Below are 144,179 nucleotides of genomic sequence, written 5' to 3' on the forward strand. Positions count from 1 at the left end.
CGCTATTGCAATGACCAGTTTACTCGTCACCGCTCAGCAACGTTTGGATATGAAAAGACGAGTTAAATGACGAGTGCGTGGGCGCACGCACGCATGTGCGTGCAGCGTGCGTGTACTTGTGTGTGTGTGTGAGTGATATAGCCCTGACACTAGTCAGTTTTTCGGAGCCCTTTGGTCGACGCTATCACTTCACGTAAATTCTACCAAATTTATAAAAGTCAACGTTTAACACTCAAATCGTGGACCGGTCATTGTGACCGGTCTTTTAAATTCATAACTTAATATCACCGAAATTTGTTGTTATAAAGTGCTGAGTTTTTGTGACTTTTCATTTACCACCTTTTACCGCATGATGCGAAAATATTACAATAAATAAAATATTATAATTATCACTTTGTGGTTATACAAACCACATGTAGGTATACAACCTAGAACTGCGGAAACAAATTTCGGTACGATAACTGTATGGTCATTTCTGACAGAGTAACGATATAAGATGGGGGATTAGAATCTTCTAATCTATCTAAAGATTGTATCTACAATTCAACTAGTTTGTATGAAAATATTAAAAGTCAGAGAGGTTTATCAGGATAATGAGGCAATATGTGGTATCCTAAAATATTGTGTTTTGTGACTAGAGAGGAAGATATAATAATAATTAATAATATCAGATAGGACTTTTGTGTATGGTGTTAGATTAATAATTGTCATACTATTATTATTATTGAAAGAACTAATTCTTATAAGTGATAGGAGTTTTAAGATTTTTTTGTAGCGATGTTTTTTATCTCTTCAGGATACAGAGTGTGTTTTCCAAAAGAGATATATCGTTTATGTATGAGTGGGCTATAGTCAGATATTAAGTGTTGCGGGGTTTCTTCCTCATTGTGACAAAATCTGCAAACACATTGGGCATAAACCTAGTTGGGCCATGTGCTTGTTTAGTTTGCAGTGTCCAGTGATTATTTTTATTTTTATTCGAAAGAATTAATTTCTTAGAGTTACTCCTTAACCAAGACTATCGAATTATTTACTTCTGGCAACAAGAGCCAGCTATTATTTGCTATTTCTAAGCTTGTAAGAAAGACGTATTGTCGTTCTATACCTTCTAGTTTACTATAACCATTAGTATACTATTTATGTAATTTTAGCTTCGGATATTAGTTCTTGGAGTTCTTCGTCCAAGATGCTTCCTTCTAGGTATAGTTTCTCTATATCTGTGTTGTGTGTGGCCTGTAGCCCACTTCATACGATATATCTCATTTGAAAAACTCACTATATTCTGAGGAGATAAAAAAATAGCTACAAAAAACATCCTAAAATTCCTATCATTAATAGGAATTAACAACGAACTTTAAAAAAAGGCGAGCAGAAAAAAACATGGAAAGGTCGCAGTGTCACAGGTTTTTTTTTTACCTGAAAAAGCCCGTATTTCAATAATAATAATAATATGTATCCCAACCAGTCAGGAACAACATCTCAGACGGTTGGGATTCCGAGGCGGCTCACTCCCGGGAAAGATGCAGAAAGCGGTGCTCCTAGATACTGCCCGCATTGTACGCCGGTTTCTCTCACTGGGGCCCTGAACCCCGTCCGACTGTACTTCTGCCGGGGGTTAGTTGCCATCTCCTCTCCTTCAGAGGAGAGATGACAATTTTTGTAAAGTTTAAAAAATAATATGTAAAACTTCTTGTACTCAATGTTTTAGGGGATATAAATAAAACCAATTGTGACAATACACATACAAACTTTATTTAGATAACACGATGTTCCTTATCGACATATCGAATATATAAACAAAATAAACAAACAAAACTGAAAATTTTGATCCTCAACAATTTGAATCATATAATCATTTTATTTAGACTGGCCTCCCTTGCCACTTGCTAGTAACAAATCACGGCTATGGGTACTGAGAACGTTACATGTTTTTTTTTTAATTTTATTCAGTTGCAAATACAAAGTTATTCGGAATGAATTAACCCAGGCTTTACCAGTAATAATATTCATAAAACTGAATAAATTATTCTGATAATAATCAAAAAATACTTTTGAATCTTTCATACAAAATCAGTCACGAGACAGCATAGTTTATGTGGAGAATCTAAATACAATTTTGATATTCCCACTATGGCTGTTTGTGTGGGAAATGTTGTTTACTATTATGACCGTTAATAACAGAGTTTGGTTGGACTTGATATACCCATTACAAGTAACACTTTATATGGCAGTATTATGAGTTAGTTATTTGATTAATGAAACAAATATATAGTAAATTTGAAATTATATTTGGTGAGAAAGTTCATAAGAACAAGATCTAACGAGCGTAATTGATTTGCGTCGCGTAATTTACGCGGCATACACTGTACAGCATAACACGTCTCTCAGCCATATGAGGATAACATCAAGAATACTGTGTTACGTTTCAAACATATTTCTATTTATGCGATTGAAAAATACAACTATATATTTTACATATTAGAATATTTATTTGTATTTTTCAATATACCTATAATCTATGTATATCTTTTAAGCATCACATTTTCTTTACGTAAAAGTTTTTACAGTAACTTGACGTATAAAAACATAAACATCCATCAATGCACAATTCAGGAACAAAATCAACCCATGACTTAGGTAATTATATCTTATTATAAATTATTTATTATTACCAACCCATGAATAGGTGAAGGTCGCATTTATTATTGGATCACGCTGTGTGCACATGTTGTGGCAAGTTTACCTGATCAATACATTAATGTACTTGCATGTTATAATTTAAGTTTGTATTTGTAAACTTCTGTTATGTGCGCCTAATAAATAAAATAAAATAAAATAGAATTCACCAATCGACCCTGTAATCCCTGCATTGCTTGACGATTTATATAGTGTGATTGTTCTCAGCAAGGTGGGTAGGCAGTAAAATTTAAATACAACAAAAACAAAATGGAGGATATCGTCAATTCGCAGAGAAAAATAAACTATATTAATTTTTAAACTAAAAAAAAAACCGACAACTTTATCTAAGACAGCACTAAAAATAATAGGAATATTAAGTACTTAATCTAAGTTTAAAAATTAGTCAGCGTAAAGCCCGACCTTACACTAAGTTACGGGGAGAAGCTACGCAAATTCGAACTAAGTATTTATTATCGATTAAATACACGCAAGAAACTTATAACCAAACTAAGATTGTGTGGTGAACACAAAGTTGAAGCCGATAAAGATCTTACATGACCTTTCGCGTATCTTCCATCTCACTTGCATGTAGGGTTACCAATGCTAAAAAGGATTTTTCCGAGATTTCCTGGTGTCGGTTCGACATCCGGGATTTTGTTTTTCATAGAACGGCAAAAGGACAAGTGCATTCAGCTTACCTGATAAAATTCGACTCTTTGAATAATGTCAAACATTTTATTAAAAACTTAAGGTTTAATAATCAATGACCGTCATTGCCAAGGTTCCGAAATAAAATTATATTTTCCAGGATAAATGGCCTTGCTCAAACATTGTGCGGGACAATCCACGACTTATTTTGAAGCGGGACATCACAGAAAATCCGGATATAATCAGATCGGATTCAGATAGAAATAAACAATAGCGACTTATCCACCATCTATCCCACTTACACGCAACAGTGACGGTAGAGACAGAAGATATGACGTCTTTCAAGCTTCAATTCTGTGTTCACCCTGCAATCTGTCTCATATACACCTAGATAGAGCGTCTAGAAATACTATTACAGTGAACGCTCTATATAAGCAACTCATTTGAACCAATTTCAATAAAAAAAAAAAATCAATTAGAAAAAGTTCCTTATAGGGAAAAAAGGAGTATAAAAATACTTTACCGTCTGGAGAATATTTTTTCTTATTTCTTTTACTAATTAAGCTGAGTGGAATAAATAAAATATAAAGAATGTTGCTTGTAGAGAGGTTGCTTATATAGAGCGTTCACTGTACTACATTTTCAGACTTACGCATAATTTGAAAAAATACTATTCAACAGTTGGTTGACCGTTTTTGGAACGTTTTTAACAGTTATCGCACCATCTAGGTATATATGTATCCATTTTGCTTTAAGTTCCTTAAAAACACGTCCAGCCACCGACATATTGTTCAAAGCTAACAGAGCTGCACTTGTTAAGTATATAGGTACATGTTACATAGGTACATGTACATATAAGGTACATGTTAGAACTCGACCAATATGTAGCCACTGTCGACAAAATACGCAAACATTTGACAATACGCATACAAAATAAGGTCAAACATTTGGAATATTTGCCCATCATTCGAATACAACGCAGTCAATAGAAATCGACAAAATCAACAGAAGCCATCAAGCTCATTAGTTTTATAACAATTTATTATAAGTATCACAACACATTAGCGCAAATTAAGCCGTATACAATGAAAATAAGCTGTTACAGGGTCTGAGCACACTATTTTTTTTTTATATACAAATTGTCACAATCATATAATAAATTAGAATTAATACTTCACAATCATCAATCAATCAATTTAACAGGATCACCACACATTTGTCAACAGAAAATACTGTTGATACATATACAGTTGAAGGCGATTACGCGTCGACAAATGTGGGAAAAACCTTACTTAGTCAATGAGAACGTAAAAAATAAATAATTAATATAAATAAATCAATGATATCATTTTGAACATTTAATACGTTTGGTAGGACCTATATACCTTATTATCGTCATTTATAGATCAATGATGACTGCCTTGCGGTGTCAGTCTTCAGTTCCTAGTGTGCGCAGACCCTTACAGGGCACCCAAGCTCAGCTCGCTGGCACATACAAACTCGTCTTAATACTGTCTTATAAAGGTTTCCAAAATTCACTAGTCTTGTCCCTCAGTCTTTCGTACATTACCGACTGATATTTACCTACTTCATAAATACTAAACACTGATTCAATGTTCCACGTTATTTGGTGATTATAACACTGTACGCACACGTTGGACTATGCTTTGGAACCAATGTTGGGCGACAAGTTTTCAATTATTATATCTAATATTTATCGGTAAATCGACAATTACCTCTTAGCTAACATTTAAGAATAAGAAATTCTAAAATACAAGTTGTTTTAGTTTTTTTTTATTCCAATTTGTCTACACCCTTCTTTATGTCACATAAAAACATTTTTACATGAATGTATAGAGAATTAATTAAAAGCAATTAATTTACATTATGGTTTCTTTATATTTGGAATATATTCAAAATTAGAATTTTTTTTTTTTTATTTAAATTTACTGTGTGTTCTGTAAAATTTTATCCGTGTTAGGAGATATCCGAGATTAAACGTTATGACGTAATTGGAATAGTGACGTTCTATGTCGGATCGACTAAGACCAAGATTAATATCGAGTTTTTATAAATAACCGATATTTATCGACAAATTGGTACGTTGGCTCCAAAACTACAAAGTTGATTCAAATAGGTCCAACATGTGGACAACATGTCATAGTTTACATTAAATCAGTGCATTTAAATCTAAGGCTCCACGTTTTTGGCAGTGTCACATTTCTTTACATCACAATTTTATAAGTAACCTATGATAACACTTCCCGCCGTTATATCTACACTATGATATTCTATGCCCGGTTTACAATGGTCAAGTGTTTAGTTGAGTGAGTAAGTAATAGGTAAGGGCAGCAACGTAAACCAATTAGTAACGGAACAAATTTGCAGAACAAAATAATGACTTCCAATTTTATACGAAAAAAAAAGTCCCACAAAGCAGTTATTTTTTCTCTTTAAACGAATTTGTCAACATAGGTTATGTTAACTAAAACATTTGTCACTGAAAAACGCCACTTGTCTAAGGAACTGGCGCTAGGCACTATACTAAACACTTAACTAATATAAATCTGGCATCTGAGTTGTCTGGTGCCCTTACATATTCGTGAGAACGAAAAGTGTATGGGCATTGGCCATTACGATTGCAAAATTTGAAACTTTAATAGCGTAGAGACGAAAATGGCGGAAAATATGTAAATATATTATAAAACAAATATTCATTTTTTTTTTTAATTTTTGATACAAGTAATTTCAGTGCGTACAGATATGCATTACACATCCAACTTGCATTATATAACCTTATAAAGATACAAAAAATACTGAATAATATTTTCTTAAGATTTAAAAACTCGTAGAAACTAGGCCATGCTTTCATATTTGGCTACATGACTATTATTAACGTTTTACGATTTTAGAAACAAATCAATAATTAACTAGAGCTTATTAATTAGAAATAATTTAACAATAATTTAGAATTTAGAAAATAAACACGTGTTATATATGTATGTATAGTTGCATAGTCAGATCAGCTTCTAGACAAAGTACATTTCTATAAGCGAATTAATTGCGTCATTAGATAATGAATATATGAATCTATCGATAGACACGCTATCGCTATCGCGTGCGTAAGATTAAACGTGACAGCGAACTCAGGCAACTTATTCTTTCTCATGCAGTCTTACGAACAAAATATTGTAGATTCATTTATCACTTATCTAAAGTCTAAATAAAAAAAAAATGCTAGCATTCTTTTCCCGCCTAATTTAAAGTTTTTAGTTTTTTTTTTTACTAATGATGCCACTAACAAAAAGTATTTCGTCTAGTGGGGCTGATCTATATAAATTAATAACTGTGACAAATAAATTGTTTTTCTTACTTGATTGAAGAAGTCGGCAGTAACAGAACAAGAGTCGACGAGTAGAGTGTTTAATAAAATCAATCAAAGATTATTTAAAAATGGAATGAATCTCGGTTTTAAACCGATAATTGCGAAACAATTTTAAGTTCTTATATTTGTGTTGACTAATACATGAATATTGCGTGTTTCAAGAATTATTTGAGATCCTAAATAATTATATTTGGTAATTTTTAATCAATTTGGTAGTACATGATCGTGTGAAAATTATTTTTATTCAATTACTATTAATTTATCTCGTATTGCAACCTAGTAATTTTGGTTCAGCAAGCACTTTGACACGCGCAGCGTTAAATACATTTGAAATGAATGGTGCCATATCAAAATTTATTTCCATTTAAATAATACTAGTATAATTATACGAATTTAACTCATTATCATTCAAAAGGTTAAATGTATTATCAAAAATATACACCTATTTTTTTAGTCTGTATTTTTAGGATTGGAGTCGGCGTCCAGCTTTTTTTTTTACTACGAAATAGTGTTAAAGAATCATAATAATCAGAACTTCACAATAAGACTACCATGAAACCAATATGAGATATGTGAAGAGATAAAAGTTAACTTATACATAACCCTATCTTATATTATATGAACTGGCTGTTTTTCTGTTGGATAATTTTTATTCTTTTACATTTTTTCATCTCGGGAACCTATTCTTGGTCTGCGCAGTTAAGCATAGATAAAGAATTAAAGACATTTGAATTCGATTTTTGAATTTTATATCGCAATATTTTTTTTTCTTGAATTACAACCAGTCATTAATTATACAATGCCTGCAATTGATAATGTATCCTTAAAGTTTTCTGTTTTGACAAATGATTATTATAGTTCGTATTTAAGCTAAAATTGAAAAAAAAAATTACGAAAATGAGTAATATAATTCGTATAGCTTTTGACTTAAAGTAAGACGACGTATATTTTTAGAAGAGAACTGTAAATAGTTTAAATGTTTCGAATAAATTCTGGATTAAATTAATAAACATAAATAAATTCACTACACGTGTCAATCAAAGCATATTAACGGCGTTTTTAAAAACTTGTCTAAATAAAAAAAATACTTAAGGTTTATTAATTTCTTTCCATGTAATACTTTCTGATGTGATACCATGTTTCTCATCTGTATACCGTATTAATTTACATTATCGACTTTTTCACGACTAAACATGACACGTCGGACTTTAAAAGGTAATAAATCAACTTCGGCTTTATACATAAAAGACAAAAGATCACATAGTTATGCGATGAAAAATAGAATAGAGTAATAGAGGCGACATTCTATAAAGCGATAGTTAACCTATCTCTTTTTCAAGTCCCACGAAAATATTTACTACGTCATTCACTTAAACCAAACTTCCTCCACCATTCCCTATAATGTTAAATAGACTAGAAAAAATAAAATATACTAATTCCAATTTCCGCCAACTGTTCCTATTGAAATCTTAAATTGGTACCAGAATATACAAGTAAAACTATCACATAGCTTGAATACTCCAGCTGGTAACACCGAACCATAGACTAAACCTTCTGCTATCGTAGCTGACAGGCTTACTGAAGGATATGTCGATGAGGAAATATTGATATACGAAAAAAAAAATGCAAATATGCAAATCTATAAATCTCACTAGTAAAAAAAGTACATTTTAAATTAATTTGTAATTTCGTTTAATCATATTTTTTTTATCTGTTTTCAATCATAATTTGCATAGATGGAGATAATTATTAAACCATCAAAATTCACCGAAAAATGTACCTTTTATACAATTAAAACCAATATCTCCTCATTATCATCAATGAGCCTGTTGTCATTATGAATAAACAAAAAAACCGCGAAAACTATCTGTCAAAAGATGACCAAAGACAATCATAAACTTAAATTGGCACTTCTAAATTTAATTTGCAATGACTTAAGTTTTATCCACACGGACTGTAATCACATTCTACATTCGAATTTATTGTATTTTAGTTTTAATTAACTCAATCATAATCTTAAGTCGTTACAATATTATTGCTTTTAATTGGATAGTTATTAACGTATCGCTAGTGTCCGCGGTTCCCAGTCTATTCAAGCCTATAAACTAGATAATCTAAGGACTAGACTTATGCGAGATTCGTCCTAGGCGACATTACCATGTACTGATGTTCTATGGGCGGGGGCGGCACTATGGGCGACATCGGCAAATAATCTCCCTCCACCGGCGTCTCTTTTAATCTTATCTTTGCGAACTGTTCGCGCCCTCGTAGAATGAGATCAACAATTTCCTGGGGTAACGCTAGAGCTGCCACGGCGTCATCGTTGAATTCTATGGAGAGGTCAGTATCAAACTCGTTCAAGAACTCGTCAGGGTCTTCGAGGCATTCCACGGACTTCGAACATCGGTTCGTGGTAACGTGTTCAGTTTCGTCCAGGAACTCACAGCTCTTCGTCTCCCCCTTGGCCAGAGCACCAGAGGTGATCTTTAAATTCTTCATCTTACGTCTAACCTTGAAGCTTTTAAATATATCACGCGTGGGCGTGAAGTCAAACCTTTTCTTTTTGGTCTCGACATCTTTGTTCTCTTTGGACGTTTCTGATTTGGGCGAGTTGCCGAGGCGCGAATCGCTTTTGAGCCTTTTTCTGTTGGTTATAAAAAATATTTTGAATTTTTTTTTTAACTCTTACTAAAGAAGATTTTGAAAAAGACACGAGGAAGAGAGGCTGGGTACGCATTTAAATATACCATAATAAACAAATATGTCATATTTATCTACATGAAAATTATAAAGAAAAAAGATTTAATTGTTTGTTTGTAATGGATATACTGAAAAAACTACTGAATCAATTTTAAAAATTCTTTCACCTATAGAGTGCTACATTATTAGAGGCTATAAACAGGCTATAATATTATTTTCGAAAATTTGCTACTTAATTTTTCATATTGAGATACTTGCAGTATCTAATAATCTATTTAAACTTAGCCTACGTTAACATTTTGTCGAATTAGGTGTTATTTTTTCAGAAGCCCATATCACTGGTTTGTCAATTACAAGTTTTTTTGTTATTGTTAGTTAATAACAGTAATGACAAATTAATTAGATTACAATAGAGTCTCGATTTTCGGAATATCCAATTATGTGGACTTATTCTTCGTGGCTCTAATTAATGATTTAGTAATGGTATATTTGTATTAATTGGATAAACCTATTTATTCAATTAATACATAATTATGTAATAAATTTTTATAACATTAGTAAAACCTATTCCACAATAAAAAAAAAATATTAAAATGTCATTATTGTTTGATGTGACTTTAAAATCGATTATCCGGATTTTCGAAAACTCCTAGTTTTATTTTATTCGGATAATCAAGATTCTACTGTAATAATAATACTATTATAATAAACATAATTACCAGAGGGAGACTTTCTACAAAAGTCGATTGCTTGGGTACCTCTGTCCCATTCATGTTTCAACCGTGAAACAGTTGTTTTGCATGGCTGTGTTACGGTTTGAAGGGTGGGATATGGCGTGAATTTACTGGGTACAGAGGAATAACACCTGAGTCCTCAGGAATGGCAACGAATTGGTGGTATCATGGGCGAAACAGTATACTCTGTTATATCCATGATAGTGCTCATGTGTATAGGCGACGGTTACACCACTTTCTATCAGGTGGGCCGTCAGCTTGTTTGCCATTCTAAGTTGTATAAAAAAAAAAATAGAAAAACTAATCCACTAAGTAGTTTACGTTATGGGGTCTCTTAACTATTGTCACTGGATTAATTAGATTTAGCTCAGTGCTTCATGAAACACGAATATATCAAGCTAAAGATTCCAACAGATAGAAACTCACCGGAATACACTGAACGGCTGTTTGGTCTTGTCCAATTTTGGCAGGGTCTTGGAGGTTTGGGGCAGCAGCCGGCCCGAGCAGGCGGAGCCAGCTGAAGAGCCCGAGGAGGCTGAGGAGAGGCTGCAGCAGCGCGGAAGCGAGCCTAGCGAGCTGTGCCGCGTCACTGCGTTGCGAGGTGATGAGTGCAATTGGCAGTTCCACGACTCGCCTGGTTTCAAAAGCCTGATGGATAGATATTGTTGTTAGCAACAAAATATATTTTACATTTCATAGGAATGTGTTTTAAATTAACAAGTCACGCCATCTAGTGTTAATGTATAAAAAAAGTATTATTGTATTTTTGTAACATGGTCTGTTACTGGTATATACTTATATATACTAGCTATTATGTATGATAGGCATGTGGTCCCGGCATAGAATGAACCACTTTTTCCTTTCTCTTCTCTCGTAAGAGGTGACTAAGGGAACTTTAGGGTCGAGGAATGGGCAGCTGTGTTTCAAAACATCACTAAAGCTGAACTGCAGTTGTCAACCGGCCTGCCAAACGTGGCAACTACTGGCAAAACCCTCTAATTTAGGGAAAGGAATTGTTAGTAATGAGAACTAATAGCTCTATTGCTAGTAATATACCCTTACAGGTCACCTTCCAAGGGGAACCCCCCTAGAAACCATCAATTCTTGTCGAATTCATCATGATGTGCCCAACTGACCTGTATTCATTTTCACCTATCATCTTCTACTGGTGCCTTGGCGATTTATAATAATAGCGCGGTCGGGGCTACCATTCCATTTTCACCCATTAAAAAAAACCTTCTAATTTATGGGGAAGATCTATGTTTAACAGTAGATAGATACCGGCTGACACGATTATGATGACGTTGACTAGGTATAGTAACGCCTTTTTTGAGGGCGAAGCAATAAATTGAGTTGTGGCCATTTTGTATTGTATTTAGCTTTATGTATTATTTTTTTATCATTAATGTCACGATGACGTTGACTAGGTATAGTAACGCCTCTTTTGAGGGCGAAGCAATAAATTGAGTTGTGGCCATTTTGTATTGTATTTAGCTTTATGTATTATTTTATTTTTATCATTAATGTCATCTCGTTTTTTTGTATATGTATGTTGTAATTTATGTGTTGTAAGTGAGTAATGCAAATAAATTATCTATCTATGTAATGGTAAGTGGATGTTACCCGGCGGGCAGACGCGGCGGCAGCGGCGGCGGCGGCGGGCGGCGCGCGCGGCGCGTGGTGGCGTACACGCACTCCGACACCGACTCGTACGCGGGCTCCTCCTGCCACGCCGCCCGCACGACCTCCACGCCGGACGACACACCCGCCGGCACGTCCGGGATCTCCTCGTAGATGCCCGACGACACCGACACCACGGAGCGCCGGTCCGACATGCTGTGGAATATATTATCTCTTATATACCTTAAATACCGGAAAAGACTGGTTTATGATAGGCAGAAACAGAGAGTTGTGGAGAAAGATGGAGGAGGCCTTCACCCAAAGAGGGGTCCATATCCAAGAATCGAAGAAAGAATTACACTAACAATTAGTTATTAAGAAAAATTATAAATAAATTAGATACTAACAATACTGTAAATATATTAGGAATATGGAAATAAATAAAAGGCTTTATTATTATTATATACCTTAAATTATATACATAGAGTGTCTCCATACAAAAGGCTTCGAGAAAAGCGGCTCAACTTTTTCATACAATTTTGCGTGATAATTAGTTATGTTTTATTTCATAATTTTTGCATTTTTTTTAATACGTAAAGTCTTTTTATTTATTAAATAATTATATATAGATACGTCAAATACATTATATGCGTAAGTACATAGAACACTGTTAAAAAAAGGTATCAGCTAATTTGAAAAAAATTAGTCGTTTTTGAGGCTCAATACTATATATAATCTTAAAATACCTATGTATTACTGATAAACAACATAAGATTTAAGCTAGCGCCACATTCGACATGTACCTTTCACGAGTCGAAATCAGTTGCCGATATTCCGTCGACCGAAAAGTCGAGTGCCGCCAACCGAACAGGCACCGGGCGAGCAACAGCTAAAGGTTAACGTTACGATGGCAATAGATAGATAGATGCTCTTTATTGTTTCCTCCAAAAGATTACAATAGTAAACTTATTAATCGTGTAAACAAATTGTATAAAATTTTTAAAAACATTGTATCGTGGATTTTTTTTTATATAACTTAGAATGGCCAACAAGCTGACGGCCCACCTGATGGAAAGTGGTAACCGTCGCCTATAGACATGAGCAGTACCATAACAGTGTGTAGTCATAACAGAGTGTACTGTTTCGCCCATGATACTGCACTGGTGGATGGCAACCCCCATGCGTTGCCATTCCTGAGAACTCAGGTGTAATTCCTCTGTACCCAGTAAATTCACGCTATATACCACCTTTCAAACCGAAACACAGCCATGCAAATATGCTTCACGGTTGAAACACGAATGGGACAGAGGTACCTAAGCAATCGACTTTTGTACAAAGTCTCTCTCTGGTATGTATGGATGATTAGCAACCAAATATCGACGTAATGTGGCATTAGCCTAATACTGTTTGACAATCTAGTAGTAATTTAAAAATTAAATTAAACAATTAAATTTAAATATAAAATTTTATAAATGTTTAAAAAAGCATTACTTCAATTACTTATGTAGCTTTAATATATTTTTAACTGTACGAACAAAGTCGTAAAGCACAATAGACTTCAGCTGGGGGGGAAAGGATTGTTAGCAATCCAGTTTGACAGCCCCATTGCTAGCAATATACCTTATTAGGTCGACCTCTACGTGGTTCCCCCAGGAAACCATCGTGAACAATTCTTGTTGAATTCGTCACGATGGGCTAACTGACCTACTTCATCCTCACCTATCATCCTTCACTGGAGCCCCGCCGGTGTATACCGATAGCGCGGGTGGGATTACCATTCCATTATCATTCATTTAAATAAAAAATAGACTTCAGCTTTATATTAAAAAAAAAATTACTCACTTGTCATCGAAGGATGTGACAGATTTCACGTTACTATTATACAGCAGTAAAGCGGAGCGGACTATCGACGACGGGCCGAGGTCGCCGGCGCCGCTGCAGCGCGACAGCTGCCCGCTGGGTATGCGATTCGATTCCTGGTAACAGATAACATAATAAATATCACTCAGCATATTGCTCACCACCGCCACCATCCGCAAAGTAAGCAGAACTTGGAATATAACTTATAGTAATAACTTTTGTCAATATATAACATTATTACAAATTATAATAACTGTAAACCATTCGTATGTACACCGTGTGGTCCCGGCATAGAATGGACCACCCCTTCTGTATAATCCGTATTGAGTAATTATGGAAACAACAGAAATACTCTTCAGGTTGATCACTAGATGGAGTTGTTATTTTAGTATGTGTGTGTGCTACAACGCGATATTAAGATTTCTAATCTGTGTATATGTGTGCTCAGGAATATTTTTTTTTTATACAACTTAGAATGACAAATAAGCTGATAGCTCACCTGATGGAAAGTGGTAACCGTCGCCTATAGACATGAGCAGTACCATCGACATAACAGAGTATACTGTTTCGCCCATGATACCCCCATGCGTTGCCATTTCTAAGAACTTACGTGTTATTCCTCATTCCCCATGCGTTGACATTCCTGAAGACTCAGGTGTTATAGGAATAACACCTGAGTCTTCAGGAATGTCAAATGTACAGAGGGCTGTACCCAGTAAATTCACGCCATATCCCACCCTTCAAACCGAAACACAGCCATGCAAACACAACTGCTTCACGGTTGAAACACGAATGGGACAGAGGTACCATAGAGAGAGGTTTCATGTTTTCATTGCTTAGTTCAATTACAAGTATATTTTGACACTGTGGTACCTTGGACATAACGAGATCAAGGTCGTCGAGAGACACCTCGGAGGGTCCGCTGTACCAGCTGCTGCGGCGCACCTCACCTGGAAATATTGTTTATGTATTACTAGCCGTTTCCCGTAGCTTTGCCTGCCTAAATCCTTACTAATATTATAAACTAGCGGCCCGTCCCGGCTTCGCACGGGTGGACATTTTTAAAACATTTTACAAAGTAATTATTGTGACATAACGATAATAGTTGGACATATAGTATTGCCAAGTTTTTTGTAGTTATTGATATTTTCTTCAATATTGTGAAACATACTTTTGTTCTATCACCAATAGTTTCCGCAGCGCACGCGACGAAAGACATTTTATAACATTTTTTACACCTTGAGTTACGTTACTAAAGTTTTAGTAAGGACATCTAATGTTTTCTAGCAATAAATAAAGCCTACGTTACACGGGGTGAATGTAGCTTTCTAATGGTGAAAGAATTTTTGAAATCAACAAAGTAGTTTTTGAGTTTATTCATTACAAACATACACACAAAAATACAAATCTTTCCTCTTTATAATATTAGTGTAGATTTGAAAGTGAACTTGTTACTTCTCGGCACTTTAATGGCTTAAATATTTACTATAAAATTTGGTTTACAAATATATATGGGATGGGCAAGTACATAGGTTATTTCAGTCAGTCAACATATGTATATCAGTAACACGATCGAAATCGCGGGTAAAAGATGGCATGTGTATAAAGTAACCTATGTGGTAAGTCAGAATATTTTTATACTACTATGGTAACAAACAAGCATACGGCCCGTCTGATGGTAAACAGGGCTACCGTAGCCTATGGACGCCTGTAACACTAAGGATGTCACGCGCGCGTTGCCGACCTTTTAGAAACCTTAATACGTTCTTTTTGAAGAACCCCTTGCTATAGTCTCTAGGGTAAGTCTCGGCAGGAAGACCATTCAACAACCTGAGTGTTCGCGGGAGAAAGCTTCTCTGAAAGCGCACTGTGCGTGATTATTCTGGTTCTAAGGTGGTATATAGAGGATTCGAATATGATCCGAAATTTCGATCAGGATCCCGGGATCGATCCTGGGATCCCGGTATTATCTTTCAGTAATCCCGAAATCCCGGGATTAAAAACATCAGTCGGGATCGTATTCTCTAGGTATATACGCCATTAATATAGCAAATTTCATTCAAACTCATTCATTTTTACAAAATTTCACATATATAAGCAGTAAGTAGGATTTTGTTCTCCAGCTTTCTGACATCACAAAATAAATTCATATAAAAAATGATACACAATTCGAGAATCAGTTTCTGATACTTACAAATGAGACAAATGATGTTCTGTTATTTCTGAACGCACATACATTTCTTCACCACTTTAATCTCCTAATAATTTTTGTAAAAGTAAAATATATCCTAACCATACCTATTAAATTGATGTTGTCAAAATTATAAACCTCAGCTTGTGCAGTTTTTTTTTTCAATGGATGATAATGGAATGGTTACCATTACCTGCGCTAACGGTATACACTGGCGGGGTACCAGTGAGGGATGATAGGTGAGGATGAAAGGACAGGTCAGTTAGACCATCGTGATGAATACACCTGTAATTCAGCACGATGGTTTCCAAGGGGACCACGGGAAGGTCGACCTGAGAAGGTGTATTGCTAGCAATGGGGCCGACAGTCCACATTACTAACAATCCCTAACTCCCCCCCCCCCCCCCCCATAGCTTGTGCAGTAGACGCTTCTGGTGCAAGACACAAGGCTGGTACTAAAATCAGGCTCGAGTTATTTACCTATATCGGGATCGCTGCATTTCGGTGAGCGCAGGTCTCCCTCGCTCTTGCTGCGTTTTTTACCGCCTCGCGCGGGTCGACTGGCCATGAGACCTTGCTTCAGGGCGGCTGACAGATCGCCAGCCAACGGACTCGAGAACTTCAGCTCCCCGCCACCATTTGTAAAGTCACTATAAATTGAACATTGTAAATTTTTTTAGTTCCATTGTTTTTAGGATATTTTAGTTTCATCTATACTACTCTTAGTAATAGATAGTATATATATATATATATATATATATATATATATATATATATATATATATATATATATATATATATATATATATATATATATATATATATATATATATATATATATATATATATATATATAACCTTACAGACATCTCTTGTTTCCTGCAGTATCGTACTACTCTCATGCGCGCACGCCGGTTCCGGAGACTTGATACTTCACTCTGAGTGTTACAATACGACTAGAACATGGTCTATCTTATCGTAATAGGTTAGTCTAGGCCTCCACCGGTACCGTTATCGGTATCCCACTTTCGTGTAAATAAATATTTTTTTATAAACTAATAGGTAATTATAGATAAAATAATTATTTGTTACAGTAATTGCTCTAATTAAGACCAACTGAGCTTTAAATAAAAGTTATTAAACATATATGTTATTTAATTTAATTATAATATTTAAATATAATTCAATTATAGTGTATTTATTATCAAAACTACGTTTTTTTTATAAAATTAGAGATATTTCCCCCTTCACCTCACTAAGAAATAAATTTTTATTTATTTATTTAAATAATTAACAGCTTATAACAGTATAATTATGAAATTATTGAAGTTTTACATGAATAGTAAAGCCAATAATAGACTATACCCCGTAAGTACATTTATATCTCCATTGACAAACTTAGACTTTATGCGTATTTCTGTATTCTTGTTGTATCAGCCGTTAACTGTCCATTGCTGGACATAGCCTCCACCATAAGGATGATATTGCCAGTAGTTGCCACGCTTGGCAGGCGAATTGGCAACTGCAGTTTTGCTTTTGGTGATGTTTTAAGTGGGACGCTGCTGCCCATCCCTCCACCAAAACACCCTTAATCGCCTATTACGCCTAAATAAAGCTAGCAGCTTTATATTCTTAAAAGGGATGAATTAAGGAATTGCGCATTAGACTCAAACACGAACGTATGTCGACAATAAATGTGACATGCAGAAAAAAGATCTAGTATAAGTCTCTTAATAATTGTGAAGAAGGCGAAGGTGAATGGAGGATGAGATAAAAAAAAGAAAATTGGTCGTAATTAGAACAAAGTTTTATAACACAATCGAGATGAATAATGCGATGAGTGAAGCATGCGATTAGAAATACGCTGATTTCTTTAAACAAATTAAGAGTATTATAAATATAATACCTTTTATATTATTTTGAATTGCTCCGCTAATCTACAATTGCTGTTTATGATCGAGTTAATCGCAAAGCTACAGCGACCAGCCAATGACAATGTATTGTGACAAATGAATCGAATAACAGGAGAATCCAAATTGACTATTGAAATAAGATAAGGGTTTTCCGTTGACCACAAAACTATTACAGATAATAAAATAACAAACACCAATAAAATTTTTCCTTCGCCAGAATATTGGAATGTGGTAAAAATAAAGAATACTTTAATCTTAATGTATTTACGTATGTCTGATTCACCGGTACATCGGCAAATAAGTATTTCTTAGAAAAATGTTTTGTCACGCATTACGTATGACACTTTATACATATTCGATTAAAGTATAAACAACTTACAAGCATTTGTTTAAATTATGAGGAAAAGAATTTTTTTTTTAAACATTCGACACAAAAACGAGGCATGTTTTAGTTTAAAGCCTTTTTGTTTGTGGTATCACAACTCGCAAAAAATAGACTGCTTCCAATGTGGCTTTTTGAAAGCCAGTTTAATCAGACTGGTTATTAGTTGTATCAAATTACAAACCAATTGATTGACAGATCGTTTTAAAATATAAAACTTGCATATTACGAAATCCAGCCCGTGTTAGAACTAACTACGGTTCAGTCATTTGAAAAAGTATCACAAACCTAGGAATGATAAGTGCACAGGTTGGGTTCTTGTCAGCGTTGTCGCTGATCAGTCGGATATCACCGATGTGTTTCCACTCGACGACTGTGCCGAGCTTGTGGGCGCGGGACACTAGCAGCCCCGTGGACGTCACTGTGAGCACGCTGTCACAATTGAGTCCACACTTGCGGGACAGTTCGGTGGGTACCACTGTCACCGAGTACGAGTCTTTGAGCAAGCTCTCGGTGTCTGAAAATATGGCTTTATGAAGAAGCATGAAGCAATTAGGGTTATCATTTGTGTGCGTTAGTCTTGAACTTTCAGCCATTTACTTGGCCTTTTAAATATAATATCAAAATAAACGAGGCCTGCAAAGAACATGCCTTGTTTAAGATAATAACAAAGTTATTTTATAAGCAAAATATTTGAACTTTTCAAATTTTAAAATGGTAACCCTAGATTTATAGGCACTTTTCCATTAATACATTAATGTTAGTAAATATTAAATCCAAAGCATGTATAGAACAAATTAATTGCAAATTATGGATACAAAAATGCCCTGAAACATGAAAATTGGATAGCAATGGACAGTATCAAAGAAATTCATAGAATAAAGAACACTTGTATACACTGTGATTAATACTGTAACTGTGTCATAAATAATATGATATGTGAAATAAAAAAAAAAATGAATTTAGGCATACAAAAATCAAATAAAAAAAGTACTATTTTCCAAAAACGTCCTCTATTCCTCGCATTATGACAAATTGAAGTAAAAAATAATATAGTAGATAACAACTGCAAAACATAATTAATACTTAGTATTTGTTAATTTACTTACTTATTGCAAATTGTTTTTATAATGATTATCATTTCTTAAATATTTCATTAATATTGTCATTTCAAATATTGAAATAACAACATTTGATTACTATTTCATTATTTTAACATGTCATTTCATTATTTCAACATTTCGTTCATGTTATCATTTCAAATATTATGAAACAGCAATTGTCTATCTGTCAGCAATCCACAAGTTGTTTCGAAAATTAATTTACCATAAACAAGTAATCCATATTCTATTATTTTAGAGTGGATCAAAGTTTCAAAGAACAGGCAGTTAAATTGAAATAATAGAATATAGATGATAGGTTTATCTTATATACTTAATATTATAAAGAGGAGAGATTTGTTTTTTTGTATGTTTGTAACAGATGAACTCAAAAACAACTGAACTAATTAAAAAAAATCCTTCAAATAGAAAATTATTTCTTATAGGAAGCACTTACATTACTCGTGTCAGCAAACATAAGTTATATATTATCTTCAATAAATTTAAATCATCTTTGTCAAATAGTCTTGTTTTAATTTTTTTTTTTTTTTATTTTTGATCTACTTACGGGTACGTACGATCGCTATCTGATAAGAGCCCGCAAGAAACTTAACAGTTACTCTTTTAATAAATTAGAGGTCCCTATGACAACTACAATAATGTAACACAAGGTATCAAAAACTTTTAAAGCTAATTTAAAATTTTTAATTTACCTTTCTATCGACTCGTGTGAAATCGCAACGGATCGTTAGTTAATAATAAAAAATTAATAGTCATACATATTTAATATAAATACAATTAAAGGTAAAAAAATATTTAATGTAGTCATATATAAACCTTCCATATATTAATATATAATTTAATTTATATTTGTAAATCACCGTGTCTTGGTAATCTCATATGGACTCCCACGGTACAGATTCGCCTAGTGCGGGCTCCAATGTACTCGCTGTTGTAAATTTCTTGTATTTAATAAATAAATAAAATAAAATAAATAAATATATTCTATGCATTTCATAGCGTACATTATTACTAATGTTATAAATGTAAGTTTGTCTGTTTATTACATTTTGGTGCTTTAACAAATCAGCCAATTATCACGACATTCAAAATACACATAAACCTTTATTCATAAACACTAAAATCTCCTCCAAACCTTATTTTACCTATAGAAATGTTGTTCCAGTCTTCCAAATTGAGAAATTAGCGCAAAAGAAAAAGACAAAACAATTCAATAGCTAAATTACATTTATAAGAGGTTTGACGTTACATTGTTCATAAAATAAGACTTTTCCTGTCTTATTAATAGATATTATTTAGATGGGAAAAAATATAAGTTCCATTATATACTAGTCAATAAATGTATTTACATGTTTTTTTTTAATTTACCATATACTCATCAATTACGTGAACGGGGGGGGGGGGGGAGGGATTGTTAGTGATGGAGACTGAGAACCCCATTGCTAGCAATATACCCAACCAGGTCGACCTCCTCGCGGTTCCCCCTGGAAACTATCATGGTTAATTCCTGATAAATTCATCATGATGGGCTAACTGGCCTGTTTTCATTCTCATCTATCACCCTTCACTGGTGCTCCGCCAGCGTATACCGTTAGCGCAGGCGGGGTTACCATACCATTTCCACCCATAAAAAAAAAAAAAAAATTACGTGAACGAAGCTGCGAACAAAAACTCGTATGCCATAAGTTATTTTCCTGGTTATACTAAATATGGCGAGTACATAAATATAAGTAAATATGCATAACTACACACAATGGTTCGTTATAAAAGTCAGTTGTCATTCATTTTAAATGCACATATCATATTTGCATTGAATGTAGTGACATCAAGAGGCGCATTTGGTCTACTGGCAAATAAATGGAGCATTGTATTGGGCACGGTTTCACTATAGCTTGTGATTGAAATAACCTTCTTAACTATCTATAGAGGGGGGGGGGGGGGGAAGGTATTGTTAGTAATGGAGACTGAGAATTACATTGCTAGCAATATACTCAACCAGGTCGCCCTCCTCGCGGTTCCTCCTGGAAACTATCATGATTAATTCCAGATGAATTCATCATGATGGGCTAACTGGCCTGTTTTCATCCTCATCGATCACCCTTCACTGGTGCTCCGCTAGCATATCCTGTTAGCGCAGGCGGGGTTACCATTCCATTTTCATCCAATAAAAAAAAACTATCTATAGAGAAGGGAAAGGGATTGTTAGTAATTGGATTTAATAGCCAAATTGTTAGCCTACACACCTATCAGATCAATGCCTTGGAAATTATAGTAATTAATTCAATTTTTTTTTTATACAACTCAGAATAGGAAACAAGCTGACGGCCCACCTGATGGAAAGTGGTAACCATCGCCTATAGACATGAGCAGTACCATGGACATAACAGAGTATACTGTTTCGCCCATGATACCCTCCATGTGTTGCTGTTCTTGAGAACTTAGATGTTATTCCTCTGTACCCTGTAAATTCACACCATATCCCACCCTTCAAACCGAAATACAGCCATGTAAACACAACTGCTTTATGGTTGAGACACGAATGGGACAGAGGTACCCAAGCAATCGACTTTTGCACAAAGTCTCCCTCTGGTATATCTATATATGGCTCCCTTTCCCCCATGTCTGGTAATAGAGGACTTAAAATCCCATTGCTAGCAATATGCCATTGTGGTTAATTCTTGTTCAATTTATTACAATGGTCTAAGAAACCTGTTTTATCCTCACCTAACATTTTACTGATGCCCCCTAGCATATACCCATAGCACAGGCAGAGATATAATTTCATTCTAGTAAATTAAAAAAAGCATTGAGAGTAGGATTAAGGAATTGTTGGTAATGGATATTAAGGGAATAGGGCCCTTAGTCTCCATTAGTAACAATCCTTTCTAGCTAACAATATACCCTACTACGTTTATCTCCACATGCCCCCCCTGGATACCATGGTGCTGAATACTCTAAAGTCTATTAGAGCATCACTATGGGCTCTTATTATTATTATTATTGAATGATGGGCTTTTTCCAGGCAGAAAATCCTGTGACACTGCAACCTTTCCATGATCTTTCGTGCTTGCTCTTTTTTGTTAGTTCACTGCTAATTCCTATTAGTGATAGAAATTTTAAGATGTTTTTTGTATTAATGTTTTTATCTCCTCAGGATATAAAATGTATTTTCTAAAGGAGATAATATTGTTTATGTATGAGTGAGCTACAGTCACAAATTAAGTGCTAGGACATTTCTTTCTCATTGTGACAAAATCTGTTACCACTTTTTGGGCATAAGCCTAGTTGGGTTATATGCTTGTTTAGTTTGCAGTGTTCAATGAGAGCCTTTGTTAATACACACTTATTTATTTTAATAAAATTTTTTTTCTGAAAACACCTTAATCAGGTCTTTCGAGTGACGTAATCCTGGCAACAGGAGCCAGCTATTACACATGATAGGCTAACTGAACTACCTTTTAATTTTCCCCTGTCATCTTTCACTTGTGCCCCGCTGTCATATACCATTAGCGTGGGTGGTTTATAATTCCATTGTCATTCATAAAAAAGAAACTAACACATGATAATACAGTAATACCTAAAAAGTGGCAATGTTTATACAAATGGTTGAGTTTTGTTGTGATGTCTATGGTATTTATTATTCATGTTTTATAGGTGACAATTATTTGCTAATATCTTTTTTTTATACATGGCATTTCTTTTTTATAAATAAAACTGCATGAAATGAAAAAGTTAAAAGGCTTCTTTACTTTTAGTGTATGGTTTAAGTACTTTTATATATTTATTATTAAACTAGGCTATACCCATTCCATACTGTATAATTATGCTAAAGCAAATGCTATATAAACCTTTAAAAGGCATGTGCATTAGTATTGTATTGTATTTAATGTTTGTTATATGTATTATAATGCAATATGTTGTTGGTGTTCCTTTAAATAAATATATAAATACCCATAACTTTGTCCATATAACTGGGATATATTAACTGACTGAGGACATAGAATAAAAGTAGCCTATGTCCTTTTCCATTGCAAATATCATGTGTATACCAAATTTCATGACAAATAGTTGATCTGTTAAAGCAGCAAAACACACTCTCATATTTATAATATTAGTAAAGATGTTTATATTTGATAAAAAGACAGACTAAGATTATTTTTTCAAAATACTCTTTACACTTTTTATTAAGTGAGCCATTAGATTGTTCATTCCACTCCAATGTGTAATGGTTAACTAGTTTTGGAGGAATCATAAATATATGTAATATGTTGTATACACAATTTTTTTTAACTAGAAAACATATATTAGGAATTGTTTAAAAAATGGTTACACAGGTCTAAATAATATCACAGGCATTCAACAAAATTTAATTAATTGAAAGTAAATGTTAATAAGCAAGTTAATGATATAACAGTATGAATAATCATATTACCCACCGCTCATTTGGTTTTAAGTCCAAGTTACCTAACACCTAATTAATTTCACATTACCTAGAATGGCATTATGTTAAGAAACAATAATAGTAAATAAAAATAAGGTTGTCATAAAAAAAAATTAACAGGCAAATGACATATCTAGTTCTGACACACCTAAACGAACTTTGAACTTATAAAAAAATAACATGTTATTAAGTACCCACCTAATATTTTGTTAGTATTCAGAAGAGTTCGTATCTTTTCCATCCAGGTGTGAGCCTCGGTCAAAGACTGTGCCGCGAGAAGAATGCGCGGTTTTCGTGGTTCGTCAATGGAAAACACGGCGAAAGCATTAGGGCGGGTGCGAGACTTCGTACGTCGCACCACGCAGTTGGCGGGCAATTCTACTGTTCCAGCAGGTGCTCCCGCCTCACTGCAGTATACAGCCAATGAACCACCACCCGTACAAGTCGGGCTCGGCCTTAAAATGCACCATTGTCGCTTCCACGACTGTCAATAACAAACAAATCAATGAAATTGTAACTCCCTTATGTGGACTCGAAAGGCGTTTTACGATAAAATTGCACAACATACCTTGAACGGATTTGACCTAGCCGGATACTTCACTTCTAAATATCCGGACATTATAATTAAATTTGACTTTCACAATATAAACAACATGTCTTTCACAACAAATAATGAACACGAGAAGCACATGTAGCTAAATCAAATAATTTGTTTACAAAAATGTCCATAGACAAGGAACAAATAGGGTTGACTATTATTTTTTCATAGATTTGAGCGTTGAGTTTGAAAATAATCGATAGATATCCAAAACCGGTTTTCCCCATGACGTATTTTATTTTCTTTATGGTAGCAATTTTTAAGAGTAGGTATGAAATATTTATATTTACCACTATTTACTTGATAGTGTAATATATCTAATACCACTATCAAATAATTGATGTTCCAATAAATCAAATATATCTAATCACTGTAATTGAGATCAAATGGATGCGCATACTTTTAAAATGCTGACTGTAGGAAAGATTAAAATATCATAAGAACGCCACATACGAGATTACATATATTATTGAATTAAAAAAATAGTTCATTTTGAAATCCCTTTAAAATTTCTAATGTTTAATAATAATTGTGTGTATGGGAACTTATTGTGTTTATATAAGTGAAATATGGCAATACTGTTGTGTGTTACTGTCAACTGTCAATATCAACTGTGACTCGTTCATTTTATATAGTTTTGTTTGTAGTTATTCAATAAGAAATTGTTAAAATAACCAAGAAAACTATTGCGATTTTATAATGATTGGCGTAATACCAATTTTATTAACGATAGGTTTATTCGGTACTGCACAGTGCCTCAACAATCCTGTTGAAGAAGAATTAGGTAGTGGCAGGTATGTCATTGAAGGAAGAGTATACCCTCCTGAAGACCAAGAACTGCTCAATTGGCAGGTGGACACCCGTATCCATGTGAATGGAGGAGAGTATATAGGTTTCATCAGGGAAGATGGTACATTTGTGGTACATAACATACCAACAGGTTCCTACGTAGTAGAAGTTATTCACCCAGATTACATGTATGAACCAGTCCGCGTGGAAATCAATTCTAAAGGCAAGTACAGAGCTAGGAAACTGAATTACATACAGACTTCTCAAGTGATACAAGTTCAATATCCACTTCGCATGAAGGCCCTTTCGAAGTTCCGATATTTCCAAGTACGCGAGCAGTGGCGTCTGACTGACTTTTTGTTCAACCCTATGGTGATTATGATGGTTCTACCATTGTTCCTTATTATGATTCTACCAAAAATGATGAATGATCCAGAAACAAAAGAGGACTTGAAACAGATTAGTAATTTGGCAAAAATGTCTGAAATACCAGAAATGTCAGAGATGATTACTTCACTATTCAGTGGAGGCTCTTCAGCCAAAGCATCTAGTTCCAAAGCCAAACAAGTAAAGAAGAGGCAATAGTAATAATTTAGTCATTGTAATTAAGTTTTTATGATTGAATATTATGTAGGGATAGTTTTATTTATGAACAAAATAAAATGTATTGACTTTTTTTTTATTATAGAATTATATATTACATTACTGACAGTTTGAATATTCTTGTACATAACTAAATAGAAAGAAAAAAAAAACTCATTGATTAGTCATTCACTTAGCAACTGTTTAATACCTGTATGTATTTAAAGCTATAATTATGTTGTGTTGAAATAAAAAACAAAAATCACTTGAAAGTTTTTTATTTGGAAATAAATCTATTATGAGTTCATAATGAGATTTCAGTTTTCTTACAATACATACTGTGTAACAACTTAGACAAAATATTACACACAAGTACATAATAATACAAAGGTAAATAAAAAATCAGTCATTGGTAATTTTGGACGGAAACTACTTAAGTAAAGATGAGTCGGTCGCCACTCAATCCTATTGAGATTCTTATAAAATTCACACATCACTTCTTATAATGATATTAATATTATAAATTTATACACATCTTTTTTAAAAATTTATTACATAGGCAATGTTTAGACATACTATTCTATATTTTTCTTTCTAATACATTTTCTGTAAACTATTTTGATCTGATAAAAGTAATAATTTAAAAAATATAAAGTGTTATAGATATTTAAATGACATAGTAGTCATATTTACGAAAAATTCTTACATGTCTAAATACATAAAAACAATAATAAAGATTCTTTTCTTTGTATATAAAATACTCCCAATATATTTCGAGACATTTATCAATTCCTCATATTGTCTTCACACTAATAAGGCATAATGATTGACATGATTTGTAATCTTAATTCAAGTACCATTTATTTTATATTCTGATTTAAATGAAAATTAAGCTTAGAGTAATAACTAATATACATTACAATATTTACACAGAAATATATAATTAAAAGTGTACATAATAAAATTACACTTTTGCATTTTATGCTATTTTTCATCATGTAATATGTGTAAATCTATATAATTTGCATTGATATGATAGTATGAGTTTATTATCCATGATATGCACATGTTATTCCAATAAAATGATGGTAAAAAGGGAAAAATACTTAAGTAACAAAAATTAATATTAACATTAATAAGAAAGTTTTAAGGAGAAATAGATATAATATCTACAAAAAGTTTTTTTTTTTTTGTATCCTGCTGTGTCTGACCATATATAACAGGGTAGATAGTAGTGTCTCGTTTGAAAAAATAAAAATCAATAGATAGTAGAAAAATTTAAAAAAATTCTACAACATATCTATTGAACTGTTTTGTCTTTTCCTTTTCATCTAAATTCTTTGAAAAAAAAATGACAAAACAGATAATAGTTAAAATAGGTTTATAGGAATGAAATGAATGAAGTGAAAATAATGGATTATTAACATCATTAGTATGATTGTTCCTACCCATACATTATAGATATAAATTGGGTATTAAAATTAAGGAATGTTGAACTATCAGGTTTTGCATATAAGTATCATAATACGGTCTGTTCTAAACACGTAATAAACATTTGAACTAATCATGCTTACCTTCACTGTGTTTTCAATTTACTACAGTAATGTTATCACTCGTTAACATACATCACTGTAGTTTTATTAATTATTTGTAAATGATTCTAAAATACTATCTTGGAATGGAAGAAAACACTAATTAAAAAGTATTAGGAATAAACTGGAAATCTATCTCATACATGCCTATGAACATGAGGCCAATGATCTTATGCCTAAAAACAGTAATACTTAGCACAGTAAATGGTACTTTATTGATATATAAGTAGAAAACAGTATCGTTATTTTATAAAATTCATCTATAAAATAAAACAAACTACGTCTTGTACCGCAATCTCTCAGTGTGGAAGATTACAAATAGATATTGAATTTTACGTTCAATAAAATAGAGACCATTTTATTGCGCTAAAGCGTTAGATCGATAAAATTGTACCTTCAATCAAGGACGGTAAACACTGGCAGGTAAATATTTTTGTATTAGTTATTATTGATTATTACATATTGGTAACAATAGTTCTAGGAATAACTTTTTTCATTATGGTTTTACTATCAATATCAAATACATTTTCAGATGTCGAATAGATAAATACACATTATTGCTAAACGGTGGTTAGTAACAAAAACATAACATACACACTAAAATATTTAAGTTCACAACGGAGTCGATTCTGACGCGCCGTTTCTTTAAAACTGTCATTAAAATTTCAATTTTCTATCGCAGCGACATCTTTTAATATGTTACAACCAATATAAACTAATTTTATAAAAAATTTAATTCAAAATTATTATAATTTTATTTCATGATAGTCCATAAAACAGTAATTCCGCGAAATAATTAAATTAAAACATTAGAGTAAGAGACAAGTTTAGAGAAATGACAAGTAAAAATCGGCCCCCATTTATATATATATTGGCAATAGATTAATCTCTAAAACTCGCACACTAGTATTGTTAATAAAATCTTACCGCGAAATGCTAATTTCTATGCTTTATACCACATATTCTTGGTAAACATCTGTTGAGCAACAGTTAACCAACATCGAATGTTACTGGACATAATGTTTCAATCCAACTGTCTTGCTCACACAAGTTGTGTTATAAATACTTTTCGAGAACATTTGACTAAAAAACTTACTTTCATACAAAAATCATACACTAACTAATTGTTATTGAACTACATAGCAATGTGTTTACAATTGTTTACACCTCGTAGAGTGATAACTTATCAACATGTTCTCATTAAATCGGCAAATGCTGCAGTATCAGCTATATCTTTACTCTAACCTAGCAACATTTTTTTACAAGAATACAAAAAGATTGCCATAAATGTGACTTTTATGTTTTTTGTTGCGAATGGCAACCCTTCTAGGCAAATGACAAATCTATCAATAGATATAACGAAACTCCGTTATTGCATACATGAGACGGTAATATCTGACATTCTCTTCTTTCCAATGGAACATAAACGTATTTGCTGATAGGTTTGTCACTTGTCAAGAATGAAAGGTCATTTAAGTTTCGTACATACAATTAGCAGTCCAGTATTATTCTACAATTCAATTTTAATTGTGTATTAATTATTGTGTTCAAAAGAACAACCCATACAACAACCGATACAATGTTCAAGTTTTATTTTTTTATATTATTGAACATTTATCAAAATGCACAAATTAATTGCCAGTTTCTATATATTATAAATACATACACATAATAATTATGTTCTAACTGTATGTATGTGTATGCTATATATTTTGTAATGAAAACTATAATGAAAAAAAAATAGTAAAATTTTTTTATGTGCATAAAATTCATCTGATATAACAAAAAAATATATCTATCCTTTATAATAATAATTTCTTACATAATAAACTATGAACGAAACAAATTGCATAAAGATGGAGTTAGACTAATGACAGAGCTTAAAATAAGAACATAGAACCATTTCGATTAAAAGTACACTGTACAGTCACATACAAATATATGCAATACTCTTCACAATTACTTTTTAAATTTAAATACTGAAGGACTGAGGGAAGCATGAGATTGGTCAGCCAAACTCCACCTGAACGAGATTCTTGAAATGAGAAATTTTAAATTTAGAATATAGTTTCCAATATAAAATATTGCATACACAGTTATTGAGTTTCTACTACGTGACCAAGTGAGATAAGAGTTGCGGTCGTATATACCGTGTTAGAGTTACAACGACGGCCAGCAGCAGTAGAGGCACAGCGGCGACGGCTCGCGGTCCAGCATTGTATATCGCGCAGTATGGACATTGAGACGAGCCGCACACTTCGCAGATATTCAATAGATACGTAGGTAGCGCGTCGAAGATGGATTCGTTATATCGTTCTGGGAGGAACATAATATTAAAATAAGCCGAAAGTTTTAATTGAAATAAAGAAAAAATACTTGTTTAAATTTCATTTCTTTCTTTATAGCTCTTCCAGAATTTCCTTAAAAATGTGAAAAATATATATCAAAGACTGTTTACTAATTGTCTCAAATTACAAATATTTTACAATATCTACGTAAAAATATACTTGTAAGACCTTTAAGTACACAACAGTGAAAACTGTATTCAAATCGGAGTAGTAGTTTTGGCGTGATACTAAAACACACATACAAACTTTCTAAAAATTATTAAATTGCCTTCTATCACTCCTATTAAAAACCTTTGCATGATTTTTTTTCAATATCTTCCATATACAGATGTCCAGTTATAATTTTAAAGTGATAGAGGGCGTTACCTGGTGCGTAGTAGTCGTAGACACGGACAGGCAGATACCGCGACATGTTCGCGACGGGGAACCACCGCTCGATCGTGAAATTCACGCACGTCCGCTCCGGGCTCAGCTGTATGCGTAAATACACACATTACATACATATATCAAGCAATATTTATAATATTAATAGATATAATTAGAATATTATTTGAAAAATAGATATTTTTCAAGAAATATTCATGGCTGTGTACTAACATAGTCGAAGTAGAACAGCAGTTTGGAGGGCAGGAACTTGGCTCGCTGCAACGTGGGCACGCGGCGCGACAGCACGTAGGCGTCGAGCCGCTGCTGCTGGATCATGTACCCGGTCGGGATCGCCACGTCCATCACCGCCAGCCCCGACCGAGGCGACTCCTCCACCAGGGTCCAACTGTATTCAAAGTTACGTACGTTTTATAACTGGATTAATTAAGGACTTCCGGTAGTTTCGAAAGCAGTTGAGTAGTCTTGACGAAAATATATGTAAGTTTTTAATAATACATACATCTTTTTATACAATTTAGAATGGCAAACAAGCTGACGGCCCACCTGATGGAAAGTGGTAACCGTCGCCTATAGACATGAACAGTACCATGAACATAAAGTATACTGTTGCACCCATGATACGCCCCCATGCCTTGTCATTCCTGAGGACTCAGGTGTTATTCCTCTGTACCCTGTAAATTTACGCCATATCCCACCCTTCAAACCGAAACACAATTGCTTCATGGTAGAAACACGAATGGGACAGAGGTACCCAAGCAATTGACTTTTGTACAAAGTCTCCCTCCCTCCCTATATTTCATTGGGGTAGGCAGAAATAATGGAACGCCAAATGTTTCGATTCACATAGATCTCCTTTACTTCCTTCACATTCGTCAATCTTTTCATACTCGCTAACTGGTTACGAGTATTTTTAATATGGCCCTTCTTTAGCACATCACCTATTTGATCAACATACGTTCTACAATGATGACATCTACCGACAATTCTGTTTAACATTTTTTTATATTGTCGTTGTATATACAAAGGAAACACCAGCATCAGACAAAGTGTCTAAAACATGTTACAATTTTAGGGGTTCTAAATAAAAAAAAAAAATTGTATAATTATTAGTAATAGTTAGAATGCCAATTTGCTTAGGGCAGATCTAAATATCAAAGGTTAAAGCATTCCAGTGCTTCATAGCTTGAATGGTGAAAGAAGTAGATAAAGAGCCAGTGTAGTGGACAGGAGTATGAGGGAGGAGATATCTAGAAGGACAAGATGTATGTGAAGACCTGGCGCAGCTCTGGAACTCGATGTGCGACTGGTTGCGGCCGTAGTAGCGCAGCGGCTGTGCAAGCAGGTCGAAGGCGGGTACAGGCGGCTGCGTCTGGAAGCGCGCGATGTCGACGTTGTACTGCACCGACATCTGCAGGATCGCGAATCCCGCGCCACGCGCCGTCACCTTCACCGTGCCCCACGCCTCCGGGATCTGGGGAACACCGGTACACTTGTAATCTAATGTAAATTGAACTTCAAAATTGCGCGCTTAGCCTCTCATTTGGGCCATTGCGCGTATAAGCCAAGGCTAATGTACAGTCAGCCCAGCTCCGCCCAGAAGCACAGAAGTTTCCTGGGATCTTCACAGGCCTCACGGAGCGACCTCACTGCTCCCAGGATTTCTAAACGTTAATGGGCCACAGGTTCACATTCCAAGATTACCTGAGCAGCCATTTCTTCGGCGTCAAAACAGCCTCGACATAGAGGGCTGTCTGTGGCTCCTATTGTGTATAAATGTTTGTTTAAGGAAGAGGGTGGCCTATTCTATGCCGGGACCACACGGAATGTCATACCGCAGGATATTTTAGTTTGAAGACCAGGCAACCAGATGTGATCGATGGCAATTTGATCGCTATTCTATAAAAAATTTCATAAAATATATGTTACGCACTTCGACGCTCTGCATGATGGCGAGGTTGTCGTTGGCGACGTGCAGCAGCCTGGTGCCGCCGCGCAGCGCCACCGCGTCCACGGTGACGGCCAGCGAGCTCACGTCGCGGAGCCGCTTGCGGTTCGTGTACTCTATCAGCGCACGCATCGCTATGTACGTATCCTGCGAGACAACACCCAATTTAGAATAATATTAGTTGGCTATTATGTATAAAAGACGATATTGCCAGAATGGGAGTAAATGCGGAAATGACTGCGAATAGAGAAGAATAGAAGAGAAAAATATATTACGCCCACCCTAAATAATAATTGGGATAAGGGAGGATTCACAAAACATGGACAAAAAAATACACCTGTCTTTGGCGAAGCATGTGTATGGTCTGTTTATATAAGATTTCAATTTTTTTATGGGTGAAAATGGAATGGTAACCCCGCCTGCGCTAACGGGATACGCTGGCGGGGCACCAGTGAAAGATGATAGATGAGAATGAAAACAGGCCAGTTAGCCCATCATGATGAATTCATCAGGAATTAACCATGATAGTTTCCACGGAGAACTTTGAAGAGGTCGACCTGGTTGGGTATATTGCTGGCAATGGGATTCTCAGTCTCCATTACTAAAAATACCTTCCCTCCCCCCCCGATCTTCAGCTATTATCCCTCACTGATTGTTGACTACAGCTACCCTAAATCATAAAAACAATACCTGCGTGGATGCCCAGCCGCCATCCTTGAGCCTCTGTGCGTTAAGCCACATGACAATGGGCTCGTTGTTGTCCTGGTGGTCCATGCAGGCGAGGAGCGCGTACGCGGTCGCCGCGATGTTGTTCGAGTCGTACTTGTACGGCAGCCGCGGCAGCAGGAACGGCTTCTGGTTCTCCATTTTGTACGGCGGCTGAGGCACCGGCTCCTTGCCCCAGTACACTAAACCGCCTGGTGGGAATAATTGAGAGATATAAGAGAGAAACAACGAAAGACATTTTGATGCAATTTCAATGAAACTAATTGTTCGCGACATTGTAATCATTTGTATAGTTATAGCGATATTTTATAGTTAATTGTTAGCATAAGTCCTTAGTTTAATCATTTTTAAATTGTTAATTTTACATAGATTTTAAGATGTATCTATAGCTCGTAAGTCGAATAAAACATTTTTATTGTGTCTTGTTATTATTACCCACAAATAGGAATAAGAAAAGAAATTGTAAAAATAATAGAAATAAGGATAATTGTACAAATAAATAGACGCCGAAACGGTGCCACTCTGAAGAGTAACGCGTCCCTTTCACACTCGCCCCGTCCCGCTCGCACAGACTCGCTAACGCGAGTTAGTACATGTTGTCGTGCGACCGGGCGGGTATAAAGATAGGCCGCCTACCGTCGAGCGGCATGCTCTGCTCTGCTCTGCGACACAGTACACTCCCCATCCGATAAGAAATAGGACAAAAGAAAACTCTTCAGACGGTACCGGGAGCTTCAGAAAAGGAATTATTGTGTTTCTCTCCAGCCTGAACCAGCGCCCCTACAGTCCACGCTCATCGTACGGTCAAAAAACATCGTTCACTAATATAAAAGTATGTCCATTCGAATAAAAAATAATACAAGTTGGTATATAACTGACAGAGCGTAAAGTTAACAAATATAAAAGAGCACAAACGAACTGACAAGTCGCTCCTCTTTAAGCCAGTTGAAAGGACTAAAAAGTGAATGAAGCTCACCCTCGGAGCGCTGCCGCTTCTTGAGCAGCCTGAAGGCGTGCTCGGAGCTGGGCGCCTTGGAGAAGGTGAGCGCGTAGGCGACGACGGCCAGCGCGCGCGGCTCGCCCAGCTCGTCCAGCAGCTGCAGGTGCCGCTCCAGCCAGCGCACGCCGCGCTGCTGCGCCTGCACTACCTGCGCGCTCAGGCCCTGCCCGATTGCAACATGGCATTAGCACCAGTGCACGGGCAATGGCTAAGGTGATGATTAGCCCTTGGGGACTTCTCTCGTAGATTAATAAAATTAGTTATTTAAATTCATTCCCAAAATAGACTAAAGAAATAGATTGTTAGTAAAGGGATTTTTTAATACAACTTAGAATGGCAAACAAGCTGACGGCCCACCTGATGGAAAGTGGTAACCGTCGCCTATAGACAAGAGCAGTTACGTGGACATAATAGAGTATACTGTTTCGCAATGGGATTTAACAGACCCATTACTAGCAGTATACTCTATCAGGTCGACCTCGACGCGATTTCCACTCTAAACAATCCTGGTTAATAATCATCGAATCCATCACAGCGCTCTACTTTCACCTTCACTTATAATCTCTCATTGATGCCCCGCTAACGAAGTGCAGGCAAGTTGCTATTTTATTTATCACCCATTAAAACAGTAAAAAGAGTCGCTGTTGACAGAGCATAGGCTTTAATACATGAAGAAGACAGCTAGGACTGCCGTTTTAACTTTCATCCGTGACTTCGGCCATGTGACCAAGTTAAAATGTACCCTACGTTCTTCTCCATTCCATATGTTACCTGTGTACCGATTTTCATAATTGGTTAAACCATTAAATCACTAAGAGATTAAAAAGTAACAAACAAACTGACTTTCATATTTATAATATCAGTTCTATTATTTGAAACAAAGATTAATTCCAATTTTTTTTTTTTACATTATATTTACTTATAAAAAATATGTACACCAACAATATGATCACAATAATTAAACAGACTAGATACAATGCTACAAGTAAAATTAAGGCTAGGTGAACAGATCAATTATTTATTTATTTATTCATTAGTACAAATACGTGTACATGGCGGACTTAATGCTAAAAGCATTCTCTCCCAGTCAACCATAGGGAAGTGACAGAATACTCGAATGCGGTTCTAGTAATTATTGATATCCATACATACTAAAATAACATATATAAACGAATAAATATATATGAATTACAAATATACTTACACATATATGATATATACTATATTATACACGAAATTAAGAATAATATAAAGCACTCACTGCTCGGATAAAGATAAAAAGTGAGCGTGAACGCTTTTTTTGAAAGACGTTTTATTAGGGGTTTATATTTATGGCAATATATAAAAATTAAACTTAAATTTCATCCCAACCATCTGGACGAGTGGCGGTCCTCCACCGTGCATTTTTCAAGGTACTTTCTCCCACGCACAACCACTCTTTGGTATCAATTTCCAGCAGCAGTATTTCCGAACCGATACGACAACATAACCATCAAGCAAAGAGCATATTCCTTTTTAAAAGGCCGGCAGCACACCTGCAATGCCGTTGGTGTTGTGGGTGACTATGGGTGGCGGTAGTCACTTACCATCAGGTGAGCCGCATGCTCGTTTGCCCCTTGTGTTGTAAAAAAAAAACTTAAAAACACTTACCTCTCTCTGACCGATATCTTTGAGGTTTTTCACTGTCTCAAGCGTGATCACAACTTGTGCTGTGAGTGTGATGTTACGCTGCAGCAGGATGGAACCGTTGACCTGTGAAATTAGTAACAAATTAAAACACAATCAATGAATGTATTAATTTTGATTTATAATACTATTGGATATAAACAATCAGCAGATTGTCTTACAGTAGGGTCAATGATTCATATTTAAATTCTATTGAAACAGAATTTAGTAATGCATGTGTTTGCATGGCTGTGTTTCGGTTTGAAGGGTGGGATATGGCAGTGAATTTACTGGGTACAGAGGAATAACACCTGAGTCCTCAGGAATGGCAACGCATGGGGGTATCATGGGCGAAACAGTATACTCTGTTATGTCCATGGTACTGCTCATGTTTATAGGCGACGGTTACCACTTTCCATCAGGTGGGCCGTCAGCTTGTTTGCCATTCTAAGGTGTATAAAAAATACAGATATCCGACTAGTATATAACATGGCCGATCAATTGTATAGGTAACAAAACTCTACTGGTTTTACCAATCACTACTGTATTATTTATTTCAAATATTATTACAGTGGTCAGAAATATTAAGCACAAATGCTATTCACCTGTCAAACATTCAATTTGTACACATAAATACTTGCCGGTGATTTTAATGCAGTATTGTTCCTTCCGGCCAGTTTAATGATATTTTAATATATAACAAGTATTTTCTACACAAATTCATTAAAAATACATATAAGGAGCTTTAACCTACACTTGTGGGGGAGAAAGGGATTGTTAGTAATGGAGACTGAGAATCCCATTGCTAGCAATATACCCAACCAGGTCGACCTCCTCGCGGTTCCCCCTGGAAACTATCATGGTTAATTCCTGATGAATTCATCATGATGAGCTAACTGGCCTGTTTTCATTCTCATCGATCACCCTACACTGGTGCTCCGCCAGCGTATCCCGTTAGCGCAGGCGGGGTTACCATACCATTTTCACCCATAAAAAAACCTATACTTGTGTATGTAAATATAAGTAATTACGAGTACTCTTCAAACTTGTATAAAATATGAAAATATGATTTGGCTTAAAATTCCTATAGCCAAACCATAAATAAAAAAATATAATGCACGTGGAATACCTGAGTCCTCAGGAATGGCAACACACGGGGGGTATCATGGGCGAAACAGTATACTCTGTTATGTCCATGGTATTGCTCATGTCTATAGGCGACGGTTACCACTTTCATCAGGTGGGCCGTCAGCTTGTTTGCCATTCTAAGTTGTATAAAAAAAAAACCAACCTCCCTGCCGCCGGTGCTGACGGCGCTGCGGTAGAGCGGATGCGAGCGCGGTAAGGCGATGGTGTCGTTCTCGTTGCGGTCAGGCAACCACGTCACCTCGTAGAACGCGCCCTCTGGCGTCTGGTGCTGAAGCACCCATGACACCGCTTGTGACGTCACCTGTCGCCAATATAAATTACATTTAAATTTGCTCTTCCAACTGACTCCCGTAACGGACAAGGACTCCGTGTGGTCCCGGCATAGAACGGGTCACATCTTCCTTTTCCGTGAGTGTCGTAAGAGGGGACTAAAGAAACTTAATTGTCGAGGTAGCAGCGTCCCTCTTAAACCAACCCAACCCGCCCACCAGGGAAGAAAGGGATTGTTAGCAATGGAGTTTGACAGTCCCATTGCTAGCAATATGCCCTATCAGGTCGACCTCCACGGTTCCCCCTGGAAACCATCCTGAACAATTCTTGTTGAATTCGTCACGATGGGCTAACTGACCTGCTTCATACTCATCTATCATTCTTCACTGGTGCTCCGCCGGTGTATACCGATAGCGCGGGTGGGGTTAACATCCCATTATCGTCCATAAAAAAAACCCGCCCACCGAGGGTGGCAATTACTGGCAAAACACCTCTTATGGGGGAGGTTTTATGTTCAGCAGTGGACAGTTAACGGCTGATATGATGATGATGATGATTATGATATATATATATATATATATATATATATATATATATATATATATATATATATATTATTTATATATATTATTTATTTATTTAATTAAAAATGTAATACAACATATGGAAAAAGGTACTAAGTCCTGAAACGCAGGTTTTTTTATACCTACCACTGGAATTAGGGACTTCACATTATAATGTAACAATGAGTGAAATATAGATTTATTTATTATTATTTATTAAAAACAATAATCTTATCAGCAGCAGAATTCACGACGTATTAACCATATTGTTATTGATATTTGGTTATTGATATTAAAAAAAAAACAAGTTTTATCAGAGGGAGACTTTGTACAAAAGTCGATTGCTTGAGTACCTCTGTCACATTCGTGTTTCTACCGTGAAGCAGTTGTGTTTGCATGGCTGTGTTTCGGTTCGAATAGTGGGATATGGCGTGAATTTACAGGGTACAGAGGAATAACACCTGCGTCCTGAGGAATGGCATACTCTGTTATGTCCATGGTACTGCCCATGTCTATAGGTGACGGTTACCACTTTCCATCAGGTGGGCCGTCAGTTTGTTTGCCATTCTAAGTCGTTAAAAAAAAAACAAATTATGCGGAGCAAATTATTACGTCTAAATATAAGGTAGACTTACATAATAATAAGCAATGCATAATAAGCATAATAATAATAATATAAGGTAAGTACTTTACACGTTGGTTGATAAGGTGTTATACCTTTTCTATGTTATTACATAAGTTTTTAACTCTAAGGTTTCCAATTCTGAGTTGGACTTACATCCGGGTCGATGTAGATGAAATTTTCCCACTCGTTGAAGGACGCGTCTTGGAATATCTTTGCGCAGAACGACGTCAACCAAACGCTAGACGCAGACTGGTTCCTGGAAGCAAAAATAATTATTATAAAGGATCTCACAGGAAACTTTAGACCTTAGATTATATAATTATTAAAACTTAGGTTTATATAAATAGAGCATCGTGTCTCATAAACTTTTTGTGAGCTAATTGTCAATGTAGCCGATTAGAGGGGAAAGGGATTGTTAGCAATGGAGTTAGGTCGACCTCCGCGTGGTTCCCCTGGAAACCATCGTGAACAATTCTTGTTAAATTCGTCACGATAGGCCAACTGACCTGCTTCATCCTCACCTATCATTCTTCACTGGTGCTGCGCCAGCGTATCCCGATAGCACAGGCGGGGTTACCATTCCATTATCACCCTGTATGGTATAGAATATGGTAGGTCACGGTGATGGCAAGAAAACGAAGACTCTTACAATTGGATTTTATTTTCGTTAATTACAGATAAATTTATTATCTGTAATTAACGAATTAGACGTGTGGTGTCGATCGTTTCTAGGTGCAGACTGGGGCGTGGCGTCCGTTGCGCCGATTATAAGTTTAAAAACGACCGCACGCAGAGACAATGACATAGACAAACTATTTTATTAATAATTGAGTTTTGAGGCACAGAACGCGTCGCTTACAACCCATTAAAAAAAATGTAGCCAACTGGATTTTTTTATCAGTGCTCTATATACTTATGCACTCAATGTATCTTGACGTAAAGACTAACACTTTAAAAAGATGGAAAAATTATAAAACAAAATAAATACAGAAGTTATAGTCACAGATATTGACCCGTTTTTCTCGAAGCATTTGTAAGAAGACACTCTATAATCTAAGATTAAAACATAAAAGGCATATCTTAAGAAATGGTTATGAAATTGTATGAATTACATACAGTTTTATTTATACTAATATAATATTATAAAGAGGTATAGATTTGATTATTTGTAACGGATAAACTCAAAAATTTCTAAACGTTGATGGGCCACTGCCTCACATTCCAGGCAGGATTACGTGAGCAGCCGTTTCTTTGGCATCGAAACAGCCTCAACATAGAGGGCTGTCTGTGGTTCCTATTGTGTATAAATGTTTGTTTAATGGACAATGGCCCGTTATTGTCCCTATCATTATTTTGAGGTTTTTACTATCTAGATGTAATAAACGTTTTGATCTTCCTGAATTCCTCGCGCTGTACTCACCAATCACTTCTGAAGAGGCTGAACGATCCGTCCGGCTTCATGAAGGACAGCTGCCGCTGGTAGAGCACGTTCATGTGGTAGAAGGCGTCCCGCTCGAGCGTGCGGTTCCGCTGGTTGATGAGTCGCATGTACAGCGTCTGGTACATGTTCACCGCGAAACTGAACATGTTCTGCTCGGCTGAGTCCTAGAAGAAGAATATTTTTTTAATTTTAAGACGTGCAATAGGCAAATGTTGGCGCATACCTAAGCACATTGCTTTATGTTCCTTGAAAAGAAATCATAGTGAGTTACTGTTTTGCATAACTGTAAAGAACAATATGTTTTGATATGCTATATATATTATATACTGCGAGTGCCTACAGCTCGCACTCAGCAAGCCAAGGTACGCAGTCAGATTCACGCTCGCGTCACAGCCGCTCATGATTAAGGGTCACGAATTGATCCCGAAACTAATCGAGCGTTCTCGATCTAATTACACGTAAATTAAACCGGTAGTTATTACATTAAAATATTTTTACTAGTTACGTCTCGCGGCTCTGCCTGCGTGCACCGGTACATAAATATATACTTAATTTATTTAAATTTGTTCATTAGTTTTTGTGTGACAGAGTAACAAATAAACATCCGTTCTTCATTACAAACTGTTATATAGACAATAATAACTACCTCTTAACCGCGACTTCGTTCGCATGACCGGGATAAAAAGTAGTAGTAGTTCTCCATCCCATACAGTACGTGTATACCACATTTCATAGCGATTGTTTAAGCCATCAAGGCGCTATAAAATAACAAACAAATCCACTTTCACATTTATGATATTAGTAAGGATTACTCCGCCATTTATTTCTACTTTATATTATATTTTATCATCAGCGATATAATAAATAAATGGCATATGTTCTTAAATACGTATATAATAATACATAGTTTCAGTCAAAAGGTGGGTCTTAAGCTGATTTTATGTAATCATCTTACCATAGGCAGGTCCAGCAGACTGGTCGCGTTGATTGGCATCGTTGGGAACAGTGGTCCCACGACGTCGCCGACGATGGACACGCGCGCCTTGTTCGACCCGAACACGTAGTAGCGGTCGACTTCGTACGGTATGATCGGCGTTTCGGTCACGTTCACGTGCATGTATTGGAAGACGTACGCGCGGTTCGACAGGTCGAGGAGGATCGACTGGTGACGGTACTGGGGGATACCGTCCGCCTGTGTAAATAAAAATGAACGTATTATTGTAATGCAAGTATCTATGCATTTGTTATGTCCATGGTACTGCTAATGTCATCAGGCCGTTAGCTTGATTGCCACTCTAAGTTGTATAAAAAAAAATCAATCTTCAGCCATAAACTATTGTACGTACCTCGACGAGCAGGTCCTTGGTGAAGTGGTGCCTGCCCTGCAGCGTGGCTGCATGCAGCCGCACCCGCACGAGGCCGAGCCGCGTGGCCACGACGGGCACGTGTACCACGGCCGCGTCACCCGATATGATGTACACAAAGAACTGGTGCTCGCCGAACGACGTGCGCGGGTTGTATGATACCACCTTTCGACAAAGAGAAAAATCATTAAAAAAAAACATACTAAACCTCCTTAGTAACAGGGACTACTTCTTAGCAATAGTAATTATTAACTAGGTCTGGATGGGGGGAAGTATTGTTAGTAATGGAGACTGAGAATCCTATTGCTAGCAATATACTCAACTAAGTCGACCGCCTCGCGGTTCTCCCTGGAAACTATCATGGTTAATTCCTGACGAATTCATTATGATGGGCTAACTGGCTTGTTTTCATTCTCATCTATCACCCTTCACTGGTGCTCCGCCAGCGTAGCCCGTTAGCGCAGGCGGGGTTACCATACCATTTTCACCCATAAAAAAAAAAACTAGGCCTGGATAATATTGGTACCGCTCTGATTATCTGTTGTAGGATCACATCCCTAGTATATATGGAACATCACTAGAAGTAGACACTGGTTGGTTGATTTGATACTTGTGTGTTAATACATTACTATTCCATTATCACCCATTAATATATATATATATATATATATACACAAATGAATTCGTACCTATTTTTACTGTAATGCCCAGTGCTGAGTTTGTTACAATCATGGTTATGCAATAAATTTATTATTATTATAATTAATCTGCAATATATAAATTAAAACAACTCACGATTCCGTTCTCCTCGACGTGTACAAACTTGTAATCGTTGGAGGCCTCGAGTACGACGACCGCTTCGATGTTCTGCGGCTGATAGTTGAACACGACCACACGCAGCCCCACCTGTTCGCCCTGCCGGATCCGGTCTGGACCTTCCACTTTTATGAAGAACGGCAGCACGCCCACGTACTGTCGGCAAAAAAGTAGAAAATGAATAACACGATTCTAGTGTGGGGCCATACCAGCATAGAGAGAAGACAGGGATACTATTCTATTTTTATAATAAAAAGTTTCCTTTATTTAAAGAGTTTTTCACAATTAAAAGTTAGGGTAATTTACAGGGTACAGAGGAATAACACCCGAGTCCTTAGGAACGGCAACACATGGGGGGTATCATGGGTGTAACAGTATACTCTGTTATGCCCATGGTACTGCTCATGTCTATAGGCGACGGTTACCACTTTCCATCAGGTGGGCCGTCAACTTGTTTGCCATTCTAAGTTGTATAAAAAAAAGTCTCAGAGCCATATTAAATAGAGAATCTACTGTATAGAACACAAAAATTTTTTTATACAACTGAGATGGCAATCAAGCATACGACCCACCTGATGGTAACCGGTTACGGTAGCCTATGAACGCCTGCAATACTAGGGGTATTAGCACGCGTTGCCGATCCTAAAGAAACCTCTTTACCCCTTTTTTGACGAACCTCATGCTGAACAACCTTAGTCTTGATAAATAATATATTTTTAGTATATTTTAATTAAACGTCGCCAAAACCTAATTACCAGTAGTATGTATATATATATATATATATATATATACACACATACACACACTATACTACTAGCAAAATCCCTGACCTATATGTCCATTGTCAAATAGGCCTATATTTGACAATGGACAATTAACTCCGAAAACCACTTAAATAGCACATCACTGATAAATGGTTGGACAACAGTGTTACTACGGTCAGTACGACAGTTGCGTGAGCACCGATTACAATACAGTACAGGCTTCTATTTTATAACATTGTACAATACTAACCTCTAACGGTTTGTTCAGCATTCCAAGCCCTCGCGACGGCGACATACTGATCGCAGACACCATCCAGTGAGCTGGCACCTGGCAGGAAAAGAAAAACAACAATATTATCAGTTCAAATCAACCATAATGAATAATAGATTTTATATTACAGATAGAATTTATATTACAATGAATTGAAATGAATAGATAAGTGGTATATAAATGTACAAAAAGTGACAAAATATTATTGCAAATATATATGTTATTATGATGAAATTATTTTAATGTTTTGTTTAATAAGTTTTTATATTTGCACGCCTACAGTGTGGCAGAATATGATTGGAATATTTTTCTTGTAAAGTAACACCTACAAAAATGTACCCTATTCCAGCAAACAAATGATTTCAATTTCAATTGATACCATATTTTTATTCGAGTACATGGCCCTTTATTTAGAAAACAGAAAAGAGCATAGGGCAACAAAAACGAATATAGTTGCTGATAAGGAATTTGCCCAGAGGCGTCAGGTTTAATAAGGCTAACCGCCGACATTGGAACCTTCAAAAATGCTAATTTCTGGTAGAGAAACACTAATGGGAGACCTTGTGACGTGAGATTTTCGAACTATTAGTTACGTCATTGAATTGAGCGTTAATACATATCACCGAGAAACTCAATAAAGGTTCTAGAGTCGTGACTCTGTATAAGCAAACGTAGTATAAGGTGAGTTGTAAAAGTATGACCCGCTAGATGTAAACCAATGTAGAGGCCATTTCTTACGGTAGTCTACAGAGGAGGCCTATATTTAACGGTGGACAATTAAAGACTGATGTAATGATGATATCTCTGAAACAAAATTGTACATTCCCTTTTAGACCAGTCGAATATACAATTTTTTTTAAAGAAAATGACAATTTAATAATTACTATCTGCTTTGACAGATTCCCTGTTTATTTTTTTCGTAGTGACAGTCACCTGTGGCACGTCGACGGTGAAGACGTAGCGTCCGTGCGGGCCGATGTTGACGTCGCGCCACACCCACACGTTGTCGTACTGGCGCTGCACGCGGTTGAACCGGAACTTGCGGAAGTGCGTCAGCTCCATGCTGCTCTCGTGCTCGCCTGCGCACCGCAACAAATAATGTCTATATAACCACAACCAAGTTGTCCCTTTTTCTTGTTTTTATGTAATGAAGTTTATGTCATTAATAATATACATTTTATGTGTGTATGTATTGTTAATTTACATAGTCTGTATCCTTAGATTATATAGATAGAGCATCGAGCCCTTAGATCGAGGTTCAAAAACTGGTCAACTTTTTGACAGCTAATTGTCAAATTAGCTAACTAATTTTTTTATCCGTGTTCTATATACTTATACATAAAATGTATTGGGACGTATTGTTTAATAAATTAGTGTTTACGCATTAAACAAATGCAGAAATTATAAGACAAAATAAATATAGAAATTATAAAGGAATCATTCATAACTTTTTATCACACAAAACTGTATGAAAAAGTTGACCCATTTTCTCGAAGCATTTCAATAGAGACTCTCTATCTATGTTATCTAAATCTGTATCATTTTTTGAAGGAAACAATAAAGAGTTCTCATTGATTTATGTTTAAGTAAATAAAATTTTTAATTATATATATGAACAGATAGATAAGAAGCTAACAGTTGGCCTCGTCGGTGCGGTCGAGGCAGTCAGCCTGGCCGTCGCAGCGCTGCTCGTGCGAGTAGCAGCCGCCCTCCAGGCACTCGAGCTGGCCTGCGCTGCTGTTGCATACACTGGGCCGCCGCGCCACCGTCACGTCGCTGAACACCACCAGGCCCGCGTACCTGCCGCATAAATGTTAGGTTAGTGGGGTGAAAGATATCGTTACCATTCCTGAGGACTCAGGTTTTATTCCTTTGTACCCTGTAAAATATTAATCTTTATAACCTGTATCATTCGGGGGGAAAGGGATTGTTAGTAATGCAGACTAAGAATCCCATTGCTAGCAATATACCCAACCAGGTCGCCCTCCTCGCGGATCCCCCTGGAAATTATCATAGTTAATTCCTGATGAATTCATCATGATGGACTAACTGGCCTGTTTTCATTCTCATCTATCACCCTTCACTGGTGCTCCGCCAGCGTATCCCGTTAGCGCAGGCGGGGTTACCATACCATTTTCACCAAGCAAACAAAACCTTTATCATTTTATAAAGGGAACAATAAAGTTAAAAATCCATTAATTCCATTGCACTGACTCGAAGGTCCTGTTGGCGTCGATGCCGAAGGTGGAGGAGGGGAAGTAGACGAGGTCGTCTGCGTCGCCGCGGTGCGAGCGCCACGTGTACGCGAACGTGCCGTTCGTCGCCTCGTCGAAGCGCGCCATCTTCGAGATCACCTGCCCACATACACACATATATATATTTGGCCACAGCAGAATATCAGTGTTTTGCTCTTTTAAGGGCAAAGCAATAAACTGAGTTGTGACCATTTTGTGTTACTATGGCACACGCATGAAGGAATGGTAACAAAGGAGATTGTTAGATTATATATTTTGTTTTTGTATTTTTTTTATTTGTGCTTTTTTTTATTTTTATTCTTTTGTCTCTTTTGCTGTGTATTACGTGTATGTTTTTTTTTTTATTGTAATTTGTGTGCTGTAAGTAATGTAAATAAATTATCTATCTATCTATCTATATATATAAGTTACGCTGACATACACAACAACTTTTTATAAAATTAATTTTAATTTAAATTCTCATAACTGTCATATTTTTTTTTTATTTTTTAAAATACTGTACAATAACTAGGCCCAAAATGAAACATTTTTATAAGATGTAGTACTTTTTTCTAAATGTAGACGTAAACTACATTACACTATAAATATTTATAGAAACAGAGAAACAGTCGATTAAATATTTTTTAATGCAAATTAGAATGGCAAACAAGCTGATGGCTCACCTGATGGAAAGTGATAACCGTCGCCTATAGACATGAACAGTAGCATGGACATAACAGAGTATACTGTTTCGCCCATGATACCCCCCATGCGTTACCATTTCTGAGGACTCAGGTGTTATTCCCGTGTACCCTGTAAATTCACTGCCATATCCCACCCTTCAAACCAAAACACAGCCATGCGAACACAACTGCTTCACGGTAGAAATACAAATGGGACAGAGGTGCCTAAGCAAACGCGACTTTTGTACAAAGTCTCTCTCTGGTACCAAAATATGTATTGGTTATTGGCATACCTTAGCATACGTGAGTTCGTTCCCGGCCTGCATGGTGTAGAAGGCATTGTCAACGGCGGACAGCCCCACGTAGGCACCAGGCTCGCCGTACACCGCTATCTCCACACGTTCGCCAGTCCGGTGCTTGCGGTTGTTTATATACACCGTGAACTGTAGACATGAGATGTATTTCAAAAAGTGTTTACATCTATTTACGACACAAATATTTTGCATGTAGTGAAGGATATATGTGACTATGTGTAGGTGTATATGGTACATGAGGCCTATAAACTCAAAAATGGCTAAATCCAAGTCGGTCAAATGTTCAGGAAACTACAAAAAGATAATATTTTGTCAAGGACATGGAACGATATTCTATATTTTAAACCAGATTAATTTTTTTTTTTTATACAACTTAGAATGGCAAACAAGCTGACGGCCCACCTGATGGAAAGTGGTAACCGTCGCCTATAGACATGAGCAGTACCATGCCCATTTAGCCCATGATACCCCCCCATGCGTTGCCATTCCTGAAGACTCAGGTGTTATTCCTCTGTACCCAGTAAATTCACGCCATATCCCACCCTTCAAACCGAAACACAGCCATGTAAACACAACTGCTTTACGGTTGAGACACGAATGGAACAGAGGTACCCAAGCAATCGACTTTTGTACAAAGTCTCCCTCTGGTAATAATTAGTAATAATTTGAATTTTAAATAATAGAACTCCCTCTATATTTGAGTGCAGAGTTAAAAATGATTTTATGGCGTTTATATAAAATCGTAACTGGTCTGTCTGTACATGGAAGAGATATAAGAAAAACTATTACAGGAGGTCTTTATGAACGCAATAGAACCTAAAACAATTATTTTTAGAATTTTTATCTATTTGTATGTTTGTGTACGCTAATTTAAGAAACGGCTTAACCAATTCAAATGTGATTTTCACTAATGCGTTGCAGTTTGCCTCACTTAACATTTAGTGTTTGTTTTATTTAAATCGGTTCATAAATAAAAAAGTTATATCAATCTAAAGAATCACATATAAAATGCTTTAAAATAACCGATCAGTTGAATTGGCTGAAACTTTATGAAGGTAGGGTATATATCATATTTTAACTCATAAGATATTTTATATACGGATTCACGCGTGCAGCGCCGCGCGATACAGCTAGTTTGTAATATAATATGAGCATGTCGATGAAAGTGCAAGATTAAATGTACGTGTCAGCGAACACAATACGTGTATGTGGGGGGAAAGGGATTGTTAGCAATAGAGTTTGACAGCCTCATTGCTAGCAATATGTCCTCTTAGGTCGTTCTCCACGTGGTTCCACTTGGAAACCATCGTCAACAATTCTTGTTGAATTTGTCACGATGGGCTAACTGACCTATCTTTCATCCTCACCTATCACCTCTCACTGGTGTCCCGCCAGTGTACACCGATAGAGCAGGTAAAGTTACCATTCCGTTATCATCCATTAATAAAAAAAAAATCTGTGTATGCTTGCGTGCTTGTATATATGCGCGCGTGTGTGTGCGCTCGTGTATATGTGCGCGCGTGTAAGCGCGTGTATGTATGCGCGCGTGTGTGTGCGCTCGTGTATATGTATGCGCGTGCATGAATGGGCGCGCGTGACCGCGTGTATGTGTGCAGGCGTGCGTGTAGGTGTGCGTGCTCACGTTGTTCCTGGAGATGCCGTTGACGGGGAAGGTGAGCGAGTCAGCGACGACGGCGCCGCGCCGCCCGCCGCTCCACGCGAGCACGGTGGCCACGGGCGCCATCTCCGCCGACACAGACACCGCGAACGTGCGCACGCCCTCCTGCAACCGGATCACAAACACCCTCAGTACAGAATTGTTCCGACATCGCCGGATTCTTTTAATATTCAATTGTAACATAGTAAACTAACTAAACTAAATAGTAACTTATTAAGGAAACTGAGATCTCTCGCTTGTTATTTCAGTGAGATGTGCAGTATCTGTACAATTTAATGACGTAACTAATAAAGATGTTGAATTTACTAATTTAAAAGATAATAATTTCACTAATGGTCCTCCGAGCCGGATCACAAACATCGTTAATCTAACATATCAATAAGAATTGTGTATTTGTACCTGCATATTTTCCTGTGCGCTTGTGAGTATGATGCCCTTGGACATGACAACATAGTTGAATGTCTCCATATAGAAGTTACTTTGCACGTGGAAAATCACGTACTCCCCGACCTAATAGAAACGAAACGAGAAATTATTAATAACAATTAGTGTTTTTAAGAAATAAGATCAAATGTGAAATTTTAAACACGCTACCCTAGCGTCGGTAGTGGTGGTGGAGATACGGAGGTGGCGGCCGCCAGGACTGTGATGAGGGACAAGCCGCATGTCGGCCGTGGCGCGGCCTCCCAGCGCGTCCGTTAGCTGTGCGTTCAGACGCACTCCGGTGATGCCATTCAGCGTCTCACGGTAGTTCGGGTCTCGCTCCAATTCTATTTCACACATTTTACCCAATGAACAAATTATGTGGTATATAATGTTTTTTTTTAATAATCATTGTACATTAATATACACATAGTCTACTTTTTCTGTGTGGATGTCGTATAAGTTTTCTCGACGTCTATGGTATACATCATGGTGTATGTGTTCTGTGACATTGATACTCATAGTACACGATTAGATTATAAGATCTCGGATCAAATTGTTATTGAATGAGTTTGTAATATTAAGAAAAAGTATAATTGTACATTTAAATAAATACACATAATGTTAACGGAGATTTAAAAGGGAATGACGATTTAAAAGCACTTGTTAACAATTCTATTTGGGGGGAAAGGGATTGTTAGTAATGGAGGCTGAGAATCCCATTGCTATCTCTATACCCAACCAGGTCAACCTCCTCGCGGTTCCCCCTGGAAACTATCATGATTAATTCCTGATGAATTCATCATGATGGGCTAACTGGCCTGTTTTCATTCTCATCTATTACCCTTCACTGGTGCTCCGCCAGCGTATCCCGTTAGCGCAGGCGGGGTTACCATACCATTTTCACCCATAAAAAAAAACAATTCTATTTGAGTAGATAATTTGAATTTGAAGACGAAGCCCTCTAATAATAACGAGTATTGATAGTAGCGGCGGCGGTACTGACTGAGCAGCTTGTAGAGGTCGAGGCGCACGTGCCAGACGGCGTCGTGCGCCGCCACGAGTGTTGGTCGCTGCGGCTCGACGGCGCCGCCGCGGCCCTCCACGCCCACCGCCAGCGACAGCGCCACGCCCGCCGCCCGCCAGCGCGGCAGCCGCGACCCGTCGTGGTACGACACCACCATCTGCAACAATCGCACGGCCTGCCTTCACCACCTTCATCTGGCTTAGATGAGGGTAACTGTTAGTAATGGAATCGCGTAACTCCATTGCTAGTAATATATTGTCAAGGAGGCCTTTACGTGGTCCACTGTGTATACCAATAACCTAAGTAGGGTGATGAAAATGGAATACAATTCCATTTTCATCCCACTAAAAAAAAAAAGCTACATTTGGCTCTTTAGTATCAACAAACTGGTATTTACGTCGAGAGTGACTTTTAGTATGCCTCGAATTTGTTACATATTTTTTTATACACTGCCCTGCCTTCTACATAGCAATGAGTTACGTCAAGCGTTTTTTAACTGCACTCGCTGTAGTAAAGTTACCATGACATTCATAATATAAAAAAACCATGAATAAGGTAATATTACTGTTTTTTATCAATTTATATACAAGATAATAAGTCCTTTGCACATACGTACACTACATTTAAATGGGGGGAAGGGATTGTTAGTAATAAGGTCAAATAGTCCCATTACTAGCAATATACCCTATCAGGCCGATCTCCACGTGTTTCCCCTAGAAACCATCTTATCTAATTCTAGTTAAAATCGTCAGGATGGGCTAACTGACCTGCTTTCATACTCATCAATCATCTGCCACTGGTTCCTCGCCAGTGTATACCGATAGCGCAGACGTGGTAACCATACCATTATTACCCATTATAAAAAAAAGAACTACATTTGAATGTACTTAAAGAAGCATATTCACTTACGTAAACATCAAAAGGCATAGCTGGCTTGAACACCTGCGGCGAGCCACCAAGGAAGGTGACAGAGAGTGACGAGTTGTATATCCTCGCAATGCTGTACCCCTCGATGACTTCGTCGAGGAACGGATCACCCACTGACGCGGTGATGATTACTTCCACGCCGTCTAATTCTGGTACCAATTGAGCCAGTTCCGACATGGGATATTTGAAGTCATACGTGCCATTGAACTAAAACAAAGTTTTACATTAAAAAATCACAAAAATTTTAATTTTAAAACTTCGCTGTGTGGTCCAGGCATAGAATGGACCACCCTGTCTTTTCCCTTGGATGTCATAAGAGGCGACAAAGGGAACTCAATGGTCGAGATATGGGCAGCAGCAGTCTTTATTTATTTATTAAAGGACAACCAACAAAGCATACATTTATATCTATTTAAAATACATGATAATAAGGTTACATTAACATATAAAATGCTGCTTTACTTAAAGGCCGCCACGACATAAAACATAACCAAAGCCTAACTGCGGTACTGGGGGGGAAAGGGATTGTTAGTAACGGAGACTGAGAATCCCATTGCTAACAATATACCCAACCAGGTCGACCTCCTCGCGGTTCCCCCTGGAAACTATCATGATTAATTCCAGATGAATTCATCATGATGGGCTAACTGGCCTGTTTTCATCCTCATCGATCACCATTCACTGGTGCCCCACCAGTGTATCCCGTTAGCGCAGGCGGGGTTACCATTCCATTTTCATCCAATAACTGCGATACTAACCCACCTGCCAAGTGTGGCAACTACTGGCAACACACTGTTACGGGGAAGGCCTACATTCAGCAGTGGACAGTTAACGGTTGAATTAATTATTTTAAAACTAGTATATGTTGCTTGATAAGGAAGTGACTTCAAATGTGTGTGTGTGACTTCAAATGACAAACTGATTACGTAATTCGTAGATTTTTCTTCGCAAAGAATATTACAATTTCAGTAGACACAAAATCAAATTTGGAGTAACATGGAATCGAATCATATCGATTGAGAAAAGTATCAGTAACTTAATCACAAAAAGAAATTCAGTTCAGACAAACTAAGAGACTCGTTCATTTAGTGGACTACAGTTATGTTTTTTTTTTCTATTTATAGGATTACCAGCATAAGATACAGCTAAACATTTTAATACAATACACTGGCAGATTAGATCTAACTGTTCTTACATTTACAGGCGACCACAGCACGCCTTGTGTTTGATAAACATTAAAATAGAATTAAATTATTAAATGTCATTATATAAGTAAAGATATTAACAATATGAATAATAATATAATATAAATAATGAAAATTGTATTTAAATTATTATAAATTATAAATTTAATTTAGCCATGAATACAGAGTGACTATCGATGTGAATATCAAGTTCAGGCTTGGTTTTTACAATATCGTTAAAAAAAAGGTTTTTAAGGAATGAATCTCATTTCATTTCATTTAGTAGACATTTGAAAATAAAAATACTCCCATTGTCTTTCTCTTCCACTTTAAAATTGAAAAGTGACAGTATTGTAAAGAATTTAGTGTTTAAATATATATTTTTCTATATATTTCAAATTTTACAGTTTATGTAGTAAAACTATGACAGAGAAATTATTGGGCAAGACTCAAAATCTTTATGGCAAATAAGTGTTGCCGTTAAAAAAATAAATATTACTTACAAATCTCAAATACGGCAGCTGGTTGTAATTTTGGTTGTTGTAATAATTGTTGTATGAGGTTGCGTATGTGTTAAAATTCGGGTCGTTGGGGTTGTTGTGGTCGTACTGCGATGTGAACTGCAGAGGGTCCGGCTTCGGCATCCAGAACGGGTACTTCTCGTCCTAAAGGTTAAATATTATTTACTAGTCATCCGCGGCGTTACTCGCGTACATTAATATATAAAGTATCCTGTCTTAAGTTAGGACATAACCAACCCAAATATAAAATTTGCTTGGCTTTAGTATAATCTTATTTTATGTACCTAAAATTTTTTTGCTCCAGTTGACTTCCTACTGGTTTTAGAAACAGGATTTTTTTTACAAATGCTCCTTGTACTAAAGTCCTAAATGAGGACTAAGAAGGAATTTCACAAGGAAGCGAAAATCCTGAGAAATAGAGAGATAACAAGTTCTGCAGTATAAGTCTACAATACTTACTATTATTATAAATATATACAAGTGAGTATGTTTGTATGTTACCTTTTGGCATGTTAAAGACTAAAACAATTTTCATGAAATTTGGTATATACATAGCATTTGTGAAGAATGAATGTTATCAGGATGAAAATAGTTGAGTGATAAATGAATATTGATGAAATAAAAAAATAGTAAATATATATAAATATAAATATTACCTTTCCCATGGGTGTCGTAAAAGGCGACTAAAGAAATATACAAAGTCAAGGGATGGGCAGCAGTGTTCCTCTTCCTCACCAGAGGGAGACTTTGTACAAAAGTCGATTGTTTGGGTACTTGTCCCATTCGTGTATCAACCGTAAAGCAGTTGTGTTTACATGGCTGTGTTTCGGTTTGAAGGTATATGGCATGAATTTACTGGGTACAGAGAAATAACACCTGAGTCCTCGGGAATGGCACGCATGGGGGTATCATGGGCGAAACAGTATACTCTGTTATATCCATGGTACTGCTCATGTTTGTAGGCGACGGTTACCACTTTCCATTAGGTGGGCCGTCACCGTAAGGTATGCCAATAACCAATACATATTTTAGTACCAGAGAGAGACTTTGTACAAAAGTCGCGTTTGCTTAGGCACCTCTGTCCCATTTGTATTTCTACCGTGAAGCAGTTGTGTTCGCATGGCTGTGTTTCGGTTTGAAGGGTGAGATATGGCAGTGAATTTACAGGGTACACGGGAATAACACCTGAGTCCTCAGAAATGGTAACGCATGGGGGGTATCATGGGCGAAACAATATACTCTCTTATGTCCATGGTACTGCTCATGTCTATATTAGGTGACGGTTACCACTTTCCATCAGGTGGGCCGTCAGCTTGTTTGCCACTCTATGTTGTATAAAAAAAAAAACAGAAAGCTTAACTACAGTTACTAAACCGTCTGCCAAGTGTCGCACTACTGGTAAAATCCCCCCTTAAAGGTAAGGCTTAATATCCAGCAGCGAACAGTTAACAGCTAATTAATAAAATATACATACGAAGTTGAAGAGCCTGGTGCGGACGGCGGACTGGTCGTACCACCAGTCGGGCTGGTCGAGCTGGTTGGGCTGCCCGGGCCGGTACCGCGGTCTTCCAAACTCGTCCAGTCCGGCCGCGTCGTACTGACCCGTCTCGTTGTACAGGTACGGGTTCGCGTTGGGACGAACTGGGAAATAAGTGATAAGTTAAAAAAAAAGAATACAGGAATCTTCATGGTAATTTTTTTATACCACTGAAGTGGCAAACAAGCATACGGCCCATCTGAGGGTAAGTGGTTACCGTAGCCTATGAACGCCTGCAATACCAGAGGTATTACGCGCGCGTTGCCGACCCTGAAGAAACCTCTTTACCCTCCTTTTGAAGAACCCCACGCTGTAGTCTCTTGGGAAAACCTCCGCAGGGAGCTCATTCCATAACCTGAGTGTTCGTGGGAGGAAACATCTCTGAAACCGCGCAGTACGCGACCATTGACGCTGTAGGGTATGAGGATGAACTCCCTGTTGATGGCGAGCCGTACGATGGTAGAAAGTGAATGTGGGCCTATATTAATTATGTGGTGAAAAAAATTGAAAATTGTCGCAAATAAATATTTACACGTACGTATCGCTATACTTAGAAATCACAACACGTACAATGGAGAACTTACTGCACATTATGATTATGTAAATATACATACATGAATACATTAAACAAATATTACATTAATATTTATTTATTTAACTCTATATTGCATCATAAATAAAAATATACAATGACAAGTGAATAATTCAAGTGAAATACAGTAACACAAATACAGATTGAAATATACAGATAAAGGTACAAAAGGCGGTCTTATCGCTAGAGCAATCTCTTACAGACAACCTTTGGTTAAGGGAGAACAGATAGAAATGGGTAGGAGGCCTGATATATATACAAATATATATCAGAAAAACAAATATAAATATACATACATACTTATAGATTAAAAGCGGCCCGTCCCAGCTTCGCACAGGTGGACATTTTTACATTTTTATCTGTACCTACTAGCTACCTATTTCATAGATATGCCCGCCCTCACCTGCCCCTCTTCCGCACCGCTAAAATAGGTACGAATAACATGTACAAAGCGTTATTTTTTTCTATTTCTATGAATTTATTAAATTCGTAATATCTATTGAATGAAATAACCCATTTGAAGAATATGTTTAAAAATATAAACACTAAGCAATAATTATCGCTGACAATTTGCTTTAATCGAAGCATGTTTAAAATGAAATGACCGCATGAATGACACAACAACATGCTTGTACTGTCAACACTGAAAAAAGTTTCAATTTGACACAAAAATCCCCATTAACAAAATAATCCGCCATTTATTGAATTCATTTGTTACAAAAAATGTGATAAATAAAGAACCGCTCGACCGATTTTGTGCAAACTTCACATAAACCATCTACTAAATAGTCCGAACAAAGCCTAAACATTTGGTTTGGATAGGTGAGCCCGTTCTTGAGTTATAAAATTACAACGAAAAGTGGCATTAATTTTTATATATATAGATATACGATAACACAAATAAACAATGATAGATATCAAAAGTGATGATGATGAAGATGGTGATCATTCATTGATTAATGTAATTTACAAGAATTAAAAATCTAACACATCTCACCCCTGGTATACTGGGAGCCGTAGCCTGGCGGCACGCCGTACTGGCCGCGGTTGTTGAACTGCCCCTGGCGGTAGTAGTTGGGCCGGTACTGCGGTATCGGCCGGATGGTCGCCTTCAGCGTCATGTTGCCGCGGACCGGCGCGCCCGACGTGTAGTTCGCCATGATGCGCCCGTGGATGTATGGGTCCGTGTTGAAGAAGAACGCTGGCATTGTTACATTCACCTGAGTAAAGGTAATATGTTTAAACAAAGATTGCAATCGAGCTTATGGTCTTGCTGACAGTTACCTATGAATGTAGGGAGGGGGGGGGGGGATAATAACAAAATCTAGCAGCCCTTCGCAATCAATATACCCATCAGGTATAGGTCATGTAGTCCCCCCTGGAAACCATCATGTTTCATTCAACTTTTTTTTTTATTCAACTTTGAATGGCTTTGAATGGATATGGCGTGAATTTACTGGGTACAGAGGAATAACACCTGAATCCTCAGGAATAGCAATGCATGGGGGGTATCATGGGCGAAATAGTATACTCTGTTATGTCCATGGTACTGCTCATGTCTATAGGCGACGGTTACCACTTTCCATCAGGTGGGCCGTCAGCTTGTTTGCCATTCTAAGTTGTATAAAAAAATGTGTATCAAATAATTGTTTTTTGTATCCCTATTTTTTTTTCTTTTATGCCTGTGGTGTTTATCAATAATTATTAGTGAAATGTTTGTAATACATCTGTGTTGCAACAGCGTATCAAAATATCAAATATAAAAAATTGTTGATAATCTTAAATAGATAAATAATGTATCTGACTGTACTAACTTCAAACCGTGTCTGATAGTATTCTTCGACAAGGAAATGCGACTCTTCGATCTGACCAAGCGCCTCCACGCGGATTGTCCATTCGCCGAACAGCGGCTGGTCAGAGAGCTGGTAGTGAAGACTCACGGTGCCGAAGTTACTCTGTGGGTAAAGACATTTTTAATATAACTTGGAATCACTAATAAACTGACGGCTGGAAAGCGGCAAGCATCACCTATGTAAACAGCAGCCTGGACGGTATAGTATACACCTGACGTATAATATTGTTAATTGAAGTAAAGCTGCTCAGTGGTAGAAACACGTGGGATAGTGGTACCCATACAGAGAACTTTTGAATTCCCACTATTTTAAACCACTCTCAGTGGGAAAATACAAAATTCTTTTTTATTGACAGATTTCTACCTTAGAAACAAATAATAAAAAAAAAACAGACAATTAGATCTAGGTTCTAGATATTTTATTAATTAGGTTTTACATGTAACAGCATCCGCACTAGTCATTAACTAGAATAATATATATATATATATATATATATATATATATATATATATATATATATATATATATATATATATATATATATATATATACACACATAAAAAATGGGTAAGCATGATATATTTATCTTAATTCATTCTGTACTTTATACTTTTCATGGCATTATACATTTATAACACTATTTCAACGGCATAAGGTCGTAAATGGCATACACGATGATCAAACGAGCATTGTGTGTACATAGCGATAATCGTTGCACTTGAGCCCGCCCTTGTAATGACCTATTGTGTCATCAGACCACTAGGCGTGTTGACAGCCATTGTAATGTTACCAAACATTGGACACCGTTTTTAAAGTTCCTTACTAAGTATACCGATCGCGTAATAGCGCTGTTTTTACAATAATGCAACCCCTCTATAGAGAGATTGAACTGTATATTATATTTAATAACTTACTCTACTCAGCTTAATTAGTAAAAGAAATAAGTAAAAATACTTTCCAGACGGTAAAGTATTTTTATGCTCCTTTTTTCCCTATAAGCAACTTTTCCTAATTAATTTTTTTTTTTATTGAAATTGGTTCAAATGAGTTGCTTATACAGAGCGTTCACTGTAATAGTATTTCTAGACGCTCTATCTAGGTGTATATGAAACAGATTGCAGGGTGAACACAGAATTGAAGCTTGGAAGACATCATATCTTCTGTCTCTACCGTCACCGTAGCGTGTAAGTGGGATAGATGATGGATAAGTCGCTATTGTTTATTTCTATCTAAAACCGATCTGATTATATCCGGATTTTCTGTGATGTCCCGCTTCAAAATAAGTCGTGGATCGTTCTGCACAATGTTTGAGAAAGGCCATTTATCCTGGAAAGTATTATTTTATTTCGGAATCTTGGCAATGACGGTCATTGATGATTAAACCTAAAGTTTAATAAAATGTTTGACATTATTCAAAGAGTCGAATTTTATCAGGTAAGCTGAACGCACTTGTCCTTTTGTCGTTCTATGAAAAACAAAATCCCGGATGCCGAACCAACACCACACAGAGCGTTCACTGTATTTATATTACTCACAACACACAAATAATACAAGATATAGATGAGCAAAAAAAAAAAAAGAAAATAAAAAAAATACAGTAACAAAATAAATAAAAGAAGTAACAATAGATATTTTTGCACTGAATCGAAAATATTTAACATTTTCTTAGGGAAATAATTATGTAGCGTGAAAAAGAAGGCATAGTGCGAACAACCGTTGAGAGTAAACATTCTTTTTTCGGTTGATCGTGTTTATGGACCACGTTGTTTCTGTATTCGCTCAGAATGATATGGTCACATGAAATGTTTTATAATAAAGAAAAAAAATTAGCTTAATCTGATTAAAATTTTGATTGAACTTTTTTTTTAACAGTTTCTAATTGAAGCTTCTACTTAAGAAAGTTTTTTTATTAAGGCAATAATACAATTACTTCAAAAAAAAAAAAAAGAAAATCAAGTACTGTAAATACGTTCAGCTGTCTACTTATTAAGGGAGATTTTTATTGCTTTCCGACCTGTAGAATACTCTAAAGGATGCTAATGACTTCAATTTATTTATTTCAGTATATATTTATATAGATGTAACAGAAAGGGTTACATCCTTTCTGTTATAACTTGAATTAAAATGTACACTACCTGTCTAGACAGCCAGCGCTTCATGATCCGCCTGTTGGGGTCCAGTATGAACACGTCGATGGCGCGACCGAACGCCTTCAGCTCAGTGTTGATTGGTATGGCGCGGAAACGAACTGGCCACAATAATTATTAGAATAAATAAATTATTAAAATTATTTTTTTTTATACAACTTACAATGGTAAACAAGCTGACGGACCACCTGATGGAAAGTGGTAACCGTCGCCTACAAACATGAGCTGTACCATGGACATAACAGAGTGTACTGTTTCGCCCATGATGCCCCCATGTGTTGCCATTCCTGAGGACTCAGATGTTATTCCTCTGTACCCTGTAAATTCACGCCATATCCCACCCTTCAAACCAAAACACAACTATGCAAACACAGCTGCTTCAGTATATATATATATATATATATATATATATATATATAGTGAAGCAGCATATAGTGAAGAAGCAGAATATATATATATATCCGTCAGTATTCTACGACTATGACGACATATACTTGTTTTTTCTTTTTTGCAAGTAAAAAATTTGTCCAAAAGTATTTTACTTAAATAATTTTAATCCACGTACCTATCTGTCCCTGCATGTAAACAGGCTTGTCCATCTGTATGAATATTGTCATGAACCTCTTGGAGAACACCAGTTGGGATTCATTGAAGAATGCTCGCCCTCCAAACGGGTTGTCCAGGTACAGCCCTTCGATGTGCAGCTTATAATCACCAGGCACTGAATTAGGCGGTACCTAAGGTGTTAAAACAGGGTTTAGGAGCATTCAAAATTTGTTTCGAGTTTCAATCAAAAGTGTTAATCATTCAATAACATTCAACTATAATTCAAAAGTTACATTTTGATGGCAATAGCAAAAAATATTTGAAAACTTCAACCGATCAATAATTTATTGGCGTAAACTAAGGCATAGTTGTTTTAAAAGCAAAATATAAAAAAGGCACTAGAATAACGGTCGCAAAACAGACCTACGACAACAAAAAACATATTTACATCAAAAATAATCCTTAAGAAATTTATAAAAACTTATATTTGGAGCATAGCATTATATAGGTGTGTAACATGGACAATGATGCAAAAGGAAAAAAAAAAGATGTTTGAGGCATTCAAAATGTGGACATAGAGAATGGAAAGGATAAGCTGGACAGAAAAACTAATGAATGAGGAAGTCCTGAAAAGAGTTAATGAGAAAAAAAAACATAAAAACAAACAATAGAGAATAAAAGAGGCAAAATGCTGCCTTATACGACATGGCGATTTTTTTTAAGAGCATAGTAGAAGGAAAAATAGAGGGCAAAAGAGGAAGAGGAAGACCGAGGTATAACTACATGGGACAGATAAAAGAAACATTAGGTGTCATGTCATATAGGGAGGTCAAGGATATGGCCTGGGATAGAGCTGGCTGGAAAAAGATGCATGAATTAGTTGCATCGACAAGAGGAAACTCTTAAATGAAAAGAGAGACAAAATTTTTAGCAGTTTTATTTGTATAGCTTATTGTATGATTATTAGTATTGGGTTTTATATCATTTTTTTTTTATTCACTGGTGTAAGAACGCAAGAATATACTTTTTTTCTATTATTTTAATTTTACGATATCTTGAAGGGTTATATAACCTACTGTAAACGAATCATAATAGGATTTGAAGGAAATTTTTTTCATTTTCCTCATTCACATCCATATTCTATTTTCCATATCGGCTGTTAACTGTTATAAATAGGCCTCTCTCGTAAGATGGAGAGGCCTGTTTTCAACAGAGGTGCCATGCTTGGCAGGTAGATTACGACACTCTTACGACACCGACGCAAAAGGGGTGGTCCATTCCATGGCAGGAAAAAAGTTCACTTATTATCTTAGTGACCTATATTAACACGTTTACGCCGGCACGGGCCACTGGTGGCCCGCGCTAGACTGTCTCATTGGACGGCGCGTACCACCGGTGGTCTGCACTAGACTGTCTTTTATGGCGGCGCGTACCACCGTACGTATTCGATGATGAAGCGTAGCATCAATTAGAGCGCCGCCTTGCAGCAAAAAACATTAAAGTCGGCCCGGCGTGAACGTGTTAAACTAGATAGTACTTAGTGGGTATTCTTATTAACTAAAGTTGACTTTATAACATCTCTGGTTATGAAATGGAATTGTGATACAATATACTCTTCTCCATCACCACATGGACAGCTAAGTCTCATCACTTACCCTAATATTGAGTATTTCAGGTACACCCTCGTTAACCCTCTGCGCGACGTTAGCGATCTCCACACCATCCCTGGCGATGGATGCTTTAACTGTCATCTGCATTCGCGCTTGAAGAATATTTGCCGATATCTTGTATATTTGACCCGGGCGGACTATACGGGACGCCACTATGAAGTACGTACTGCAAGAAAGTTGAGAATTTTATTTGGCTATTTCTATAGGTAAACCTTATCGTAGGATGTGGGAAAGGGATTGTTAGTAATGGAGACTGAGAATCACATTGCTCGCAATATATCCAACCAGGTTAATTCCTGATGGGCTAACTGGCTTGTTTTCATTCTCATCTATCACCCTTCACTGACGCTCCGCCAGCGTATCTCATCAGCGCAGGCTGGGTTACCATTCCATTATCACCCATTAAAAAAAACCTTATCGTAGTTTCCTCTGGAAACCAACGTGATTAATTCTTGTAGAATTTATAACGATGGGCTTTTATACTATGTTAGTTATTAACTGTCCACTGCTGCACAGAGACTTCCCCCATAAGGGAGTTTTCGCCAGTAATTGCCATACTTGGCAGGCGGGTTTAACAACTGTAGTTAGACTTTGATGTTTTAAAAGGGACGCTGCTGCCTTTATCACTACCATTAAATTTCCTTAGTCGCCTACGTCGTTATTACGTCAGATACCATATGGCACAATAGGCTAACTGACCTGCTTTCATCCTCACCTAACATTTCACACTGATGCTCCGCCAGTGCATACAGACAGTGCAAACTTGGCAATTCCATTCTCACCAATAAAAAAAGACATTTTAGAATTTAACGAATTTTCAACTACATAATAAGACTTCTAGTTAACTAATCACATAAAACCATAAATCTTAATTATAGACAAATGAATACCCATATACCAAGGGGTCATATCCTATAGGAATCCATTAATACCCACACATCTTCCCAAGATTTATAGGTTCCCATGACAATAAAAGAATGAAATAACCCCAATGTAAATAAATATTTTATTAACAAAATTACTTCAAACAAAAACCAATGAGTTTCCTGCCAGTTCCCATTTGAATCTTCTTACCTAACTGCTTCCAGTAAGGTACAAATATAGTGTTAAGAATTAATGTATATAAGGGAAAAAATTTACAATATAAATTAGTTTTTATTTTTAAAGCTAAAAAACCATCAATATATACTCACGCTTCATTAATAATGACACTATCGTGTTCTAAAGGAGCGTTTTTTGCACCAGTATTGTAGCTCGGTTTTGACTCTCCGGGACCATACATATTTTGGTACGGATCATTTCCATTGTACCTTCTATTAGGGTCGTAGGGATTCCTGTTATCATACTGATTCCTGTTTTGATATCTAAAGTTTGGATCATTTTGGTTCACATCAGTTGATTGTCCTGTGTTATACGTAGGAGGTACATAGTCCTGCGCTATGCACAGATGCAATATGGTGGCTAAACTTATACATGTAAGTGAGAGCTTCATTATTCAGTCTTGATTAGCTACCTGTGTGAAGAGATATTATTTTTATGAGAAAATATTTTAATATTAAATTTCAAAGGAAAGGAGTTAAGTTTAAATGTGTTCTTACACATTATATTTTTAATCATTGCATTAATAATAATTATAAATGTTTACAAGTGAGTTTGTTTTTTACTTCTTAGGAGCCTTAACAGTTCAACCAATCCTCATGAAATTTGGTATACAAGTGTTATATAGAATGGAGAAGGACAGAGCCAAATTTTTATCTTTGTTAGTGAATAAGACCAGGATGGTTTCATGGACAAATTCAGAAATAAAAGCTAATTATACAACATAGTATACTCTGTTATGTTCATAGTAATGTTCATGTCTATAGGTGATGGTTACCACTATCCATTAAGTTAGGTTGTCAGTTTGTTTGCTAGTATTTAATTATAAATCATCAAACATAAAAATTTATAAATTACTATTTGCTTGGTATTATGTGGATTTCAGCAATAGGAAAATTAATAAAACGGATTACTTCTAGATGATGTATTAAAATACAACATACCAGAACTGTATCTGATTTGGTGCAGACAAACAATATATGTAAAAAACATTGTTTGAGCATCTTGCTTTTCTTGCTTATCTTTTTATGATCATATCCTCTTTTTAATTTTTTTATATATCTCCCAGACAGGCATTGTCTAGTTAAAATTTTATTATACTAGAAAGATAATAATGAATTTATATAAACTACCCTTTGGGTACCCAAGCTGATTCAAGATAGTTCCTTGTATATGTCTATGATAAAACTTATGTTTAGCAGTACAAAGTGTCAGATTAAAAGAATAATAATAATAATAAAAACAATTATGATCTCCCAATCTAAGTACACTCAGATAATTTGAATTGAAATTTTATTATTTACTAGTTGTATTACATAGCTTCACCCACAGGTATAATGAATAGGCTCATGAAATGAGCAAATGCAAAAATATTTTTTCAAATCTGACTGGTAGTTCCACAGGTTAGAACATTCAATCTTTTCCTCTTTATTAAATTTGTATGTAAAAACAGGAAATATGGATAAAAAATTTTGGCGTTCATTTAACTCTGTCTACTATGTCTACAGAAACCGGCGTAAGTATATGATTTATTAATTACATTATTAGTTATGATTTTAAGCCAGTCTGAGACAGGGTTATGGAATATATAATTAAAGATGTAAAGAAATGCATCAGTTCCTTTAGACTTATTGTTGCTTTGGATTGAAGCCATATTACAATATGCGACGGTTTCGCAAGCAAGATAATGAACTAGATCAAAATTAACTACAGCGTTTAATCTAGAACAAGATCGGTCTATATTTGTAACCTATCTAAACCATTATATCACTAAAATCAGTTGTAAACATTAAAATTGATAAATAATATGTACCGTTAATTAATTATTACATTTATATTTTATTATTATTAAAATATTTTCAAGTTTAAATTAAAAGATTCAAAATAGTACTTATTCGTTACATCGTAAACAAAGATTTAAATTTTATAAAAAAATATGTTTTTATATGTTTATATGGGTTTCAGTGACTGTCATTAATTGGTGATAAAAAATATATAAACTAAACGTAAATTATAAACATACATTTGTCCCATTTATTTAATTTAATAAACTTAACAACTTAACCTGAAGTTAACGCCCATGGAAACGTTTCGCTTCGTATTACACCACAAAATACACTAACATTTGAACTAAAACTTCTCGCACTAAAACTATAATTTATAATATTTAATTTAATGATAGTTTTTCATTATAAATCAAATTAATTTTGTTAAAAAGTATTGAAATAAACAAGAACGGTAACACTTATTACTCACTTCATTCGGCAAGCTTCATTTTATTCGTTGTTAGCCGAATAGCGCAGACGCACCACGCCCGGTTTGAGTAGTGTTGTGCATTATGCCCACAGATTAAAGACATGTAAATACAGTACAATTCACTATAATTGGTTAAATTAGAAGATATTTTTTTTTTTTTTTTTGTTTTGTACCTATGTTGCATATATAGCTGCACTGCTTTAACTTTTAATAATCATATAACCACCATTTGTAGTCGTGCATATAAATCGTTAGGCTTTGTAATAAGACAATAGGCCCAACTTTAAGATAAATATGTGATGGTATTATTATACTATTAATTTGTACGAAGCATTTTAGAATTCAATTCATTTACTTGAAACCCTCATGAAACAAAATATAATATTAGAGTTCAGAGAAAATTCGCACGTTTTCTATCTACTTTATGGCTACTATCCTTATTTGTACCCATCACTGTTCGTATCCGGTATAATATATATAAAAACTCTCGAGGTTAGGCGAAAGTGCAATTTGATGGATTATTATTATTTGTTGTTCAGCAACAGAACAAATAATCCCGCAACTCTCAGCCACTGTTCTTTATAGGTACCCCAACGCAGCATCCGATTATGTGCATGTCGATTATTATTGGCACAGCCGATTCGTACCTGTACAGCTCAGTTTGCTCCGACTTATCAAGCTATTTCTTTGCTCAATTCTTTAATTATTCAGAAGCCAGATATTGTTATTTTTAATAATAAACTAAATAGTTTTTCAAAATGTTGTTTAAAATCTTTACTACACGTTTTGAGAAACTGTAAGTGTAGTGAGCAATTTATAAATAAATAAATAGAATGTTTCATGAAACATGTTAGCAGTTAAAACCTACCTTTAATTTATATATTAATTTTTTTATATTAAATAATATGAAATAGATAATTAAAAGAATTCATAATTATAAGTATGGTATTTTATTGGTATCGTTGAAGGAACCCTAAGGAACCCTTTGTAAATAAAAAATATTTAAGTTCTATAGTAAATAATAATTTTTGTAACATCTTCTTATGTATAAACAATAACTAATTCTTTGTCTACGGTTATAAAAATTACATTTCAGTTTTAAAATCTAGAAGTTGCCATTAATAAAAATGTATCATTTCCATGGTCTAGATAATTTAAGAGGTTTGAAAAACTTGTTGAAATTGTAAACAAAGTTTGAAAAACTCACTCTTTAATCATAATGTGTATAATATTATTCCATAATAATATTATACCCCCCACACGGATCGTGATTATTTGATAGAATATTTTAGTTATCAATTTCAAACGACTATATAAGATTTTCAGTTTATTATAGCCAAAAATTCTAGAGAATTATACTTTTATTATTATTAACTACCTAATATGAATATTACAATATATATACTTACTGTTTCAATCTCTGTGTATATATTAGGATTAGGCATAGTAGTACTTAACTTGACCGAAAACCGATAAATTTGGGTTCGAGTCTTATCGGTTAGTTTTTCAATCATCGTTATACAATTTTTGGATAGTGAACGGTCGCGAGTTCGATTCTTGTTGTTACCAAAATTATATATAAACTCTAAGGGCTGCAGTATGCTCATTCTTTCAGTCTGTTATTCGTAAATGTGAGTAAATCAGATTTTGGTTTTTGTTCTTAGTTCAAGGGAGGATGACAAAGACAATAGGAATATAGGGAGTTTTGTAAATTGAAAATAGAATGGTATTACTGTCTGCGCTATCAGTATACGGGAGTGAGGAGGAGTACCAGTGAAGGAGGAGATTGTTAGTAATGGGGTTTCCATTACTATTAATATATCTTATCAGGTTGATCGCCACGTGGATTTCCCTGGAAACCATAGTAGTAAATTTTTAAGTAGTCATGATGGGCTAAGTGATGCGCTTTTATCCTCACCAATCATCTTTCAGTGATGACCCCTTAAAGTCAGAGGAGAGTTATTGTTAGTTATGAGAACTTTAATTTCCATTGCTAGCAATGTACCCTGTCAGGTCGACTTTCGCACGGTTCCCCTTAGAAAACAGTAATAAATTCTTCTTGAATGTCTGTTAGGTTAACTCGCCTGGTTTCATTCCTCACTGGTTATCACCAGTGTAGACAGGATTACCACTCCATTAAGACCTACTAGCTACTGATAGGTGAGGAGAGGATGAAATGGATTTAGTTGACATATCGCAACAAATTATCCAGGAATGAGTCACGATTATTTCCAGGGTTTAACGCAAGGAAGTCAACCTGATAGGTTAGGTATATTGCTAATAAAGGTACTGCTAGACCCTACAACCTCCCTTCAAATACGCCTATGCGTGAACTGTCAAAAAGACAATAAATATATTTTGTTCAAAGCGGCCGAAGCGCCCAATCTAGGGCATCAGGGAATGGCCATTCCATTTATCTATTATCACGGTTATTATGAGCATTAGCTTTATAAAAAATATTTTTTAGTCCTGGCCCCTTGTAATATTCACATGCCAAACATAACATTTAAGACGAATGCTCATTTTTAATACGTTGTCTACATAATTGCGAGGCGAGATGCTGACGTAAAGCGCCATACGCGCCCTGAAGAATACTTACGTATGAAGTCGAAACAATTGTCGGCAACACGGCGAGTTAGTAAATTTCTCGTTATATATGTATGTATATAGAGACTAGACATGTTTGCAATACTATTTGCATCTTGAAGACGATTCTTGGGAAGACCTGTCCACTCCCAAATACTCCTGACCATGGAGTCATTAATTAGGCAAATCGGTCAAGGAATTTAGATTTGTTGAAACAATATGCGTAGTTTTCTATTAATTTTAATATTGTGATGTAAAACGAATGCAGTATTCTTATGACCTATGGTGCACTCTGTGATGCACCCGGGTGCTAGGTCCAGTTCCGAAACACCGAAGGCAATAACACAAACCACAAATTGTTTCTCCAGTTTGAGAAGGCAGATCTAAATATGTAATTAATTAATTCATTAGAGATCGAATGCTTACTTCGCCTCGTTTTTGTTACCTAATAAAGAATTTATGTGAGCTATAAATTGAGGGTAAGAAACAGGATAGGTGTTGCGGGTATTGCCCTCTTGTTCTGTCAAATTTATTTGAAATCAGTAAAATCAAACAAACTCAAATAATACAAATTACATATAATTTGAATTTGGGAGATGCTTAGTGGTAATTCTCGGTGTGGAATCTTTATGCAATTAATTCAGGGCAAATAGAAACTTGATATATAATAAGGCAAGATTTTATTATCTCCCATAGAAGCCGAGTAAACTCATTACATAGAAAGTATCATGAAATACAGGCACATCAACAGGGATAACAAAATAAAAAATATTCTGATTGGTGAAATTCTAATTAATTACTGAATTCTCCACAAGATAGCAGGACCTCATAAACAAAGGAATTGATCAATAAAAAATAAATAATCACAATCAGTGATATGCTAAGTATGAGACTCGTGTGACCGGAACGGTGTACAATCGCGTAAGTACTACATTTACTGTATAACATATAATTAGATAAGACGAACAAGAGAGTCCAGTAGGGGTCGGGTTCCTCCAGGGCCTTCACTCTTCCATTGAAAACTCATGGTACGCCAGCATCCAATTTATCTTTTGACAAAAAAATCTGTACAAAATATATTAAATATATACTCTGTAATGCTAAAACTGTAACGCTACCTCTTCAATAGTTCAATCACGATTATTAAATGATTTAAAAACACAATAACTTGTTCACCGTGCAAGAACAAACATTAACCTATAGCGAGCGCAGCCCGCGCGGCCGCTACGGCGGGGAGACCTATATACAAGTCAACATTTAAACCATACTCCTCAGTCTGCGTCTAGGGTACCGCTGCTGCCTGCTGCATCTGATTTATAATTCCGTTGCGTAATTTCATACAGTCGTGTGGTCTTACGTTTCTAGTGTCGCGTGTCGCGTATCGCGTCCTTTGCTTATCGTCCGTGCGTGGCATCATAATATACATAGTTATATATAGTGTTTGCGCCGAGGCGTGTGTTAGTTCCGCTCGGCCTCGTTGCAGTCGCGCGAGATGTGGCCCGGCTTGCCGCACTCGTAGCACGTCTTGGTGCCGTCCGGGCAGTTGCGCGAGATGTGCCCGGCCTTGTTACAATTGTAGCAGGTCTGACTGGAGTTGTCACGCCCGCCCTCCGGGCAGTTTCGCGCGATGTGCCCCGTCTTGTTACAGTTATAACACGAAGGCTCATCAGGGCTCTGAGCGCATTCGCGTGCTATGTGTCCTGTGCCGTTACATCTGCGCAATCAATACAAATTATATTACTGACTATTTATATGTAACATCAATAACAATTTATACAATGTAATATCAACACAATAACTTTTACATTTACATATATGTGTAAAGTAACCGTTATAATTAGCGAGAGAATTATTTGTATTTTATACAAAAATCCACAGCTCTTAAAAAATAACTTACATGCTAAGTCTCTTATGAATACAGCCAATAACGGATTTTATTTATACAAACAAAAATTTTGATTCCAAAGCGAGGTAGGCAAGTTATCAATATGTAGATATTGCTTATTATCTCTTCTATTGATAGAAAACGGTGGCATATGGGTCAGTGGATACCCTTAGACGTGGTGTATGTCCAGTGTTATAGTAAATACAATGGCAACAATTAGAAAATGCCTCTAACAAGGATTACATTTGTTTTCATTTTATATTAGAAATAATTTTTCATTTTTTTTTGTCACAATAATTTAATGTATCGCGTGATCATTTCTATTCAACTACTATTTAGTTGTAAGCAAGATTTCAATTAAAGTTTAGCGTAGTAAGACTGTAAAAATTAAGCGACTACGAAGTTAAATTATTTAACCTCAATTTGTGCCCATGACTGGTTCGTGTGAAATTTTTGACGTCACTGCAAACTTTCATTACAATAAATAGTTGGTCGAAAAAGGTAAATCAACAAACGGACAAACAGTTATAAATTCAATTATTATATATTATTCAATAAAATAAATAAAGGTAAAAAAGGTATCAGTTCACAGGAATAGCAAATTTTGAAAACTGCAAGGATACTTACACTGTGATACGTGATCACAGTGTATCCTCTGGTATACATTTTGGTATATTCTATAATGGTTATGGTATTATTTTTTACTCTTTTTTATCCCGGACAAAGATATGGGTCAACTAGTCTAATAAAAAAAAGCTGTATGACATGCGCACATTTGAATGAAATTTGGTAGATAACATCACTTGCCACATAGGATCGTATATATTGATTCGCGCGAGCAAAGCTATGGGAAACAGCTAGTTTTTTTTTATAAATCTATGAAGGCAGTTAATCCGTTTTGTTATTAGTACTAATGCATAGGTAGGGTCAAGGTCACGATTGAATGTGCGACGCATTATGAACCAAGCGTCACCTGTACATTGTATACAGGTGTGTGCGTACAAAGGATTGTGTAGTAGTGTTAGTTTGCTGTTGTGAGGTAGGGCAGTCATGTTGGGAACATCACATTTTTGGCGCCATTTTTTTTTACTTTTTATATACTGACAACTAAGAGGTAAGAAAAAAAAATAAACATTATGGATTCTGTACTAAATAAATTATTATTATTAATGTATAAACATTGTGTATCACAATATTCATTAACTATCTTTTTCTTCGAAACCGTTCAATCAATTTGCTTAACTTGACAGATACTATAGCTTTCATATGTGAATAATAAATTAAGATTACGTTCCAAAAAAAGCAGACTTTAATTGCGGTAAAACTAATTATTATGTTTTAAAAACTTTACCGAATCGATTTCGATGAAATTTCTTTGGATCCAATATGTCAGTATATACTTTCCTAAATCGGTTTACAATTGATGGAGTTATGAGGTAACAAACATAAAAAAAATATATAACCGAATATGGCACCTCTTTATTTTTGAAGTCGTTTGAAACATTATTTATTTGCACCCGTTAGGTGCAGCAGAACGTTTGCCTAGTCAGCAAAAGTTTATATAAATGAACACGTATGGAATTAAGGTACATAAGAATATAATGTTTTATTCAGTTCCCTTTTTATTCGCTTCAGTACACATAGATGTACTCACGTAGCGGGTAATAAATGCAAATTATACCTTGATGTTGGCTTAAAGAGAATTAATAAGAAATCGGTCTTTTAAAGGGAATAAATTACTTAAGTACTCGAGTGAGACATATCTTGTTTTCTTCATAAATGGTAAATAGACGGTTTCATAGAACCAAGCATTCTAAATACGAGTTACATTGAAATTAGTTTTAACAAGAATATTGAACTATTTGCCACCACAGACATAGATAGAGGTAAATGAACCAATAAATAGTTTAATTTATATGATAATTAAGCGTGCCACTAGATTATAAACTGTTTTAATTTCAATAAATAATAATTATTAATTAAATAAAGTTGTATTGATTTACAACCAAAATTGACATGAAAAGTAAATTACCGCATATATTTGAATACATATTCGTGTTTTTTTTTTTATTATTATATGCTGTGCATCTGTCAAGTGTCTGTGTGGAAGATGCGGAATTCTGGACATACACTTACCAGAGGGAAACTTTGTACAAAAGTCGATTGCTTGGATACCTCTGTCCCATTCGTGTTTCAACCGTGAAGCAGTTGTGTTTGCATGGCTGTGTTTCGGTTTGAAGGATGGGATATGGCGTGAATTTACAGGGTACAGAGGAATAACACCCGAGTCCTCAGGAATGGCAACGTATGGGGGGTATCATGGGCGAAACAGTATACTATGTTATGTCCATGGTACTGCTCATGTCTATAGGCGACGGTTACCACTTTCCATCAGGTGGGCCGTCAGCTTGTTTGCCATTCTAAGTAGTAGAAAAAAAAAAACATACACCTAAAAAGTATTCGCCTCCATTATTCAATAATCGTGTGAAGTGCTAACGTACCTGTAGCAACGATCGGCCTCCTCCTTGCAATCCCTTGCGAAGTGACCGGTGCGGTTGCATTTGAAGCACTTCTCCCGCTGGCGGCTGAAGCCCGCGTCGCGCGTAGCCACGCCGCCCTGCGTGCACTCGCGGGCGAAGTGCCCGGTCCGATTGCACTTATAACATACACTGGAACTCATCGCTGGAACATACATACAACACTTTATCACTACAATATTATCTGATGTCAGCATAAAGTCGTCTTTGCACGAGTACCACCGCCCCACTCATATTTCTGTTGTTAAGTATCTATATTTACAGGTTTTTTTTTTAAGGATAGGATAGTCAGCTTATCATAGATAAAAAATATATTATTTAATACGTTATTTTACATATAAACTGTTTCAAACGAGATTTATTAAAGAAACATCCTCTCATAACTTAAAAAACGCAAGTTTTTCAGCTTGTCCTGAATTTACAGGCGGCAACACTATGTATATACCAAACGCATATACATTCAAATGTATTCTGTGAGAAATAAGATTGTTGAATCAAATTTGGCGCGGGGAGAAGGGATTGTTAGTAATTGGGTTTAACAACCTCACTGCTAACGATATACCTTATCGGGTCGACCTTCACGCGGTTCCCCCTGGAAACCATCGTGATTGATTTGTTGAATCCATCACGAAAGGCTTAATGACCTGCCTTTTCATCGTTACCTATCATCCCTCACTGGTGCCCCGCCAGAGTAAACCGATAGCGCAGGCGGGGTTACAATTTCATTTCACACATTAAAAAAAAAACAAAATTTGGCGTCTGTGTACCAAATATTATAATATGTTTATCAAATCTCTTGTACAAATCTGATTGCCGCGAAAATGTGCAATGTTGAATCTACCGCGCCTTAGTTCCGGTGGCGTGTTGACCCGACGCGATAAGGCGGCGCAGGCGCCAAGATCTTGGCGAATTGCGCATGATTGTCATCAATTGGCGTAACACAATGTAATGGAGCTGATAAAGGAAATTAGAAGGGAGCTGGACGCTGATGCAAAACAATTGAGAGGACGTTATATTTACAAGTGTTATTGGAATGATTCTACATGTGGTGTAGGATGGGATATGAATAAAAATACGTGTCACTATTCCTTTCCATTCCCTATAGGTTATAGCATACTATTTACGCCATAAAAAGTATTAATATGTTTACTTCGTAGCGCCATCTACCACTACCATTGGTTCCACAGAAAATCAGCGTTTAGGCGTTACGTATGAATGCCTAAACAATTTGGATAATTTCTAATTACGTTTAAGTTTATTTTTATATTTCCTTTTTCTTTATCTTTTTAATTTCTTTTGTTTTAGTTGTAATTGGTATTGATATGAGCCAAATAAACATTTCTTTCTATTTATTAGAGGGAGGGGGGGGGGGAGCGTACTGTACCGGTAAAAGACGAAGACGACGAAAAACTCCATATAGACCAAATAATACATGGTAAAGGTAAACAAATATCCTTCTAGAGTGAAGCTATCTGCTTAGATATTAGTCTAATAGGATATTAGTCACTTCTGTAGAGGTTATCATATACATACCTATTACAATATAGTTTAATAACAATAATTGCACAAAATCTTATTCCTCAAACTTCTATCATGAAGAAACCAAAGTAACAAGTATATTTGAATGAATATATAACTGCAATAAATCTTGTTTGTATGTTGAAGAGTCAACACCTGTACTAGAACTAGTGAATAGAATTAAAACAAAAAAAAAAAAACAAAAAACAAGCATACAAAAGTAAATCAGCAAGGCGCAGAGGCAGCTAGTAACATATCTATGCCAAGTTTTTTTTAGATATAAAAGAGAGTTGCCGTATAAAAAATATGTAGATATATTTTCAAGCCAGACAAGTATTATTTTGCAAATCAATTATAAATTGAGGAAAACAACTGATGATAAGACTAAAAAATAATGTTCTTATCTATAATGAATTCTGCTTCTAAACATGAAACGTCAGATTGTAACTATTTACGTCATTCTAGCCGTAGGCGCGACTTTAAGAAACGAAACTGCTTCACCTGGGGTGAAACCAAGTAATGAATGACTCTTGTAAGCGTTCATGGGATGCGGTGTCGTTTACCATGCTCGCACATTGTTAATCTTTGTAATATGAAGACATTGTACCCTTATAGCTTGTCATCGAATAAAAATAAATCAAGTTTCTATTGATTTCAATTAACATAGTATGACTGGGAAATTAACTTCTGACGGCGTAATCAATGGATCACCCATCTGCGCTTGATGTCTGCCGTCGAATTAAACAATCATAGGTTAAAACATCGCGCGAAAAATTAAGCAAGAGTTCGAGTGCTGATTGGGATGTTTTATAAAGTTAAGGTACTCAAAAAATTACATTCTGAAGACATGGACTTTGTAATAACCGCAGCAACATTTAAGTCCATACCATAAAGTTATAGATTTTAAATTGAAGTCAAGGTGATTTATTTAATATATATTTCATCTAAACTTACCTGTTTAAATTAATGCTGACAGGTAAATAAACAAATTCTTTAAATAAGTGAGCCGTATTAAATTTAATTTCCTCAAAAATTAGGTAAATATGTATGTAATTTATTATAAAAAAATATAATGTCATACAAATCACAGTAAATTTGTTTTTGATCTAGATGGTTAAAACTTATACTATATTTTTAATAATAGACAACAATTTTTTTTCAATCTCTGCCCTGTGATAAGAGGTAACAAATCGAGAGACCGATATTCCAGTATACCTACATTATTCCAAACAAGAATGATTACAGAAATTTATTTACTTGATATTACAACTTTATTACTAAGTTATGGAGCTTAGAGTATTATAAATTAATACCTACACACTACTTACAGATTTGGATATCTATAATTTACCGTAAATTAAGTATATACTATTAAGGTAGAATCTGTGCATTGGGGACAGTCATCCCCTTCTGTTCTCAGATCACTATGAATGTATTTTATTATCTTTTTGTGTTTTATCTATAGAAGATTTCAATAGCTTACTTTTTAATATATGTTATAGAGGACTAAAAAATGTGGTACAAAAGAGAGAGAAAAAAAAAAAGGAAAAATATTGAGACAATCAGTGTGATACTTGTCAATCATAAAACAATGTATTAAACTGAAAATATCACAGTGAGATGTTTGTGTGAATTTTGAAAAATAATAAACCAACATAAAACTGTAGGAAGTATCGGAATGAAGGTTACCAGCACCTGCTTACTTTCTAAATTCAAGTGCTATCTAATTGTGGGTTAGTGGGCTGATCAACTGAGTGATAACTGGACTTGTAATGGCAAAACTGTAGCACCGGCACCACAATATCAATAACATGTTACTACTTAGGGCTGCCACAATCATTAAACATAGGGTTGCCATGTTGATAACAAAAATATTACAATATAAATAATAAACTTTAATTATAATTTAACTTTGTTATCTTATGTATTTGTACAAATATGTATATCTATTCCATTAACCATATTTTGTTATGTAATTTAAAGTTTCCCTGAAAGAAATATCTTTCTAGAGATAAGCACACCCTTGTGCATTACTTCTTTGATAATATGTTACTTTTTCTATGTGTAATAAATAATAGATATAATATACATTTAAAGAAAAAATAAAAGAATTATGACAAATCATAACAGGAATAAACAAAGACACTACTGAAAGCAGTCACTTGAGAATGATGGATAGTTTTGACATGATATTATTATAGGAAACATATTAACAAAATTTATAAGGCCGAGATAAAAAAATAACCTAGTACAAAAATATTTTAATATAAAAACATAATTAAAAGACTTTTGTCATAGAAAATGGGATATTAAAAACTCATTATTGGATGATTCCTAATATAATAGATTCTACTATCAATATAATATAAAATATATTAATTTATAATATTTAATGCAATGTCATGTTGCATGCTATGCATTTCCAAAGAAAATGGTCAATTAGAACAATTAGAAAGTGCTCTTTATGCATTCATAATTCATTAGCATGCAAGGAATGAACACTTTCATGATTTTTGCTGTCACCAATGAATTTTGATTGATTTGAAGATTTTATTAATATTATGTAGGTTAGGTTAGAATAATAGCATTACAACTAACTACAAGTTGCTGATTATATTAATTCATATTAAGATAGAATTATACTTTTATATAAATCAGTGAAAAGTAAAATGGGTAAAAGCATAATATTTAATATTTTAATGTTCTGATATCATATTTTTTTAAAATTAATGTTGTTTTAAAATAGTGATGACTTTCTTATTATCCTTCTGAGCAGATAATAATTCTTTGCTCCACCAGCTATTTTCAATTCTATAATTTTATATCAACATTTGTAAGTGCAAGTATGGTGTATCCAATTATTATTATCATAAGACCAAATTGTAAATACACATAATTCACAAATAAAGATTGATTGATTCTACCATACCATAATCCACACATTTATTTCTATTAACTTCCAGCTGTTTTTCAATTAATTGCATAGGGAAAACATGTATATAACCTTCAAAATGCCTTAAACGGGGAAACCCATCAAGTATTTATTATAACATTTTTAATGTGGAAAAATATAATTTCCTTAGTAAAATTCTTTTACTAACATTACCATATTATGAGTTTATTTCAATAAAAATAATAGATAAATATGTCAGTAAGAATTGTAGAGTTTAATATGGATAAAAAAATGACATGTGGGTTCACAGATATAACCACATTGTAGTCAATTGTAATTTTATTAATATGCTCTAATGACATTTAGATTATCTGTTTGTTTGGATATAATAGATAATATTGTTACTACCTAAATTGTGAGCCTCAAATGCAAACACTTTGAATAATAAATTTATTTCCACTTTCCCACATACAGGTCACAGTACCACGATGCGTCATTGTCTTGATGCATTTGAAGAAAAAAAAAAGAGAAAACTTAAGCGCAGGGCGCACGCGACACTTGGCAATGCTCCATTTGCATCAGCCAGATATTGTCTCGTGGTTTTTAATTAAAATGTACCGACTATTCAACAGTATTTAAAGACAAAGAAACTGGAAAAACACACATTCCACAGTAAATTACCTCAACAGCTTGTGTCAGAAATAAGCGCCTGCTTGTCAAACTAACCACACGTTCAATAAACAACCTATACATGACGCGTTAACTGAAAAATAATTGACTTTCACTAAAGTACAGTGTGGATTTATTCCACAATGTTTTATAGGACGGTAAATACACAAAAACATATTTGGTACCTTAGGAACGCGGTATCGTAGTCAAACCACGTGTAGATGTACCGGTAGCGCGCGGTTTCACAATGAATGTTGCACTTTACACTTACCGTATAGTTGTAAAACTTCTCGAGCACTTATGTCACTATTGTTATGATCGTACGACGACCAAAATTATATTAATATTTAAAAATTTGTAGTAATTTACGACGCTTCGTTTGCGAGGAAGCCAGCCACCATCACTACGAACTCGTAAAAGACATTTTAAGCATAGACACACATATTTAAAAAGTTTACAAACGTGACTCAACTGGAAATAGGTTATTGACTAACTTCATATGTCGATTTGGGATCTTAACTAATCAATGTAATTTTAAATAAGTAAAAATATATTCAGCTTTTAAAAATAGTATGTGTGATTAGAAATTAATTATTTAAAAATTTCTAAAACCGTGAAAACAATTTACGTGTATGATGAAAACAGATTAAATTTGTCTATGGTATAAAGTGGATCAACCAATAGCTGTAAAGTAGTAACCAATAAAGTCAAATGTCGAAATATGGACCAATAATATATTGTTTTGATTTCTTTGATAGTTTCAATGCAGAGAACGCATGTTAAAATTATATTTATAAATTTTCTATATTTTTAAGGATTGGTAATAATAAATTTCGTTGCAGTCGTCACATTCTAATTTATCAATGTTATATAGTTTTTTATTCCCAAAGAGGGTTGACGTCAGGCAGGCGGCCGGTCGCAAAACTAAGCTAAATCCTTTTGTAATATGGATAAAACCATATTACGCCGACCCCAAATAATAATTGGGATAAGGGTAGGAAGATGATGATATAGTTTTTTCTTTTTAATTTATTTGAGGTTGACATTTCATTTTCTTATGACACTTTTGATTCCAGTGAATTTATAATTATTGAAGACTAGGCAGCATGGTCTCTGACCTTAGCCTGTTCTACAACGGAACAAACGTACTAAAAAAAATTATTACACTTTTGACATCTCTAATTTCTGATGTCAATCAAACATCATCAAAATCTACCTTTAATGGTGTTATTGTTTATCATAAAAAAGTATTTTTTGTAATAAAATTTTATTTATAACTTACTATGTCAGGCGAAAAGAGATCTGGTAGTGTAGATAAATCGGAAGATGTAGAAGAGGAAGAGTGGATTGGGCCTATGCCTTCCGAAGCTGTAAAATCTAAACCCAAGAAACGAAAAGGTTATGATTAATTTACAAACTTTTTTCTTTTATAAATTTTTTAATATTTTTTAAGTAATTTCAATTATAATATAATCCACTTATACAGTTAGCAAGATTTAAATGAAATTCTCCAAAGAAAAAATAGTTTAACAGATCAAAAGACTAAACTTGTAAACAATAATTTAATCATATTTTTTAGATAACGTTTTTATTAACAGAAGCTACTACTAAAACTATAATACTTAACAAATCTTTTGTCTTGATTACAAGCTAATTGAGTACTAAAACTTAATATCTGTATGTGATCTTTCAGTGTTAGAATTTGAATCTCTGTATTTAGAAAATTTACCATCCTCTGAGACATATGAACACAGCTATATGCACCGTGACGTGGTCACTCATGTATTGGTTACAAAAACAGACTTTGTTATCACTGCAAGTCAAGATGGACACCTTAAATTTTGGAAAAAACAGGTATGTTTTATAGTTAAAGAGTAAGGTTTAACACACTGTGACTTTTATTTAGAACCAAGGACATAACATGTCTAGAGAGAGACTTAGCACAAAAATTGTCTGTATAGTTACTTCTAGCGCACTTCTATTTCTGCCATGAAGCAGCTGTGTTTAAAGGGTAAGATATGGCAGTAATATTACAGGGTATGGAGGCATAATACCATAGTCCTCTTATTGCTTCTCTGCTTTTTGGCAAAGTGTAGTAACACCATAGTCCACTATAGTTCACGGTAATGCATGAGGGATACCTACTATGGGCATCACAGTGTATTCTGTGGTGTTCATGGTGTTGTTAAGTCTAAAGGTGGTTATAACTTACCTTGAGGTTGACTTTCAGGTACACTATCAGCTTGTTTCTCATTGCTTAAAGAAGTGGCAATGAAATCTTTAATATACATAGTTTACATCAGAACTAAATTGTAATAACACAAAACTATGTCTTACAGCTTTGTCTGTACAAAGTTTTATATGAAATGTTTTAATTTTGTTTATTTAGCATATGATTATTATATAACTTTAAATAGCTTTCCCTAAAAATTTTAATGCTATGAAAGTTCTTAAATAGCTTTTCTTTTGTAAGTTTTATAGGAACTGAAATTTATAATGTAATTTATGTTTACATGAATATTTGCAGGAGGAGGGCATTGAGTTTGTAAAGCACTTCCGTTGCCACTTGTCAACAATTAGTCATGTGTCAGCAAACAGCACCGGAACGTTACTGTGTACTGCATCCCCAGAGAAAACGGTCAAAGTCTTTGATGTTATTAATTTTGGTAAATATTAATATTTAATGTATAATGGCCAGAGAATACTGATTTAGGGAGAACAAGTGTGTTCACTCGCCTGACATAAAACCAGACTGGATATTTCCAAGTACCATTAAGCACCAATATATGACAATATTTTAATAGTTAGTATATAGAAGTTGATTTGAATTTTATTAATTTTTTGCAACTGCACAAATATTTATTGTAATAATAAATTTATAATCTCTTTCAATAGAAATTAATTTAAATGTAAATAAATGATGATAATTCACTTGACCATAAGACAGTCTGCTAATGTTCAATATTAGTACAAATAAAACATATTTGAATGTTTCACTTTGTTACTAACTTCATTTAGAGATGTTTAGTTATGTTTCTATGGTAATTTTAACAAAATTTATATTTAATTATAATATTTAATTGTCTGTGTGGTCCCAGTATAGAATTAGTCACCCCTTCCTTTTCCGTAGGTGTAGTAAGAGGCAACTAAGATCTAGGGATGGGCAGCAACATCCCTCTTAAAATATCTCTAAAACCTAACTGTGGTTGTCAATCTGCCTGCAAAGCATGGCAACTACTGGCAAAATCCCCAAGCAGAGGCTAATGTTCAGCTGTGAACAGTGAAAGGCTGATATGATAATGATATAATTTAAAGTATAAATAAATAAGTGTAAAGGTAATTAAGTATAAATAAAATATATAAAATGCTAACAGGTGTTAACACATTTACAACTTTAGTCAACAGTTGTGCAATGGAACATATTTAGTTCTTGCTGTTAAACAATATTTTTCTTTTGTTATTTCAGACATGATCAACATGATAACAATAGCCTTTGAACCATATTGTACCGAGTGGGTGCACTCTGCTGGCGACCCTATATCTGCTTTAGCTGTGTGAGTACTCTTCTTATTATTTTCTTACTATCTCTCCAGTGATGAAAGATATCAATTCATGTGAGGGCGGTAGTCACGTCCACCTACGATGTTTGATTCCAATATGCTCAACAAAACAATGCCATTTATCTTATGTTCACAACAATGTCGACGACAGTCGACAAATGTTTCTGACTAGAGGAAAGAATTGTTAGTAATGGGGACCATTAGCCGCATTGCTAGCAATATACCCACTCAGGTCGACCTTCTCGCGATTCTTTTTTGGGCTGGCATCCTACCTACGTAGACCAATAGCGCAGGCGCGGTTACCATTCTATTGCCATCAATTAAAAAAAATGTCTCTGGTCACCTAAATGAGGATTACACTCGATCAGATTGCGACTGTTTAGCACAGGGAGACTTTGTACAAAAATCGTTTACTTGGGTACCTCTGTTCCATTCGTGTTTGTACCGTGAAGCAGTTATGTTTGAATGGCTGTGTTTTCTGTTTTACTTTCGGGGACTCCCTGTATCCCAATATTAGAATCTCTTAGATTTTGGTCTATAGTATTAATGCGTTCCGTTAATGATAGTACTGCGGATTCCAAATTATCACATTGACATTTCACCATATTGTAGTCCGATGACAATGTTGATATTGTCTTGTAATTTCATTATCTTTAAATCTTCATACTGATTACTTATATACTGAACTGTGTTTTGAAGATCTTGTAGCCTTTTTTTAAGGGGTTATAGTTCTTTTTCTAACATTGGGCGAATAAGATCAGGAAGCTCCTCACGCAGCGAAGCTCGCATTTCCGATTTGATGAGTCTTCTCAATTCATCTTTAGAATGTGAATACAACGATGTTGATTGCTTTTTACGTTGGGTGACATAGCTGCTCTGAGAATCCTCGCTATCAGAAGATATTTAGGTTTCCTAAGTTCCCTTGACGTATGGGTGTGTTGGTATTATCTCCTTTAGGTTGTTTATTTCGGCATGCAGGGCATACCCAAGCCTGTTTATGTTCCTTGGTCATATTGTTGTTAAACCGTTTTTCAGAAACAATAGCGTACGATAAGTCGTAAATATCTCTACACGTATGGCATTTAAGATACAGTTTGCCCATCATGATATTAAGACATCCAGCATAAGATATTTTCTTTGATGCCATTTTAATAGTTTTGCACATGTACCGAAATATTAACGTAGTATAATCAAACTACAAATAAAAAATAAAAAAATCTATCTATCTATGTATTTATAAATAATAATTAAATATATTTTTCAGATCAGAAAGGAACACAAACAAAATCCACATATTTGACGGGACGCAAGCGTCGGGCACGCCTCTCTACACGTTCGAAACACTCCACCAACACTCAGTGTGTATCATAAAGTACAACCCTGTATACGAGACAGCCGTGTCCGTGGACAAAGCAGGCATAGTGGAGTACTGGACGGGCCCAAAATACGAATACAAGTTTCCCAAGAATGTCAAGTTCGAATCCAAACTGGACACGGATCTGTTTGACTTTGTGAAGAATAAAACTTACCCGACTGCGCTGGACTTCTCGCCCGATGGCAAGAAAATGGCGTCAATCAGTTTGGATAGAAAGGTAGGTTTTCAATTATTATTTGCTTTTTTATAAACAAAAAATTATATCTTCCCTCATTTTTTTTATTGCACAAAAGTGGCAAACAAGTATACAGCCTCTCTGATGGTAAACGGTCACTGTAGCTATGGACGCCTGTAGCACTAAGGGTGTTACGTGCGCGTTGCTGTTGCTGATCCTGAAGAAACCTTAATATAGCCTTTTTGAAGAATCCCATACTGTAGTCTCTAGGTAAAACCTCGGCAGGGAGCTCATTCATAGCCTGAGCGTTTGTGGGAGAAAATATTTCTGGAACCAGACTAATTTCAATTTAGAGGAATAATAGATATTACAATTCTATGGAATTTAAGTGTGTATTTTCCTCTAAATACTTCTTATAGTGCCGCTGTAAACATTGAAGTGAATCGGCTTACAGAATTTGTCCTTGTCTCTTGCTAGTTTAAATAATTCGGTTGCCTTCACAATGATCTAATTTCAGATATTACGGACTCAAGATAATAGAATAAAATTGATTGTCCTAACAGGTGCGGGTATTCCATTTTCTAACCGGCAAATTGCATAAAGTGCTGGACGAGAGTTTGCAGCGGTTCCAGGAGTTGCAGCACCAGACCCAACAGTTGCCTAATATGGAGTTTGGCAGAAGGTAACAGTCTATTTAAAAATATGAAATGTCTCTTTTTAAGTGTCATTTAAAAGAAGTTCCCCCTTTTGAATTCATGTATAATTTTTACTAGCTTATATCCGCATCTTCTTTTGCGTGATCGGGCTATGTTTACTGAGCGGGATAAAAGAAGCCTATATCCTTTTCCATCCCATATAGTACTTGTATACCAAGTTTCATAATGAGTGATTAAGATGTTAAGGCGCTATAACATAACACACAAACTCACTGTCACATTTATAATATTCTCGTCTTCATATCAGCCGTTAGCTGTCCACTGCTGAACATAAGCGTTCCCAAGAAGAGGAGTTTTTGTTTAGTTGTTGCCAGGACTTTGCAAGTAGTTGTTACGCCGTGCAGGCGAGTTGGCAACCGTAGTTATATATTTACTAGCGGCCCGGTACGTGCTTCGCTACGTATAAAGTGAAATAATAAAAAAAACAATTACATCAATATCGCTGACAATTTGCTTTAATCGAAGCACGTTCAAAATGAAATGACCGCATGAATGTCATAACAACATGCTTGTACTGTCAACTTTGAAAAAAGATTGAGTTTGACACAAAAATTCCCATTAAAAAAATGATCCGCCATTTATTGAATTCATTTGTTACAAAAAATGTGATTTAATGAAGAACCGCTCGACCGATTTTGTGCAGACTTCACATAAACCATCTACTAAATAGTTCGAACAAAGCCTAAACCTATATTACTCAGGGTGAATGTAGCTTTCTAATGGTGAAAGAATTTTTGAAATCGGCAAAGTAGTTTTTGAGTTTATTCATTATAAACATACATATACACAAAAATACAAATCTTTCTTCTTTATAATATTAGTGTAGATTATACACAACAAAAATAAAGACTCATAACGTCAACATACATCGTCCGTGTGATCCCGGCACCTCTAGATCACCTCTTCCTTTCATGTGGGTGTCGTAAGAGGCGACTAAGAAAGCGTGGGCAGTAGCGTCCCTCTCGAAACATTACTAATAGCCAAACTGCGGTCGGCGACTCGCCTGCCAAGTGTGACAACAGCAAGATCCCCCTTATGGGGGGGGGGGGAAGCTATGTTTTTTTTGATGAGTGGTATAGTAACCCCGCCTGCGCTAACGGTATACGCTGACGGAGCACCAGTGAAGGGTGATAGATGAGAATGAAAACAGGCCAGTTAGCCCATCATGATGAATTCACCAGGAATTAACCATGATAGTTTCCAGGCAGACCGCGTGGAGGTCGACCTGGCTGGGTATATTGCTAGCAATGGGATTCTTAGTCTCCATTACTAACAATCCCTTTCCCCCCAGGGGGAGCTATGTTCAGCAGTGGACAGTTAACGGCTAACAATAAAAAATAAAGATATCGTTAATTAATTCGTCATAACGTCAACATGCAGGATGGCGGCTGAGCGGGAGCTTGAGAAGTCGGAGGCGGTGCACCTGGCGAACGTGGTGTTCGACGCGAGCGGCCACTTCGTGTTGTACGCGACCATGCTGGGCGTGAAGCTCGTCAACCTGGTCACCAACCGCTGCGCCGCCATGATCGGCAAGCCGGAGAACCTGCGCCCCTTGCACCTCGCTCTCTTCCAGGTACTATTTTTTTTACAACACAGAGGGCAAACGAACATGTGGCTCACTTGATAGTAAGTGATTACCGCCGCCCATGATCACCCACAACACCAAACGGCATTGCAGGTGTGCTGCCGGCCTTTTAAAAAAGGAATGTGCTCTTTTCGTGATGGTTATAATGTATTATTATATAAGCGGTGATCTGACGAAGTAATATTCACATTTGAGAGTTTGTTCCATGAAAAACACTGACTTCAAAGGTGAGCTGCACATTAGTTTGCCCCCTGTGTAAAAAAAAAAAATTACAAATGGGCCCAATAGGTATTTAAATCGTAATTGTAACTAAATAATATGATGCTACCCACATTCAACAATGTTGCACCAAAAGTAAATTGAACATTGCAAATGAGTGTATTTATGTTTTAGATTGTACCGTCTTATGTTAAGTCAAAGGAAGTTTTTAACTAACCACTGAGATACAGGCTCGGCCTAGTTCGGTGGCTAGTAGATGTAACTAGGTGTGAATTGTTATTAAATAAAAAATTATAAATATCAATATCAAAAATTAAAATAATTAAAGATTTTTTCTTTTTCGATGGGTGAAAATGGTATGGTAACCCCGCCTGCGCTAACGGGATACGCTGGCGGAGCACCAGTGAAGGGTGATAGGTGAGAATGAAAACAGGCCAGTTAGCCCATCATGATGAATTCATCAGGAATTAACCATGATAGTTTCCAGGGGGAACCGCGAAGAGGTCGACCTGGTTGGGTATATTGCTAGCAATGGGATTCTCAGTCTCCATTACTAATAATCCCTTTCCCCCCAATAATTAAAAATTGTGGCCCACAAAAAAAAAAAAAACAGACTTCAAACGTGACAAATCTGTTATTTTGATTTAAAAACTAAACAACTGAACAGATATAAGATAAACAGATTACTTGTCCAGTTAAAAATTATACAAAGTCTCAATTCTTTTAAGATTAAATGACGATCCCTTTTATCGGAGAAATGTTACTACTCCGTACATGACTGTCTGTACCGTTGATTAATGTAAATAATTAAAAATGAATTTGACATATGTATATAATATTACGATGAAGTTGACACTGTTTATTGCAGAATTTATTTATTATAATTTATTGTTATTTATATATTTTATTTATTTATTTATTTACACTTTATTGCACCAAGTAAAAAGAGAAATAACAAATACAGTAAATATTAATGAGAAGTGATACAAAAGGCGGCCTTACCGCTAAGTTATTATTATAGTTATTGGATGGTTGTAATATTCAAGTTAATAGATAGATAGATACTGTTTATTGTTTCCTCCAAAAGATTACAATAGTAAACTTATTAATAAATATAAACAATTACAAGAAATAATTACAAGAATTAATGTAATGATTTTTGTATGTTTATCCCTTATTTCGGACACAATGTACATTGTTTTTTGAATAAATGACTAATGACTATTGATAAAAAATCTATGAGACCAATTTGAAAGTATATCCTTTCAGGAATTTTTTAAATCGGGAGAAGAGAAGAAGAAGAGAGTACCTCCTTCTTTTTAAAGTAAATTCTTAAAATGCTTAATATCCTTCCAGGGCCGAACGAACCAATCGAAAGTAGCGGCAACCCTAGAGATGGAAGGCTCTGAGAACCCAACGCTGCTGAATGTGAAGACTGATCCCACGCTATTCTGCACCGCATACAAGAAGAACCGGTTTTATATGTTCTCCCGCCGTGGTCCCGATGACGTCAAAAGTCCTGACGTGGACAGGGACGTATTCAATGAGAAGCCGTCGAAGGAAGACATCATATCAGCTACAGAGGGGCAGGGTGAGTTATCATCATAGGTGTATTTAAAGGGAGCCGTGTCAGCCGTGCCCACCCCAGAATTGTCTCGTGCCCACCCCAGATTGCGAGCGGAGCTTTTCATTATACGCAAAGGCATGTCTGAGAGTACATAATGTACTATTTTTAAGGGACATGAAAGTGAGTTTATTTGTTACCTTTTAGGGCTTTAACGGCTTAATTGATCACTATGAAATTTTGGTATAGATGTACTGTATGGATTGGATAAGGACATAAGTACGTAGGCTACTATTTGTCTTTTGCCAGCGTATACTGATAGTGTAACAGGGGGGGGTATTGGATGATAATGGAATGATAACCCCGCCTGCGCTAACGGTATACGCTGGCGGGGCACCGGTGAGGAATGATTGGTGAGGATGAATAGGCAGGTCAGCCCATCGTGATGAATACACCTGGAATTCAGCACGATGATTTTCTAGGGGTAACCACGTGGAAGTCGACCTGACAGAGTATATTACTAACTATTGGACTGGTAGTTTGCATTATTAACAAACCTCGTGCAAACGTTGTTACCGTACACTTCTCACGGATTGAAAAAAAAATAACCCTACCATTTAATATAATTCTCACACGCGAACAAAGTCGTGGGTAAAGCTAGATAGAAGAAATATAGATTTTTAATTTTCTTTGAAATATTTTTTTTTTAAGGTTCTAACATATTTCAGATTTTTATATACAGACCCCACGGTGTGTTCGTTCAACTCGCACTTGACCTGTTTTATTTTTACACTTGACACATTTAGTAAACAGCCGCGCCGTGTTTTGAACGCAAAAACCAGTTTATTCTAGTTAATTGTTAATTTTATGCAATGTTACCTATTTAGTTTGTGTTTTTTTTTGTGTCTTATTATTTGCAAGTATTCAAATCCTGTTTTAATCTTACATCACGCTTGTTTACTACTTTACACATTTTTATGAATGAGATAATTATAACATATAATGAAATATACATACTTAATATCGTATTTAAAAACATGATATCTCGTTTATAAAATGTAAAATCTTCCTCATCTTTTTTTAACATGTTTTTTTTTTTGCTGGGTGAAAATGGTATGGCAACCCCGCCTGCGCTAACAGGATACGCTGCCGGAGCACCTGTGAAGGGTGATAGATGAGAATGAAAACAGGCCAGTTAGCCCATCATGATGAATTCATCAGGAATTAACCATGATAGTTTCCAGGGAGAACCGCGAGGACGTCCACCTGGTTGGGTATATTGCTAGCAATAGGATTCTCAGTCTCCATTACTAACAATCCCTTTCCCCCCTTTTTGGACATGTTAGGAATTACTATTTAGAACAGCCTTTCCCAATGTGGGCGATAATGCCCCCTTGTAGGCGCTGCAGGCCTAAAGAGGGGCGGCAAGAGGCCCAGAAAAAAAATTATGTTGTGTAGAGGCTCGTTTAGAATTATTGTTTAATCTCCGCTAATATAGCTCACAATATTTGATTAATTTAATTTGAAGTATAATAGTGGTTTTTAAGTAGGTAAAAAAATGGGGGCGCTAAAAAATAATTTATTCTCAAAGTGGGCAGTAGACAAAATAAGTTGGGTACACCTGATCTAGAATCGCAATTCGCTTATTTTTTTTTAGTGTTTTTAGGTTATACATTAGGTTAGGAGGAAAGATGGACAATCAAAAATATAAAGATGGATGTTAGACCAAGGTCCTGCTTTAGTCCCTCGTCCATCGTATCTTTATAATCATCATAAATCAGTTATAATGGAATGGGAACCCCGCCTGCCTATCGCTGCGTGTATATCGGTATCTGTAGGCGGGGCACCAGTAAGGGATGATAGGTAAGGATGAAACCAAGTCAGTTAGCCCATTGTGATGAATTCCACTAGAATTAACCATGATAGTTTCCAGGGGGAACCGCGTGGAGGTCGACCTGATAGGGTGTATTGCTAGCAATGGGCTCATTAGACCCCATTACTAACAATCCTTTTCCCCCTGTGTAAGAGTACTCCACCAGTGAAACCTGAGTGATTAAATGTAAAATACGACAATACCTCTAATCCGGTGGGAAAGGGATTGTTAGCAATGGAGTTTGATAGCCCCATTGCTAGCAATATGCCCTATCAGGTCGACCTCCACGTGGTTCCCCCTGGAAACCATCGTCAACATTTCTTGTTAAATTCGTCACGATGGGCTAACTGACCTGCTTCATCCTCACCTATCATCCTTCACTGGTGCCCCGCCGGTGTATACCGACAGCGCGGGTGGGGTTACCATTCCATTATCACCCATTAAAAAAAATTAGCTCTAATCCGTTTAAAATCTCTTGCCTGCAGGAGTGCAGCGGGTGTATTCGGAGGCCATCATTCACACGTCGCTGGGTGATATGCACGTGCGTCTATTCGGCAAGGACGTGCCTCGCGCCGCAGAGAACTTCTGCGGGCTCGCGCGTGCCGGATATTACAACGGACACATCTTCCACCGCGTCATCAAGGGCTTCATGGTGCAGACTGGAGACCCCACTGGTTAGATTCGCTCTTCTATTATTATTTGCAACCGTTCTCAACCAAGAGTGCTACTCGTAACTGCGCAAATGTCTGTCAAATGTCAAAAATAACGTAATGTTTTTATTATAAGAATAAGCAAGATGAAGTTGGCAATGGGCTGGTGACGACCCCGTACAGTAAACATAGTGTAGGACGATCCCCCACTATGGGGGAAAGGGATTGTTAGTAATGGAGACTGAGAATCCCATTGCTAGCAATATACCCAACCAGGACGACCTCCTCGCGGTTCCCCCTGGAAACTGTCATGGTTAATTCCTGATGAATTCATCATGATGGGCTAACTGGCCTGTTCTTCATTCTCATCTATCACCCTTCACTGGTGCTCCGCCAGCGTATCCCGTTTGCGCAGGCGGGGTTGCCATACCGTTTTCACCCATCAAAAAAAAAGACCCCCCACACTATGTGGAATGAAGACTTCAAATACATTCTAAGGAGTCAGTGGACTTAGAATGGCAAACAAGCTGACGGCCCATATGATGGAAAGTGGTAACCGTCGCCTATAAACATGAACAGTACCAATATTGACATTTATAAAAATATTTACTAAATAGTTATTGAAGTCGCTGGCGGAAGACCCAAAAAAAACCAATTTTATAAAATAACTAAATTTAATCATAAAATTAATTGTTACAATAATAGGTGCCTTCAGATCGATGTGTGATCTGTAAGTGAAGTCATATCGAATCAAATACAAAGGAACTGGGTAATTTTGTTGTGGGAATTGAAGTGCTGACTCGACGCAGGTGTCTTTCTCGGTAGCGCCTTCTTGCGTCAAGCTAGGTGGTCCGATCCGTCGCCGTTGAAGGTGTGTCGTAAAACTTTACTATAACAAAATCGAGAGTTATATAATTGAAAATTGGTAAGTTATTGGAAAACTGTGATGTACCCGTGCTGATTGTAATAATTTATATGTTTTTAAATATTTGTACGCTGGAAACAGCAGGATTTGATGGCATTTTATTTACTACTGTCATCTTGTTGTACCATATTTTAACAAATAAATTTATTATTATTATTATTATTATAAATGAATGATGATGGTGAATTAATAAATGAATGGTGATGAAATAATATATGGTCGTAACGCGTGGTCGCATGTCGCAGGCACTGGCACTGGCGGCGAGAGTATATGGGGCGGCGAGTTCGCGGACGAGTTCCGTCCGCACCTGAAGCACGACCGGCCGTACACGCTGAGCATGGCCAACGCGGGGCCCAACACCAACGGCAGCCAGTTCTTCATCACCCTTGCACCCACGGTAACTGCCATGTTGTAAAAATTTGAGAATAGTGTAAAAAATGCAATTTGGGGAAAGGGGGTGAAGGATGAGGATTTTTTTAATTGCTGAAAATGGATAAATTTAAATTATTATTTTTTTAATTACTAGTAATTTCTTTCGCCGCAAACACGAGGGTTGCTAGCAATGGAGTATAGCGGTTCGATTCCTGCGCAATACAATTATTTGTATTCATAAGGATGTTTGTTTATTTTCCTTAGGGTTTATGTATATGTAATATGGATTTAAAAAAGTATTGAAAGTATTTATATAAGATACATAAATTCTTTATTTGAATCACCTTACATAAACTAACAAAACCCTTATGACGTAAATAAGTTAATTAAATTAATTAATTAAATAAATTAACTAGTGCAATAAGAGTATGATCCAATTAAATAAATATAATTTAAATAAGTCAGTTGTCTAGTAACTAGTGTCCATATTATAATCTTTGCTTAGTTTAAAAATTGGTTGGCGCTGTGCATTATGTACAGTCCAATCCATTCCAGTATTTATTATTATAATAGATTTTAGAATCAAAGCGAGACTTTGTATAAAAGTCGTTTGCTTGGGTACCACTGTCTCATTCGTATTTCTGCCGTGCTTCAGTTGTGTTTGCATAGCTGTGTTTCGGTTTCAAGGGTGGGATATGGCGTGAATTTACAGGGTACAGAAGCATAACATCCGAGTCCTCAGGAATGGCAACGCATGGTTGTATCTGTTTCGTCCATGATACTGCTCATGTCTATAGGCGACGGTTACCACTTTCCATCAGGTGGGCCGTCAGCTTGTTTGCCATTTTAAGTTGTATAAAAATTAAAAAAAAAAAAAAAACTTACATGAATGACAGAAATGTAAAGAGGTGAGTGAGATCAGTGAGTGATGATTATTGTTGGTAATAAAGAATCTATCTATTTATCATAAAAAAAAAAAAACAGATTTTAATATAAAATTTAAATATTTCAGCCATGGCTAGATAACAAGCATACGGTGTTTGGTCGCGTGATCAAAGGCATGGAAGTTGTGCAGAACATCGGCTCCGTGAAGACTAACCCGAAGACCGACAAGCCGTACGACGATATTCGGATTGTGTCGATCACGGTGAAGTGAGTGCGCATGCGCACGCCCGCCTGTATATACCGCTCTTGTAATATACTACTCTATATCTAAGTTGTTAAATAAGTTTAATAAACGAGGAAATGTTTTATTTTTTATTTCTACTCTTTAATTCTTCTCTAATAATAATTCCCTATCCCATTTCACTAATATACATTTTGCACAATTTTTTTTTTTATAAAATTAGCTGATTCAGTAAACGTTGTTCTGCCATATAATTATGGATAGGGAGACCTTAATTACATGAAATATAATCCCATATAGTAACCCCGCTTGCGCTGTCGGTATACGCTGGTAGGGCACCAGTGAGGCATAGGTGACGAAAGACGACGAATTTAACGATAAATTGGTCACAATAGTTTCTAGGGGGAACGGTGTGGAGGTCGACCTGATAGGGTATTTTTTTTATGGGTGAAAATGGTATGGTAACCCCGCCTGCGCTAACGGGATACGCTGGCGGAGTACCAGTGAAGGGTGATAGATTGAGAATGAAAACAGGTCAGTTAGCCCATCATGACGAATTCATCAGGAATTAATCATGATAGTTTCTAGGGGGAACCGCGAGGAGGTCGACCTGGTATTGTAATATACCCAATATTGCTAGCAATGGTATTCTCAGTCTCCATTACTAACAATCCCTTTCCCCCCCGATAGGTATATTGATAGCAATTGGGACTAATCTCATTACTAACAGTCCCTTCCCTCCCCGTCTTTGAAGGATGGAATATGCCTATGAAATTACAAGGTTCCGTGGCGTACCATCTTAATCCTCAGGAACGGCAACGCATAAAGCGTATATAATAGGCGACAGTTCTTACTTCAAATCAGGTGAACCGTCAGCTTATTCGCCATTCTAAGTTGCATAAAAAATAATAATAATAAAATTCATTACTTTAAACACTTTATTTTTAATAACGTGTCCGACAAAAGCATGTCTAATATCTCTTTATATCTAAATAAGACTTATTTAGACATAGATATTAGACACGCTTTTGTAGCAGGATGTCAAAACATGTATTGAAAACTTGTCTATGGCAAATTTAGCTTTTTGCGTTAAGACGCTTGTTTTTCGGCGTTTGACAAATACCTACCTAATTGCATAGATTAAAACTTGTACCTGCCCAGTTGTTATATGGCTAGTTATTTATCTGTGGTAAAAAATACACCAAAAAAAAAGATTAATGTCAAATGTAGGTACAAATAGCAACGGAATGTTATTAATTATTATTTCGGCCGTTCACTTGCCACTGCTTTTTTTAATGGATGAAAATGGAATGGTAACCCCGCCCGCGCTATCGGTATATAGGTGAGAATTAATGCAGGTCAGTTGGCCCACCATGATGAATTAGACAAGAATTAACCATGATGGTTTCCAGGGGGAACCGCGTGGAGGTCGACCTGAGAGGGTATATTGCTAGCAATGAGGCTATTAGACCTCATTACTAACAATCCCTTTGTCCCCACTGCCCACTGCTGTACGTAGGTCTCTCCCTTAGAATGTTTTGCCAGTGTTTGTCCCGTTTGGCAGGTGAGTTGATAACTGTAATTAGGGTTTGGTGGGTTTTAAAGAGAGTTATTTTTTATGGATGATAATGGAATGGTATGAGTATCCTGCGCTATCGGTCCTATCCTACTCTGACGGGGAACCAGTGACAGATGATAGGTGAGGACGAAAACAGGTCAGTTAGCTCATTGTGACGAATTCCATTAGAATTAACCACGACGGTTTCCAGGGGGAACTAACACGATAGAATAGCGTGGAGGTCGACCTAATAGGGTACATTGCTAGCAATGGGGCTATTATATCCCATTACTAACTTACTTATTCCCCTGAGTGAAAGTTTAGGATAAAAAAGAGTATATATAATTTTTTTTTATAAAAATACAGGTTGAACATAAACTACTATACATTTTTTTATACCACTGAGGTGGCAAACAAGCATATGGCCCACCTGATGGTAAGCGGTTACCGTAGCCTATGAACGCCTGCAATACTAGAGGTATTACGCGCGCGTTGCCGACCCTGAAAAAACCTCTTTACCCCCCTTTCGAAGACAGACATTGTAACAGAGCTAAATAATAATAAAAAAAAAATATATATATATATATATTATAACAATATCTTTCCTAAACTGTAGCTAGACCTAGTTTTTAGTTTAGTGGCAACAGCTGGGTGGGGTGCGGCGTCGCTGGGTCATCGGCGGTTATTCATAATATACAGTCACGATATAATTCAATTTATTAATCTATATACTATACAATACTAGGTTTGTAGAGTAGGTCCTATATAAAAAAAAGTCTAAAGTTTTATTGGATCGAAAAACGACGTAATTACTGTAAATGGTTGATATAGATAGATTTTTTTATGCAACCTAAAATAACAAGCTGACGGCCCGCCTGATGGAAAGTGGTAATTATCGCCTAGAGATATGAGCAGTGCCATGGACAGAACAGAGTATACTGTTTTGCTCATGATCGCCTTATAGTTTAAAGTATGCAAACTGAGCAAAGCATGAATGTTGAAATGGGACCAAGGAGGTTATTTTCTATAGCCAATAATATAAACTCAACACAGTCTGAAAGGAATCTGCTAAAAACAGAATCATCTAGGTTCAGTCGGTTCAGAACTGGCTTGGATATTTTTTTATAGAAAACTCGTTTTCAGCCAACTCAAGTTTTTTTATACCACTGAGGTATACAGTAGCCCACCTGATGGTAAGCAGTTACCGTACTGTACCACGGGCACGGTTAGGGTATATTGCTAGCATATATATATATATATATATATTCTTTTCATTCCTCTTGCTTGTTCGTATTTTTTTTGTTAAATGCTATTTTTATTGCTTTGTGTACAGCGCCTTGTATCTATATTGTTGCTACTTGTGAAAACCAGTTAGTGGCTTATTTTGTGATCCTAAACTGTATCTATTTGCTCTAATGTAGCTCTGGTTTTCCTGTGAATATTTTTTTTTGTATTTTTTTTTTCTGTATTTATTGAAACCATAAAAAATTACAGTTGTAGGGTAGTGTATGATAACAGCTAAATTAGTTAAAAATAACTGTGTCGTGGCTGTCAACGCCCACCTCCCCAAGGCAGAGGTGCTAGCGTTCCAGTAGAATAAATAAATCTGTTAAATAAACAAAGAAAAAGCATGTACATGTGGCACATATATATGTGCCCAACATACATATAAACATTTAATAAATAAAATTAAATAAATAATAAACATTTATTAAATAAATAAATAAACCCTAACAGATCCCATTGGTAACAATCTCTTTCCCTTTACCATTGAATGTTGAAAGTTTTTTTTAACACCGTCAACAATTTCATTATACATAATTATTCTGCACATTGACTGTTTATTTAATACATATGAATAGGTGTATGTATACAGTACGTATTGTAAATTATGCATTGTGCCTACTTCGTATTGTTTTCAAAATATTCCAAAGCGACTAGGTACTCGTATTACAGTCTGAATTTCAATTGTCTGGATTTGGCACATGATTATTGTTATAGCAAGTTAAAAGTATTGTTACTTATAATTTTAACTGACAGAAAAAAGTGCAGGTTTCCAATTGTAACGCACTTTTTCATTCTTCTTCTTGTACAGACATTGCGTGAATAAATGCTAGGGTTTTAGTGGTGTATCCATTTTTTTTTAATGGGTGAAAATGGCATGGTAACCCCGCCTGCGCCATCGCGATCAGTATACTTTTTTTTTATAGAACTTAGAATGGCAAACAAGCTGACGGCCCACCTGATGGAAAGTGGTAACCGTCGCCTATAGACATGAGCAGTACCTAACAGAGTATACTGTTTCGCCCATGATACCCCCCATGCGTTGCCATTCCTGAGAACTCAGGTGTTACTCCTCTGTATCCTGTAAATTCACTGTCATATCCCACCCTTCAAACCGAAACACAGCCATGCAAACACAACTGCTTTGCTTTGCTTAACATTGGCGGAGTACCAGTGAAAGATGATAATTGAGAATGAAAAGGCAGATCAGTTAGCCCATCGTGACGAATTCAATGATAAATTTGTCACGATAGTTTCCAGGAGCAACCGCGTGGAGGTCGACTTGATAGGGTATGTTGATAGCAATGGGGATTGACCCCCCATTAGTAATAATTTCCTTCCCCTCTGGTGTACCTGTTTAGAAGTTTATTAAACATCCTCATCTTCCGATTGCCACGAGTTCGATTTTTTTATGGATGATAATTTTTTTTATACGACTTAAAATGGCAAACAAGCTGACGGCCCACCTGATGGAAAGTGGTAACCGTCGCCTATAGACATGAGCAGTACCATGGGCATAACAGTACACACACATACTGTTTCGCCCATGATACCCCCCATGCGTTGCCACTCCTGAGGACTCAGGTGTTATTTCTCTGTACCCAGTAAATTCACGCCATATCCCACCCTTCAAACCGAAACACAGCCATGCAAACACAACTGCTTCACGGTAGAAACACGAATGGGACAGAGGTACCCAAGCAATCGACTTTTGTACAAAGTCTCCCTCTGGTAAATGTTCTAAAATCCTATCCGTCCGTGCAAAGCCGGGCCGGACCTCTAGTATAGAATATATCACGTCAACAGACGGCATTTACATTGATATCTAATAAAATTAATAAATAAAACGAACCAACGTGTTTATAAACACAGTCTGTTAAACTCGTTTCTTATAAACCATAAAACTAGCTCTTACCCGCGACTTTGCGTGACCGAAATATGTTCACTGATCGGGGTAAAAAAGTAGCCTGTATCCTTCTCCATTCCATATAGTTTATTTGCAGGTGAATTCCTCATGATTGGCTAACTGACCTACCTTTTTCATCCTCACCCATCATCCTTCACTGGTAGGTGTTCCGTGTGTTTCATTTTGAACAGGTTGTTCAAAATGACCTTTCGAAACATTGAAATAACCTAAAATAGTTTATTCTCGTCTCTTCTAAACCATAAATCACGCAATACGAAGTCTTAAAACCTAATAAGAGGTATTTGGGGGAAAGGGATTGTTAGTAATGGAGACTGAGAATCCCATTGCTAGCAATATACCCAACCAGGTCGACCACCTCGTGGTTCCCCCTGGAAACTATCATGGTTAATTCCTGACGAATTCATCATAATGGGCTAACGGGCCTGTTTTCATTCTCATTTATCACCCTTCACTGGTGCTCCGCCAGCGTACCCCGTTAGCGCAGGCGGGGTTACCATACCATTTTCACCCATTAAAAAAAAATGGGACTAGTTGTCCACGCTATTAACAATCCCTTCCAATATATACGTAGGTGATGAGATTTACCATTCGTAATGTCTTTTCCCCTATTTTTATAGCATTATATTAATTTAAAAAAGTATATATATATAAAAGACACCCGAATGTTAAGGTCAAACATCCAGGGAGATACATTATCAATTTCACGCTTCATGGATTCTGAAATATTCATTGAATCGAAGGGACAACTTGTTCGGACGACTTCAAAAGAGATACGCAGTTACAGCTAGGCATCTATTATTTTTCTAAGCACAATACAAAATGCAAGGTTGAACCCTAACGAACTCAAACAAGTCCTCATAACATAAATTAAGGAATTTTTAGCTGCATTTGTTTTCCTTCTATTCGGACTTATCTGTGAGGCGAGAGGGAAAGCTGTCGCTGTCACGCTCACACTCGTGCATATACCGTATACCCCTCTCACGTCGCAACCCGCATATATTTCTTGCATCGCGCGGAGCGGCTACCCCGCCTCCGCCTCGCCCAAATTTGTTTGTTTCCATTGTATAAACACTATTTTAATATCGTATGATGTATTTTTTTATTGTATTTAGTATTTAAATTTCTGATTTATCGTTATTATTATTTACTTCATTATCATCATCATTATTTCAGCCATTTTCCGTCCACTTCTGGATATAAGCCTCCCCCATAGATTGTCATAAGGAACGGTCCTGAGCCACCTGCATTATTATTATTTACTTATGTTTAATTAACGTATAATCATAGTAATTAAGTATACAAACACCTTTTTAGGTACCTAAATGAAAGTTAATTTATCATATCATATTAGCTGTGTAACTGTCCAGTGCTGGACATAAGCCTTCCTCATAAGGGGAGTAGTTGCCACGCTTGGCAGGCAGGTTGGCAACCACAGATAGACTTTTAGTGATTTTATAAGAGGGATGCTGCTGCCCATCCATCTTCCTTTGAATTCCTTTAGTCGCCTCTTACAGCACTCACGGAAAAGGAAGGGGAGGCCTATTCTAAGTCGGGACTACATGGTGGGTAAGTTAATTATTGAACTACTTCATTAGATTAAAGCAATTTGAGGTAAGGTAATTTCAATAATAACATAAAAATAATATAATGCTAACATTGTTATTAACTTATTGTTGTTACTGTATGTTTTAGTGCAATAAAGAATATATAATAATTATCTAAATGAACATAATTATGATTAATTGGATAATTTATCGAAAGAATGTAATACTCGCAGTTACGGAAATTTATTGACTCTTCTATTAAAGTAGCATAACAACTAAAGAAACTAATATAATATTACTACTATTTATATACTAATATATATTGTTAAAGTTAGAAGTATAAAATTTTTTAGGCTGTTAATTATTAAAAGCATTTTTTAGCATTTTTTTACTTCCACCCCTAAGGAAAGAAATAGCCCAAGATAGGGGAAGACGAAATTATAAATTTGCCATATGTGAGCGAAGTGTGTGAGTAGGGAAATGTTAGTAATGTAATAAAAAAAAATATTTATCTAAAAATAAACTTCTATTGTATCTTGTTGGTATTTATCAATTGGTCTCCACTGCACTACAATGTCTCACAAATTATCAAAAGTATACAAGTTACTTTGATGTTCGGTAGCCAGATAATGATAAGAAAATAGGTATGTTTTCTTTACAACTTTTATAGTATGTACATATAGGTATGTATGCTTAAACATTACATACATTGTTGGTAATCGAAACATCGCCTTGGCAGATTAAAAAAACCGGCGGTTCTTTTGTCGGGTCCTAGTAATGATGAGATGTTTAAACCACAATAACAATGGTGCGTATTGTTCATTCTACGTATTTATTACCACTCGATTGTTTATAATAATTATATAACTAGTTCTAGGGCATTAGAACAACATTGGGCTGTTGCTCCTTAATTTTTGATTTTGGGAGCATTCATAGAGTAAACCGAGAGTCGAACGCTTGTGCTTAATTTAGTGATTGTGTATGACTGTGAAATATAAAAGTTAAACAAAGTTAAGGAATCTATCACTTATTTAACTGATTATATTATATAGATTTCTTATTTAGTTAATAAATTAATTTATTTTAAAAACTTGCTTCGTTTTTCTAACAACGTGAACATTTGTTACATGTTTTATGTCTCAATTACAGTCCATTATTAAGTTCTGAATATTCCACGTTTCAAATGTATACGTAAATACATTGGAAACGGACTCTTTGATTCTCGGTAATCGCACCAAGTCGTAAACAGCCCGCAGCGGCCTCGCGCTACGCTACATTCTGATGAACCAATCACAGTGCCGCTATATCACGTATCACGCGATATTCCACCAATCAGCATGCGCCTACATCGCGTTACATCTAAAAATAGCTTATCTGAGTCATGAAATAAAAGCAGTGGTTGTTTCTTAACAATGTTTAGAAACAAGTGGAACTTTGAACGTGTCGGACGTGCGTTGTCGCATAAAAAAACTTTTGAACTTCGCGCAGTGAGTTTAGTGTTGTCGAGGCGTTCAGTGTAAACACATGGTTCGCCACTCCGGCCACGGCATGGAGACCACTTTCTATGAAGATCAGTATCCCCTCAGTGGACCTGTGGAGAGCCTAAAGCGCTCTTTGACCCTGGATCTGGATTTTGGGCGAGGCGGGAAGCGTGCGCGAGTTGCCGCTCCGGTGCTCTCCTCTCCCGACCTCCAGCTGCTAAAACTGGGCTCACCTGAGTTAGAGAAGATGATAATACAAAACGGAATGATAACAACACCTACTCCGAACGCGGCGCTGTTTACAGCAGCACCTACGGAAGAACAGGAAATGTATGCGAGGCCGTTTGTCGAGGCGCTGGACAAACTCCACCACGGCGAGCCGACAGTTGCAACGCCGCTCGGACGGCGGGTGTACGCTGACTTAGACCGGCCGCTCGACCGTTATCCGACTCCGGTTGTAAAGGACGAGCCCCAGACGGTGCCCAGTGCGGCCAGCTCGCCACCCCTTTCGCCCATCGACATGGACACGCAGGAGAGAATCAAATTAGAACGAAAGAGGCAAAGGAACCGAGTCGCCGCCTCGAAATGCAGACGGCGAAAGCTCGAGCGTATCTCAAAACTGGAAGAGAAGGTGAAAGTGTTGAAGGGTGAGAACGCGGAACTCGCGCAGATGGTGGTGAAGCTGAAGGACCACGTCCACCGGCTCAAGCAGCAGGTGCTGGAGCACGCAAACGGCGGCTGCCATATCGACTCGCACTACTGATCGGGCCGCCGCCGTCGCTCCTCCACATTCCATGCTAGTCGCGCCCGCTAGGACGCAGCATACAAAGCAATTTGTGATCTTAATTTTACTGTGTAATATATAGTTAGAAAACAGTAGTGTGTAAGATGTTGAAGTCGCTACGTTAAGAATGCTGTGGACTTATCGTTAAGTTTTGAGAGATTAGGTTGCCAGTGATACACTGAGGCAGAACTCCGCTCCCGTGGTACGGTATTCGATTTGATTGTGAAATTATTAAAAGGGATGTACTGTACTTAGAGCGAGTCACAACTTCGAAAGCTTTAGCTTCCATTGTAAGTTGCAGAATATTGTTTCCCTATAATCAGTATTTCGTTGTCTCATTTAGAATAGTGTAGAAACTAGAAAGGATAATCGTGCAACGTCATTGGTGTGCAAATTGGACGAGGTTGACGCGTCGTTGCCAGTTCTACGGCGAATTTCCCGTTTCTGCGGCGTTGCAGCACTTATATCATTGGACAATGTTGTTTTCATCGCATTGTTCATATGGAACACGAACGTTTTGCATTTTACTTGAAGCGTTTTTATGACAGTTTCATTCGGGTCATGAATTGATAACAATAACTTGTTGAACAGAGGACAGCCATCTGTCAGATTGTAGAATCGAAACATTGCACGCGAGAAAAAGAGACGGCGGCACGGTAAAACTGGCAACAGCGCATCAAACCAAGTCACGAGCGGATGTTCTGCTAATTAAAATTCCGCCTGCGCCGCCCTCGCGGAATGGCGGCCATGTGTTCAACAGTCGGACGTTCCCAATCACATTTTGGTTGCACAAGGTTAACTTTTCGACGACAATGGTGTTTCATCGCCGCAAGGGGGAACGCCTTTGACCGCTGAGCTTATCGTTTAAGACAATGTATGCGAGACTGATCGAATGGTAGACTTGTGTGCCTTTGTGCGAAAGAGAAAGCGTGAGTCGTTGCAAGAGGTTTTCCCGATACAAGCTTAATGTTTTCTCAGAACTGACCCGGTGCTCTTTATTATAGAGGACGTGACTTCTGACTTGAGTAACGCGAGGCCGTCCGATTAATATTATTTGTGGACGTATGCAAGTGCATTTTGTAATAGAGCGACTGTCTGTCTGTGTTTGATGATGAGTGAACGAGATGTAAGTATTTATTATTGTGTGTACATTTAGGGTGAAGTAACAATCTCGAGTGCCTACGCTTTGTAAACTAAAAGCCTTTATTTTAATTGTTTTTGTTACCATATTAAAGTGCTACGATAAAGAATTCTGTACCATTGTCTTCTATAGGTTATTGTAAGTAATATAATATCAATTAACAAATTGAAATTGTTATGTGGAGGGTTGGTCGTTTGCGGGCTCGTCCATTTGTTCTCCGAGCACTGCACGCGGCTGGTCCATCCTGATTTGTATTATTTTTATACAAGAATGATTCGCAGAATGTTAACAATAATTTGTAAGTTTATAAAGAACAGTTATACATACTAAAATAATATATTTCTATGAACATAACAAAGAATATTGTTTTATACTGAATACTATTGTATGATAAATTGACAGAGATAAAAATAAATTATGAAGATTATTATATCCATAATATTTACTTTCATTTTTATAGATAACCCACCTTACACGTTAATGTTGGTTTATACAACATTGAGTCTTGATAATCTTGTTATTGACGGCCATTAGGCAACCTCTGTGGAGTCCTACAATGGACGATAATACCACCTAATGATAATTTAATTATCAGTCATTTGTTACCGACGAATATCCAGTTAAGAGCATAATTTTTAATGGTCGTAATTAGGCAAAAAACTGCAGATAAACAAGTTATAATAATGATAATAACAATTATAGGTCTTATATTACATGCATATTTGTCAATAACCAAAGATTTTCTGGCCCATAAAAATAAGCAGGTTTTCATTGACTAATTTTCATTAGTTTCGATTAAATTTTTATTACCTATCATGTGTAAATACTGTATAAGACAGATTTTTGCATGAACCTTAAGAAATCTTAAGTGATATATTGAATTTTCGATAACGATAAAAGTTATGACATTATCAAGCGACCTCTATATAATGACCGAGTGTCGTCTTGTGTAAGAAACATCATAATACGTAATAGTGAAAATAAATTGTTTATTTTGAGACCATTATAAATGGCATATACTGATCAATCAGTTCTTAGAATTAATAGTTACATATTAAAAAGTGAAAGATTGTGATTTGCATAAACAGCTGTTAGCATCTCATGAAATGACCTATTTATTAGAATATAGACGTGAAACATATTTAATTCTTTTATTACTCTATTAAATCTAACCTCTGGCTTTTCAATTGAACAAGCCTGCCATCATTTACAATGTATGTAGGTGCATTGTGTGCACCTAATGACCTAGAACGTAAATTGTTCAAATGTAGGTTTTTTTTATGGGTGATAATGAAATAGTAATCCCACCCGCGCTATCGGTATACACCTGCGGGGCACCAGCGAAGGACTATAGATGAGGATGAAGCAGGGCAGTTAGCCCATCGAGACGAATTCAACAAGACTTGTTCACGATGGTTTCCAGGGGGAACCACGTGGAGATCGACCTGATAGGGCATATTGCTAGCAATGGGGCTGTCAAACTCCATTACTAACAATCCCTTTCCCCCCATTTTCAAATATAGGTAGATAAAGTAGTTATTAAAATAATTAGATAAAAATATATTTGATTAAGTATGTTATATAGTTTGAAACATAAATTATTAGCTTTGTGTACTAATTTTTTTTTTTAAAGAAACTCAGACCATATAGTGGCGGGAAATTTTATAGGACCTAAGAATAACTGATCTGGAAGCACCATGTTATAGATGAATAGATAGATACTCTTTATTGTTACTTTTAAAAGATATTATATATACTTATTATACAATACATACAAATAATTACAAGAAAAGATTACACTGAAAAAACAATGAGCGGCCTTATCGCTAAGAGCGATCTCTTCCAGGCAACCTTTGGATGGAGAAGAAGTTTGACCGAAAACAGGAAACTACATTCGTTATTTTAAATATAGATAGGCTATGACTTAGGTTTGTTTTTGTTGTGTATCTACCATTATTTTGTTTCATCTAGGAATATAGCTAATTGAATTAGATGTACATATGCCCACATTATGCGCTATTATTTTAAACTTGGTTTTTGCCTAATACTACGTGACATGGATTTTATTTAAGTAGAAAAATCAATATAATAGTACACTTCTACAAACGTAGTAGAAGCATGCAGAGGAATAACACCTGAGTTCTCAGGTATGGCAACGCATGAGAGGTATCATGGGCGAAACAGTATACTCTGTTATGTCCATGGTACTGCGCATGTCTATAGGCGACGGTTACTACTTTCCATCAGGTGAGTCGTCAGATTGTTTGCAAATTCTAAGTTGCATAAAAAAATTGTGAACTCTGAATATACTCGTACACAGCCTTTTAGGCAGTCGCGTTATACAAAATATGACAAGAAATTGCGACGTTGCTATTCTTACTCGGTCTTTGTCAGTCTTTCCTTGTCTATTATAATGTGCAACAATGCCCAAATATTATATCATAAAAATATAACTTTTTATGGTACTATGATTTGTATTTTCATGGTTATGGAGGAGCGTGACCTTCTGATATAGGTGATAACAGTTACTAGAAGGTCACGACAACTATGTATTTTAACAATTTTGTTACGAAATAAATATTTTTCATATTTTTTTTCATTTTCATTTTTCATATTATATTGTAAAATAATAATTAATCACATTATTACAATACTAGGTGTATTCCGCAGCTTTGTTCGCAAAAATAGGAGACAGAGAGACATCGTTTATAAGTACAATTACTGGTACTTGACTTAAAAGTAAAAGAAAAGCATTAAAATGGTTTCACTCAGCTATATGTCATATTCTTTTCAACATGACATATAGCCTTATATATATATATATACCATAAGATATTGACATGTCTATACATATGTTATTGTAAAAGCCCGTTTTTTAAATGAATTAATTTAAAAAAAAAATATAATTTTTCGGGCTTTCACCAGACTTACCCTACCTAAATATTTAAATCTGTCTATTTTTGACATTTATGTGTGTATATACATATATATAGTTACAGTTAGTAACTGACAGACTTGACGAAAAATAAACGCCCACATTTATTTCAATTCGCAATAAATTAAAATAAAATTTACAGCAACAACAAGTAGTTAAAATAAAATGAAAACAAATCAAAAATGATTTATCTGGACATTTAACGGTTGAAAAATGCCAAGGAGTTTCATTTTGAAGGTTATTGATCGATGTTAAGACATTCGGACATCCGATTTTGAATATTCGGGTATTCAATTATTTGAATAAAAGATGTCTGCGAAAGACTTCTCAATTGTAAATCGATTTTTATCATTCCTTTAAAATCGATAAGGTTTATTCCCCTATTATGAAGAAAAGTTCTTGAGTGGCGACCCAAACGCAATGTGTCCTACTCTCCATCTAGTGGAGGAACCCACTAGATGGAGTGACGACTTCAAATGTATTGCAGAGAGTCAGTGGCTCAGGACCATTTCTTATGGCAGTCTATGGGGAAGGCTTATGTTCAGCAGTGGACAGATAATGGCAGATATGATATGAATCCCTATTATTGGTAGATAGAGTCATCATGATCGTCCTGTCCTACTCGTCCAAACACAAGACGTTTTACAAAAATGTTATTTTCGAAATTAATGTTTATTTTTTTAACGTTGTCTATACACATGCTTAATGGGAATTTTATGAACTTGACTATGCTTGTCGTTTCCGACAACTGTTTTCGAAGGGAAGGAATTTAGTCGTAGCAATTTTTGGCAATGATAAACATAGTGAGTTCATGAAATTTACGTTGTGCATAGGCACTGCAAAATTGTTATTAATTTTTTTTGTCTTTTTAAGAATATTACACGTACGTCTCTATGGTTTGGTCCAAGCAGCCTAAAGTCGCTTAAGCTCTTTTAATGTAATAACAAAAAAACAAAAAATCTCTATGGTTTGAAGTCGGCCATATTATAGGGTAGTCTATGAATTGTTCTCTTTCAATACATTGTGTTATTTACTAACATATAATGTGTTTATAATATTCTGTATGCTTCGATGTAGTGTAAACAATATTATTTATAAATATTTTGCTTTAGGCTCGGCAATAAGTTATTGACGATTCGATATTTTTTTTTTATGGATGGAAATGGAATGGCTACCCGGCCTTCGCCATCAGGATTCGCTGGTGGAGCACCAGTAAAGGATGATAGGAGAGGATGAAGTAGGTCAGTTGGCCCATCGTGATAAATTCATCAAAAATTAACCCGCCCGACCTGACCTGCTTTCTTGGCGTGTCGGTTAGCATTTTTTAATAAACGGATTTGGAAATTAAGAAGAAATGAGTACATAATAAAGAGAAAAGTAACAATTTAAAAACTATGTTTTTAAGATCAGATATGATTAAGATCAGATAGATTCAGACATCTATCTGACTCGTAATTCAGGGATCAAAATATATATTTTTTTATACCACTGAGGTGGCAAACAAGCATACGGCCCATCTGATGGTAAGCGGTTACCGTAGCCTATGAATGCCTGCAATACGCGCGCGTTGCCGACCCTGAAGAAATCTCTTTACCCCTTTTGAAGAACCCCATGCTGTAGTCTCTTGGGAAAACCTCGCCAGGGAGCAAATATATATCAAACTCTTAATTGTTAAGAATCAACGGGTCTACCATGAAATGAAATTCTGAAATTTCGGACTCAATTTCGTGTTTTTGTTTATACCAAAATCGGACCAATAAATGGAGTTTAACATTTCGTTCGTCATACATCCTATCATAAAAGTCAAAAGGAACAATATTTTAACATTTTTGATATTTCCAAACGGCATGTATTATGTAATTTTAACATCAAATTTCTGTTTCCTTTGGCTCCGAAATTTCGGAAAACTTTTCATAGTAGGCCCTCAGAACCCCTAAATCTCTGATTTTGCGTTATTTTATGCAAAAAATGTGAAAGACCTTTTAAATGTCTATGTCTGTCGTGCTGTCGTTCTTTTTTGAAATATTTTTTTCTATTGTATTTTTGGCATATACTCGTAATGTATCTTCTATAAAAAAAAAAAAACATTGTTCCAACTGCAATATTCTCTCAACAGTATCTTCATTTGGAGAAATTCCAAACAAAACCTCATGGGCGGTCGATCTTGGAGAGCAATTAGTGACTCACTCTATTGGAGTAAAAAAAAAAAGATCTATTGTCAATGTTGGCAATAGAAATGAAACATAATATTTTGTTTTCGTTTAACTGCCTCCGTGCCGAAACATGTTAAAATTCGATCTCGATAACAACGGCTTTTGTGAAATTGACCGGTTTTGATTTTGTGAAACACCAACAATAGGTAACCACGTGCAACGGTTGGCCGTTTTGTGTCTTGTTTTGTTTTAAAAGACGAATGTATTTGTCGGGCTTTATGTTCATACTTTTGACATTGATATAAGTATTTGTAAAAAGAGACGTCAATCACTAACACTCACACACACATAAACATATACATACCGTCAATCATTAACACACACACTCACACACACAGAGGGGGGAAAAGGATTGTTAGTAATGGAGACTGAGAATCCCATTGCTAGCAATATACTCAACCAGGTTGACCTCCTCGCGGTTCCCCCTGGAAACTATCATGGTTAATTCCTGATGAATTCATCATGATGGGCTAACTGGCCTGTTTTCATTTTCATCTATCGCTCTTCACTGGTGCTCCGCCAGCGTATCCCGTTAGGGCAGGCGGGGTTACCATACCATTTTCACCCATCAAAAAAAAAACACACACACACACACCTACATACACACATATATTGGCGTATATAAGATTATTTTCTAGGAAGGGACTATCCCTTTAAAATTATAGCCCAATAGTTAAAAGGTTTGTTCGCGTCTTCGGGCGGGCACAAAACAATCCTGAGGTGGGCATGGCCCACCCGGACGCAATTTAAATACGCCTATTCAGACATACTGATAAACGAATTGTTTCGTGGGTATCCTACTTGAAAAAAGTTTGTTGAGTAGGTAGTAATCGTAAGTATTTGAATTAGGGGGAAAAGGGATTGTTAGTAATGGAAACTGAGAATCCCATTGCTAGCAATATTGGGTATATTACAATACCAGGTCGACCTCCTCGCGGTTGCCCCTGGAAACTATCATGATTAATTCTTCATGATGAATTCATCATGATGGGCTAACTGGCCTGTTTTCATTCTCATCTATCATCCTTCACTGGTGCTCCGCCAGCGTATCCCGTTAGCGCAGGCGAGGTTACCATACCATTTTAACCCATCAAAAAAAAAATTGAATTTATAGTAGAATGTGGAATTCGTTTGTTTACATATAAATTTCGTTTCGCATCTAGTGATTGGGGGGGGGGGGGGAAGTGATAGGTTCTAGCGGTCCCATTGCTAGCAGTATGACCTATCAGGTCGAACTCCACGCGGTTCCCCCTGGAAATCATCGTGGTTAATTCTAGGGGAATTCGTCGCAATGGGCTAACTGACCTGCTTTCATCCTCACCTATCATCCCTCACTGGTGCCCCGCCAACGTATACCGATAGCGCAGGTGAGGTTACTATTCTATTTTCATCCATTAAAAAAAAAACTAGTGATTTTGCAACGAAAAAGAAGTTACGAAAAAGATTTTGAAAAGAAAAACAGTAGTTTTAATTATCGTAAAATTAAATTAATCAAAATTGGCGACATATGTCGAGTATACGTAAATGAACCGAACCTCCTTTTTTTAAAGTAAAAAAAAAAACAAATTTAATCCAAGTAAAATCGGCATAAGACCAACACTGGAGGGAACTCTATTAAAACTATAAATCGAATATACATTATTGGTGAAATAATGACGTACATAGTAAACGCACAAAAGAACTTCATTTTTGAAATCGGTTGAAAAGAAACAATTGTACAGAATGATGATGTTAATATTAAAATAATAAAGAAATAATCATGTTTTTAGGGTTTAATGTTACAGGATATTTTTAATGGATGATAATGGAATGGTAACCCCACCCGCGCTATCGGTATATACCGGCACCAGTGGAAGATGATAGGTGAGGATGAAGTAAGTCAGTTAGCCCATCGTGACGAATTCAACATGAATTGTTCACGATGGTTTCCAGGGGGAACCACGTGGAGGTCGACCTAATAAGGCATATTGCTAGCAATAGGGCTGTTAAACTCCATTGCTAACAATCCCTTTCCGCCCTGTTAGAGGATTTGTCCTTTTGTTCATTTTTTATTTCGGTTTTCCTTGTATTCACGTGCACAAATTAACGGTGGAAAAATACAAACAAATCGGTCAGTTGTCAAAAAGTTATTGTAACAAGTTTAGGTTAAATATATAAGCGTATGCAATTCACCTTTCACCCTATCGCGTGTCGGTCACCTTGGAATCGATCTAAGGTAACGTAACCCACGCAGGTGTGGACTGGGGCCTGGCCAGTTGACCAATTCATAATCAGGGGATCGGTTGGCGCGCCTCCAAACGGAACACGTGCTGCGAGCCAGTGTTGCCACATTCGATTATCATTTCTCCCCGAATTTCTATTTTTTTTTTATCTAAACCGATATGATTCTCATCACTTTTCACTACATTGATTAATACAATTTGTGGGCGATATTATGGACTGTATATTGATGTTTATGATGTAATTAAACAATGGGTTTAAAAGGAAAATAACTATAATAAACAAAACTACGAAAGATAGACTACGACAGCAAAGAGCAAAAGTGACAATTGTAAAAACAAAAGTATAAAAATACAGTAAAAACAAAAATCTTTAAAAATAACTATGGAGTTCGCAACACAATTGATAATATTAAAAACACTTCGTTGTAGGTTGTCATCTTTATCATGTCATGTCATTTTTTTTATTAATCAATGTAAGTCAATATTTACATTATAATTTTTTAAATTACAAAAATAAATAACAATAATGTCAAATAACAATATTGGGATATTAATAAATATTTATCATATGATAATACAAAATAATTTAGGTTCTCACTCATTTCTCTTTTAAAAGAAGTGTTTTTTTTTAATATTTATTTATTTATTTAACTCTTTATTGCATCATAAATAAAAATATACAATGACAAGTGAATAATTAATTAATTGATATTTTAAATAAACAAAACATCAATAAAACAGATTACAATTAAAAAAACTTGTCATAATTTAATATTGTCATATAAATGATCCACATTTCTCCACATACATTTTATTTTTCTACAATTCAATTTTTCCAAAAAAAAAAAAAATTTACTTAATAATGCGAAAAATATCTAATTTGGTAATTTGGTAATGCTGTTGTAGCCCAGCACTAAGCAATAATATTTCAAGCGTGATATTTCTCATGCTTATTCGAACATAATAAATGTCTTTTGAAGCTGGTGCAATCCGGAATTTATCTTTGTAAGTGAGTATAATAAAAGAATTAAGATTACAAAAGGTTATTTATATAGTTATATGTTTATTTATATAGAATGTCTTCAATTCGATGGTATTTTTGTGCATATTATCTTTTACAATTGCGCAGCCGATTTCATAATTTTATCTTTATCATTACTGTTTATATTTTAAAATGTCTTTCAAAAGAAGAAGGTAATCAATTTGTCTGTATTATTTTGCAATTATATTATCCTTTACGTGCATTACATTGGCAATTTTGAACCGATATCGATGAATCTTTTTCAAATCGACGTCTATATTTTGTTACAACAGAACTTAATGTAAATGTAAATAAACCAATAAAATTCTCAATCATAAGATAGTCCGCTGACTTTCAATAATAATGCAAATCAACTCTTTGGAATCAACTTCCAGCAGCAGTATTTCCGAACCGATACCACATCATAACCTTCAAGAAAAGAGCATATTCCTTTTTAAAAGGCCGGCAGCACACCTGCAATGCCGTTGGTGTTGTGGGTGATTACGGGCGGCGGTGGTAATTTACCATCAGGTGAGCCGCATGCTCGTTTGCCCCCCTGCGTTATAAAAAAAAATCAAATCAATTGTTCGATTTATTAATAATTTTATTTAAAGAATGTTTTCTGTGATAATTTCAATAAAACTTGCTTATACCATATTTTCAATAAGTTCTAATGAAATATTTGGACCATTGAGCTGATACTTCATCAGTCTTTCTACATTCCAAGTTCTTATAAGGAGACTCATATATGGCAATGGTTCCTTGGGTGGTTATAAGGTAGGGTAAAGGTAACATCCCCCCTTGGGGGGTTTGTAAGTAATGCGGACTATTAGTCCCTTTGCTTGGAATATACCCTATGAGGTCGATCTCCACGTGGTCCCCTCTGTTGAATTCCAGGTGTATTCGTCACGATGGGCTAACTGACTTGCCTTTTCATTCTCACCTTTTTTTATTTTTTTATACAACTTAAAATGGCAAACAAGCTGAGGGCCCACCTGATGGAAAGTGGTAACCGTCGCCTATAGACATGAGCAGTACCATGGACATAACAGAGTATACTGTCTCGCCCATGATACCCCCCATGCGTTGCCATTCCTGAGGACTCAGGTGTTACTCCTCTGTATCCTGTAAATTCACTGCCGTATCCCACCCTTCAAACCGAAACACAGCCATGCAATCACAACTGCTTTACAGTAGAAACACGAATGAGATGGAATGGAACACGAACCTATCAACTTTTACTGGTACCCTGCCAGCGTATACCGTTAGCGCAGGCAGAGCTACCACTCCACTGTCATCCATTAACACCCTCCCCCCCTCTCCTATTGTAATTTTAGTGGAGAGATATCAAACATACAACTATGGGACAGACTTCCGTTTCGAAAAAGTGAGCATGTTGCTTTGCGTAAATGACATCTCGAGTTCGATTCCTGGTCGAGCCAATTTTGGAAACGAATTTTCTATTTTGATTCAAGTCTGGATGTTCTTGGTTGTGTACCCAGATGTGGGTTGGATCGTCATAAACCAGATTATTCTAGATTTAGGACCAGGCTATTGGTTTATTTTGTAGGTACTTTATTATAATGTTTGATATTCCTTAACATTGTCAATAAACATCGAGCGTTGAGTTCATCCCAAGTGTAACTGTTCTGGCCCATAGGAATATAAGCATTGTACAGTCAACCCTAGAAGCTCGCACACGTTCTGACAATAAATCACAGAGATTCATTGGCCTATTGTGCTACCGTTGTTTCGATGCCGCTATAAATAAAGGCATTATGTAACTCAGAAGATTTGTGTTCTTTCTTCTGTTATTTATTACCAACGGCCCGCGGTCTGGGCGCGGGAATTAAACACGAATTGATTAGTGAATCAGACCAGACCGGTGGAAAGTTTTGCAAGTTCTCTAGTGGCCAGTGTCACGCCGTGGGCGGCTGGCTCAATCAGTTGTTCCATTTTTTAAATTTTCAAATTTTCAAATTTATTGCTGGAACAACTTAGTTTGATGTCTTTTTGTAATTGTATTTTTATAATTCTGTTGAATGTTTACCAACTTTCATTCCACGTCTGTCCAAATTTGATATTGGTATAATTCCACAGTTTAAAGTAAACTAAATCTATTGGAGAACGATCTATACGTTAGACTCCAACTTTTATTATCAAACAAGTGCACTACAATAGATGTCAAACTAACAATAAAAAAAATTACTATTGATATTATCTACTTTAATATAATATATATAAATAAAAATGATGTATTCATTGTTAAGCCTTAATCTTGAGAATGGCTGGACCAATTCAATAATATTTTTTCGTCCTTATCAAAAGAAAAAATTGGAAAGTTTGCCTGGATAAATGTAAAAACTCCATTTCTCCTTGTCTCATATAAAATATTTCTAGTTGCTAAAATAAAACACTTTTGGCAGAACGACGTCCCAGACGTCGGGTTAGATAAAGTCCAGGGGGAAACGATTGTTAATAATGTGAACTGTCAGTCCCAATGCTAGCAATATACCCTGTCAGGAAGTCCCTCTGGAAACTATCGTGCTGAATTCCTGGTGTCCATCGCGATGGGCACTTTGAATTTTCTGATCAAACTGATCTGTATTTTCATTCTCATCTATTATCCCTCACTGGTGTCCTGCCAGCGCATACTGAACGCTTGAACTGTTGAACTTGAACGTTGTAACTGAATGCACAACCTCGCCTGCGCCATTCCATTTTCATCTGTCAAAAAAAAAAAAAAATATAAAGTACGAGTTTTTTTTTTGATGGGTGAAAATGGTATGGTAACCCCGCCTGCGCTAACGGGATACGCTGGCGGAGCACCAGTGAAGGGTGATAGATGAGAATGAAAACAGGCCAGTTAGCCCATCATGATGAATTCATCAGGAATTAACCATGATAGTTTCCAGGGGAAACCGCGAGGATGTCGACCTGGTTGGGTATATTGCTAGCAATGGGATTCTCAGTCTCCATTATTAACAATTTCTATATAGTTCGAGTAGGTATAGTTATTTTGGATGGTTACTAGAATTTACCTCTTTTTATCAGGTTAAATTTCCTCATATGAGCAGCTCGCAGTGCAGTTTCAGCAATATAATCGCTCGTTATTTATATTCGTGGAGGCGTGGCTACTTTCTAAAGATTTCACAACATGACTCCGCCGCGGAAGCTGCAGTCCTGCACTGACATACTTTCTTTTATTGTTTACGCCGCCACTAAGCATGGGTAATATGGATACCGATCCGATATCTATATATTGGGTTCCTCTGTATATTGACGGTAGAAAAAGGGTCATCACCTATTTCGATATCGCCCATATAATATCTATTTTCGATTAAAAGTTGTTAAAAGTCTGTTATCCAATATTATTTTTTGGATAACAGATTTTTAACATATTTAAAAGAAAAAAAAAAAAATTTTAGCTAAACAAAATATTCATGTAAAGACGTGATTTAACGTTCTAAATTCAAATTTTGAATATGTAAGATAGCTACGAAAATTCTTCATTTATCAGCATGTGACGAAGCCAAGATCGTAGTCGCAATTTCTTTTTTTACTAAACGAAATGTACTTGTAAAATGTTATATTCACAAAAACTGGCAGCTCGAATAGCTCACTGCTGCGGACGTGACTTCCAGCCAGTATCTAACCGCAAGTTTGTATAACGTTAAGGAAAACATAGGTACGTTCAATACCTAACGCAAACCATATGGTAAAAGCCCATTTGCCGAGTATATACAAAACAATATTAGCTATATAGACTGTAGGTAGGTATTTATAACTTTACCTTATTTGTTCTATTCCATTTTAAATATGGGCGGTATGAAAAAAAAGAAATCCGATCAAGTGTGAGTTGACAGACACTGAGGTTTCCATAGATCATAAAAATAATCTGTAAGTTTCCTGTAAGATGTAAGATTATGTTTTGACATCATCATATCAGCCTTTAACCGTCCACTGCTGAACATAAGCCTCCCCCTTAGGGGGTTAGCAGTAGTTGCCACGCTTGGCAGGCGGGTTGGATACTGCAGTTAGGATTTGGTAATGTTTTAAGAGGGGCGCTGCTGCTCATCCGTCGGTAATTCCTTTAGTCAGTCGCCTCTGACGACACCCACGGGAAAGGAGTGGCCCATTCACTCGGATCACACGGTGATTTTTTGTCAATATTTTAGAATTTTTTCCACAAGTAGATAAATAAATAAATAATAAGTGTTAAATAAATAATAAGTGTAAAATAAATAGAAATATCATCCTATTTTTAACATGCATATCTTTCTTTCACATTTACCTTTTATTAATTGTAATTATTTTAAATTGGTGAAATTATTTAAGAACAAAGGGAGTTAAGGAATTAATGGAATATTTTTAAAATAAAATTAATACAGGAATTCTAAATAACAGATTGAAATATTTATCTTCCGGCAGTTAGGTCCAATGGGATTCAAAACAGTTACGTTAGGCATATGGTTAAAAAAAAAGTTAGTGAAATTTGCCAACTGATAATATTCTTTAAAAAAAGAATGAAAAATAATTCTAATAAGTGACATACATAGACATTACAAAAGCTAACAATAAAAACAAATTACAGTCACTAAAAAGGTAAAATGATACTGTTTATGTCTATAGGCGACTACTTTTCGTCATCATCAGGTGGACAGCTCGTTTGTTATGTCTTTGTCCAAGTCGTATATAAAAAAAAAAAACTAAAAACTTTTGGCGGGAACGAATGACTTTACAGTCAATTGCGGTCGTATCAACAGAATTACGAAATTAATTCTAAAATCAAATTTATTGTAACTACTATTCAATGGTGTAGATGGCGTTATGTTAATAAGAACTTAAAGCTCAGGTCACACTGAGAGCTAAACTAAACGAAACTACCTTTGTTTAGCTCAGCTTACTTAGTCGCTGTGGCGTTTTTTAATATTTTACTTTATATTAGAAACTATAAAGGTAAGTTGTACTGAGTTAAATTAACTGAACTATGTAAGCTAGATAAATATACAAAGCTAAGCTAATCGTTGTCGTTCTTTGCGATAAAGTCCCTGCTCGTATAAACGAGCGTTGACAGTTTGTCATGTTTGTATATTTTTCGTTTATCTTTGGTATAAGTTTTCAGTTATGTTTTCAATATAAACCAAAATAAATTTGCATGGCTCTGCTTTGCTATATATTTGAACATTAAATGAGCTTAAGTTAAACGACCTGGGGAGAGGGTACTGTTAATAATGAAGTATGGTAGTCTCTTGTTAACATTATATTTTGTTGCCTTAGTGCACTTGGAATCACAATCAGAATCTTTTTTTTTTGATAAAGTCGAAACAAATGTCGGAAACAACATAATAAGTTCATAGGCCGGCAACACACCTGCAATGCCTTTGGTGTTGTGGGTAACCATGGGCGGCAGTATTCACTTACCATCAGGTGAGCCGCATGCTTGTTTGTCTCCTGTTTTGTAAATAATAATAATATATACAGATATTAATTTTATTAATTCTTTTGTATAATATTAATTTGTTGTTGGCAATAAACCTTTTCTTTCTAGATAGATAAATAGATATAGATAGATTCGCTTAGCGTAGCTGTTAGTGTGAGTTACACTTAACACTTGTGCGCGCGCACGTGTAGTATCCACACGTGAACATACCGACGTGTGCGCAGCGCACACGCATGAAACCCTTTGTTCCACGGACAAAGGGCTTGCGGCGACAAATGTTTTGCTTACTATTACGTGTATAATAGAATAATCGAAGAAGAAAATGTTATTATTTCAACAGGGCAATTTCAATTTTATTATAAACTAGCAGCCGGTCCCGGCTTCGCACGGGTGGACATTTTTACAACATTTTAAAAAGTGATTATTGTGACATAACGGTAATAGTTAGACATATAATGTCGCGAAGTTTTTCGTAGTTATTGATATTTTCTTTAATATTGTAGAACATACTTTTATACTATCACCAATAGTTTCCGCAGCGCACGCGATGAAAGATATTTTACAGCATTTTTTTACACCTTGAATTACCTTACTAAAGTTTTAGTAAGGACCTCTAATCTTTTCTAGCAATAAATATAGCCTATGTTACTTAGGGTGAATGTAGCTTTCTAATGGTGAAAGAATTTTTGAAATCGGCAAAGTAGTTTTTGAGTTTATTCATTACAAACATACATACACACAAAAATACAAATCTTTCCTGTTTATAATATTAGTGTAGATGTAGATATAAATATAATGGGTCATTATATTTATATGTATAATAAAATTACACAATACAATATACAGACGGTGAATACTGTGCGGTGAAAATTATTTCGTCATCCACATCATCATGTCGTCGTCATCATCACTCGTTAACTGTCCACTGGTGAACATAAGCTTCTCTCTATTGGGGGGGTTTTGCCAGTAGTTGCCACGCTTGGCACGCGGGTTGGCAACCGCAGTTGGACTTTAGTGATGTTTTAAGATGGACGCTGCTGCCTATCCCTCGACAATAAAATTCTATTAGTCGCCTCTTATGACATTATGGAGTTTTATTATGGGTGAAAGTAGAATGGTAACCCTGCCTACGTTATTAGTATCCACTGACGGGGCACCAGTGATAGATGATAGGTCAAGATGAAGGCAGGTCAGTTGGCCCATCGTGATGAATTTGACAAGAATTAACCACGATGGTTTCCAGGAGGAACCACGTGGAGGTCGACCTGATAGGGTATAGTGCTAGAAATGGAGCTTTAAGAACCCATTGCTAACAACCCCTTTCCCCTCTGACACTACGGGGTAGAAAGGGGTGTTCCATTCCATGCCGGGATCACAGGAAATATAAAAAAAAATCTAATACGTAAATAAAATATAAAACAAGAGGCTTATCATTTGACTGAAGTACTAAATACAAGTACGAGTAATGTACATATAATACGATTGTCTCTTATTTCCTGTTATATATAATACGTCAATAAATAAACAATGGGGATAAATAAGTAGGTAATGCGTAAGCATATGTTTTACTAGGTATAAAATACCTATAGGCTCGCCCATTACTACACAGGATGGACGTATGTTTTTTTTCGGAGGGTCACTCCATTTTCATCTACAAAAAAAAAAATCTATGCTACGAGTATCGGTGATCCAATTTCTTTTTAAAATCTATCTCTGCATCTCACATGTCTATAGCCTTACTTGTATTCGAATTTTAAAATAACCTATCATTTTGTATTTTCTTTTTCTTTTATAAGTAAATAATAAAGTTTACGTATACAAATGTCATTTTTTAATTGCCCTTTGTCCGTGAAACACGTGAACAATATAATTTAATTACCGTACAAGTGGGCGAACAAGTAAAACGTCTCAATATGGTTGAAAAGAAATACGCCCGTGGCAAAGTCAACGACACCCAAATTGAAAATATTCGAACTCCTAACTCAATGGAGTCAATCATTCAACGTCACAGTTTAAAGGGGATTGCCACCAACCTCATGTAGGGTACGGTGTGCTTAAAAATAATTATATAGATAGATAGATAATTACATGTTTTTGTATTTTATGCACGAAAAATTATTAATTCACTCTTGCGCCACCTGCCCTTTTCTATCTGTTCTCCTTTAACCAAAGGTTGTCTGTAAAAGATTGCCCTAGCGATAAGACCGCCTTTTGTACCTTTATGTGTATATTTTAATCTGTATTTATGTTACTGTATTTCACTTGAATTATTCACTTGTCATTGTATATTTTTATTTATGGTACAATAAAGAGTTAAATAAATAAATAAATAATAATTTATTTGCATTACTTACAACAACAGACATAGATGCACAGTGAAAAAAGATAAAAAAAGATACATGTACATAATAAAAAAAGTAAAAATAAAATGCATAAAATAAGTAAAAAAATTTCCCGTCACGTGTGTGCCACTGTGGGCGACAAAGGAAACCAGGAATGAAAATTGGAAATATATGTATAATGATCAAAGGAACTTAGAAGACTAGGGTCGTGAAGGCAAGCCAAAGGGAAACAATAGATATGCGTGTCAATTTCGAATTTCGTAAATAATAGTATATAGCTATAAATAATATATGTGGCCTGTACTCCACAGCTACAGTAAAACAAAATGGTCACAACTCAGTTTATTGTTTATTATTATAATTTTATTTTTGTTACAGAAAAGATATTATAAATTTTGACAAATTTAAACGGCTATGCTCGACTTGGCGCGGACATTCCGTGTCTCCTGATATGATACCAAAAATAAGAAGATATTTCGTAAAGTACCCGACGATTTTAGGTCAACTGTGAGTAAATAACTTTATGAAAATCGCTATTTAATAAAGTCTATTGACTATAGCAAAATACATTAACGTTTCCCGATTTATTTTTAGCTGATTTATTAACGTGTGACGAGTATCTAGTTTTTTTTTAAACTTATAACTTTTTTTATACAACTTAGAATGGCAAACAAGCTGACGGTCCACCTGATGGAAAATGGTAACCGTCGCCTATAGACATGAACAATACCATGGACATAACAGAGTATACTGTCTCGCCCATGATACACCCCATGCGTTGCCATTCCTGAGGACTCAGATGTGGACTACATTTTTAACTTTTATATGCTTACAAATTTTTATAAAATAAAAAAAAGTTAAATTAACGAATTTACAGAAGAAGAGTCTGTATCTTAAAAAAGACATTCGCATAAAGTTGAAGCAATTGTCAGATTATATACTACCCCTATATCACTACCCATGGTCGACGGGTAGAAAATCTCTTATGGGGTTATGTCCGCTATACCTATGTTTGTATAACTTGTCACATACGTACATGAAAATAAATATTCAAACTCAATAATAAAGTAATACTAAAATAAACAAACAAAATTTTAATGTTTGTTTTAATAATTCTACCACGTATTCTTGTGTTATCACTTGTATGTCATAATTTTTTTTATTGTTTTGTTAGTGTCAGTTTTATTATTATTTATATATTATATAAATATTTTATTATTATTTATATTTATATTATTATATTTAAAATCGATGCCTTAAGAAAATGTTGTGTGCTTTTGTAATTGGTGTAAATGCAAGATGCAGTCACTGTATATTAATTAAAATTAAAGTCTATATTTACACTGTTGATGTACTTTTTAATTTAGTTTTTAATTTAGTATCTACGATCCCGTATTTTCGTGAGCGGCTCTAAATAATGGACAACGCAATATGAGACTGATATTTATTTAGAATGTAGGTAGTGTCACTACAGTACAATTATAAAATATTGAAGTACCGTCATTAGAATATATACCAATAAACAATTTTTTTTTTATTTTCATAATAGTTTTTTTTAGTTGATGGATTTGCGCTTGGATGCACTTCACCTGAATGACATATATATTTTTATTTTATACAAACAAATGGATTCGACGTGAGCCTGCCGACGGTACCACTGTCTATATATCACGTGGGTGTAAGAACAACAATTTTACGTGTCCCATCAAACTGTATCGCGATGACAACTTGAAAGCCAAACGGATTCTGGAGAGCTATTCTGGTACTGAGATTACATGCATCTGTTACAATGTCAACTTTCACATAATTAAAAGCCATTATTCTAAAATAACGCTACAAAACTATGGTAATGTCATGTGATACTCTCATGGCCGTAGCTTGGAGGACAGTAAGGGGCAATGCCCTACCTTAAAATGAAAGGCTCCAAGAAAATTAGACAGATTCGCTTTTTTTGAAGTCAATTAATTATGGTTTCTGCCCTACCAAAAAGTTCTTTTGCCCTACTTTGAACTTGGGTCTAGATACGGCCCTGGATTCTCTTCGTTCCTATTGTATCTCTAGCCTAGCTCTAGCTAATAGATAGAAGCTAATAACGAATGGGTATATTCAAATACTGCGTATAGTAGCAATAGACTTTGTTCATTTTATCAGATGAAGACTTTGTACTTAAGTCGTCTGCTTGGGTACCTCTATCCTATTCGTGTTTCTGCCGTGAAGCAGTTACGTTTTTTTTTGATAGGTGAAAATGGTATGGTAACTCCGCCTGCGTTAATGGTATATGCTGGCAGGGCACCATGATGAATTCATCAGGAATTAACCATGATAGTTTCCAGGGGGAATCGCCTGGAGGTCGACCTGATTAGGTATATTGCTAGCAATGGGATTCTCAGTTTCCATTACTAACAATTCCTTTCCCCCTCGCAGTTACGTTTGTATGGCTGTGTATCGATTTCAAGTGTGGGATTTTTTGATATTTTTTTTTTATTGGATGAAAATGGAGTGGTAACCCCGCCTGCGCTAATGGGAAACGCTGGCGGGGCACCAGTGAAGGGTGATCGATGAGGATGAAAACAGGCCAGTTAGCCCATCATGATAAGTTCATCAGGAATTAATCATGATAGTTTCCAGGGGGAACCGCGAGGAGGTCGACCTGGTTGGATATATTGTTAGCAATGGGATTCTTAGTCTTCATTACTAACAATCCCTTTTCCCCCCTTTTTGATATTATTACATCAGCTGTTAACTTTCCACTGCTGAACATAGGCCACCTCCATTAGGGGTGTATTGTAAGTAGTTGCCACGCTTGGCGGGTTAGTTAGCATCTTTGGCTTTGGTGATATTCTAAGAGTGGCACTGCTGCCCATCCTTCGACCATTAAATTCCTTTAGTCATCTCTTACGACATTCACAGGAAAGGAAGCGGTGGTCCAATCTATGCTGGGACCACACGGCATCTAAGGCCCAATATGAACTAAATTTCTAATAGATGTAAGTCAAAATTGTTATTAAATTATTTTATTTGATGGCCCATAATATATTATTCATGCGACACTATCAAATTGAAATATTAGCATTGTAGATAGAGAATTATTTATTTATTTATTTATTTCAGGTAAATATACAACTATAACAACATACATGACAATTAATAAAAATAAATAATTTATCAGCCAATAAAGTTTGTACAGATATTTAGTACAAGTGAATGAAACATACAAAAAGAAACAATTGATCTTGAAAATTACAACAAATGTGGCAAATTCTGAAAAACTAAGTCTTAATGAAATTAATTTACTTTTTTGACAGATAAAACATAAGCACCAAGATTACATTAAATAAGTCAATTATATAAGAATGATACGTTAGAAATAACTCTAGAACCTATATCTATATAAAATATTTAAGACTGTTTTCCCAAAAAAAATAAAAAATTCAATTGTGTTAAAACCAGTTATTTTGATTTAAAAAGTAAACGACTGAACCGATTTTGATAAAATTTCTTCAGATATCTACCTTTTGTCTGTTTCTCAATGTCTTCTACCCAAAGGTTGTCTGGAAGAGATTGCTTAGCGATAAGGCTGCCTTTTTGTATCACTTCTCATTAATATTTACTGCATTTGTTATTTCTCTTTTTACTTGGTGCAATCAAGTGTAAATAAATAAAAAATAAATAAATATCATATCATTTTGTAAATATATCCTTTAAGATAAATCCATCGACAGGAAGTTCATCCTCATGTCCTACAGCCTCAATGGTCGCGTACTGCAAGGTTTCAGAGATGTTTCCTCCCACGAACTCAGGTTGTGGAATGAGCTCCCTGCCGAGGTTTTCCCAAGAGACTACAGCGTGGGGTTCTTCAAAAGGGGGGAAAAGAGGTTTCTTCAGGGTCGGCAACGCACGCGTAATACTTCTGGTATTGAAGGTGTTCATAGGCTACGGTAACCACTTACCATCAGGTGGGCCATATGCTTGTTTGCCACCTCAGTGGTATAAAAAAAAAGAATTTTCAAATCGGTTGACAACTGACGGAGTAATGAGGTACCAAACGTAAAGAAGGGATAATCAAATCTAGAAATTCCTTCTTTTTGAAATCCATTTTTATTTATTTATTTATTTCTTATTGCATTCCATAATGTGATTAATAGATAACATTTCAACATCAATTATGGGTCCTGTTGGGCACAGCAAGTAGGAGAGAGTATTTGGTAAACTTTTACGATCATTAGGTATTTTTGTATGCATGATAATGGAATGGTTAGCCCGCTTGCGCTATCGGTATACACTGGGAGGGCACCAGTGAGGAATGATAGATGAGAATAAAAGGGCAGATCAGTTGACCCATCGTGACAAATTCAATAATAAATCAATCACGATGGTTTCCAGGGGGAACCGCGAGGAATTCGAACCGATAGGGTTTATTAACAGCAATGGGGTTATTTATTCCCATTACTAACATTACCTTCTGTGGGGGGGAAAGGGATTGTTAGTGATAGAGACTGAGAATCCCATTGCTAGCAATATACCCAACCAGGTCGACTTCCACGCGGTTTCCCCTGGAAACTATCATGATTAATTCCTGATGAATTCATCATGATGGGCTAACTGGCCTGTTTTCATTCTCATCCATCACCCTTCACTGGTGCTCCGCCAGCGTATCCCGTTAGCGCAGGCGGGGTTACCGTACCATTTTCATCCATAAAAAAGTACCTTATCCCCCCATTAATTAGGTTTAGGTATAATTAGGTACATGTTAAAACAATGTGTAGTAAATAAGTATAATGAGTAAGACCAATAGTTTCCAGGCTATGAAATTCAGAACGTAAGAGATAAAAAATTCTTTCTCACCCTAATTTCATCCTAATTTTATTATATTTCACTTTCCTGTCATTCAATTATCGGCTTTATAATTATCTATGTTGAGGCTAATATATGTACTTGTAGTAGGTAGGTACTTGAAGTATTGTTAATCCGTCCAAAATGAACAATGACAGTGTGTTGACCGAGAGGTCGTTACACCCGATACAATTGTCGTGATGGACACGGTTTATTTTCAAAAACGGCTCAGATCATTTATTTATTTATTTAAACTTTATTGACAGGGGGGAAAGAGATTGTTAGTACTGGGGATCTAACAACTTCATAGCTAGCAATATGGGTATATTAGGTCGACCTCTACGCGGTTCCCCCTGGAAACCATCTTGATTAATTCTTTATGAATTTGTCATTATGGGCCAACTGACTTTTTTTATATATTTTTTTTAACTTAGAATGGCAAACAAGCTGAGGGCCCACCTGATGGAAAGTGGTAAACGTCGCCTATAGACATGAGCAGTACCCTGGACACAACAAGGTATACTGTTTCGCTCATGATACCCCCATGCGTTGCCATTCCTGTGGACTCAGGTGTTATTCCTCCGTAACCAGTAAATTCACGCCATATCGCACCCTTCAAACCGAAACACAGCCATGCAAACACAACTGCTTTACGATTGAAACACGAATGGGACAAAGGTACCCAAGTAATCGACTTTTGTACAAAGTATCGTTTCGTCGTCATTTATCATATCTCATTGGTGCCTCGCCAATGTATATCGATAGCGCAGGCGGGGTTGCCATTCCATTTTCACCCATTAAAAAAACATATAAAAGGTGGAGGGGGGAGGAAGGGATTGTTAGCAATGGGGAGATTAGTCCTCATTGCTAATATTATACCCTATCAGGTTGACCTTCACGCCGTTCCACCTGGAAACTATCGTGAATAATTTATCATTGAATTCCTCACGATGGACTAACTGACCTGCCTTTTCATCTTCACCAATTATCCCTCACTGGTGCCCCGCTAGTGTATACCGACAGCACAGGCGGGGTTGCCATTCCATTATCATCCAACAAAACAAAACAAAAACATATACAAGGTAATACGTGAATCGGGGGGGAAAGGGATTCTTAGTAATGGCGACTGAGAATCCCATTGCTAGCAATATACCATATATATAACCAGGTCGACCTCCTTGCGGTTCTTCCTGGAAACTGTCATGGTTAATTCCTGATGAATTCATCATGATGGGCCAACTGTCCTGTTTTCATTCTCATCTATCACCCTTCACTGGTGCTCCGCCAGCGTATCCCGTTAGCGCAGGCGGGGTTATCATACCATTTTCACCCATCAAATACGTGAATCGATGTTCATTTTATAGCCTATTAAAGTACAATTTCAATAGGCTATGAAATAAATAGTAGGTATTATAAATAAATAATAGACAGGTATCTACATTATAGGTAGTACAGTATCGAGTAGGTACATAGAAATAATTGCCATAGTCATTACCCATTATACTCGTATAGCAGCGCGTAAATCACAAAGTTATACATTAACGAGTATACAGTCTAAATGGAAAATACTTGGAAATATCATATAAAATTTAATAGGTTATTAATTTGTAACCACTGGAAACTACAAAATTAACAAGATTCTAGATATGAGCTAATAGCTTATAGCAAAGACTATCTATATGTATTTTTTTTTAATTTTTTTAATGGATGATAATGGAATGGTAACCCCACCCACGCTATCGGCATACACCGGCGGGGCACCAGTGAGGGATGATAGGTGAGGATGAAGCAGGTCAGTTAGCCCATTGTATCTATATGTATTCAAGTGATGACGACAAAATAATTTCTCAATCCCAAGGGTTGAATACCCTTGGATTTCCATATGACAAACATAGTACACGGATTAAAAAATGTTTTCTTTTTGAAGTTGGTAAAAAAAAGGAGGTCCTCAATTCTTTTGTAATTCCATTACTACTCAGTTCCACTTGGAAACCATTTTTTTTAATAGATGATAATGGTATGGTAACCCCACCCGCGCTATCGGTATACACCGGCGGGGCTCCAGTAAAGGATGATAGGTGAGGATGAAGTAGGTCAGTTAGCCCATCGTGACGAATTCAACAAGAATTGTTCACGATGGTTTCCAGGGAGAACCACGTGGAGGTCGACCTAATAAGGCATATTGCTAGCAATGGGGCTGTCAAACTCCCTTCCCCCCCCCCCTGGAAACCATTATAGTTATTTCCTATTTCTCACCTATCATCCTTCACTATCGTACTTTACTAGCGTAAACCGTTGACAGAACTAGAATAATAAACCCCCACCAATAAGATTGTCCAAAACTAAACATATCGGGGGAAAGGGATTTTTAGTAATGGAGACTGAGAATCTCATTGCTAGCAATATACCCAACCAGGTCGACCTTCTCGCGGTTCCCATTGGAAACTATCATGGTTAATTCCTGATGAATTTATCATGATGAGTTAACTGGCCTGTTTTCATTCTCATCTATCACCCTTCACTGGTGCTCCGCCAGTGTATCCCATTAGCGCAGGCGGAGTTACCGTTACCATAGCATTTTCACCCATAAAAAAAAACTAAACATATATTTAAAAAGAGCTTAATTTTTTTTATTATTATAAAAAATTTACATACCTAATAGGTATGTAGCGGAAATATTTACTGCCTGAATGTCTGAATGTGACACAAAGTGACCTCTGACTACCCCTCTTCTATTGGTATCTGTTATTTATTTATTTAGATTAAAATATCAAATGCTAGCAAATGTAATAGGACATACACAATGTATTTTATTCATATTTCTTTTTTTTTTAATTATTCTTTTTATTCAGGTATTTCGCGACTGGCTTTTGGCCACAACATAATATCAGTGATTTGCTCTTTTGAGGGTGTTTGTAAAATATGCTGGTTCTTATTATGTATATATTATTTATTAATTATATTATTTGTAAGTAAAAATGCCGTCTATTGACTTGAACTATAATTGTCAGTATATGTAAAAAAAGGTTCATTTTGAACAGAAGGCAAAGCAATAAACGGAGTTGTGACCATTTTATGTTACTATGGCACATGCATGAAAGAAGAAAATCGTTGTTTTATATATTTTGTTTTTTTTTTATTGTATTTTTTTTTTTATCCAATTTTAAAATGGCAAACAAGCTGACGGCCCACCTGATGGAAAGTGGTAGCCGTCGTCTATAGACGTGAGCAGTACCATGGGCATAACAGAGTATACTGTTTCGCCCATGATACCCCTCATATGTTGCTATTCTTGAGGACTCAGGATTCCTCTGTACCCTGTAAATTTACTGCCATATCCCACCCTTCAAACTGAAACACAGCCATGCAAACACAATTGCTTCACGGTAGATAGAAACACCAATGGAACAGAGGTGCCCAAGCAAACGACTTTTGTACAAAGTCTCCCTCTGGTATATGCATTATTTTATCTCTTTTTACTGTATATGTCTGTTGTTATTTGTGTGCTGTAAGTAATGCAATTAAATTATCTAACTAATTACTCCACTATCATATCATTTCACAATTTGAAGAAAAAATACCGTTCCGTTATACGTTGTACAGATACATATTATTGCAACTTAGTACTTATTTCCGAACAAAAACATTTCGCTAAACGCTTGTTTGTCCGTAAATGGCGTTGTTCAGTTACCACGTTATCGCGCGTAGGCGGCGCAGTCAAAGAACTGCAAACACCCGTGTTCCGCTTTCTCTGATAAATTTAGTTCGTTTAAATATCGCTTTTGGGGGATTTAATAAATAATTTAAAATCGTGTTTCACAAAAAAGTCGATTTCAATTGTGGTAAACAATGTTATTTTGATTTCCAAACCAACACTGAACTAATTGTTATAAAAAAAATTATGGAATCAATCTGTAAGTATACACTCTCAGAGGGAGACTTTGTACAAAAGTCGATTGCTTGGGTACCTCTGTCCCATTCGTGTTTCAACCGTGAAGCAGTTGTGTTTGCATGGCTGTGTTTCGGTTTGAAGGGTGGGATATGGCGTGAATTTACAGGGTACAGAGGAATAACACCTGAGCCCTCAGAAATGGCAACGTATGGGCGGTATCATGGGCGGAACAGTATACTCTGTTATGTCCATGGTACTGCTCATGTCTATAGGCGACGGTTACCACTTCCCGTCAGGTGGACCGTCAGCTTGTTTGCAATTTTTAAGTTGTATAAAAAAACATTGATACGTTGACACGTACCTTTCCTCAAGCGTTACCAAGAAGCTGGTTATCTTTGTTTAAATACCTAATCAGCATTGTTATTTCTGTGAACTGACTATTAGCTATTAGCTTGAAGTATGGTGGTTTCCACACATTGTATTGACCGATAAGAAATTAACAGGAATTAAATATCTCCACACACACTGATAATAAATGCGTAAGCGTAATAATTCTTTCCCGAACACTTCAAATTTTATCATTACATATTTAACTATATATTTCTTTTAAATGGATAATAATAGAATGGTAACCCCACCCGCGCTACCGGAATACACCGGCGGGGCACCAGTGAAGGATGATAGGTGAGGATGAAGTAGGTCAGTTAGCCTATCGTGACGAATTCAATAAGAATTGTTCACGATGGTTTCCAGGGGGAACCACGTGGAGGTCGATCTAATAAGGTATATTGCTAGCAATGGGGCTGTCAAACTCCATTGCTAACAATCCTTTTCCCCCTTAACTATATATTGTACTACTTGTAAATAAGGAAAGTCTAGTATTTACAATTATGATTTTATTAATCTAACTGCCTAACTGCGGTTGCCAGGGGGGAAAGAGTTTGTTAGTAATGGAGACTAAAACTCCCATTGGTAGCAATATACCCAACCAGGTCGACCTCCTCGCGGTCCACCCTCCCCTGGAAACTATCATGGTTAATTCCTGATGAATTCATCATGATAGGCTTACTGGCCTGTTTTCATTCTCATCTATCACCTTTCACTGGTGCTCCGCCAGCGTATCCCGTTAGCGCGGGCGGGGTTACCATACCATTTTCATCCACCAAAAAAAAATATTTTGCAAATTTATAAATGTTCTATAGTGTATTCTACGATTAAGTAAAGCAAAAATATTAAAATGTATTTTTTTTATGAATTAAAAGTTGTTGAATAACTAGCGAAACGCCATTGTTAAATTCTGGCATCCTTAAAATTTAGATAGGTTTTTACGAAGTTTCTCTTATATCCTGGGATAGGCACCGGATAACTCTGGTGTGGGCATAGCCCATATCACACTTCCATAAAAACGTGTATGGTCTCTGATCTTCATTGTCTGCAACTTATAACACAAAGTAGAAGTCGAGGAAAAACTGAAGATCAGGAAATTGGTGCGATTGCACGGCATTGAATTAATAATTAATTAAAGTGTCCTTCATATTATGGCACAGGCCATAAAAGCCAAACTATGTACACAGGCGAAGCCGTATCGGATCGGTTGTAAAGTAATAAAATTATATATTATCGTTATGCACATCAAAATTGAACTTTATTACTCTAGTGAGAGAACTATTTTTGACTGCACACTAGTTCATCGGAAGTGACCTAATTCCAGGCTTTAATTGCACAATCTTGCGCTTGTACGACAACCTTGATATTGTGGAATATTTATAATCGAATTAGGCTAAACAGTGTTTTGTGCTAGCTACAGTGTTTTTCAAAGTGTGGGTCGCGACCCCTTGGGGGGGTCCCCGAGCCTTTACAAGGGGGTCGCGGAAGGTCGCGAAGCAGTGAAAAATCAACAGTTCCGTAAATACATCGATCAATCAATCAATAATACATAATGAAATATCTATAACAGACATCGATTACATGTCTGTTTTAGATACTTTATTATGTATTATTTATTTTATTTTATTAATACCTAACTGTGAATATAAATACAACTGTACAGGGTTTCATAATTGTACCATAATAAAATTCATACACATTCGAAACCGTGGAGGATATTTTTACATAATAAGGGGTCGCGTCATGAAAAAGATTGAAAAATACTGGACTAGAGAATGTTTACGAGGCTGGTAAGTCATGGAAAGAGTTCAGCAGTCGATCTAGCTTAATGGAGGAAATCTAATGTTTAAATATTATGTACCTTTTTAATACTGTCTCTTTTAATTTGTCAAGCAATATTTAAATATTTTGTTCTTTTTTTTTAAAACACAGGGGGCAAACGACCATGCGGCTCACCTGATGGTAAGTGACTACCGCCGCCCATGATCACCCACAACACCAGCGGCATTGCAGGTGTGCTGCCGGCCTTTTAAAAAGGAATATACTCTTTTCTTGAAGGTTATGTTGTCGTATCGGTTCGGAAATACTGCTGCTGGAAGTTGATTCTAAAGAATGGTTGTGCGTGGAAGAAAGTGCTTTGAGAAACGCACGGTGGAAGACCGCCACTCGCCCAGATGATTGGGATGAAACTTTAGTTTGTGGCGGGTTGTACGGTGGTGAAAATCAGCAGCAGGTATCAGTCCGAACAATTCATGTTCTTAGGTTAAAAATTTATGTTGCTTTTTCATAAATGATAAAATATTTATAATGAGCATTAATTTTAGAAGAATACATCTGACTATTCCATTAATTATTAATGGACTAGCGTTAACTATCATGGTTAATTCCTGATGAATTCATCATGATGGGCTAACTGGCCTGTTTTCATTCTCATCTATCACCCTTCACTGGTGCTCCGCCAGCGTATCCCGTTAGCACAGGCGGGATTACCATACCATTTTCACCCATCAAAAAAAAAACTCACTTGTGATTGTAGGAAATACTATAAAAATCATTGGAATTGTATCTTTTCCTTATAGGCAGGTGATATAATTCTATGTTAAATACGTTCATATTATATGTATGTGTATATTATTTTCCCTTTCGACTACGGCGAATTTATACGGAAGTATGTTTTATGTTGTCATATTTCAATAAGCCTAATCTAATAACACGTTACGTATAATATAATCTATGGTTACGTCTTAGGAATCATCAGAAAAGCTGTTTTTTTTTTTCGTATAAAATATCAACTCTATTTCGCGGTTTCGCACGCGTGAATCTTAATGATTACACACAACACAATCCCTTGGGGGGGGGGGGGGGGGGGATTGTTAGCAATGGAATTTGACAGCCCCATTGCCAGCAATATGCCCTATTAGGTCGACCTCCTCGTGGTCCCCCCTGGAAACCATCGTGATGAATTCCAGGCGTGTTTATCACGATGCGCTAACTGACCTGCTCTTTTATTTTCACTTATCATCCCTCACGTAAGGTAAGGTACCAACCGGTGTATACTGATAGCGCAGGCGGGGTGGGGTTACCATTCCGTTATCATCCATTAAAAAAAACTGTTACGGTAGTGGCTAACGTGACTCTCGACATGTTTACATTTTGCAAGCAAATTGTAATGCAACGTGATAGGGTTTCTATTACCGGAGAATTAGTTGCAAATTTAATTGACAGAATTTTTTATTGTCGCTTAGATTCGAACTCACGATTTATAAAAATGGGAGATGATTTCCGCCATCAATATTCAGTGGAACCCAACATATATATATATATATATCGGAAATACTTACTTTCGGTACTTTTCTTAAATAATGCGCGGAAATCAACAACACAATTTTATTTTTAGGTTCTTTTTTAGGTTGGTTTTTTAAGTTCAATGACGAATAATGTTCCTTTGTTTTTTTTTTTTTTCAATAAACAGCTTTCTATTTGCAAGCCAGTTCGAAATTTAAATAAAACTTTTATTAGTTGCCTTCTTGGTAGCCATGTTTCGAAGTAAAAGGTCATTCCATTTTTAAATTACAGGACAGATATGAGTTTACATAGTAATTTATCTGGCCGCAAAACACGACAGATATGGATTTTCATACAACTTTTGCCGGCCGCTGCCCGCATGTATCTGGCTAGTACGGCAATTTTGACTTATCTCTAAGAAGATTGTCAAAATAATGCTCACATTTCCAAGCATGTTTGAGAAAACAGTATTTACTTGATATACATTTTTTTTTTACAGAATAACTTTAAATAAAGAATTTTACGTACGCAAATATACACCTGTGTAGGGTACACAGGTGTTATATTTGCGCCCGACGACATTTATAATTCTTTTTTCTTGGAAAATATTAACATGTATGTAGGTAACAGACTATCTTCTTTACATTCTACTCTGTGATTTTCCTTTAGCTACTCAGATTAAGTAGGTCAATTCACTAGAAGCTAGTAGTTTACGACATTAGAAAATATTTGATTCGTAAGTATATAAAATAGTATGAACATTTAACGTTCCAAGAAATATAATAATTGTAATTTGTATTTTAGACATTCTTATCTTTTTTTCTTTGTTAAAGATTTAAAATATTTGTATGTCATTGTAAATTAGATAAATCTATATACAATTATAAACGTGAAAGTTCGTGTGAAATGATGGATGTTTATTTCTTTTATTTTAATTTTTTTTTAATGAATGATAATGGAATGATAATGCGCTAATGGTATATACTGGCGGGGTACCAGTGAGGGATGATAGGTGAAAATAAAAAGGCAGATCAGTTGGCGAATCGTTGGGCTCATCGTGATGAACAAACCTTAAAATGCTTTATGCAGACCCATACACCTTGTGGGAGGTGAATGGGTACTGTGGGAATCCCCCCGTAAGGTGGGGGTGTACCCACTAAAAACCAGACGATATACCCTCGAGGTGCCATATGTCGGAGACATGGGTTCGCTTTCGCACTCACCACATCTCAGACGGCAGCGACCCGCCCCCAGATGGTAAGAACAGGTCTCCTCTCTCAAGATAGGGTGGATGGCGTGCTCACCCTACCACTCGGAGGATGCGCCGGTATATTAGCACATCCCCCAGGACCATTGGGACAATACCTTCCCACAGGTATCACCCCGGCCCTAGTGGGGAAGGAGGAGGGGCGGAACTGGGCGCGCCCCTCCTTCTGCGTCTGACTCGTCTGCGGCGGATTGACGGTGCGAAAGTGGCACTCTCCCGCTCCCTTTCCGCCGCCTCCTTCTGCGACATGACGGCGTCGCAGAAGGCGAGCATCGCTTCCCACGATCTCTCACTGCTCACCATCCGCCGAACCACGGCGGGTGATGAACAAACCTGGAATTCAGCACGATGGTTTCCAGGAGGGACCGCGTGGAGTTCGATCTGACAGTATATTGCTAGCAATGGGACTGGTAGTCTGCATTACTAACAATCCGTCCCCCTCCCCCATTTCAAAAACTAGTGAATGGATTTGAACGAAATGTGGTACAGAGATTCTATTATTATACATAGAACATAGGATACTTTACTTATATATACATTCAGGCGGGATGCAGCTAGTTCAGAATATAAATCTTGAAAACATCAATCTCTCATAAATATATTTTTGCTATTAAACTGTTTTGTTTTGTTTCTTTTACATTAAATTCCATTACATTAAATTTGAAGGAAAGCGACAAAATACACTATTTTACATAAAAAAAAACTACTCAATTTTATGAATATACGAGTATATATAACATATTAAATAATGCATGTACTTTATTTATAATTGTTCCATATATTGTATGCTTGTATAGCAGGACATGGAGATACTATTTAACTGATGTAATACCTTAATTTGACCTATGATCCACAATAAAGACATTTGTATTTGTATATATTTATACCTATATATATTCTTCAATCCACTGTTTCGGTTTTTACCAACCTGTCCCTTTATATACTTTTAACTTCTAACTTTATTTTTGATTCTCTATTATTCAATCCATATATAGAGCACAATGCTTACGATAAAACTATCAAGATGGATAATTAACATAACGACTGTTTATATAAAGTCAACATATCTAATTGTATGTCCGTCTGTAAGCATCGCCTTGACCTACTGGACGTCTGCGCGGACCGAGGACAGATAACAAACACTAACTCAATTTGATCCATGTTACGATGCTAAAATGGAATACATACTCGATATAGATAGATATATAATATATTTCTATTACTTACAGCACACAAATAACGTCAGATATTGGTACATACTTAAAAAAAAAGAAATAAAAGAATACATACACAATAAAAAAAGAAATAAAAATAAAAACAAAAGGAAAATACGTAAAAGTGGTAACATATATTTTCGTGAGTGTGCCATAGAAAATGGTTACAACTCAATTTATTACTTTTCTCTCAAAAGAGCAAAACACTGATATTCTGTTGTGGTCAAAAGACAAAACTTATACCATTAAAATTCATTAAACTGTCTTATCAAATACTATAGCAGCAGAGAACATGGACCTCACCCATAAGGGGGGTTTTGCCAGCAGTTGCCATGCAGGTGGGTTTTTTTAATGGATGATAATGGAATGGTAACCCCACCCGCGCTATCGGTATACACCGGCGGGGTACCAGTGAAGAATGATGGTGAGGATGAAGCAGGTCAGTTAGCTCATCGTGACGAATTCAACAAGAATTGTTCACGATGGTTTCCAGGTAAAACCACGTGGAGGTTGACCTAACAGGGCATATTGCTAGCAATGGGGCTGTCAAACTCCATTGCTAACAATCCCTTTCCCCCCATGCAGGTTGGTTAACAAGCACAGTTAAGCTTTTGGTGATGTTTAAAGAGGGACGCTGCTGTCCATCCTTCGATCATTAAGTTCTCTTAGTCGCCTCTTACGACAACTACGGGAAAAGAGGTAGCCCATTCTATGCCGGGACCACACGTTAGATATTTTATGACTATGTATTCGTATCTACATCAGCTGTTTCCCGCGGTTTTGCACGCGTGATGTTTATTGGTTTTTTTTAAGATCATTTTCCAGGGGTCTGGCCCTTAAAAAAGATGCATATATACTCTTATACATGTCTTTGACAATAGCTGAATGTTCTGCTCCTGATCCTGGGGTCGTCATCTTTCCATTTTCACATATTTCACTACTACTGCCCACTCACTACTTCCTATGCCACTGTGTTAAGTTGACTGGAAGAAATCTCTTTTAGAGATAAGTTCGCCTTTGCTAACATTGTTATTAACTTATTGTTGTTACTGTATGTTTTAGTGCAATAAAGAATATATATATATATATATATATTATAAAATTTATTTTATGTCTGTAAAAATAAAAGGTATTTACTAAAGCATCTAAAGATTTCGCCATACAAAATAACAAATAAACATTATCTATACACCAACTAAACAATATTTAAATCAGAATGAAAGTTTGTCGTCTATTTGGGTACCTCTGTCTCATTCATTTTCCTGCCGTAAAGCAAACACAACGTTTGCATGGCTGTGTTTCCATTTTAATGGTGGAATATAGAAATGAAATAACTGAGTATAACATAACACCTTAGTCTTATATGTTCCGTTTTATGGGAGGAATCCACAATGGTAGTGTAAGTTCGTAAATAGTTTTTGTAGTTCCATAAATCATCACCAGCAAATTGTTTTGTTTTTTTTTTTTTATACAACTTAGAATGGCAAAGAAGCTGACGGCCCACCTGATGGAAAGTGGTAACCGTCGCCTATAGACATGAGCAGTCCCATTGACATAACAGAGTATACTGTTTCGCCCATGATACCCCCATGCATTGCCATTCCTGAGGACTCAGGTGTTATTCCTCTGTACCCAATAAATTCACGCCATATCCCACCCTTCAAACCGAAACACAGTGCAAACATAACTGCTTCACGGTTGAAACACGAATAGGACAGAGGTATCCAAGCAATCGACTTTTGTACAGTCTCCCTCTATTACCTGATTAAAGGACCTTTGCATGTTTTTAATGTAATATCCAGTCAGATATAATGTAACTGGAAATATGTTTACTTGTCTTCTATAAAATATATTTAAACAGTCAATAGGCTATCATTACCTTTGATAACTGAGTACCAAAGGCAAACGGTGATGCGACGGCGCGGGGCACAGCGGCGCGTATCTGTAATTTGTCAATTATTATTAGAACTCTATATTATTGTCTACAAATGAAGGCACTTTAGTCATATACGTAGATAGAATTTATTATAAACAAATGTATATCTATATATAGTCTTCTTATTCGAAGTCAAATGATTGTGAGTCACGCTATAGCCACGCAAAATTTGATATACCGTTGTCCGTTCTATTAATTTTATATTTTTAATTCTACTCCCATTGCAATAGTGGCGAAAACTGTACGGCATTATTTGGTACAGTATTAAAAATAAATTGGTGCTATTGCAAATTGAAATTTGTAACGTTTGACCCATTTATTACGTCCAGCCATTTAGTTGATTTATAATATCCGTTGAAAGTTTCGTTAATTAATAACTGGAATACAATGTTACATAGATACTTTTGTATTACATACATAGAATTGTGTATTCATATATAAACTTCCCTAAAGAGTAATTCCTAATTACTAGGTACAGAGGAATAACGCCTGAGCCCTAAGGAATGGCAACGCATGGGGGGGATCATGGGCGAAACAGTATATTCTGTTATGTCCATGGTACTGCTCATGTGTATAGGCGATGGTTATCACTTTCCATCAGATGGGCCGTCAGCTTGTTTGCCATTCTAAGTTGTACAAAAAAAAAAACTAAAACCTTTTGCAAATCTATTTCTATTATATTGTTTTGTTGCTTTCTTTCAAATTGGGAATTTAGCACAAAAGAAAGAGATAAAACAGTTCAATAGCTAAAATTTAGGGGAGGTTTAATGTTTTTATGAATAAGGGGGTAATTCTCTAATAAATGTTCTAAGAACTCTGAAGAGAGACTTTAGAGTATAATACCCCCATAAATCTATTTTAGTTATTAAACTGCTTTGTCTCTTTTGTGTTAAATTCTCAATTTGATAGAAAATAACAAAACTGTATAATAGTTAAAGTAGGATTGTAGACTATACCTCCGGGTAAGAATATACCTCCGTAGCACGATCACATAAAACAATTTAGTATAAAGTGTTCAAAAAACTATTTTCTTAAAAGGAGTTCTTCAGTTTCATAAATAGGTTTTTTGAATGTATTAACTATTTTTAGCGACTTCAAAAAGAAACATAGGACTTCAATTCGGTTTAATTTGAGACTTTAGTTATTTATTTTGTGCGTACATATAGATATTTGCTAATTCTGAACCGATTTTGACGATCCTTTTTACGATTAATAGATTTTATTTTCATGTTAGTCTCATATTAATGTTGTCGCGCGATTCAAAACGCAAATTTTTGCACAGTAAACTTATGAGTATAACTTATTATTAAGTTTTACCCGTGATTTTGTTCACGTTACTTTCACATTTATAATATTAGTAAGGATTAATGGATAAATATGGAATGTTTTTTTTTTAATTTGAGATTGAAAAAAAAAACAAAAATGAACCTGTATTTTTTTTAGTGGGTGATAATGAAATAGTAACCCACCCGCGCTATACACCACGCCTGGTATACACCTGCGGGGCACCAGTGAAGGATGATAGATAAGGATGAAACAGGTCAGTTAGTCCATCGTGACGAATTCCACGAGAATTGTTCAAGATGGTTTCCAGGGGGAACCACGTGGAGGTTGACCTAATAAGGCACATTGTCAGCAATGGGGCTGCCAAACTCCATTGCTTACAATCCCTTTCCCTCCCAAATGAACCTATATTATCGGAGAGCACAAACGTTAAAATCACGAACATGTAGTTACTTTGTAAATCAAAGTACAGAATAAGTAATAATATACATGGTAACAATATTTTACAGAGTAATCTCAACGGATCACATTCGCATCAATAATAAATCAGTACCTACTTCCTGATACTTGATTGTTTATTTACGACCCGCCACGAATAATTTATCATGTGGTTAAAAATAGACAAGATTAATCAGAAGGTTGTATGCGTTGGCTGTATGTACGTTATGTCGTGGTACAATGCAACCTTGCGTTTAAAAAAACAATGTATCTAATGGCTCCCACAGTTTTACTGTTTACAAATAAAATTTTATAACGTTCATGCTTTTGTTTACCGAAGTGTGGCAACGTCGCATTTATTTATTTATAAAAAAAAATATAAAGAATTTTCAATGTTTCTGATTGATTTATTTAAAAAGTGTTCTGCTAGCATTAATGTTAGGTATTTTATAATGCTCTTACTTAATCTAGTCACTGAAAGGTCGAAGGAAGAATTACGCAAGAGATTTATCGAGCAAGAATGAATGAAAATGTCGTTAGGGGCTGTTCTACACGGAGTATATCGACCTGTAGTATAGACGACGAGCTAAAGAAGGGCCAAATTAAAAGTACCCGTAACCGGCGAGCGTGTATGAAAAGACTGATGAATGTGGAAGAAGCGAAAGAGGTTTGTTTGAATCGAAGCATTTGGCATTCCATTGTTTCTGTCTACCCTAATGAGAGACAGACGTGACAGATATGTATGTATACATGAAAATTTTGATTTTGATGAAAAATTTTTTTTTAAGAAAAAAGGGATTTAAGGTTCGTCGCCAGGAAGAGATCAAACACTGGCGTTCGGCTACCTTGCGTGATTTAAAGAGCTCTAGCCAGAGTGCGCCGCAAAAGTGATCTATCAAATTGTTATTATATAAAAAAAAAAAATGTAAATTTAAAAAATTCCAAAGGAAAATATAAAGTAGGTGTAAAGTTTTTATTTGTGCGAATACATTTATTTGCAATGTATTCTTTCATTAATGTTTCAGTTCGCTAGTACAGCACTTTTTAAATAATCAATCAGAAACATTTGAAAATTGACATTTAATTACGACGTTGCCACACTTAAGTAATTGCGTCGCCAAGTGTGAACCGATTTTAATAATCATTTTCAATCGACTTCAAAAAGAAGTAGGGTCTCAATACGGTTATATGCAGGTATATTTTTTTATTTTCTATCTCATATCTCCGTCAGTTATGAACTGATTTGTAAAATTCTTTTTTTATCTTAAAGTATTGTAAATTTATCAAAATCGATTTAATATGTTAGTTTTTAAATAAAAATAACTGGTTATGCCACAATTGAAGTCTTTTTTTTTGGGAACACAATTTCAGTACTCGTATTGTTAACTTTATTGTTTACTAATTGAAGTATATGTTACATTATACATATACCTGAATGGGTTTATTCCCATCGGTTAGTCCTATTTGAATTTTATGACGAATGTAGCTGATTATCTTTGCGGGACAAAAAACTGTTTACCGTGAAGCTAAATGTACTTGTATGTAGACATACGATTCCGCGTTCTGAATACAAATATTTTTAATGCAATGTATCTATGGGACATCTCGTTATTGGTGTGTTTTTTTTGTCACGTTTGCTAGTGTCGTTATTTTTTTAGAGCACAACATAAATTAAAGATCGAGTACCAGAAATAAACCGACTTTAATTGTAACAAACTCAGTTATTTTAAATTATAAACTAAATTTAACGAACCGGTTTTTATAAAAAAAAATATGAGACCAATATGTAAGTATATTTTTTCAAATGAGAAATTAATTTCCTAAATAGATTTAAAATTGATAAAGATATGAGGTAACAAACTCCTTCTTTTTAAAGTCGCTTGAAAATGATACTTGTTCTGCATTTTTTGTTGGACTTTAACGAGGTTTTCGTATAAAAATCTATTCAGTATGCAATTATAGTGCGACCATTTGTGTATTCAAAAACATGCCGAGCTAAATTAGATGCATATAAAAAATAATTGTTAATTAGAGTAAACAATAGAATTATATCTCCGTTCGATAAAATATAGGATCCTTTAGGGCGTAGGTAACAGGTCAAATTCTTTTTTATATGCCAATTGTAATTTTAAATTTTCGCATTGTTTATACGCAAAACGTCGGTAAAAAAAGAAGCAAGTATGAAGGTACTATTTACCTGCAAATTTTTCATCGCCTTAAGTCCCAATAATGCATTTAAATATATACCAATTATTATTTTCTTTCATACATTTCTTACTTCATCTAATTTCATTACTCATGTCATACATTACGTGTATGTATATAGTCGAAAAACCCATCTGTCTCTTCTAAAACGTTCCTTTATTGGCAAATGTTTTTTAACATAGTATTTATTTAAAGACTAGATTTAATTCGTATTTCTAAGTAAAAGGTGTTTAATAGTTTTATCAATTATATGATACAACCTTTTACCCGCGACTTCGTCTGCGTAAGTAGCCTATGTCCTTCTCTATCTACATCTACACTAATATTATTAAAAAGGAAAGATTTGTATTTTTGTGTGTATGTATGTTTGTAATGAATAAACTCAAAAACTACTTTGCCGATTTCAAAAATTCTTTCACCATTAGAAAGCTACATTCACCCTGAGTAACATAGGCTATATTTATTGCTAGTAAAGATTAGGGATCCTTATTAAAACTTTAGTAATGTAACTCAAGGTGTAAAAAATGCTATAAAATATCTTTCGTCGCGTGCGCTACGGAAACTATTGGTGATAGAACAAAAGTATGTTCTACAATATTGAAGAAAATATCAATAACTACAAAAAACTTCGCGATACTATATGTCCAACTATTACCGTTATGTCACAATAACCACTTTTTAAAATGTTGTAAAAATGTCCACCCGTGCGAAGCCGGGGCGGGCTGCTAGTTCCTATATATAAAACGTGTGTATCAAATTTCATAATTATTGTTGAGCCATTAATGACAAACCTGAGAGAATCTTTTCCTTTGAAAGTTTCTTAAAAATCATTATACAGGAGTGTACAGTGATGTTTTTGCGTACATATAGTTGATTTAATGCGGGCCGTCACGTCTGTTAGGTACATAAATTAGACGAGTTGATTGTCTGCTAAATAAAAGTTGGCCGCTCACCAATTTTCGCTTCTAACACAGATCAATAGCCGATAACAATGTTGAGGAAATTTTCAAGTTGTACCTAAGAATACAATATCCTACACGCACGAGTATTTTACGCTTCAATACATGATATGAATAAATTATTTATGGTATTGAATTATTTTTAATCATTGAAATGACTATGACTTCCAAAAAAAGGTTTTTCTCAGTTAAACATACATATATTACGTTTATCGTTGTTTTGATATATATATATATATATATATATATATATATATATATATATATATATATATATATATATATATATATAATGTGCAAAGCAAACGGGGTAGATCCCCAACGCGGCCACACAGCTATTGTGGAATGCTCTCGCTCGGCTGTGAGCAGAAGTAGATGGAGACGCATTGCGAGGACCTCAATCGCGAGGGAGGGCCTCATCGACGATCCACTATCATCATAAGGACTACGACCACTCTGTCAAGAATGTACGACTGAAAAGACAGAGAGAGAGAGAGAATTTCCTTTTAATGTCTTTTAATTTAATCTTTTATAAATTTTGTAACAATTGAAGTTTGTGAAAAAAACAACAACTTAGCATTCTTCCTTCTGCATTCTGTCATACATTACAAATTTCCAAAACTATAAAATAGGGTAAGAACATGGCTTACCCGCTACTGCATTTTTAATTGTTATAAAAGTAAAGTTTAATATCCGAGTTTGACCAATGGTACGTGCGTCTTTCCTCTTTTAAATTAATAAACAAGATGGCGCTGTCGGCGGCCCACGGCCGGCCAGTTTGCAAAGTAAACGTCTGGTATCGAATTTTGAAAGCGTCCGTTAATTTGTTCAGCCTCGTTCCGCACACTGTAAACATTGAATTACACAGATGTATAGCACATAGATGTGGCCACTCGGATACAGGACCGGCTGCAGTCTAACGGTGTCTCCGGCAATATTTTGCCTCCTGTAATTAAAGATTAAATTGAATTATTTGCACCGACAAGAGGAAACTTAAATGAAAAGAGAGAAGAGAAATTAAAGATTACGTCCCACAACAAATCGATTTCAATTGTGATAAAACCAAGTATTTTGACTTAAAAACTAAACTACTTTTGATAATCTTCAAATTCTTACAAATTATTGAAATAGATTCCTTTCAGTTCAAAAAATAATTTTCCGAATCGGTTTACAACTGACGGAGTTATGAGGTAAAGAACATAATAAAAATACAAACGAATTGAAATCGGTTTGAAATCTCTTTTTTTGAAATCGGTTGAAAAAATAGTTGACAGCGATACTTGTACTGCAGGTCAATAAAATTATTTAACCATATCAAAATAAAAAAAAAACTTAAGCGTTTGTTTCTATGAGCATTATTATATTTTTTTATACCTACAGATAACAGGTTATAAAAAACAAACTACAAAGCATTGTGTACAATGTAACGTACATATTTAACAAAACATTTGATCTTGAGATTATAGATTTTTGTGTTGATTAATTATATATTATTATCTAATATAATGTATTGTTTTTTTTTAATAATTAATAAAATAAAAAAGTGCTGTCATATTATTGTATCATACTAAGTTTGTTTACTAAATATGCCAAGTGTAAAAAAAGCAACACAAACATACCTATATACTCACACATACGTCGTTTTTTAATCACGTTGTCGTAACTTTTTTTTAATAAAAATTATTGTATTAAGTCAAGGCTTCTGCCGTATTGCCATACAGCCTAAAGGAACTTTGGATTTGAGCCGAAAGCACGTATTTTTTTCTGCTCTTTCCAGCACAGCGTTATCTACGCCCATCCATATTTTATAGTACAAATAGTAGCGCCCGTACTTGCTAATGGGTTGGCTAAATTTGTACGCGGCAACACTGTTTCGTTGTTTTGTTAACTATTTTAGCTTCTTATGTTTAATTATAAACGTGCATTTATTTTGGCTACAGCTTGCCGTAACTTAAAATTTTGCAAGTTTAACTCGTATACACTCGTAGCGTAATGTGGAAACTAAAGTTACAATTAGGCCTTCTCCGAAAGAATAGCAAATGAATCTATCGGTAGATACGTTATCGCTACCACATGCAGATGGACGAGGTAGCGACGTTTGATGGTGTGTTCTTTTTCATGCATACGCTAACAACATCAGTTTAGATATTTTTTTAAAGTATGACAATAGAATGATGCACCTATTACGACGATGGCGACGACATCTGAAGAATGAAATTAGCCCTACCCTAGACAAAGTACTAACAATAATAATAATAAAAATATTTATTTAATTACAAAACATACAAATATTAATGACAACTTAATATAATACATTAAAATAAGTCTCTATTACTAACAAAAGGAATCCATAATTAATACGGGGGAAAGGGATTGTTAGTAATAGAGACTGAGAATCCCATTGCTAGCAATATACCCAACCAGGTCGACCTCCTCGCGGTTCCCCCTGGAAATTATCATGGTTAATTCCTAATGAATTCATCATAACAGGCTAACTGGCCTGTTTTCATTCTCATCTGTCACCCTTCACTGGTGCTCCGCCAGCGTATCCCGTTAGCGCAGGCGGGGTTACCATACCATTTTCACCCATTAAAAAAATACATTAAAATAATAAAGTAGTAGCAGCTGAAATGGTCCCTGCTCAGCTTAAGCTACAGCGTGTTGTTGCAGCGCTGTTTTTCAGTAGGACCACCACTCTATAGATAGCACTCGAGAAACAGGATTAAATATATATAAACGAATCTATCAATAACATTGTTATTGTTGGCAAGTCCATGAGATTCTTTTTCATGTGAGCGTTGATCGAACGATTCTACTGACAAATTAGTTTATACTATGTCTAGGGAGGAAGGTATGTTGGTCCATTATGGAGAATTCAATGTACTTAGTGCCAATCTTATTTAGGGCCACGCGTCACATGAAAAAATATTCAATTTAACTGTTTCTGTGCTCTCGGTTTCACCTGGAACACATTACACTCCTTTATTAGGCAGTCGGGTAAAAACCAACTCACAGAATTATTAAAGAAGCGAGTAAGTACCTCAATGGAAAAAAAAATGTCCACAATTGCAAAACTGTGTTTTGTGGTCGTAACACCAGTTTAAGTTACCTGCGTGAGATGACTCACTTTCCTAGAACTGACGGAATTCACTCTCGATCCGCCTTGTATCCGGTTGGTAATCGCACATTTGCCTTACTTGAACTGCAATTTGCGCAAACCAATAGTTTCAAAGAAAACCTTTGTAATTTTACTTCGATATACCAGATTATAAAGCAAAATTTAATGAAAGATTAATGATAATAAGTACTCGTTTAAGAAGTATACACATGTTTTCCACACCGTACCTAGCGACCAAGGAATTTATAACATAATCATTTTAATTCGTATTAGATTTATTTGTATTTGTCTAATGTTTAAGTAAAAATGAAATTATACTAATGAATTAAACGTAAACTACGCGTATATACCTGAAATAATTAAAATCACTCAGTCCTCCTTATTTCCCATCAGATTATGTGTGTTATATATGTATTATAAATAAATAAATGAGTAAATAAGTGAGTGAGTGATTGACCGAGTGAGTGATTAAGTAAGTGAGTGATTGACCGAGTGAGTGATTAAGTAAGTGAGTGATTGACCGAGTGAGTGATTAAGTAAGTGAGTGATTGACCGAGTGAGTGATTGACCGAGTGAGTGATTAAGTAAGTGAGTGATTGACCGAGTGAGTGATTAAGTAAGTGAGTGATTGACCGAGTGAGTGATTAAGTAAGTGAGTGATTGACCGAGTGAGTGATTAAGTAAGTGAGTGATTGACCGAGTGAGTGATTAAGTAAGTGAGTGATTGACCGAGTGAGTGATTAAGTAAGTGAGTGATTGACCGAGTGAGTGATTAAGTAAGTGAGTGATTGACCGAGTGAGTGATTAAGTAAGTGAGTGATTGACCGAGTGAGTGATTAAGTAAGTGAGTGATTGACCGAGTGAGTGATTAAGTAAGTGAGTGATTGACCGAGTGAGTGATTAAGTAAGTGAGTGATTGACCGAGTGAGTGATTAAGTAAGTGAGTGATTGACCGAGTGAGTGATTAAGTAAGTGAGTGATTGACCGAGTGAGTGATTAAGTAAGTGAGTGATTGACCGAGTGAGTGATTAAGTAAGTGAGTGATTGACCGAGTGAGTGATTAAGTAAGTGAGTGATTGACCGAGTGAGTGATTAAGTAAGTGAGTGATTGACCGAGTGAGTGATTAAGTAAGTGAGTGATTGACCGAGTGAGTGATTAAGTAAGTGAGTGATTGACCGAGTGAGTGATTAAGTAAGTGAGTGATTGACCGAGTGAGTGATTAAGTAAGTGAGTGATTGACCGAGTGAGTGATTAAGTAAGTGAGTGATTGACCGAGTGAGTGATTAAGTAAGTGAGTGATTGACCGAGTGAGTGATTAAGTAAGTGAGTGATTGACCGAGTGAGTGATTAAGTAAGTGAGTGATTGACCGAGTGAGTGATTAAGTAAGTGAGTGATTGACCGAGTGAGTGATTAAGTAAGTGAGTGATTGACCGAGTGAGTGATTAAGTAAGTGAGTGATTGACCGAGTGAGTGATTAAGTAAGTGAGTGATTGACCGAGTGAGTGATTAAGTAAGTGAGTGATTGACCGAGTGAGTGATTAAGTAAGTGAGTGATTGACCGAGTGAGTGATTAAGTAAGTGAGTGATTGACCGAGTGAGTGATTAAGTAAGTGAGTGATTGACCGAGTGAGTGATTAAGTAAGTGAGTGATTGACCGAGTGAGTGATTAAGTAAGTGAGTGATTGACCGAGTGAGTGATTAAGTAAGTGAGTGATTGACCGAGTGAGTGATTAAGTAAGTGAGTGATTGACCGAGTGAGTGATTAAGTAAGTGAGTGATTGACCGAGTGAGTGATTAAGTAAGTGAGTGATTAAGAGAGTGAGTGAGTGAGCGAGCGAGCGAGTGAGTGAGCGAGCGAATGAATGAGTAAATGAGCGAATGAGTAAATGAATAAATGAGTAAATAATTTATTTATTACTATTATAATATTTTTTTTTTTCAAATAGAATGTTATTTATTATTATATGTACATCATAATGCTATATCTTAGTAACCATAAACTATAAATATCTATTCAATTCAATTCAATTCAATTTATTGCATTCTACAATATTATTATGAAAGATGTTAATAATGGATAAAGTACATTGTAGACCCTGTCGGGCACAGCAATTAGAAGCGAGGGGGGCGTTAATCCTTAAATGATCATATAGATTTTAATAATTCAATTTCAATTTCATCAATTTAATTAAAATCGAATTAAATTACAAATTAATTTAATTATTTTAACGATTCTTTTTTTATTTCCATATGAAATAAATATAAATATCTAAATAGAAGAGATAGTTAATCTAGATATACAATTAGAGATAAGTAATTAAAAAATAAAAAATAAATATATTTAAAAATAAAAAATTTCTTTGAGATCACTGTCAGTGCCTAGGATAAAATAATAGATATTATAATATTAATTCATACTCACACGCCTGAACCTGGAAATGGTCACGTACAGTGCGGTTTCAAAGAAATTTTCTCCCGCGAACGCTTAGGCTGTAGAATAAGCTCCTTGCCGAGGTATTCTCTGGAGACTACAGTATGGGGTTCTTCAAAAAGGATATATTAAGCTTTCCTCGAGGTCGGCAACGCGCACGTAACACCCCTGATTGTTTACTATCAGACGGGCTGTAGTATGCTTGTTTCTCACCTATATGGTATAAAAAAACTAATGTAAGCGTTTTTAAAATGTAGATTTTTTTACGTTTTAAATACGTAATGTATCGAATGTTTACGCCACTACCGAACCGATATTGATAACTCTTTTGCAATTTTTTAATTTTTACAAATTAAACACCTATTTTGCTGTTTTATGTGAAATAAAATAGTGTAAATAATTTTAAAATGACATTAAAATTACGCTTTTTAAATGCCAAAACTGAAATCTTTCACACACACAATTACTTACTTAGAACTGTAAAAAAAATACTGGATTAACTGTTAACACTATTAGCTATGACCGTGATTAGTGAATGAAACAAGTAGAATTTAATTTGTAAATACTTCATTATTGTGTCATAAAAATCAACTACTCTTAATAATCAATAGCATTACTATTAAAGATACATTTTATTATGGGTAATTGAATTTTATGAAGTACCCGCATCTGTTTTCCGGACGATTAGTGAATATGAGGATAGAGTCGCTCAATAGTAACATTAAATACCAGAGGGAGACTTTGTACAAAAGTCGATTGCTTGGGTAACTCTATCCCATTCGTGTTTCAACTGTGAAGCAGTTGTGTTTGCATGGTTGTGTTTCGGTTTGAAGGGTGGGATATGGCGTGAATTTACTGGGTGCAGAGGAATAACACCTGAGTCCTCAGGAATGGCAACGCATGGGAGGTATCGTGAGCGAAACAGTATACTCTGTTATGTCCATGGTACTGCTCATGTCTATAGGCGACGGTTACCACTTTCCATCAGGTGGGCCATCAGCTTGTTTGTCATTCTAAGTTGTATATAAAAAAAAAACCTTTATTATGTACTGTGTTATCTGAAAAGAAAAAGTAATAACTGTTTTCTTTTTTCAAAAAGACTTAAATTATTATATATTACTGACTCGCTCCGGTTCCGCAAGGATGCATTATTTACTTATACAAAAGTTTATTTAGAAATAATAAAATAAAAGTACACTAAATAGTCTATTTAGTGTACTTATATACAAACCTATTTGTAAAAATATATCTAAATGACAGTGAAACTCGTTTTAAAATTCATTGCGTGGTTAGAAGTAAGTAACAGACAGCCGCGGACAGCAACTTTATTTTTTTTTTAATTCATGGTCTGCGTCAATGAACATAAAGTACACAGCCTTACATATTTTTCTTCTGAAACAGCACCGCGAGAATTGTATTTTAATCTGAAAGTAAGATAAACAATGAAATAACTGACGTCAGAAGCATGAAGCGATAACATATGGGAAGTCTCAAATTCATATCAGCAACTTCGTTATGTAGAGAGAACTTTTTCTATTTAGACCTA

General features: G+C 35.8%; 6 protein-coding genes across 9 annotated transcripts; 3 read left to right on the plus strand and 3 right to left on the minus strand.

Moving 5' to 3' along the window:
* Positions 1-1,727: 1,727 nt before the first annotated feature.
* LOC113521787 (uncharacterized) lies at positions 1,728-24,470 on the minus strand. The gene is made up of 9 exons (XM_052899960.1): positions 24,243-24,470; positions 23,873-24,158; positions 18,401-18,629; positions 16,298-16,467; positions 14,500-14,576; positions 13,609-13,742; positions 11,770-11,982; positions 10,573-10,794; positions 1,728-9,356 (listed from the first exon to the last, which is right to left on the minus strand). The coding sequence occupies exons 1-9, from the start codon at positions 24,291-24,293 to the stop codon at positions 8,840-8,842; spliced, it is 1,899 nt and encodes a 632-aa protein (XP_052755920.1). The 5' UTR covers positions 24,294-24,470; the 3' UTR covers positions 1,728-8,839.
* A 380-nt stretch (positions 24,471-24,850) lies between these two features.
* On the plus strand, positions 24,851-25,908 carry LOC113521644 (ER membrane protein complex subunit 7). Its single transcript, XM_026907241.3, has one exon. It carries the CDS (start codon positions 24,972-24,974, stop codon positions 25,644-25,646), a length of 675 nt encoding a protein of 224 aa, XP_026763042.2. The 5' UTR covers positions 24,851-24,971; the 3' UTR covers positions 25,647-25,908.
* On the minus strand, positions 25,906-63,485 carry LOC113521789 (CD109 antigen). Of its 3 annotated transcripts, XM_052899958.1 has the most exons (34): positions 63,069-63,253; positions 61,948-62,103; positions 61,099-61,418; positions 59,891-60,071; positions 58,255-58,426; positions 57,678-57,790; positions 55,504-55,644; positions 54,687-54,909; positions 53,035-53,201; positions 51,543-51,704; positions 49,838-50,062; positions 48,908-49,085; positions 48,073-48,248; positions 47,878-47,988; positions 47,443-47,583; positions 45,780-45,929; positions 44,784-44,923; positions 44,206-44,369; positions 43,503-43,648; positions 42,549-42,626; positions 41,514-41,690; positions 40,701-40,883; positions 40,310-40,546; positions 39,334-39,518; positions 38,067-38,169; positions 36,598-36,756; positions 35,292-35,393; positions 33,618-33,804; positions 32,606-32,832; positions 31,901-32,062; positions 31,245-31,441; positions 30,181-30,355; positions 29,950-30,055; positions 25,906-29,551 (listed from the first exon to the last, which is right to left on the minus strand). In XM_052899958.1, the coding sequence occupies exons 3-34, from the start codon at positions 61,395-61,397 to the stop codon at positions 29,346-29,348; spliced, it is 5,373 nt and encodes a 1,790-aa protein (XP_052755918.1). In that variant the 5' UTR covers positions 61,398-61,418; positions 61,948-62,103; positions 63,069-63,253; the 3' UTR covers positions 25,906-29,345. The 3 variants fall into 3 exon arrangements, with proteins under 3 accessions (XP_052755918.1, XP_052755917.1, XP_052755916.1); XM_052899957.1 differs by lacking the exons at positions 61,948-62,103; positions 63,069-63,253 and adding an exon at positions 63,260-63,485; XM_052899956.1 differs by lacking the exon at positions 61,948-62,103.
* Positions 63,486-66,510: 3,025 nt separating this feature from the next.
* LOC113521584 (CCHC-type zinc finger nucleic acid binding protein-like) lies at positions 66,511-75,779 on the minus strand. 2 transcript variants are annotated; one of them, XM_026907156.3, is made up of 3 exons: positions 75,619-75,779; positions 70,232-70,412; positions 66,511-67,559 (listed from the first exon to the last, which is right to left on the minus strand). In XM_026907156.3, the coding sequence occupies exons 2-3, from the start codon at positions 70,408-70,410 to the stop codon at positions 67,304-67,306; spliced, it is 435 nt and encodes a 144-aa protein (XP_026762957.1). In that variant the 5' UTR covers positions 70,411-70,412; positions 75,619-75,779; the 3' UTR covers positions 66,511-67,303. The 2 variants fall into 2 exon arrangements, with proteins under 2 accessions (XP_026762957.1, XP_031765715.1); XM_031909855.2 differs by lacking the exon at positions 75,619-75,779 and adding an exon at positions 75,087-75,236.
* Positions 75,780-76,509: 730 nt separating this feature from the next.
* On the plus strand, positions 76,510-89,621 carry LOC113521600 (peptidylprolyl isomerase domain and WD repeat-containing protein 1). The gene is made up of 11 exons (XM_026907175.3): positions 76,510-76,745; positions 77,041-77,201; positions 77,875-78,013; positions 78,814-78,901; positions 80,172-80,499; positions 81,021-81,139; positions 82,554-82,746; positions 84,334-84,568; positions 86,900-87,088; positions 88,235-88,386; positions 89,374-89,621. Exons 1-11 carry the CDS (start codon positions 76,631-76,633, stop codon positions 89,515-89,517), a joined length of 1,863 nt encoding a protein of 620 aa, XP_026762976.1. The 5' UTR covers positions 76,510-76,630; the 3' UTR covers positions 89,518-89,621.
* Positions 89,622-97,207: 7,586 nt separating this feature from the next.
* Positions 97,208-99,645, plus strand: LOC113521578 (transcription factor Jun). The gene has a single exon (XM_026907143.3). The coding sequence runs from the start codon at positions 97,325-97,327 to the stop codon at positions 98,042-98,044; it is 720 nt and encodes a 239-aa protein (XP_026762944.1). The 5' UTR covers positions 97,208-97,324; the 3' UTR covers positions 98,045-99,645.
* The last annotated feature ends 44,534 nt before the right edge of the window (positions 99,646-144,179 follow it).

Source organism: Galleria mellonella, unplaced genomic scaffold (genome assembly GCF_026898425.1).
Source record: "Galleria mellonella isolate WM207_F2 unplaced genomic scaffold, CSIRO_AGI_GalMel_v1 utg63, whole genome shotgun sequence".
In the NCBI taxonomy this organism is placed as follows: Eukaryota; Metazoa; Arthropoda; class Insecta; order Lepidoptera; family Pyralidae; genus Galleria; species Galleria mellonella.

Coding starts and splice junctions, on each gene's coding strand:
- LOC113521600 (XM_026907175.3), top strand. CDS start 76,631: ATGTCAGGCGAAAAGAGATCTGGTAGTGTAGATAAATCGGAAGATGTA. Junction 80,500..81,020: donor CAATCAGTTTGGATAGAAAG/GTAGGTTTTCAA, acceptor TTGTCCTAACAG/GTGCGGGTATTCCATTTTCT. Junction 87,089..88,234: donor GCAGACTGGAGACCCCACTG/GTTAGATTCGCT, acceptor CGCATGTCGCAG/GCACTGGCACTGGCGGCGAG.
- LOC113521584 (XM_026907156.3), bottom strand. CDS start 70,410: ATGAGTTCCAGTGTATGTTATAAGTGCAATCGGACCGGGCACTTCGCC. Junction 67,560..70,231: donor GAGGCCGATCGTTGCTACAG/GTACGTTAGCAC, acceptor TTGATTGCGCAG/ATGTAACGGCACAGGACACA.
- LOC113521787 (XM_052899960.1), bottom strand. CDS start 24,293: ATGTCCGGATATTTAGAAGTGAAGTATCCGGCTAGGTCAAATCCGTTC. Junction 16,468..18,400: donor TGTGCACTTATCATTCCTAG/GTTTGTGATACT, acceptor TTCAATTTATAG/TGACTTTACAAATGGTGGCG. Junction 9,357..10,572: donor CAGCCGTTCAGTGTATTCCG/GTGAGTTTCTAT, acceptor TATAACCAACAG/AAAAAGGCTCAAAAGCGATT.
- LOC113521789 (XM_052899957.1), bottom strand. CDS start 61,397: ATGAAGCTCTCACTTACATGTATAAGTTTAGCCACCATATTGCATCTG. Junction 44,924..45,779: donor ACGAACTCACGTATGCTAAG/GTATGCCAATAA, acceptor GTATGTGGGCAG/GTGATCTCGAAGATGGCGCG. Junction 40,547..40,700: donor CCAAGGACCTGCTCGTCGAG/GTACGTACAATA, acceptor TTATTTACACAG/GCGGACGGTATCCCCCAGTA.
- LOC113521644 (XM_026907241.3), top strand. CDS start 24,972: ATGATTGGCGTAATACCAATTTTATTAACGATAGGTTTATTCGGTACT.
- LOC113521578 (XM_026907143.3), top strand. CDS start 97,325: ATGGTTCGCCACTCCGGCCACGGCATGGAGACCACTTTCTATGAAGAT.